This window comes from Amblyomma americanum, chromosome 1 (genome assembly GCF_052857255.1).
Source record: "Amblyomma americanum isolate KBUSLIRL-KWMA chromosome 1, ASM5285725v1, whole genome shotgun sequence".
Classification (NCBI taxonomy): Eukaryota; Metazoa; Arthropoda; class Arachnida; order Ixodida; family Ixodidae; genus Amblyomma; species Amblyomma americanum.
Genome location: NC_135497.1, coordinates 510325078 through 510469256, shown reverse-complemented (window position 1 = coordinate 510469256; position 144179 = coordinate 510325078). Strand labels below are relative to the sequence as shown.

General features: G+C 46.3%; 1 long non-coding RNA gene across 4 annotated transcripts; it reads left to right on the top strand.

Moving 5' to 3' along the window:
• The first annotated feature begins 30847 nt into the window (after window positions 1-30847).
• On the top strand, window positions 30848-138434 carry LOC144106768 (uncharacterized). Of its 4 annotated transcripts, XR_013309107.1 has the most exons (6): window positions 30848-30997; window positions 98662-98811; window positions 116625-116717; window positions 120991-121092; window positions 134831-134898; window positions 138198-138434. It is a non-coding gene; the product is annotated as an uncharacterized LOC144106768 (long non-coding RNA). The 4 variants fall into 4 exon arrangements; XR_013309108.1 differs by lacking the exon at window positions 134831-134898; XR_013309109.1 differs by lacking the exon at window positions 116625-116717 and having other exon boundaries at window positions 30856-30997.
• The last annotated feature ends 5745 nt before the right edge of the window (window positions 138435-144179 follow it).

Genomic DNA, 144179 nt, shown 5'->3' with positions numbered 1-144179 from the left:
AGATATTTGCTCTTCAATTTTCTAGTCCGCTTTCTCCATTTCGTATCAACATTCCTTATATACAGGTGTCTGAAAACTTTCCTAGCCCACTGCTTTTCCCCCATTTTTCTCAAACGCTCCTCAAATGCTACCTTACTGCTAGCTTCTCTGCTCTCGAACGACGCCCATGCCATATCACCTTGTACCCCCTGATTTGACGTATTGTCATGTGCTCCCAAAGCTAGCCTCCCTATGCCACGTTGTTTGATTTCTAACCTTGCTTGAACATCTGGTCTCATGCACAGGACCGCATTACCGAAAGTCTGGCTCGGAACCATCACCCCTTTCCAGATCCCTCTTACCACTTCATACCTATTGTAATTCCAAAGTGCCCTATTTTTCATGACATCTCCATTCCTACTAGTTTTATACGTTGCATATTTTTCATGCTCTGTCAGATATTCAGCGCCCTTAATATATCCACACCCCAAGATACTTATACTCATCCACTATTTCTAGCGTGAACTCCTGTATTCTATGCTCGCCGACCTCATCATTAAATATCATGACTGCAGATTCTTCCTTACCAAACTTGAAACCTAATCTATCTCCCTCTGTACCACATATGTCTATCAACTTCCGCAAACATTCCTTGCTATCAGCCATTAGCACTATATAATCGGCGTATATTAATTTCAATTCAATTTCAATTTATTTCCCAGAAGGTTCTGGTCGGCTGACTGGGCTAAAAGCTGTGCGTAAACAGCTTGACGAGGCCCCAGCCAGCCGTTACAAGGCATAACAGCACACATTAAAAGAATATTCATATACATCGAGAAGAAAATAGTTGATACAACAATGAAACAAAAAGGTATCATGGATTCAAGCAAATGCAGTGAACATATAGTTATATTAAGAGGACACCAAAAATATCAGTTCGGCAAGTAACACTAACTGCAAGGAAATATGCATACAATCAGCTCAATAAATGACAGCAAATCTTACACACTTTATTAACACTTTAAACGAGAAGTTTGTTAAAAAAAACTAAGAAAAACTGGAGAGAATTTTTCAGCTAAGAGAAAGAACATCAGGTTACATCATTACAAAATAATGACGTAGTGTAGCTTTGGTAGATTTATTCGTGTCTTTGTATTTGTTGAGAATTGCGGGGAGATTGTATTCTAGTGTCTGCAGCCTGTAGTCTGTTCGAAAAAACGGTACTAGCCATTTGTCTGTGTTGCGTGTGTTTACTGGATGGCTATTTTCTTTTAGCAGTGTGTTACCTTCTACCATTGATCTGAAGCTGGAAGGGAAATAGTATGACAACAGAATTCGCAATTCGTACATATTTTGAATCCTTACAACATTGTGCGCCTGGAGAGCTTGTCGAGTAGGGCCTAAGTAATCAAGATTCGCAATATGACGAATGGCTTTCTTTTGGAGCAGTGAAATTTTCTCTATGTTTGTTTTAGTAGTTGTGAGCCAAACTAAGGAACAGTAATTAATGCGTGAGGCAAATAGCGCATTATATATCTGAAGTTTTATTTCACAAGGAAGAAAAGTGCGGCAGCGACAGATTGCGCCTGTCACTGACGAGAGACTATTAGTCAACTTTTGAACGTGTGAATCCCAAGTAAGGTTAGAAGAAAATGCTACCCCAAGTATGGTGTGTTCATGAACGATTTCAATTTTCTCACCAGCACAGGTAATAACACCTTCAAACCTGATAGCCTTGTTTTTTGGTCGAAATACCATCACTTTTGATTTTGTAGGATTGATTTTGAGTATATTAGCACCACACCACTTCTGAAGGGTATCAAGCAATTGGTTACATTTGATCATTAGTTTAGTTACATCTACACCAGAGAATAGTACTGTGCAATCATCAGCATATATAATGAATTTTAAGGTCTTATCAATGTTTACAATACTGTTGATATACACACTGAATAATAAAGGGCCCAGCACGCTACCTTGCGGTACACCTCTGATGACTGGTAAAAAGGACGATTGATGGTTAGCAAGATATACGCATTGCTGCCCGGTAATCACTGTTTAATCAATTCTCCTTGCTTGAAAAAAGAAAGGTTGAAGCCTAGTCCACTCCTATCTAGCTTGGTCTCCAACCCTTGCAGGTACAACATGAACAACAAAGGAGACAGAGGACATCCTTGCCTAAGCCCCCGCTGTATCTCTACAGGCTCTGATACCTTTGTTTCCCATTTTATATGCACTCTGGTACCTTTATATATATATATATCTTTTAAAAGATTAATTACACCATCTTCTACATCCAATGTGCCCAGTATGTCCCACAGATACTCTTGAATATCGTTGTCGTATGCTCCCTTAATATCCAGAAATGCTAGCTATAGGGGCCCGTGTTCCTTTTCAGCAATCTCTATACAGTGCGTCAATGAAAACAGATTGTCCTCCAGCCTCCTTTGTTTCCGGAACCCATTTTGTAACTCCCCTAGCACCCCCTCGTTCTCCACCCAAGCCTGCAATCTATCCTTTATAATCTGCATCACCACCCTGTACACCACAGATGTCGCTGTTATGGGGCCGTAGTTACTTACGTCAGCTTTGTCCCCCTTTCCCTTATATATCATGTTCATTCTACTTAATTGTCATTCATCGGGGACTTTCCCATCCAAATCATTTTATTCACTACCTGTATAAATGTTTGCTTGTATTTTGGTCCTAGCTCCTTTATTAACATAATCGGAATATCATCTGGTCCTGTTGACGTGCCACTAGGAGCCTTCTTCTATGCCCTTTCCTACTCTCTTTGCTCAAGTGAAGCTATTGCAGTTACCGGGCTATCTTCGTTTGATAAATTGTGTGCAACATTTCTTTCCTTAAATTTTTCTGTCATCCTTGTTCCTATGTGTTTTATCGCTTCATTCCCTTCTAGTCGAATACCCTGATCTGTAACAATAAGCCTTTGTTCTTGCGTAGTCTTATTACTCAATGTATTTAGATGCTTGCAGAATTTTTGAGCTGCTTTTCTATCCTTTTTATTTACTTTCGACATCAATTTGGCACTCTTTCTTCTAATTTCTCATTAATCAAATAGAATGCTTCCCTTCTACACTTTATGAAGGTATCCCATTTTCTGTCTACTTCAACTTTTGGTTCCCCCTTCTTCTTGGCATATCAGTGTTCCCTGGATGCTTCCTGACGTTTCTCTATCGCCCTATTGACCTCCTCATCCCACCAACTCTTGGGTTTCCCTCTTTTCCCTTTTAGCTTTACTCGCACCTTTGTTAGCTCTTGCTCCAATAATCGAGTTAATTTGGTATAAGTCCATTCTGTTTCACTATCCTCAAAGATTACTTCCCCAATTTGTTTGGCTGCTGCTTCCAATTGCTCTTCTGAGTAAAAATTTCCCTCTGATTGTTCATCTCGCTTCAGTCCTACTTTGGGTTCTCTTCTGAAACTCATCTTGATATGCTTGTGGTCACGACCTGGACTTCTGGAACCATGTTCATCTATGCTCATTACTCCTAATCTATTATACATCCTCTGTTACATTAGTGCATAATCTATCGTCGAGTGCAGACTCCCTGCCTCCCATGTTATGAGCCCTTCACACTTCTCGGTACTGTTGCATAAAAATAAATCATGCCTGTCACACGTCCTGCAGCATGCTTCCTGTTGAACCTGTGTACCCATCCAGGTCTTCTATATAGGCGTGCATGTCGCCTAATATAATTATCTCGCCCTGTCCACCTAGCTCATCAATGTCGCTTGCAATACATTCTAACATTTTCCTGTTTTCCTCTTTGGCGTTAGCTCCTGTCCACAGGTATACCAAGCCAAGTAGTGTTTGCTCCCCTGCCACTTTTCATTTCAGCCTTAAATGTTCCTTGTAAACCAGTTTAACCTTTGAAAATTCTTACTTTTATGAATGAATGCCCCAATTCCACCACCACCCCTTTCTGCTGCCCTCTGTTCTATTACAATATTCTCATGCGTAGTCTGGGTTACAGGCTGGTTCCTCCATGTCTCTAAGATGCGTTTCCACTAAACCATATACAATTAATTCCTCCAGCCATAACTGTTTCATTTCCTCCCATTTCAGACTATTCTTGCCAGCTTGAATGTTAATGAAACATATATCTGAATTAACTTGGCCCCAGCGCTTGTGTCTATTTCTTCTCCTATGGTTTCATCGTCCCTTTGATCTTGGATCTTCCTTCTCTACACTGGTTCACTCAGAGCTCTGGGTCCAACCAAAAAAAGCTGTTGCCTGGCGACCTAGGCTACTACCCACCCTCCTGCCAGTCGCACCACATTAGTGAATGCCATCCTGTGCAAATGGGCGAGGCCTGGCCTCGTACACATCCCTGTTAACTTCCATTATCCCGTATCTTAGTCGCCGACTCATTAACCTAATTACACGATTCGCCTCAACGATTCTCCTTTTCGTTTCTCTAGCCTGCCTCTGGGCCTCGGGGATTGTGTATATGGTCACATGCACACTCTCAGAGGCCTCTCTAAGCCTACGCATCCCCACTTCTAACTGCGTCGCCTCCAGTCTCGCGCGCCCTCTCGCCACCAGGTGAAATAGTTCTGTTGGGCACTGCTTCCTTGGAGCGACTCATGAAATCGACTCGGCGAACGACTAATGCCATTGCATCTGAGAAGCGGTAAAGAATACCTAAAACAAGCGAGAGCTCACTGCTTCGCACTTTTACTTTTGGGTTGCAGTCCTCCCAAAGAAGACGGGACGGCTCCCTGGGCTGCACGCTCACGAACACTGCTCGCTATTAGGAGGCACATACAGACGTTGCCTTCTGCCTACCGCAAACATTTCTTCCGCCGGATGGTCAGAACTACGTGCTTTCTTAGGGCACGCTGAAGAGCCCAGGTAACAATTCATGCATGTGATGCAGATGCTCTCAGCAGTCTAAGAGCACCTACGAGGTTATGAGACAGCGTTGATTATTTATGTTCCAATTATCCTCCTATGCAGTGCGGGCTGTGGGCTATGCGTCGCTCCCGCACATAGTGGGGAACGGCGGAGAGCTGGCCGTATACGCTGAAAAAGAAATGCAAGAGTCACAATGCGCGCACCGACAAGAAGGCCTTCATCCCTGCTGTTGGGAGCGCAAAGCAATTCTCTGTTTTTCATCAGCAGTGAGTTCTACCCTGAGGCGCTGCGCAGGAATTCTGCGCCGTCGATCGGAAGTGCAGCCTCTCAAAGCACCCGATGCATCCTGCCGACGTGAAGAAGAGAAAGAAAGCAAACACAAAACTAAAACGCGCAGAGAGGACAGAAGCGGAACGAGCTCTATGTAGTCATGACGTGGGCCCTACCTGACCACTACTGTCACGTGACCAGAACCAAGCGATGCCAGAAAAGCGTGTCCCATCTAGCCCATGTGAGGTGTGTCCAGGAGAAACCCAGCATCATAGATTAGATCTAAACAATTTTGCCGCCAGAGTCTGGAAGACGTTTAATTAACGAGCGTTAGCTGTTTGGTAGCGCCATCTGTCGTCCATGCGATATATTACCACATGATTGAGCTACCGAGTGCGGACGTCACGACCACCATGCTAAGCCTAATCATAACTATATGTTATCCTAATTAGGCGATATTGGTGTCTAACATGTTCTACTCATCGAACCCGTTACGAATATGCTATTAATTAGATCATGACGTTATCGGTTAGGTGTAAGCAAATAAATATAAGCCAAACCATAAATAACTATTAACTTGATTAGTTAATTTTGGTATCTAACGTGGTCTACTCACCTACAGGATTCGAAATATCTCATTCGTTTTATGATGACCCCGTTAATTACTAAGTTGTAAGAGGTTAAACGTAGTCGCGTGACTAGTTATTTATGACGTCACAAAATTAATGACGTCACCAATCTATCACAAATTTGATACACTAATGACGTCACCAATCCATCACCGATTGGGGTGCAATATCGATTAACTATGGGGGCCGCCATTTTGAATTCCTCGGAATTAGAAAGTTTCATGCCGAATGGAGGCTGCAGAAAATTTCACGCGGAAGGCAGGCGGTAGGATAGACCTAGAAATCGAGAATTGTGATAAAAAAGAGCTGACTCTCTTATGAAAGGAACGCCTCCATGTATCCGCGCTGTACGCAAAAAATTGGAAAGGCCACAATGCCAGCACGCTGCTCGATAGCTCTCAAGCGATGCTAAGCTGACGCTCACGTAAGGCGCAACTGATGCATCTCCTTCGACTTAATGCAACCTGTACGTTAATCCTGCGAAGCTTACTACCATAATTACTTAAGTAGTTCCAGGTGCCGGTAGCCTGAACCGAAATTCAATGCTCCGTATCTTTTTCGCAGCGTATGTTCGTTTGAAAGTGCTTGCTTTGCACACATGATGGAAAACAGTAGTACGCTATCGGTGCTACTGTAATAAACTAGCGCCAGACTGCGGCTGGCGAAGACGCTGGAGAAGGAAGTGGAACGTGGAGAAGAGCGCGTGCGGGGGACGACAGGCGGAACGCGGTCGGCGATGGACGTGTTGGAGATGTGCTGGCAGCCCGAATTTCTAGGCTTGGGCCTCAGCCACAGACGTCCGGGCTATCAGACCTAGATAGCCGTCGTCCAGGGCCTGAGCCACCAGGCCCAGGTGCCGCTGTTCCCTTCCTGTCCGGCAGCCTCAGAACACGGGCCGCCACTGTCTCCACCGCTGCTTGCCCGGGCTACCTGACCTGGGGGCCGCGCCTGTGTTCCATCAGGGCATCGACCGGAGCCCGTAGACTGCGCCGACGCCCCACCACACCTCCTCGCGCAACGAACTATCTACCAAGCATACATGCCGAACGCTGAACACTTCGCCAAACATTGTACGCTGAGTGAACTTCTCCTTTTTTTCCATTGACCTTTGCTTTGTCTTCCGCGAGTGTTGTCTGTGTTTGTTTGCTTTCCTGTTCACGTGTTTGTGAATCCTTTCCTCTAAAGGCTTAAAATAGAGTTTTTCCCTCATGCCGCCAGGTCTATTTCTTCGACCGGTTACGATGCGGTAATGTCAACCTCCAGTCTTCCCCTCACACATTCGGCGTCCGCGACAGGACCAGGCGGGGTTTTTTTCCTTTGACTAGTGAAATTTTTTCTTCTATATGAGCGCGCCAGAGCTGGTCGCTTGAGTCGAACGCATGGTCTTGCGTCATGTCGAGTTACGAGCATGGGTGGAGAAAGAGCTCCGTAAGACGCGCGGAGAGAGAGCCGCCGAGCGCCAGGATACAAAGCAGCGTTTGGATGCCGAGCGTGAAGCTACCAAGGAGCGTATGGCGCTAGAGGCTCAGATTACTCAGAATTTACAGTTAGGAGTGAGGCTTATGGAGGCCGGGGAGCGACTTGCAGTTACTGAACCAAGTGTTCTCAGGGCCGAATCGTCTGGGCCCATCAACCTTCAAGGGCTGATTACCGCTTTCAACGAAGGTCGCGATGATCTTGACGCTTAACTCAAGTGATTTGAGCACGTTGCCAAAGGACAAGGTAGGCCAAGAGACAAGTGGGCCACGGCGTTAAGCCTATGCTTCGTAGGAGAAGCTCTTCATGTTTTCGGAAGGTAATCGCAAGATGACTCTCTAGACTACACAAAAGCTAAGCTAGCGCTCCTGCAACGGTTGTGTTTCACGGCGGAGGGGTACCGCGAAAAGTTTCGCCACAGTGAGCCCCGCAAAGGCGACACCGGTAGGCAGTACGCTACGAGACTAGTTTTTTTATCCTTGGGTTGAAATAAGGGGCCGAGGCAAAACGTTCGAAGAGGTTCGCGACATGATTGTCGCCGAAGAATTTTTGAACAACTGCCACGCGAGGCTTGAGATATTCATTCGCGAGCGTAACTGTAAGAGAGTAGACGGGATCGCTGTAGCCACGGATAATTTTCTGGAGGCCCAACGGCAAATTAACTTGCTCATTTTCAAGGATAAGTTGGAACCAAACAGCTCAAAAGGAAAGGACATTACTCCGGGATCTATATCGCAGGTGCGATGCTTTCTATGTTATAAGGCGGGACACAAAGCGTCGGACTGCCGGACGCGGCTGAAACAACAGTACTGCACGGTTTGCCGCGCGCAAGGGCACGATGCACAGCCTTCCAGGCGGAAGAACCCAGGAGACCACGAGGAGTTCGCCTGTTGTGTGCATCCTGCCAGTCCTCTGGTTGAAGTACAGCCTGAACTCACCAGTGTAGATGCGGATTACCGGCCAGCGGGCTTCAGTGTCAGCATGCCTGTGCAGGAAATGCGAGCTGTTTGGGCAGCCGGTTTCTGTTTTACGGGATACCGGTACCAACAGTGTCGTGGTGCGTAGGGACTTGGTTCCTGAAGCAGCTCTTACTGGAGATAGAGCTACTCTGCTCCTGGCGGATAGCAGCAGTTTAGAGGCCCCAGAGGCGGAGGTTCTGATCTCTTCGCCATATTTTTCGGGCAATTAAGTCCATCGCTCGGTGCATGAAGACCACACTGTACGACGTCATCACTGGAAATGTGTCCAGACGCCAAAGAGCCATTTTCCATCAACCGGACGGTGCCAACGAGACATCTGACTGTCGCAGATGGCACGAAAGAAACTGAAGGCTCTGCCATGCTGAGGACGGTGGTGGTTGCTCAAACAAAGACAACACTCGCGGAAGAATAAAGCGAGCTCGAGAGAAAAAAAAAAAGAAGAGGTTCACTCAACGTTCAATCTTCGGCGAAATATCCAGCGTTCGACGTGTGGGCTTGGTCGATGGTCCTTCGAGCGAGGAGGTGTGGCGGGGCGTCGGCACAGTCTATGGGCTCTGGTCGATGCCCTGATGGAACACAGGCGCGGCCGCCAGGTCAGGTAGCCTGGGCAAGCAGCGGTGGAGACAGAGGCGGCCCGTGCTCTGAGGCTGCCGGACATGGAGGAAACAGCGGCACCTCGGCCTGGCGGCTCAGGCCCTCGACGACGGCTGTCCAGGTCTGGTAGCCGGAACGGCTGTGGCTGAGGCCCAAGCCTGGAAATTCGGGCTGCCAGCACATCTCCAATACGTCCGTCGCCGACCGCGTTCCACCTGTTCTCCCCCGCAGGCGCTCCTCTCCACGTTCCACTTCCTCGTTTTCTTCTCGAGAGTCTTCGCCAGCCGAAGTGTGGCGCCAGTTCCTTGCAACAAATGAATGAAATCCAAGGCACTATAACTTTTAAAAACTGTACCGAGCTTGTAAATCGTGGTTTACAGCGGGAATAAAAATGCGTAGGATTTACAGCAAATAAAAATGCTAAATGAGGCCTAAATGCCGGGCATTTGGGACAGCGCCTAGCCAGTGCCGGTAAGCCTAACGGGCTAAAACGCTTCAGTGGTAGTCATTCGCTCATTCCATTTTCTTCCTATGTAACGAACGATTCCAAAGCACTGTTTTTGAATGTTACAAGGAATGCGCCTCGGGGTGGCTGCCAAGGGCACTAAAACAGCTTGCCTCGAATTCCAAGTAATCTTGCGGTGTCAAATCCGTAGGACATTGTAACCAGAAAGTCACATGAACTTCAATTTTTCTTAATGCAAATATGGCAGGGCCAGCAACGGCGGTATATTGCTTATTATGCGCTTGCCTAACGGAGCTGCGAATCAGGTGCGAGCAGTGAAGGCAAAGGAAGCAGAGGACATTAAAAAGAAGACGCAAAAGCTCGCTAGCCAAAATGGAGTTGCACCCGCTTCCGGTTGCAAAGTAATAGTGCAGGCCCTGTCCTCACTTCTGTCGTAATGTGCTCATCAAATACGTGCCTCCTACCCTCGTTTGTCTCTCTCAATTCTAAGCTTCGATAGAGGAATGGAAAAAGTAAGGTGATAGCTAAGTATCGAGGTTGTTTAGCGAAGCTACTGTTGCTGCTGCTGCCAATGCTGGTTCTCTTTCCTCTTCCGCTTCTAACTGTAAAGTCTTGGCCTCAGTTATAAGCAGAAGCCTGGAGGGCAGTGAGGCAGTGAGGGCTCACTCAAGCCTGTTACTGGGTTCAATTAGGCTCTATTGAGGGCGTCACATAAACAGTTCCTTCTTTAACAGATGGGAAAGGCGCCATGGTGTCCAGGCGAGTCCTCCTGATGTTTTTTTTCCTATTCTTCAGCAACGTGAAGCGCACAGAACTGCCGTTGGGAGGCGCTCAAGCCTCCCCTACATTGCATTTACAACGCCATTGCTTAGCGTTTCTGAGCATGATGGCGTCCAAAACCATGTGACTTCCGCAACGCTTTTTTCCCCTCTACAACTTTCTCTTCTATCCTTTCCACTCAGTAAGCTCCTGAGCCTTACATTCCCTCAACATCACGAAGTTAACACGATAGACCGCACCGCTATGGGGATGGGCAAGTCAGCACTCTAGTCTACTGTTGGGCCAGGGCGCATGCTTTTCAGGTGCTCTGCAGGTTGCTCTCGCATGTGAAAACCGCATAGCACACTGAGGAGCATGCGCCCTAGGCCTTCATCACCTTGGGACACAGGAGCGATTTTCTGTCAAGAATTTCGCTTAGAAAAACTCTTCAAATATAAGGTAAGTCCCGGAACGCTTCTGTTTTGCGCAGATGGCTGTCAAGAAAGTTCTCTGGAGGCACACGGCCTGGTTATCTGTTGTCGGCGAAGCTATGCACAGCGTACATCGCAATCGTATGTTCAATGACGTTCCACATTAGCTGTCCAATGTCAAAGGTCACAGCCCCCTCACAGCTGACCGCGACCGGCCTCGAGAAGGTCTTCTCCGAGGAGTCCATGGCTACAAATGGTATGGTCTCCTTCCATAGTGCGTGAAATAGAATACTCTGATCTAATTGGTCGAAAGTTAGTGCCGTGATCCCTCAGTGGCGGCATCATCAAGTTCTGAGGCATGCATCGTTGACATAAAACTGAGCAGTGTGTTGGTCCGGTTGGACAATAGGTCAGGGCAAAACGCGACAGACGCAGCGCAAGTTCTAATTAAATACGCGCGTTCTCTCGAAAAAAGTTGGTCAGAATTTGTACAACCGCTATCGACTTATTTCCATATTTTGCGCTCAATACCTTAATATTACAAACCACAATACCGATTCTATTTCTACTGCATGGAATGGGTGATAAAGCTACGGCCGCCATTTGTTAAAACGATAAGGCTAAGGCGTTTTAACGCGACAGCGTGTAGTCTTCAGTCCTGCAGGATATCCGGCGTTGGCCTTGTGAGCGAAGGAGCAGGTGGCCCACCTGCCATTTATTACATGTGACATTGTGACGTCATTACAATCGGCCCACCGGATTGTGAGCGAACTGCCAGAGTACTGCCAACTCTGGCAGGTGGCAGTTAAATTAAAGACTGGTCGCGAGAGGTTGCCCGGGGAGATAACCTGGGCCTCACAAGCCACACCGCTGGTTGTGTTTGAAACAGCCACCTGCCGGAGCAGTGGCGCATTGCTTAACCACTGCACCACTGCGCCAAGCGTGGTATTGGAACTGCCCGAAATCTATTAATGTAAAATAGAGAATGACCCTGCTAGCGAAGTGATGTGCAGACGACCGAAGGCCACTGATAAGGGACCCGTTAACGATATCGTGTGATAAACTTAAAGCCAAGCTTAAGTGTCTCCAGTTTCTGATTTTTTTTTACTTTGCTGTATTATAAGGCACTGCAGGCCAATTTTTTTCTGCTTAGATCCGTCGTGAACAGGGGATAGGGTAAGTTTTTGGGCGGTAGCTATCCGGAGCATATTCTGTCGTTGACAGTCCTCGTACAAACCGATCACCAAACTAAACTTAGTAGAAATACTTGAATAAAAAGGTAGAGTGACGTCATCAAAGGTGACGTCGTTAGAATATCAAATTGGTGATTGATTCGTGAGGTAACTGATTTTGTGACGTCATAATTACCCAGTCACACGACAATATTTATTCGCTTTTAAAACAGTAATTAATGAGGTCATCATAAAGCAATACAGATATTTGGAATCATCTAGATGAGTAGAATACGTTAGACACCAATATAACGAATGGACTTGTAATTTAGCTATGGTTAGATTTGAATGTAGTTGATTTTAACTAATTAAAAGATGACGTAATGATATAACTAATGAAATATCCGAAACGGGCTCGACGAGTAGAACATGTTAGAAACCAATATTGCCTAATTAGGCTAATATTTTGCTATGGTTAGGCCTAACATGGCGGCCTTCATGTCAGCGCTCGGCAGCTCATAATTTCAAACCTCACTGCGATCGGGCACCTCCCGCCTTGTGGCAAGAAAAAAGGGTCCTCCAAAAAGTCGAAAAATTTTTTCCGCCGAAATAGGCCAAAACTACCCGACCTGAAGCCGGCAGGCCCCCGCTCGCCCGGAGGTGTAGAAAAGTAGCCAAATCACATGGTAATACATCGCCTGGACGATAGATTGCGCTACCAAACAGCTAAAGCTCGTTAATTCAACGTCTTCCAGACGGTGGCGGCGTATTTCTTAATATCAGCTAAGCGACCAGTAACTCAAAAAATGAATATAGCTCCACAAAATTTATGTCAGCGTAATACCTGCTCATAAAATTTCCGATAACTTTCCGACTTAACATGAGTTTCAATGTGCTAAAATAATATAGTGTGAATTTGAGGAAGGCTAGAAACAGGTTCAGTTGTTGCTTTTGCAGCCGAATCTTCAAGTGCTACCTCACCCCCGTGGGTTCACCTGCATTTCGATCTCTTTGTCAGTAAAACCGAGCGCTAAGGTCCATCATAGTCTCGCTAGGACCATGGATTTATGTCGCGCAGCTTTCGATGAGCTAAAGCATGGTTCAATGGTGTAACCGCGGGGGTTTTGTGGTTCCTATGATGCTTCTCCCATGAAATCAATCAATTATTTCGCGCTTGCGTAGTGTGTTTAGATAATTAGAACTGTCTCAGTGCATTCACTTTGGCCGAGCACGTTCTGTCACGTACTGCTGTTTCTTGCAAACATCGTGCGTATTAGGACGTCGATGCCTGGTATTCGCTCGTTCTCTTTGCACACGGACCAGCCGCATCATGCTTCCTCCGTAAGCTTCTTTGCAGTGCTGCGACGGCCTATTCCGCACTTCTGCTGTGTCTGCTCAGGGCCTCGCGAGTGCAGCGCTTTGGTGCTGTAACATACCCGGACACGGCATGCAGAGGACGGCTTCCGCCGACGGGCCTATTCACAGACATGGCGGATGCGCAGGTCGAAGCGTTCAAACAACCATGTCCTGGTATGATGCGCATCTGAGCCCACTGGCTGGACTCGAGCAGCCTGGCGCGTATTTGCCAGCGCTGCACGGAATTATGCAGACCACGCGCAGCTTCCCCGGACAGTGCGTGCCTGGCACGGCGCGTTTCCCACGCAGCCAAGGCGACTTCCCGCCGTGTACCCTTTCATCGCCGTGGCGCGCCAAGCAGATCTTGTGTCACCTGACGGCGCAGTCACCAGGTTGGCAGGTTCGCAGTTTGCGCGGAGCCACCACTGGAATCGGACGCAGCTCGACCGATGTGCGACATGGCTGGGTGAGTAGGAACCTCGCTTGCCGGGGTAAGTTTTTGGAATACATTTATTTCTTTGGGAATGTTACACGCCCAAAAGACAGAAATCCTGGCTATGAATTTCTCTCCATCATCGCGCATTGCTAGAGCTTTTACTTTTTTTTGCGTGGAGAGGAAAAAACCCATGACCACCTTCATAAATGCTACCGCCCGCCACGCAACGTGCATTGTTTTATGTCTTCGAGCGTCAAATTCATTAATACATTCACTTTACTGTGTTTTAGCTCGTCATATGAATTGATCTTAATATTTTAAAATAAGTTGCAACAGCAGAAATTTTCATTACTACGATTGTGGGCTTTACCTTGTCCTCAACAAGTCCTGGCTTCCCTTTTGAGCACTCCCAGAAAGGAAAATACCGAGGCGCGACCTGATTTAAATATTTAAAAGTAGGCACCTTCTTGAGTAAGTTTTTCTGCCGTCGCCACAACGTGCTCTAAAATCATTCATGAGATCGAAAATTAAACTTCAAATAACGAAAAAAAAGGTGCATTATATAGGCCTTCTTTAAAAATACATCTCACAATTTAACTTTTACGCAGTATTCCGCAGCCAACAATCGAAGGAGGCCTGCTCGTTATAGACTCAAAGATGGCGGCGGTGGGGTGACGCTTCCCGCCAGGGACTCGCCCGGACATCGCTTGCTTAGGGTCACCTGACAACGATGACGTATAGCCTACCTAACAGTATTTTGAGTCGGCGCGGTCTCTGCGCATTTTTTTATTCTCTGTCTTATTCCACTTTGTGGCGGCAACGCGCGTTGCGTGGGGCGCCTCGAGCGGCAGCGTGGCGGCGTCGCCTCCACAGTGTCGCGCCCCCTCTCGCCACCAGGTGAAATAGTTCTGTTGGGCCTCGCTTCCTTTGAGCGAGTCGTCAACTCAACTCGGCGACCGCGCAATTGCATTGCAAGTGAGAAGCGGTAAAGAATACATAAAACAAGGGAGAGCTCACTGCTTTGTAATTTTACTTCTGGGTTGCAGTCCTCTCAAAGACGACGGGACGGCTGCCTGGGCTGCCCGCTCACGACCACTGCTCGCGATTAGGAGGTACATACAGACGTTGCTTTCTGCTTACCGCAAATATTTCTTCCGCCGGATGGGCACAACTACGTGCTTTCTTAAGGCACGCTTAAGAGCCCAAGTAACAATTCATGCATGTGGCGCAGATGCTTTCAGCAATCTAAAAGCGCCTACGAGGTCATGAGACAGCGGTCATTAACTATGTTCCAAATATCCTACAAAGCAGTACGCGCTGTCGGCTATGCGTTGCTCCAGCACATAGTGGGGGACGGCGGAGGACAGCTCGCCGCATACGGTGAAAAAGAAATGCAAGTGGCACAATGCGCGCACAGAAAAGGAGCCCTTCATACCTGCTGTTGTGTGCGCAAAGCAGTTCCCTGTTTTCCATCTTGAGTGAGTTCTACCTTGAAGCGCTGCCCAGAAATTCAGCGCCGACCATCGGAAGCATCCTGCCGACGTGAACACAAAACTAAAAGGCGCAGAGAGGGCAGAGGCGGTGTGACGTAGTCATGACGTACTCGCTACCTCACCACTACTGTCACGTGACCAGAACCAAGCGATGCCAGAAAAGCGAGTCCCTTATAGCCCGTGTGAGGTGAGTAAAGGAGAAACCCATAACATTAAGTTAAATCAAAATGCCGCCACTGTCTGGAAGACGTCGAAGTAACGAGCATGAGCTCTTTGGTAGCGCCATCTATCATTTATGTGGTGTATTACCACGAGATTTAGCTGCCGAGTGCTAAGTTCACGGCCGCTATGTTAAGCCTAACCATAAAAAAATGTTAGCCTATCTAGGTGGTATTGAGTAAAGCAGAAACTTGGGTTAGTTGGATATTGTTTGAACTCATATTTTCTGCCGCTTAGTGTATTTGTGTTCTTGTCCCTTGTGTTCACTAAGCGCTAGAAAATATGAGTTCAAACAATATCCAACTAGCCCAAGTTTCTGCTTTACTAAATATCATTTCTAGTTCAATGGGCCCTAGCGTACGTCCTGTGTATTTGTGTTCTTGTCCCTTGTGTTCACTAAGCGCTAGAAAATATGAGGTGATATTGGTTTATAACATGTTCTACTCATCGAGCCCGTTACGAATAAGCCATCAATTAGATCATGACTTTATGGCCTAATGAATTATAAGCAAAAAATATAAGCTTCACCATAACTAAATACAAACTTCATTAGTTAAATTGATGTCTAACGTGGTCTACTCATCTAGAGGATTTCAAATATCTTATTCGTTCTATGATGACCTCATTAATTAATGAGTTGTAAGTGATTAAACGTAGTCACGTGACTAGGTAATTATGGAGTTACAAAATCAGTCACGTCACCAATAATTCACCAATTCGATATACAAATGACGTCACCAATACATCCGCAATCGGATTGCAATATCGATGAACTATAGGAGCCGCCATCTTGAATTCCCGGCCTTGGAAATTTCACGCCGAAGGGAAGCGGCAGCAAACAACGAGAAATCCAGAAACGTGATAAATAAGAGCTAAAGCTCTTATGAAAAGAGGGCCTCCATGTTTTCGCGCTCTATGCAAAAATTTGCGCTGGCTGCAATGCCTGCACTCTACTCGATAGCTGACAAGCGATGCTAAGCAGACGTTCTCGTGAGGCGCAACGGATGTATCTGCGTCGACTTAGTGCATCCTGCAGGTAAATCCTGCGAAGCTTACTACCCTCGTTCCTTTAACGGTTTCAGGTTCCAGTAGCCTGAACCACAATTCAATGCTCCGTAACTTTTTTACGGCGTCTGTTCCTTTGCAAGCACCCACTGTGCACACGTAACAGAAATCAGTAGTAAGCTATCGGTACAACTGAACGAAATCCTAGGCACTATACTTTCGAAAAGCAGTACCGAGCTTGTAAATTATAATCATTTTGAGCGGGAATAAAAATATGTAGCATTTACAGCAAAGGAAAATGCTAAATGAGGCCCCAATGCCACGCATTCGGGAGAGCGCCCAGCCAGTGCGGTAACCCTTGTGGGCTACAACGCTTCAATTCTAGCCATTCGGTAATTTTTTTTCCTTCTTATTTCCCGAACAATGAGAAAGCGCTCTTTTGAATATTAAAAGCAATGCGCCACGCGGTGGTAGCCAAGGGCACTACAACAGCTTGCCTCGATTTCCTGGTAATCTTCCGACGTCAAATCCGTAGCACATTGTAACCTGGAAGTCACATGAACATCATTTTTTCTTCATGCAAATGTCGCAGGGTCAGCAACGGCGGTATAATGCTGATAAACCGCTCGGCTACCGGAGGTGCGAATCAGGTCCGAGCAGTGAAAGGAAACCAAGCCGAGGACATTAAAAGGATGACGCAAAAACTGGCCAGCCAAAATGGCAGTGCACCCGCTTCCGGTTGCCAAGTATGTGCGCAGGCGCTCTCCTCACTTCCGTCGTATTATGCTCATCAAATCCATTCCTCCTACTGTCGTTTTTCTCTCATTTCTAAGCTTGGACGGAAGAATGAAAAAATTAAGGTAAAAGCTAAGCTTAGAGGTTATTTAGCGAAGCTACCGTTGCTGCTGCTGCCGCCGCTGGTTCTCTTTCCTGTTCCGCTTTTAAATGTGGAGGCCCGGACTCAATTATACGCAGAAGCCCAGAGGCCAGTGAGGCAGTGAGGGCTGACTCACGCCTGTTACTGAGTTCAATTAGGCTCTATTGAGGGCGTCGCATAAACACTTCTTTGTGTAACAGATGGGAAAGGCCGCCACCGCGGTGGCTGAGAGGTAATGGCACTGGCCCGAAAGACGCGGGTTCGATCCCAGCCGCGACGGTCGAATTTTGATTTAGGCGAAATTCTAGAGGCTCGTGTGCTGTGCGATGTCAGTGCACGTTAAAGAACCCCAGGTGGTCGAAATTTCCGGAACCCTCCACTACGGCGTCTCTCATAGCCTGAGCCGCTTTGGGACATTAAACCCCCATAAACCAAACTAACCAGATGCGAAAGGCGCCATGGTGTCCGGGCAAGTCCTCGTCATCTTTTTTTCGTAATCTTTAGCAAAGTGAGGCGCACAGAACTGCCGCTAAGAGGCGCTCAACCCTCCCCTACATGGCATTCACAACGCCATTGCTAAGCGTTAATGAGCATGACGGCGTCCATAACCATGTGACTTCCGCCACGCTTCTTTTCCCTCTCCAATTTTTCTTTTTGCTTCTATCCTTTCCTGTCAGTAAGCTCCTGCGCCTTACACTCCCCCAAAATCACCAAGTGAACCCGACAGACGGCACCGCTGTGGGCACGGGCAAGTCAGCACTCCAGTCCGCGGCTGGTCCAAGGCGCATGGTTTTCAGTTGCGCTGCAGATTGCGCTTGTGTGTGAAAACTGCATAGCACACTGAAAACCATGCGCCCTAGGCCTTCATCATCTTGGGACACCGGAGCGATCCTCTTTGGACATCCTCGCTTCAAAAAAAAAAAAACGCTCCTGCGAAGGGAAACCTGATACGGTAAGTCCGAGAACGCTTCAGTTTTGCACAGATGGCTCTGTCAAGAAAGTTCTCTGGAGGCTTGCGGCGTGGTTATCTGTTGTCGGCGAAGCTACGCAACACGTACTTCGCAATCGAATGTTCAGTGACGTTCCAGTTTAAGTGTCAAGTGACACAGGTAACAGCCCCGTCACAGCTGGCCTCGACCGGCCTCGAGAAGGTCTTCTCCGAGGACTCCATTGCACAACTAAATGGCATGGCTACAACAGGTATGGTCTCCTTCGATAGTGCGTGAAATCGAATACTCTGTTCTAATTGGTCGAAAGTTAGTGCCGTGGTCCCTCAGTGGCGGCGTCATCAAGTTTTGAGGGTATGCACAACAGACATAAAACCGAGAAGCGGTTTGGTCCGGGTATACACGAGGTCAGGGAAGAACACGACAGACACAGCGCAAGTTCCTATTAATTTCGCGCGTTCCCCCGAAAGAAGTTTGTTAGAATTTGTACCACAGCTGTCGTCTTCTGTCTACGTTTTGCACTCATTACATTAATCATACAGACCACAATACCGATGCTAGTGCTGCTGCATGGAATGGGTGGTACAGCTACGGCCGCCATTTCTTAAAGCGATATGGCTAAGACGTTTTAACGCAGCTGCGTGAAGTCTTCAGTTCTGCAGGAAATCCGGCGTTGGCTTTGTGAGCGAAAGAGCAGGTGGCCCACCTGCCATTTAGGACATGTGACATTGTGACGTCATTGCAACCTGCACAACGGATTTTGAGCGAACTGCCGACTGTGGCAGGTTGAAGTTAAAGGGCCGCAGACAGGTGTGTTCGAGCTTGGATTTAAGATGTTTGCAATATGTAGAGTAAAGGCCACAGAGCGTTCATGCCGCGTACGAGACGTCAAAAGCGATAAGGAAATTTACAATAAATTCTTAAATATTCCCCTTTTCGCACCGGGCTTTTGCGCGAAAACCTGGCAAACAATGTCACGTCTTGCAAATGACGTAAGCAGCCGGAGATAATTCTTTCAGACGTCACGCGCTACCGCGGCCGCGGCCACTCCGCGCGCTCCGCAGCCGGCGGAGGTATTTGAGGTGCCGAGTGAGTGGGGGCCGGCGGTGAGCGAGAAGCGAGGAGCATGCGAGAGAGGAAAAGGCGCGAAGACGCGGATGTTCAAATTTTGTCTGCATATAACTCAGCTTCCACAACACGCATTAAAATAATTCTTGCTGGGGAATAATTACGAACCGTCGTCTTTTAACATCCGAGACATATCGCACCTGTATTGAGAATCCCTTTCCGGGCAACTTTAAATTAATGACTGGTCACGAGAGGTTGCCCGGGGAGATAACCTGGGTCTCACAAGCCCCACCGGTTGGATGGATGGATGGATGGATGGATGGATGGATGGATGGATGGATGGATGGATGGATGGATGGATGGATGGATGGATGGATGGATGGATGGATGGATGGATGGAAGGAAGGAAGGAAGGAAGGAAGGAAGGAAGGAAGGAAGGAAGGAAGGAAGGAAGGAAGGAAGGAAGGAAGGAAGGAAGGAAGGATGGATGGATGGATGGACGGACGGACGGACGGACGGACGGACGGACGGACGGACGGACGGACGGACGGACGGACGGACGGGTGGATCGATGGACACGGCTGAATCCGTTAAACGGGCGGTGGCTCAAGCCACCGATTCATGACTTGTGAAATTTTACTTTTGTCTTGATTTTAGCCACCAATCAGATAACCTTCGCTTGGTTACTTCTACCCGCTTAAAATCTACTTTCCCTTAACTGCCGTTAAACCCCAATGCCTTGGATAAATGAGCCCCGCTGCTTTCCACTGAAGAGTGAAGCCATTTACAGAAAAGTATCAAGTGTCCAGCCGTTTCCTCCTCTTCTCCGCACGCAAAGCACAACATGTCTATCTCGTGGTACCCTACTATATATGTTTTAGTCCGAAAAACTCCAATCCTGGCCTCAAAGAGCAAAGAGCTTCCCCTACAATCATCATAGATATTTTCTTTGGCAATTTCCTGCTTAAAAATTTTGTATGTACCCAGTGCTAATTTCGTCAGCATCCCTGTCTTCCACAGAGCTCTCTGTGTTTCTTTAACCTTTTTGTTAATCGATAATTGCTGATTTGCTCCCCCCACTGCTGTCCAGATATTTGCTTGTCAATTTTCTAGTCCGCTTTCTCCATTTCGTGTCAACATTCCTTATATACAGGTATCTGAAAACTTTCCCAGCCCACTGTTTTTCCCCCATTTTTCTCAATCGCCCCTAAAATGCTATCTTACTGCTAGCTTCTGTGCTCTCGAACGACGCCCATCCCATATCACCCTATACCCCCTGATATGGTGTATTGCCATGAGCTCCCAAAGCTAGCCTCCCTATGCCACGTTGTTTGATTTCTAACCTTTCGTGAACATCTGGTCTCATGCACAGGACCGCATTACCGAAAGTCAGGCTGGGAACCATCACCCCTTTCCAGATCCCTCTTACCACTTCATTCGTATTGTAATTCCACAGTGCCCTATTTTTCATGACAGTTGCATTCGTACTAGTTGCATATTTTCCATGCTCTGTCAGATACTCAGCACCGTTATTTATCCACACCCCAAGATACTTGTACTCATCCACTACCTCTAGCGTGAACTCCTGTATTCTATGCTCGCAGCCCTCTTCATTAAATATCATGACTGCAGATTTTTCCTTTGTAAACTTGAGACCTAATCTATCTCCCTCTGTACCACATATGTCTATCAACTTCTGTTAATCTTCCTTGTCTTCAGCCATTAGCACTATATCATCGGCGTATATTAGTCCCGGTAATGAATTCTCCTTCCTTGAAAAAAGATCGAAAGGTGGAATCCTATTCCGCCCCTCTCTAGCTTCGTCTCCAACCTTTGCAGGTACAACATGAACAACAAATGTGACAGAGGACATCCTTGCCTAAGCCCCCGCTGTATCTCTACAGGCTCTGATACATTTTTTCCCCATTTCATATGCACTCTGTTACCTTTATATGTATATATATATATATATATATATATATATATATATATATATATATATATATATATATATATATATTTTAAAAAATTAATTACTCTATCTTCCACATTCAATGTGCCCAGTATGTCCCGCAGATACTCGTGGTTGTGTTTGAAACAGCCACCTGCCGGAGCAGTGGCGCATTGCTTAACCCCTGCACGACTGCGCCAAGCGTGGTACGGGGACTGCCCGAAATCTATTAATGTAAAATAGAGAATGACCCTGTTAGCGAAGTGATGTGCAGACGACCGAATGCCACTGATAAGGGACCCGTTGACGATATCGTGTGATAAACTTAAGGCCAAGCTTAAGTGTCTCCAGTTTTTTTTTTTTTTACTTTGCGGAATTATAAGGCACTCCAGGCCAATTTTTTTCTGCTTAGATCCGTCGTGAACAGGGGATAGGGTAAGTTTTTGGGCGGTAGCTATTCGGAGCATATTGTGTCATTGACAGTGCTCATAAAAAGTCATCACAAAACAAATTAAACTTAATAGAAATACTTGAACAAAAAGGTAGTGTTACGTCGTTAAAGGTGACGTCATTAGTATTTCAAATTGAAGATTTATTGCTGAGTTAACTGATTTTGTGACGTCATAATTAACCAGTCATGTGACAATGATTATTCGCTTATAACTCAGTAATTAATGAGATCATCATAACGCAATATAGATATTTGGAATCCTCTTGATGTGCAGAATACGTTATACACCAATATTAACTAATGGACTTGAAATTTAGTTATGATAAGACTTAATGATATTTGATTTTAAATAATTAACCGATGACGTCTTGATCTACCTAATCAAATATCCGAAACAGGCACAATGAGTAGAATATATTAGACAACAATATCGGCTAATTAGGCTGACATATAGGTATGGTTAGGCTTAACGTGGCGGCCGTCACGTCAGCGCTCCGCAGCTCACGATTTCATACCTCATGGCGACCGGGCACCTACCGCCTTGTGGCAAGAAAAACTGGCCCTCCAAAGACTCGAAAAAATTTTTCGGCCCAAATTGGCCAAAAATATCCGACCTCAAGACGGTAGGCGTCCGCTCGCCGGGAGGCATGGAAAAGTAGCCGAATCACATGGTAATACATCCCATGGACGATAGATTGCGCTACCAAACAGCTAACGCTTATTACTTCAACGTCTTCCAGACGGTGGCGGCAAATTTTATAATCTTAGCTAAACCATCAGTAAATAAAAAAAAATATAGCTCCGCAAAATGTATGTCAGCGTAATACCCGCTGATAAACTTTCTGATAACTTCCTGAGTTAAGATGAGAATTAATGTGCCATAATAATGTAGTGTGCCTTTCAGGAAGGCTAGAAAACGGTTCAGTTCTTGCTTTTGCAGCCCAGTCTTCAAGTGCTACCTCACTCCTCTGGATTTGCCTGCATTTCGATCTCTTTTTCAGTAAAACTGAGCCCTGAGGTCCATCAAAGTGTCTCTAGGACCATGGGTTTATGTCGTGCCGGTGATCGAATGGTCGAATGGAGCAACCGCGAGGATTTTGCGGGTTCCTGTGATGCTTCTTCCATGCAATCAATCAATTATTTCACCCTTGCGCACAGTGTACGGACAATCAAAATAGTCTCAGCGCATTCACTTTGGACGAGCACGTTCTGCCACGTACTGCTGTTTGTTGCAAACATCGTGCGTATTTGGACGTCGATGCCTGGTATTCGCTCGTTCTCTTTGCACACGGACCAGCCGCATTATGCATCCTCCGTATAATTCTGTGCAGTGCTTGGACGGCCTGTTCCGCACTTCTCTTTTGTCTGCTCAGTGCCTCGCGAGTGCAGCTCTTTCGGTGCTGTAACATACCCGGACACGGAATGCAGAGGACGGCTTCCGCCGGCGGGCCGCCTCACAGACATGGCGGATGCGCTGGGTAAAGTGTTGAAACAACCATCTCCTGGTGTGATGCGCATCTGTGACCACTGGCTGGACTCGACCATCCGTGCACGTATTTGCCAACGCTCTACAGAATTACGGAGACCACGCGGAACTTCCCCGGACAGTGCGTGTGTGGTATGGCGCCTTTCCCTCGAAGCCAAGGCGACTTCCCGGCGTATACCCTTTCATCGTCGTGGCGCGCCCAGCAGATATTCTGTCACATGACTTCACAGTCGCCAGGTTGCCACGTTTGCAGTTTGCGCGGAGCCTCCACTGGAATCGGGTGCAGCTCGACAGATGTGCGACATGGCTGAATGAGTACGAACCTCGCTTACCGGGGTAAGTCTTACCGAATACATTTAGTTCTTTCCCAATGTTAAGAGCGTAAATGACAGAATACCTGGCTGCGAATCTCCCTGAACCATTGCGCGTTGCTGGAGCTTTTTATTTTTTTCTGCGTAGAGAGGAAAAACCCATGACCGCCTTCAAAAACGTCGCCGCCCGCCAGGCTACATGCATCGTTTTGTGTCCTCGAGTGTCCATTTCTTAAGTTTATTCACAGCAAAGGGAATGTACTTAAGTACTGCAGTGAATGTATTTTTATCTAGTCATATTAATTTATCTTAACGTTTTCAAATATGTTCCAGCAACAGAAATTTTAATTATTACGATCGTGGGCTTTACCTTGTCCCCAACAAGTCCTGGCACGCCCTTGTGAGCACTCCCAGAAAGGAAAATACCACCGCGCAATCTGATTAAAATGTTTGAAAGCATGCACCTTCTTTGGTAACTTTTTCTGCCATCGCCGATCCATGCTCTAAATGCATTCCTGAGAACTGAAATTAAACTTGTCAACAATGAAAAAAAAATATGCATATGTAGGACTTCATTAAAAGTTCATCTCAAAATGTAACTTTTCCGCCGTATTCCGCAGCGAACAAGTGAAGGTGGCCTGCTCGGTATAGACTCATAGATGGCGGCAGTGGCGTGACGCTTCCCGCCTGGGACTCGCTCGGATGTTGCTTGCTTCCGGTCACGCGACAACTATGAAGCACAGCCTACGTCATAGTATCTAGAGTCCACGCGGTGTCTGAGCTCTTTTTTCAATATTCCCTTTATTATTCCCCCTTCCGGCGACAGCGCGCGGTGTGTGGGGCGCGTCGAGCAGCGGCGTCGCCTCCATAGTCTCGAGCTCCATCTCGCCACCAGCTGAAATAGTTCTGTTGGGCAACGCTTCCTTCGAGCGAGTCATCAACTCACCTCGGCGACCGCGCAATGCCATTGCAACTGAAAAGCGCTAAAGAATACATAAAACCAGCGAGCGCTCACTGCTTTGCAATTTTACTTCTGGGTTGCACTCCTCCCAAAGACGACGCGACGGCTGCCAGGGCTGCCCGCTCACGAACACTGCTCGCGATTAGGAGGTATACATATAGACGTTGCCTACTGCCTACCTCAAACATTTCTTCCACCGGACGGGCAGAACTATGCGCTTTCTTAGGGCACGCTTAAGAGCCCAGGTAACAACTCATGCATGTGACTCAGATGCTCTCACCAGTCTAAGAACGCCTACGAGGTCATGAGACAGCGGTGATTATGTTCCAAATATCCTCCTATGCAGTGTGCGCGTTCGGCTATGCGTCGCTGCCACACATAGTGGGGGATCGCGGAGAACAGCTGGCCACATACGGTGAAAATGAAATGCATGTGGCACAATGCGCGCACCTACAAGGAGCCCTTCATCCCTGCTGTTGTGTGCGCAAAGCAGTTCCATGTTTTCCATCTGGAGTGAGTTCTACCCTGAAGCGCCATCCAGGAATTCTGCGCCGTCCACCGGAAGCATCCTCCCGACGTGAAGAAGAGAAAGAAAGCAAACACAATACAAAAACGCGCAGAGAGGGCAGAGAAGCGGCGACCTCTACCTAGTCATGACGTACTCGCTACCTCACCACTACTGTCACGTGACCAGAACCAAGGGATGCCAGAAAAGCAGGTCCCTTTAGCGCATGTGAGGGGAGTTAGGAGAAACCCAGCATGATAAGTTAAATCTAAATGCCGCCACCGTCTTGAAGACGTATAAGTAACGAGCATTAGCTCTTTGGTAGCGCTATCTATCGTCCATGCGGTGTGTTATAATGTGCTTGGGCTCCCGAGTGCTGACGTCACGGCCGCCATGTTAACCCTAACCATTAAATAAATGTTAGCCTATCTAGGTGATATAAGTTTCTAACATGTTCTACTCATCGAGCCCGTTACAAACAAGCCATCAAATAGATCATGAAGATATCGCATAATTAAGTATAAGCAACAAAATATAAGCTTAACCATAACTAAATACTAACTTCATTAGCTAATTTGACGTCTAACGTGCTCCACTCATCTAGCGGATTTCAAATATCTAATTCGTTCTATGATGACCTCATTAATTACTGAGTTTTAAGCGATTAAACGTAGTCACGTGTCTAGTTTATTATGGCGTCACAAAATCAGTCACTTCACAAATCATCCACAATTTCGATACACTACTGACGTCACCAATCCATCAGCAATTGGATTGCAATATCGATTAACTATTGGGGCCGCCATCATGAGTTCCCGCACTTGAATATTTCACAACGAAGGGAGACGGCAGCAGACACGAAGAAATACAGAAACGTGATGAATAAGAGCTTAAGCTCTTTAAAAAAAAAGCGCCTCCATGTTTTCACGCTTTATGGCAAAAATTTGAGGCCGCAATGCCTGCACGCTACTCGATAGCTCTCAAGCAATACTACGCTGACGTTCACGTGAGGCGCAACGGATGCATCTGCGTCGACTTAATGCAACCTGTACGTAAATCCTGCCAAGCTTACTACCCTCATTCATTTAGTGGTTTCAGGTGCCAGTATCCCTGAACCGAAATTCAATGCTCCGTATCTTTTTCGCAGCGTGTGTTCCTTTGAAAGCGCCCACTGTGCACACGTAACGGAAACAGTAGTAAGCTATCGGTACAACTGAACGAAATCCTAGGCACTATACTTTCGAAAAACTGTACCGAGCTTGTAAATCATCATGATTTAGAGCGCGAATAAAAATATGTACCATTTACAGCAAAGGAAAATGCTAAATGAGGCCCCAATGCCAGGCATTCGGGAGATCGCCCAGCCAGTGCCGGTAATCCTTGTGGGCTAACACGCTTCAATTGTAGCCATTCGGTAATTCTCTTTCTTCTTATGTCCCGAACAATGCCAAAGCACTCTTCTGAATGTTAAAAGCAATGCGCCACGGGGTGGCAGCCAAGGGCACTAGAACAGCTTGCCTAGATTTCCTGGTTATCTTCGCGACTTCAAATTCGTAGCACATTGTAACCTGGAAATGACACGAACATCATTTTTTCTTCATGTAAATATGGCGGGCTCAGCAACAGCGGTACAATGCTGATAAACCGCTCGGCTACCGGAGGTGCGAATCAGGTCCGAGCAGTGAAAGGAAACCAAGCCGAGGACATTAAAAGGATGACGGAAGAACTCGTTAGCCAAAATGCCGGTGCACCAGCTTCCGTTTGCCAAATATGAGCGCAGGCTCTCTCCTCACTTCCATCGTGTTATGCTCATCAAATACGTGCCTCCTACTTTCGTTTGTCTCTCTCATTTCTAAGCGTGGATGGAGGAATGAAAAAAAGCAAAATAAAAGCTAAGCTTAGAGGTTATTTAGCGAAGATACTGTTTCTGCTGCTGCCGCTGCTGGTTCTCTTTCCTGTTCCGCTTCTAAGTGTGGAGGCCCGGCCTCAGTTATACGCAGAATCCCGGAGTCCAGTGAGGCAATGAGGGCTCAGTCACGCCTGTTACTGGCTTCAATTGGGCTCTATTGAGGGCGTCACATAAACAGTTCTTTATGTAACAGATGGGAAAGGCGCCATGGTGTCCGGGCAAGTCCTCCTCACCTTTTTTCTTATTCTTTAGCAACGTGAGGCGCACAGAACTGCCACTGTGATGCGCTCAAGCCTTCCCTACATGGCATTCACGACGCCATTGCTAAGCGTTAATGAGCATGACGGCTTCCATAACCATGTGACTTCCGCCACGCTTCTTTTTCCTCTCCAATTTTTTGTCTTTCATTTCCTGTCTGTAGGCGCCTGAGCCTTACATTCCACCAACATCACAAAGTGAACCCGATAGACGGCACCGCTATGGGCATGGGCAAGTCAGCACTCCAGTCCACGGCTAGGCCAGGGCGCATGGTTTTCAGGTGTACTACAGTTTACTCTAGCATGTGAAAACTGCACAGCACACTGAAAACCGTGTGCCCTAGGCCTTCATCACCATGGGACACCCGAACGATACTCTGTCAAGATCTTCGCTTAAAACAAAAACGCTTCTGCGAAGGGAAACTTGATAAGGTAAGTCCCGGAACGCTTCTGTTTTGCACAGATGGCTCTGTCAAGAAAGTTCTCTGGAGGCTTGCGGCGTGGTTGTCTGTTGTCGGCGAAGCTATGCACAGCGTACTTCTCAATCGAATGTTCAGTGACGTTCCACTTTAGGTATCAAGTGTCACAGGTCGCAGCCCCGTCACAGCTGGCTTCGACCGGCCTATAGAAGGTGTTCTCCGAGGACTGCATTGCACAACTAAATAACATGGCTACAAAATGTATGGTCTCCTTCGATAGTACGTGAAATAGAATACTCTGGTCAAATTGGTCGAAAGTTAGTGTCGTGATTCCTCGGTGGCGGCGTCATTAAGTTTTGCGGCATGCACAAGGACATAAAACTCAAGAGGGTTGGTCCGGGTAGACGCGAGATAAGGGCAGAACACGAGAGACGTAGCGCAAGTTCCAACTAGTTTCTCACGTTCTCTCGAAAGAAAATTGGTCAGAATTTGTACCACCGCTGTCGTATTCTGTCCACGTTTTGCGCTCAATACATTAATCATAAACGACCACACAACCGATGCTAGTGCTGGTGCATGGAATGGGTGGTACAGCTACAGCGGCCATGTGTTAATGCGATAAGGCTGAGACGTTTTAAAGGGACAGCGTGAAGTCTTCAGTTCATCAGGAAATCCGGTGTTGGCGTTGGAAGCGAAAAAGCAGGTGGCCCACCTGCCATTTAGGAGATGTGAAATTGTGACGTCATCACAACCTGCCCACCGGATTGTGAGCGAGCAGCCAACTGTGCCAGGTGGCTGTTAAATGAATGACTGGTCGCGAGATGTCGCCCGGAGAGATCAACCTTAGTCTCACAAGCCTCACCGGTGGATGTGTTTGAAACAGCCACCTGCCGGGGCAGTGGCGCATCGCTTAACTGCCGCACCACTGCGCCAAGAGTGGTGTGGACACTCTATTAAAATAAAATAGAGAATAACCCTGTCAGCGAAGTTCTACCCAGAGGACCGAGGGCCTCTGATAAGGGACCCGTTAACGCTATCGTGCGATACCCTTAAGGTGAAGCTTAAGTGTCTCAAGTTTCTTGTTTTTTTTTTAATTTGCGGTATTATCAGGCACTGCAGGGCATTTTTTTCTGCTTAGATCCATCGTGAACAGGGAACAGGGTATGTTTTTGGGCGGTAGCTCTTCGGAGCATATTCTGTCAGTGACAGTGCTCATAAAAAGTGATCACTAAAGAAACTAAACTTCGTAGAAATACTTTAAGAAAAAGTTACCGTGACGTCAATAAAGGCGACGTCATCAGTATATCAAACTGGTGATTGGTGAGGTAACTGGTTTTGTGACGTCATAATTAACCAGTCACCTGAAAATATTTTGTCGCTTATAACAGTAATTAATGTGGACATCATAAAGCAAATAGATATTTGGAATCCTTTAGATGAGTAGAATACGTTAGACACCAATATTAACTAATGAACTTATTATTTAGATATGGTTAGACATATTGCTACGGTTGTGCTTGTGCTTGGAACGCTCGTGCTTGGTGCGCTCGCGCTTGGAACGCGAAGAGGACGAAGTGCGTTTCTGCTGCTGGGCTTCGCGTGCCCGGTTGTTCGGCTGCGTGGCTGTAAGCTGTTTCCCTGTAAATATATTTTTCCCTTTTGGTGTGCACACCTTCACGTTACATTATTGGTGGAGGTGCTGGGTACAGCCACAGCAAGCACGGAACTTCGCAGCGGTCGTCAGCTCGCCGGCGCTTCAACCATGACCAGCGAAGGGGCCGCTCCGTCGGCGTCCGCTAACCCGGCGTTCATCATTGCCCATCCGAGAGATCCTGGGACCTTCAACGGAACGGACGGCGTCGACGTGGAGGACTGGCTCGCAATGTACGAGCGCGTGAGCACACACAACAGGTGGGACCCGACCCTAAAGTTGGCCAACGTTATCTTCTACCTGACGGGCACTGCCAGGGTATGGTTCGAGACCCACGAGGATGAACTCACCAGCTGGGATCTCTGCAAGCACAAGCACAACCGTAGCATAACGGGACGGTGCTTTTGCCGCCGGGAGTTATGCTACGGTTGTGCTTGTGCTTGGAACGCTCGTGCTTGGTGCGCTCGCGCTTGGAACGCGAAGAGGACGAAGTGCGTTTCTGCTGCTGGGCTTCGCGTGCCCGGTTGTTCGGCTGCGTGGCTGTAAGCTGTTTCCCTGTAAATATATTTTTCCCTTTTGGTGTGCACACCTTCACGTTACATTATATTTAATTGATTTTATTAATTAATAGATGACATCATGATCTAACTAATGAAATATCCTAGACGGGCTCGGTGAGTAGAACATGCTAGACACTACTTAGGCTTATAATTAGTTAGCATTAGGCTTAACATGGCAGCCGTAACGTCAGGGCTCGGGAGCTCACAATTTCATACCACGAGGTCACCGCGCACCTACCCCCTTATGGCAAGAAAAAATGGCCCTCCAAGGGCTCGAAGATTTTTTCGGCCCAAACTGGCCCAAAATATCCGACCTCGAAGCGTTAGGCACCCGCTCGCCATTAGGTATGGAAAAGTAGCCTAATCACGTGTTAATACATTGCATGGACGATAGGTTGTGCTACCAAACAGCTAACGGTCGTTACTTCAACGCCTTCCATACGGTGCGGCACATTTTTTAATTTTAGCTAAACGATCAGTAACTCAAAAAGTAAATATAGCTCCTCAATATTTATGTCAGCGTAATACCTGCTGATAAACTTTCTGATAACTTTCTGACTTAACATGAGTCTCAATGTGCCAAAATAATATATTGTACCTTTCAGGAAGGATAGAAACAGGTTCAGTTCTTGCTTTTGCAGCCCCGTTTTTAAGTGCTGCCTCAATTCTTTTGATTTACCTGCATTTCGATCTCTTTTTCAGCAAAACCGAGCCCTGAGGTCCACCATAGTGTCTCTAGGACCATGGGTTTTTGTCCTGCAGCTTTTGGTGAGCTAAAGCATGGTCGAATGGTGCAACCGCAAGGATTGATGCTTCTTCCGTGAAATCAATCAATTATTTCTCGCTTGCGCGCAGTGTTTGGACAATCAGAATAGTCTCTGCTCACTCACTTTCGCCAAGCACGTGCTGCCGCGTACCGTCTTTCCTCGAAGACACCGTGCGTATTAGGACGTCTACGCCTGGTATTCGCTCGTTCTCTTTGCACATGGACCAGCCGCATTATGCATCCTCCCTATTATTCTGTGCAGTGCTGCGGCGGCCTATTCCGCAATTCAGTTGTGGCTGCTCAGTGTCTCTCGAGTGCATCGCTTTCGGGGCTGAAACATACCCGGACAAGGCATGCAGAGGACGGCTTCTGGCAGCGGGCCTCTTCACAGACATGGCGGATGCGCAGGACAAAGCGTTGAAATAACCATGACCTGGTGTGATGCGCATCTGTGCCTACCGCCTGGACTCGAACAGCCGAGCGCGTATTTGCCAACGCTGCACGGAATTATGGAGAGCAGGCGCAGCTTCCAAGGACCGTGCGTGCGTAGTGCGGCGCGTTTCCCACGCAGCCAAGGCGACTTCCCGGCGTATATCCTTTCATCGTCGAGGTCCGCCAAGGAGATCTTGTGTCACGTGTCGACGGCGTAGTCGACAGGTTGCCAGGTTCGCAGTTTGCGCGGGGCCTCCACTCGAATCGGACGCAGCTCGACCGATGTGCGACATGGCTGGGTGAGTACGAACCTCGCTTACCATGGTAAGTCTTACGGAATACATTTATTTCTTTGCCAATTATACAAGCGCAAGAGACAGAATACCTGACTATGAATCTCCCTGCATCATCGCGCAATGGTTGAGCTTTTTCTTTTTTTTTTGCGTGGCGAGGAAAAAAAAAACAAAGAGCGCCTTCAGAAAAGCTTCCGCCCGCAACGCAATATGCATCGTTCTGTGTCCCCGAACGTCCATTTCGTAAGTACATTAATTTTGTAGTGCTTTCTTTATCTCGTCATATTAATTTATCTGAACGTTTTCAAATATGTTGCAACAACAGAAATTTTCATTATTACGATCGTGGGCTTTACCTTGTCCCCAACAAGTCCTGGCACGCCCTTGTGAGCACTCCCAGAAAGGAAAATACCGCAGCGCGACCTGATTAAAATGTTTAAAAGCATGCACCTTCTTTGGTAACTTTTTCTGCCATCGCCGATCCATGCTTTAATAGGATTCCTGAAAATAAAAATTATACTTGTGAACAAAGGAAAAAAATGATCCATAAGTAGAACTTCGTTAAAAGTTCATCTCAAAATGTAACTTTTCCGCAGTATTCCGGAGACAACAAGCGAAGGTGGCCTGCTTGTTATAGACTCAAATTTGGCGGCAGTGGGGTGACGCTTCCCGTCCGGGACTCGCCCAGACGTTGCTTGCTTCCGGTCACGCCGCAAAAATGACGTACCGCCAACGTCACAGTATATAGAGTCCGCGCGGTCTCTGCGCTTTTTTTTATTATTCCCTTTCTTAATCCCCTTTCCGGCGACAGCGTGCGGTGTATGGGGCGCTTCGAGCGGCGGCGTGGCGGCGTCGCGCCCCCTCTCGTCACCAGGTGAAATAGTTCTGTTGGGCACTGCTTCCTTGGAGTGACTGATGAACTCAACTCGGCGAACGACTAATGCCATTGCAACTGAGAAGCGGTAAAGAATGCATAAAACAAGCAAGAGCTCACTGCTTTGCAATTTTACTTCTGGGTTGCAGTGTCTGGGCTGCCCGCTCAAGAACACTGCTCGCGATTAGGAGGTACATAAAGACGTTGCCTTCTGCTTACCTCAAACATTGCTTCCGCTGGACGGGCAAAACTACGCGCTTTCTTATGGCACGCTTAAGAGCCCAGGTAAGAATTCATGCATTTGACGCAGATGCTCTCACCTGTCTAAGAGCGCCTACGAGGTCATGAGATAGTGGTGATTATGTTCCAAATATCCTCCTATGCAGTGTGCGCGTTCGGCTATGCGTCGCTCCCGCACATAGTGGGGGACGGCGGAGGACAGCTTGCCGCACACGGTGGAAAAGAAATGCAAGTGGCACAATGCGCGCACCGAAAAGGATCCCTTCATCCCTGCTGTTGTGTGCGCAAAGCAGTTCCCTGTTTTCCATCTGGAGTGAGTTCTACCCTGAGGCGCCGCCCAGGAATTCTTCTCCGCCGATCGGAAGTGCAGCCTCTCAAACCGCCCGATTCATCCTGCCGACGTGAAGAAGAGAAAGAAAGCAAACACAAAACTAAAACGCGCAGAGCGGGCAGAGCCGGTGTGACCTCTACGTAGTCATGACGTGGGCGCTACCTCACCACTACTGTCACGTGACCAGAACCAAGGGATGCCAGAAAAGCTGGTCCCTTCTAGCCCATGTGAGGTGAGTCCAGGAGAAACCCAGCATCATAAGTTAAGTCTAATTGCCCCCACCGTCTGCAAGACGTTGATGTAACGAGCATTAGCTCTTTGGTAGAGCCATCTATCGTCCATGCGGTCTTTTACCACGTGATTAATCTGCCGTGTGATGAGGTCACATCCGCTATGTTAAGCCTAACCATAAATAAATGTTAGCCTATCTAGGTGATACTGGTTTCTAACATGTTCTACTCATCGAGCCCGTTAAGGATAAGCCATGAATTATATCATGACGTTATCACCTAATTAAGCAGAAGCAACAAAATATCTCATTCATAACAAAATACTAACTTCATTAGTTAATATGATGTGTAATGTGGTGTACTCATCTAGAGGATTTCAAATATATAATTCATTCTCGGGGCTCGGCGATGCGCGAAAAGTTTTTCACAAATCGTCGGTAGTATGCGCACAGTCCGAGAAATCTGCGCACTGCTTTCTTATCGGCCGGCGGTGGAAACTGTTCAATAGCAGCTGTTTTCTGCGGGTCTGGGAGTATTCCATCCTTGCTAACGATGTGGCCTAGAAACAGCAGCTCTTCGTAAGCAAAGTGGCATTTCTCTGCTTTCAAGGTTATACCAGACGACTTGATTGCGTCTAGTACTGTTCGAAGTCTTTTGAGGTGCTCTTCAAAGTTCGAGGCGAAGACAACGACGTCATCTAAATATACCAGACAAATTTGCCACTTCAGGCCTGCCAGCACAGTATCCATTACTCGCTGAAACGTCGCTGGTGCGGAACAGAGACCAAATTGCATCACCTTGAACTCAAACAGCCCATCCGGAGTGATGAATGCTGGCTTCTCGCGATCTCATTCGTCGACCTCAATTTGCCAGTAGCCGCTCTTGATGTCCATCGATGAAAAATATTTGGCGTTGCAGAGGCGGTCCAGTGTGTCGTCGATACGGGGGAGGGGTGGACGTCCTTCTTTGTTATGTTGTTCAAGCGGCGGTAATCCACGCAGAATCGAAGTGCGCCGTCTTTCTTTCTCACTAGAACAACCGGTGCCGCCCATGGGCTGTTTCAAGGCTGGATGACGTCGTCGCGAAGCATTTCTTCGACTTGGTCCCGGATGGCTTGTCGTTCTAGCGGTGACACACCGTAGGGGCTTTGACGGAGAGGCCGGACGTGTAGGTCCGTTATAATGCAATGCTTGGCAATTGGCGTCTATCGGACCTTCGGCGATGTCGAAAAACACTCGCTGTAGCTTCGAAGCAGATTGCGGATCCGGTGTTGTCAGTTCCGAGGCAGGGCTGGGTTGATGTCGAAAGTGGGCGAGTTCTCTTGGTCAGGCGAATCTTCTGCGGAGGGGTCGGAGAGAGCGAAGGAGTCTCGTAGGTCGGATATTTCGTCGAAGAAAGCAATCGTCGTTCCTCTGTTAATGTGCCGGTATTCTTCGCTGAATTTAGTCAGCAGTACTTCGGCCTGGTCATTGCGCAAATGTGCGATGCCTCTTGCGATGCTGATTCCTCGGTTTAGGAGCAACTGCATGTTGCCCTCGATGATGGCTTCAGCGTTAATGGCTTTCGTGGCGCCTACGGTCACGATAACGCTTGATCGGGGTGGGACGCTCACTTCTTCCTCCAGGACACTCAGGGAAACGTGATTTTCCCGAGTTTTCATCGAAGCGATGGCTTCGTCCGTCGAAAGCGTGATCAGCTTGGATCGCAGGTCGATGATCGCCTGATGCTCATTAAGGAAATCCATACCCAAGATCACTTCGCGGGAGCATTGCGGTATAACAACAAAGGTCGCAGGATAGGTATGTCCTTTGGCAGTCACTCGCGCTGTGCATCGTCCTGGTGGCGTAATGAGGTGGCCTCCTGCGGTGCGAATTTGTGGGCCGTCCCAAGCCGTTGTGACTTCTCTCAGCTGCGCAGCGAATGTTCCATTCATCACCGAGTAATCGGCTCCTGTGTTAACTAGAGCGGTAACTTTCCGGCTGTCGATAGTCACTTAAGTCGGAGGTCCTGGCTCTTGCATTGCACGTCGTTCTCGGCGTCGGGTCACGGCTTCGTCGCGTATGCGAGTCGCGGGTGGGGCGTGTGGTCGAAGCTCTTCTGTGTGGCGGCGTCGTTTTCAAGGCAGCCTGCGTCGCGGTCGGGGTTCTCATTGTGTGCGGCGTCGGTGCAGCGAATGCCGGTTCTTCATGCGGCGTCGCGGGTGCAGTCTTCATGGGGCGTGGTCGGTGGAGGATCTTCAGCGTTTCACTCTTGAGCAACCTCACCTCCAGAGGTTGCTGCCTTTAGTTTCCCCTACGGGGGCTGGGCGACCTTCCTCGTACCGCTTCTGCGTAGCTGCGGCTTGGCGACGCAAAGCGCGAGGTTGACGGCGATGGTGAGCGCGAAAAGCGGTTCGGCGTGTACTCTTCTCGACGCAGGTACTCGTCGATTTCCTGCGGACGTTGCCCGAAGCGTGGTCGTGGGGCGTTAATGGCAAATCCTCGAAGACCGATACGTCGGTACGGGCAGTGACGAAGAATATGGCAGGCCTCACCGCAATGGAAGCACAACGGCCGGTTGTCGGAAGTCCTCCAGGCGTCGCATTTCCTGATGCTTGAGCGTCGGTCATAGGCTGGGCGGGCGGGGGCTGGGAGGCGGCGTTGTGGAACAAGTGGCTCATCTCGGGGAGGACGTGGGGGTTGTCGTTGGGGCTGGGCAGTCCTTACTGCAGCGGCGTAGGTCATGGCCTGGGGTTCTGTGGCCGTCGGGGTGCCAGGTGCCTGTTGCACTTGTCCCGTACCACGTCCATCAGAGTCGCTGGTTGTGGCTGCGGGGAGGATGGCAGTAATCGGCGTAGCTCCTCTCGGACGATTCCGCGGATAACTTCCAGCAAGCTGTCGCTGGTGGTGGCCGGCGAGTCCGAACGGGTTGCACAGGGAGACGAAGGGCGGTTGTACTGCCGAGCTCGGACGTCGAGGGTCCTCTCAATCGTGCCGGCTTCTTGCATGAATTCCTCGACCGTTTTTGGCGACTTGCGGACGAGGCTGCCAAAGAGTTGTTCTTTTACGCCGCGCATTAAAAACAGAACTTTCTTTTCCTCGTTCATCCCGGGGTCGGCGCGGCGAAAGAGGCGCATCATATCCTCGACGTAACCGCGGACGGGCTCATTCGGAAGCTGGATCCTGGACTCAAGGAGTCGTTCGGCTCTTTCTTTCCTCACGACACTGGTGAATACCTTCAATAGTTCTCTCTTGAATAGCTCCTATGTCGTAAGGGACGACTCGTAGTTTTCGTACCACGTGCGTGCGGAGCCATCCAATGAGAAGAACACGTGTCCAATTTTTGCCGCATCATCCCACTTGTTGAATGACGCCACGCGCTCAAATTGATTCTACCATTCTTCAGTGTACATTTTAAACCAGCCAGAAGACGCGACACAAAGGAAGAAGCAAACAAGACGAGGCTGGACTAACAACTGAAGTTTTATTGAAAGGAAGAAAACAACGAAGACTCGCACTGAGATGCGCGCGCACATAAGCCGTATCAGTGAAAGGGCACACAAAAATTTTTCAATGTCAGGGTCTTACTAACAAGTTATCTAAAAAGGCAAATTCCTTAGCGTGAAGGTTTACCGACGGCTTAGCCACACACGTGTCCTTAGCCTTAGCAATGTAGAAGGCTTCAACTATCTCGCGACAGATTTGTTTTTCATTTCTATAAACTACAGTAGTGTCGCTGAAGTCAGGCGTGCAAAGAGACAGATCATCGTCCGATTTGCATTCTCGAGATTGCACGTGCAACGCCAGATTAGAGTTCGCTTTCCCACCCAGAGAGTTAGAATGCTCCGTCAGGCGCACATTTAGACATCTGCCCGTCTGCCCGTAGTAGCATCGACCACAAGGCAGCGGAACGCGATACACCACATTCTTTCTGCAAGGGATGAGCCGTGTCTTATGTGACACTGTGCATCGGGAACGATCACTTGATGTTTTATCAAGCCTCCTTTTTATGCTGGCGCACAAGCCTCCTATCTTGTTTTTAGCTGTGAAGACAACGCCAACGTCATACTTCGCCGCAAGTTTCTTGAGTCGGTGTGAAACACCATGGAGGTAGGGAATGGCGGCCACCTTTTTTCGCCGCACCTCCACGTCAGCATCTTCCGGCCCCGTGTTGCTCTTTCTCAAGCGAGTCAAAACACGTTCAGACAAGCGGGCAAGGTGGGCTTGTCTGAACGTGTTTTGACTCGCTTGAGAAAGAGCAACACGGGGCCGGAAGATGCTGACGTGGAGGTGCGGCGAAAAAAGGTGGCCGCCATTCCCTACCTCCATGGTGTTTCACACCGACTCAAGAAACTTGCGGCGAAGTATGACGTTGGCGTTGTCTTCACAGCTAAAAACAAGATAGGAGGCTTGTGCGCCAGCGTAAAAAGGAGGCTTGATAAAACATCAAGTGATCGTTCCCGATGCACAGTGTCACATAAGACACGGCTCATCCCTTGCAGAAAGAATGTGGTGTATCGCGTTCCGCTGCCTTGTGGTCGATGCTACTACGGGCAGACGGGCAGATGTCTAAATGTGCGCCTGACGGAGCATTCTAACTCTCTGGGTGGGAAGGCGAACTCTAATCTGGCGTTGCACGTGCAATCTCGAGAATGCAAATCGGACGATGATCTGTCTCTTTGCACGCCTGACTTCAGCGACACTACTGTAGTTTATAGAAATGAAAAACAAATCTGTCGCGAGATAGTTGAAGCCTTCTACATTGCTAAGGCTAAGGACACGTGTGTGGCTAAGCCGTCGGTAAACCTTCACGCTAAGGAATTTGCCTTTTTAGATAACTTGTTAGTAAGACCCTGACATTGAAAAATTTTTGTGTGCCCTTTCACTGATACGGCTTATGTGCGCGCGCATCTCAGTGCGAGTCTTCGTTGTTTTCTTCCTTTCAATAAAACTTCAGTTGTTAGTCCAGCCTCGTCTTGTTTGCTTCTTCCTTTGTGTCGCGTCTTCTGGCTGGTTTAAAATGTATACTTACCAACTCGCCCAGTCCTCAACCTTGTTGAATTCTTCAGTGTCTTCGCCTAGGGATCCATTGAAAGTTGGCGGCACCCGCGGCTGCTGCAGTATGATCGGTGTCGACATCTTCGGCGAGGTTGCGGTGCTCATAGCCGCGTCTTTTCGCTGTCTGGTGCGGTCCGGCAGTTTCCCGAACTCAAGCTCCTCTCCCTGGAGACGTCGGCTGGCTCGCTGAGCTGCTGGCTCGTCCTCGGGTGCGAAGCGCTCAGGGCTGGCTTCACGACTTGAAGGGGGCGTCCGGAACATAGAAGGCTACCCAGCTCCTCCACCAGATGTCACGTAGTGGTGACGGCAGTCGAAGCAGCGATGAAGACGGACGAAAGGGTCTTCTAAAAGAACTGTTTATTGGGCTGACTTGCACCCAAAATGGACTGAATCACTCGGCGGCGGCGAAGCGACAAGCGTGCTCGGCGGTCGTCGAACAGAATGCCGGCCGCTGTCGGCCGTGCTCAATTTAAAGCTGATAGCGAACTTTCGAGATAAAGAGCGCAAAGTTACTAGAACATTCCGGAACGACGTAGAATCAGCTCTGCCTGGCTGCGATCAATCGAGATAAATCTAGTCGCGTTTTGCGTCGCAAACAAAGCGATAAAGTGATGTGGCGGCAGATTTGAAAAACGAACAAACACTGCAAATATCCGCGGCAATATTATCGGATTCTGTGCTATCTACTACGAACATCAGCAGCACCCAGAACATGAAAACAAGCACTTAGGAGGGGAGGGGGGACCACGCTATACGATTTAGGTTTTTCTCTGTCAGAAAGGAGCCCGTTTCTTTTATTGCGAAGCAATACTACTTTAGGTCGTACTTCAGCCCGTTCCGTGGCGAGGCGGTGGTAGGCACCATTGACCTTTAGCGTGACCTCGCTGCGTGACGTCACACCACGTGACCTAGAGTGACGTCACACCAGCTGTGTAAAAACGGGGCCCCATCTCACGCCGTCGCGAGGCGAGGCCGTAGCCACCAACGGCGGCCTAACTCCCGCTCCTCTTACCAGGGGCGCTACGGTTGGTGCGACGTCACTCCAGCTGTGTAAAAACGGGGCCCCATCTCACGCCGTCGCGAGGCGAGGCGGTAGCCACCAACGGCGACCTAACTCCCGCTCCTCTCACCAGGGGCGCTACGGTCAGAGTGACGTCACACCAGCTGTATAAAACAGCTCCGCTCCTCTCGCCAAGGCAGTCATACAGCCAGATGTTACGATGGTGACTACGAACAAGGCAGCTCGGCAGAATGCAAAGAGGAAGCATCAGCGAGCTACGGAGGAGGAAGAAGAACGAGAAGAACGACTTTCTAAGCGGCGTGTTTCGCAATCACCAGGCTTAACCAAGCTAATAAACCACGGCCGTTTTTTTAGACTCTAGGTTGTTACAATTTAAGCACAGATGCTCTTAGGCTGGCGCTAATGTATGGCACAAAAGACTTGTGAACCGCTCTGACGCAGGAACTTACAGCAATTGCAGATTACAGCAGTACTGTAATTCAGAGCAATGTTTCATTGAAATATACTTTCTGCACCATAACAGATCCTTAACGGCCAGTTCAATCGTGCGTTCACCGTAAAAGTGTTGAAATCTTAATTACTTGCAAATGCGCCCGGCAATCTGCAACTGCGAAGGAAATGCTTCTTGGTAAATGCAAGGTTATTGCAAAAGAACCCGTGACTCCTGAAGCGTCATCCGGGTGCGGTGCCTCCTTTAGGATATCCGCAGTGATGAAATGTGGCTCATCCTCCTGAAGATAAGCATCACCCACGCATGAGTAATAGCTCTCCCTTAGGCACGATAAAAAAATTTGTGATGGTTTAGCTCTGGTTAAACGTGGAGTGACGCGATAGCTACAGCTGGTCGTGTGCAACTTCGTCACGTGTCCAACCACGTGATCAGGCACTGCGCCGCGCCGCCGGCAGCTGCTCCGCACCACGTGACAGCGTGGCGGCGCCGCCACGCTGGAGGCTCGAAATGCTACCGTAATGTAGCTATCGTTACACAAACACTAAGCACCAAGTGGAGCGCATTGCATAATTATACTTGTGTTAACTTCGTTTAACACAGGCGAAAAAAGCAATTTTGTGGAGCGTATACCATAAGTATTTTATTATATCTGTCAACACATAAAATGTAAATAAATCATAAAATATAAATTTTGTTTGCTGCTGCGAAGAAAGATGCAGCTTGATGCTTATTAGTAGATGTTTCCAGAACCATCACGATCATTCCGATCAGAGAAATTAGTGATGCACTTGAACCGTTATGTCGGCGCACTTTCCCAACACGGGTCAACGCGGAACAATGACGTTAAGCTAGAAGCACGATCGCCGCACTCGTCCTATGCCGCCTTGCTTAGCTCCGGGTCCTTGTTGAGAGCAAAAATCAGACACAAGTAACGCGCCGGGCTCTCCATTTTGATACATGTTGAAAAAAGAAGCTTGCTTGCGAGAAGCAACAGATAACAATGAAATGTGCTATCCTGCGACAGCTATGCACGTTCAGATACTTATTGATCTCAGATTTGAGCTTTGAGGAAAGAGTTAACACTGAAGTTAGCTGCTTGTTCTAAATCGTTCGTAATGAAAGATTACTGATAAATGTGTGGATCATTTATCCAAAAGCAGAGCTCACGGTAGAGGTAGTGTCATCACGAGGGAAGCACGTCATCTCGCTGCAATCTGAACGCATGCACTTTGAATTATGCTCTGTACTATCAACGCAAGCGGGGACCGCAGCACGTGTTCACCGTCCCAGCTACACCATCTTCACAGTGAATCGGCATACGCACTAAGAATCACAGCCGGTACACAAAATCACTCAATACGGCAAATTAACACAGCCACATGGATAGCGGCTGCGCTCATGTAATTGTGACATATCGTTTTCTTTCAGCAAGCGTAAGATTCCCTTCTGCTATTCAGCCAATTAACACCAGGTATTTTGTTATCTCAGTGATCACTTATGATCAGTGTGCGGCTTGGGCAGGGACGGATGCGTTGCGAAAGTGGTCTGGCCGGAGTGCTCTTCTTTAGCACCACATTCACCGCCAGCCTGCACCTGCTGCCTATACATTTGATGGCGCGCACCACGTGAACAAGGGGAGCGCTTCGGCCCTGAAGTCGACGCGCTGTTTGTTGCTCATAGCTGAGTGAACAAGAAAATTTTTGTTATTCTTTCTGTGATCAAGAATTACCTCGGTTTGCATAAAGACACTGCAGCAAGGAGGTAATAATCAACCTTACTGCACGCTTTTCTTGACGGTGAGTGGAAGGAAAAAAACTGCCTGCATTTTGGCTTCGAGAAACATAAGAAAATTACCAGCATGCTTACAAACTCGATGAGGATTATATATGTTTGTTTGTTTTTCAAAATTTTGTTTTATCATGACCTATAAGCTCTGGACGCCATTTTCTCCGCACAGAGGAAATGAATTATCACCCCATAAGTTTCATGCCGATTCAACAATCACCTCTCAACTACCAAAATAAGACAAGCTTCACTATGTTGTTCTGAATTATATTTTCGCGTTCGTTGTTCAGCATTTTGTTGCAGGAATGCACTATAAGAGCTAAATTTCTACCTCTCTTTGTCCGCCGCGTGCAGATTTAAGAGACTTGACAGAAATCGTTTAAAAAATAATTCAAAAAACAGACACGTCGAAAAAACTACGTCCACCTAACTGCAGCAACAGGCACCCCCAATAACGACTCCCCGACCCTCCACCTCCAGAAAATGGTAGATGAACGAATAGGCGCGTCCGCCCAGCGATTGCTGCTGCAACAAATGCCCCAATACCCACATGTCATCTGGCATGCAGGTAATACAAGTGTTTGCGAAGGGAACTTGCTGTAGTACTGCATAGCTTGCAATAGGTGCGACAATATTAAGAGCAGCGTTGCTAAAATCAGGCGCTAATTTCGTGCGCAGCGAAGCACAAGAAGGAAAGCAAAAATTTATATAAAATGCTCCGTACGAAAGATAAATTTTGTCCGCTTTTCAGTGTACAGTATCCTCACGAGATGACCAAAGATTGACTTAGCGAAAGTATTGCAGCTTTTGACGCTTTTGGAACGCGCAGAGTGCCTTCCTCTGCTGGTGCACTCTCTTTAAGTACGTATCACGTGTCCGCAGTGACCCTCGCGCGGGCTCTAGCCCGCGCTCGCACAAGCTTGTAGCGTCCGCGTTTCTCTCTTCGAGCGCTTCATTTCGTGTGTCTGGCCGGCTCGTCCCGTGCATCAAATGTATAATAATACGCTTAAACATTCAAGAGCACGATTGCTTATACCAACGGGGTAATCTAGACGTTGCAGGGATTTGATGGCAACATTTTTATGAAAGGTCTCACACGTCACAAGCCTATTTAAGCATCGGTCGGCAACGGCATTCGAGCGAAATTGGCTTACGCTCTTAAACTTGCGCGTCGAATATCTACTGTCAATTATTTTAGTGGTCGCAGCATGAAACAGCCAAATAAGAAAAAACGAATTGCGACCAATGAACAGAGCCTGCATGTCCACCCGTTGCAATGTCGTGACCGACAATGTCCAATCTTTGCCAAAGTTTGCTCCAGATATACTGCACAAAAAGAGTCTCCTAGTTAATGTAAGCACATATTGCTTGTTCGTAGACCAGGAAGCACATGAAATATTTCTTTGAGTGAGGATGAAACATTATGCAATCACCCCAAAATTAATTTCAAGATGTCAAACGTTAAAGACGGAAGAAAAACTGTGTTTGTCACTAAGAAGATAAAGATAAACGAGATGTCACACATTAAAAACTAACCAGAGCATCATTTTCTTATTCCCTTTATGATTTTATATCGTGATATTATATTTCAGGTTTATATTTAAGTTTCATTAGAATTATCAGGTGCAGAACAATTTCTGGTTTTCTTTAAATAGTTTGTAAACACGCACAGTTAAACATTTTTTCATTTTTTTTGTAACGCTACATCTTTTTTTAGGAATAATAAATGGATTGAAATAATAATCGCTTATACTTAATTAGCGCATCTTTTGGAATAGTTCTTAAAGTACTGAACTTTTCCGGTACGCCTGCTTGTTCCAATTCTGTGCTAAAGGATATGCTGTTCACGATTATTTATGTACGCGATTCATATTTTCCTTGCGATTATCAGAACATGCACTCTATTAGGTGACCCCATATGTAATTACCGGCTGCAGTTATGCCTTGTGTATAGTTATCCTTAACCTTTTCAGACCCAGTGATTCCAATTGGAATCACCAAATTTAGAAGCGACCCGTGTTGAATTCAGCCAGAAAGTACCGCTGTTTTTGCAGTAGTTGCGACGTTTACTAATTAATAATATATCTTAGCTTTTCAACAGACCATTATCTGCTAGTATGTAGGAAAGGGACATAGAACCTGTTGTATGCTTAGCGGTCGCCTTCGACTGACACCGCATCCTCGCTTGTACACTGCATAAAAATAAAACCGTTATCGTTTTGCTCTCATCACATAGAGAGGTGCAAGTAGGCTTCACGTTACTGCTTCTAAACGCAATCTTTTGGCGAAGCATATTTACAAGCTCTAAAAATAATTTTTTATATTAAACGCTTTTAAGCCGAAAAGGCTTTAGTTGATTGGAGTTTTCACTAGCAGATTGTACATCACGGCCATGACTGCCTTTAGATTCCTGCAGAAATACACGACATAATTATTGCCGTTGAGCTATTGGTCAAGCAAGGTTCCCTTATACTTAACCACCCGCTCAAGCTTTAACGGTTGGCAAAGGCATGCGTTACTATTCGAGGTGTGCAAATATACGCTCCCATTCAATGAAAGCGCCTTCTGAGGATTCCCATAGCGGATTAGTTTTCTGGTCATCCATGAAAATACCTGGTGCCATGGTGCTGTTTGGCCACAGATGCTTTTGCGCAATAAAAATCCATCATCATCATCATCATGCTTGAAACCAAACTGTCCAACTTATTCAGCCAGTTATTTTTGCAAAATATTTGTATACCGGATGCACATACTTTTTTATTATGTGCGCTATCGTAGATAATAACGCGGTGTCTATAAATTGCATAACCGCTTTTCTCATTACTCGGCTCCCCTTTTCGAGAAATATAATTTTCTACCTCTTTTTTTCTATATGACTGTAAGTTAATGCCAATATAAAAATAATTTGTGAAAGAAAAACGTAATTTTTAGATATATTTAGCCCAGCTACAAGAAAACACGAGACCTCGCCTTACGAGGCACAAGCAAAGATGGTTTGTACCTGCACCTCGCACATAATACAATACGCAATCCTTGAAATATAGTATTCCCCAATTACTCGATAGTTTAAAGTCATCGAATTTCGACCCAGCATACGAACCTAAACATACCATCAGTCTGTTCTGTAGGCAGAAACTATTATTGATTCTTAAATCTTGCAATGAGAGATGTTTCCTGTGCTGTAATTGTTGTACACATGTTCTTTGTAGAATTTTACAGACGTAACTTCACCAGCGACAGCACGACACACCAGGAGAAGAACACAGGAGAAAGTTCATTCATTAATTCATATATTTTTATTCATACACCAGAGTGTACAGGAGGCCAAGGTAAAAGCCGTTCTACGACGAACAACTGAAGTCTAATTGAGAAACGGCCAACCTAGGACGCCAGAAGACGCATGTTTATCAGACACACTAAAAAAACAAAAAAACAAATACATAACTGGTGATTCACCAAGGAGTGGATACACGCTCCATACCTGGCAAACAACAAAAGGCACATTCTTTGCCTGTCAAACTCGCGCACGCACACTTTTGCTTAGGAAATTAAATTCCTTGTAGTGAGATATAAAGACGGTGCACTGACACATGTGTCACTGTCTTGCAACCTAATATGATAGGCCTCCAGGATTTCCCTCTCCTCCCTGTTTTTTCCTTTGCCGATGACTGACATGATGTTAAAAGCCGGAACACAATCTTTGCAACTTCTGCAGTGACGTGGGAGATTATTTTGATCAGTCAAATTTCTCAGGGAACTGCAGTGTTCGCGTGCGCGGTTATTAACACATCTGCCAGATCGGCCCGTGTCCACCCTACCACAAGACAGGGGTAACTTGTAAACGACACGAGTCGAACAAGCAACAAACTTGTTGGCATGCTTCACAGTGCAGCTCTTGGACTTCCTCCCCTCACTGGCCTTCGCGATTCGTGAACATAAACCAGACAGCTTACAAGGTGCAGAGAAGACCGCCGTGCCGTTGTGCCACTTTCTTCAGATTATGTGATACACCGTGAAGATAGGGCACCACTTCAACTTTATTCCCCTCCAGTCTAACATTTCCGGGATCACGTGTGTTCTGGTTCTTAATTTTCTGCAGCATCGACTCACCAACAACCGTCAGCAGGTCAGCCGGATAACCCGCGTCACTAAGGCGGCGGACTTGCTGGTGAAAACTGTAATTCACTGCATGAGGGCAGCTCTTCTGCAAGGCATTCCTTAGGCAAAGGCTAGCTATGGTTCTTTTTATCAGCTTGGAGTGCGATGAAACATATGGCAATAGCGCTTTCTTTGTTCAAGGTGAGTAGCTCCAGCAGATGTGGCCATCGTTAAACGTTAGCATTAAGTCTAGGAACCGAACGGCATTGTCACAGGGCATTTCATGGGTAAAATTCAGTGCATTAGCACAGTCATGAAAAAAAAACTCAGGACATTGCTGACGACAGTTGGAAGCGAGTCACCAGGTGCAAGCTTAAGAATAATTAAAAAATTGTCAACATATCTGAACACACGAAGAACGTGGTTGTCAATTATGTCTGAAATACGCCAACTAGCCCGCATAATTTTCATGTTATAAAATTTTACTCTTGCTTCAATTGTTATAAACTGTGTTCAGAATGCCCAACACATTGTACCTGAAACTCTTTTTTTTTCTTTCTGTGTCCGAAGCGTTAAGAACTATTGTTGTCTTGCTATGTTGAACTTGTATTTATTTCATGCGCTTTAATTATATTGCCTCTGTAATTTGTAGCGGCATTAATTGACCATTTGCGGAAAAGCGAGCGCCGCCTGTTATGCAAACAGAGAAGCTCCGCCGGTACTTTTGGTTGGAAAGGGGCTCTCGAGCAAGCATGCGCAAGGCAGCGTTCAGCAGCTCACGTGAGCTTGTTTTGTTGTTTTAGTGTTGTTTATTGGCCGGAAACGTGTGTCAGCTAACGAAAGAGTATGATGGAAGAGGAGAACATCCCATTTCCGTTTTTAGAAACAGGGTGTAGCGAATTATTTTCGCGTTGTAGCCTGAAAAACGACCATGTGTGAATACCTGCACTCTGCTACCTCAACGGAGCGCCGAATGACCAAGTGAAAATGTGCGTGAATGTGCGCTTATGCGCGGGCGAGTGTGACAGTATAATGGGATGCACTTTCCTAATGCACACAGACGTTTACGTTTGCGCTTCCTTGATAGGGCGGGAGTTTCTGCTAACTTAACACAACACCTTTTGCCTCAGGGCACACTTAGCTGATTATTAAAGGACCCGTTGTACAATCTCAATCCCGGCTCGTGCTGATACGGCAGAGCGTTGCTTTGCGCGCTAACGGGCCGCGGGAGCGTTAGAATGCGCGGATATACGCGAGGCTGCGCTCGGCCGTTCTCCCGCTGTTGAGGAAGCACATTGTAGCATTAATGGTGAATGTTCATACTAGTATATATGATTCGGTTTTCCTGCGTCGGTGGCAAAACTCTTCCAGAACGACCGAGCAGTGTGTACTCGGCAGTAAGCGCGAAATAAAGCAGCAACACCCGTTTCGAAACGTGCTGGATGTGCGCATTACTGGCCCCATCAACGGGTTCGTCTTTCGCGCCTTGTATGTCGTCGCGGCCTTTATTACGTACAAGTCTCGCTGTTGCAAAACACGTGGTTAGCTTAGATAAATCGCGTTGCAGTTACATGTCAGTTACGTGGTAGTTACAGCTCACATCAGTCGTCGCACTACAGCGCAGGAATGCACGGCTGGCTCATGTTTTCCAACCAAAAACCAAACCGCCCAGAGAGGGTGCTGCCTGCGCATTCACCACGCATGCGCAGAAACTTCTCCGCAAATGGTCAATTGTTGGGGTGGTATTTTTCTCCGACACGCTGCAGTGCCACTATGTAGGGGGCCGCGGCCCTTGTCAAGCTGTTTTACAGCTTCTAGTCCCGGCTCCTACCTTTTCGAGCGGGAAGGAATTAAAGATGAAATGGAGTGAAATAGTTAACTTCCTCTGGGAATGAATCTGATGACGGTGATGAGAGCGTGCTTTTAAAGAGCAACAGCTCAACTTTTTTGCTTTTTATGAATTCCTTGATATCCAAGGATTGTTTCGGTTTGGTTCGCTTTATGCTGTTTAACGTCCGAAAGTGAGTCGGGCTATGAGGGACGCCGTAGTGAAGGTCTCCGGGAATTTCGACGATCTGGGGTGACTCACCATGCACTCACATCGCACAGTACACGGGCGTCTATAATTTCGCCTGCGTCGAAATGCGACCCCCATCGAACACGCGTCTTTTCGGGTCATAAATACGGATATGCGCTTGGAGTTGTCTACAACTTACAGTCTGTCCTTTAGCGAGTTGGCTTTGGGGTGTGGAATACAGCCCGCTTAGTCCTCTAAGGTGCTCCAGTATGTCGCCGTAGGTCTGGATAACTGGCTCGAGTCCCCAACCAATCAGCCGTCGCTCGGTTAGTATGTCCTCGAGCGATGGCTCCCTCTTCGTGGTTCCCGAGCAGGCAGGCATGTGCCGATGCCCACAAGATGGAGGGTTTTTCTTTGCTCGAGCCACCTTGTCTTAGAACGCGGGCAGTTTTAGTGACAATTCTGCCTCTCAGAAAGTTCCGACAAGCAGTCTGCGAGTCCGGCGTGATAACCAGGGATTCGACTTTTTTTCTGCCTTCGGCTACGGCGAAAACAATCCCAGTCTCCTCTGCTTCAGTGGAGGTACAATCCCTTATAGTGGCGCTGGATAGCTTCTTGTGAACGATTAGAGCTGAAAATTGCGCTTAGGAAACTCAGCGTCAGTTTGGACTCAATTTTGTGAAGAATTTCGGCTGGTAGTGCCGAGAATGGAGCCTAAGCCACTTAACTCCCAATACTTACTATGCGTTCCGACGAGAATTGGATTCTGCGCCGACGAGAGTGAGTAGCTGGAGCGCGCGCATCGAGTCACCCTATAATCGACGCTAACCACTGCGTGGCGCTTTCCCGGTGTCGCGTCAGCGTCTTCATTGCCGTCCGGAGAGGGCGACCAAACAAATGAGCGCGTACTAGGGGGCGCAAGCCACACACCTACCACGACCGAACGTGGTCAGCCAAACGCAGGTGTGAACGTATCGTGGTTGGATTATTTCCTGCCCTTAGCTGATCGCTCAGTTCCGCCGGCGGAAAAAAAAGACAACAGGCGCGAGGAGAGCATCGACGCTTCGACACTCGCAGAAGCATGCCATTCCTGTAGCGGGATCAATCCGAAAGTCGCTGCCGTTTCTCGCTTTATCATTCGTCTTCACCTGTGCGGCATTTTCGGTGCCGAAGCTGAAGTTTTACACGTCACCAGATCTCTACGTCTCTGGACGTCGGCCCGCACCAAGCGCCAGAATCTCCGCGACGCTGGTATAAAGACGGTGACGCGACGCCAAGGAAGTGCTGCCTTGTGGATCAGTCTTTAGATCACTCGGTTTTGCCCGATAGAGAGCGGAAGGTGCACCTAGCCAGTATTTACGCAGGCTGTTTCACCTATGACCTTCAGAAAATTTTAGCAATCGGTTTCCGAGGTTCGAAGAGCGCATTTTTTGGCAAAGCCCTGTGAGCGGTGTACCGCATCAAAATACAGCGAAGGCATGCTATCTGTCAAGCTGGTTAACGACTATTGAATATATTTGACTTTATAACTATTACTGTTAGGCTCCTTATTTATCGAGAGGCGTATAGCCAAGCGTAAGTAATATATATCAGTACCGCAATGGCGGCCTAGGGGTCTGAACATCCACCTCACAAGCAGGAGGTGCGGGGTTCGATCCCCAGTTCCGCCGGGCGGGGCGGGGACTCACCGGTGATACAATGGGTTCAAGCTTGGCCCTGGTCAGGTGCTCGACTTATTTAGGGTGAAATTCTTGGGAAATAGGTCTTTTACCCCACATTAAGTATAAGAAAAATACCTTGTGCATTGGCGTTTTTTGGCCATAGATGTTGTTGCACCATAAAATCCATGATCATCAGTAATATATATATATATATATATATATATATATATATATATATATATATATATATATATATATATATATATATATATATATATATATATATATACGCCAAAAGTGATTTCTGGCAGCTGATTTGGTCAATATAATATAAAATCACCAAAAATTGAAGAAACATAACAGGATTTAATTCACGACGTTTCGGCTGGAGGACCAACCTTTTTCGAGTGTAGTACAGCGTTTGAAACACGCAGTTTTTATAGAGAATGCGCGAGGTACAAAGTTTACAAGTTTACAGCAAAGCACGAGTTCAGAACACTAGGGGGGGGGGGGGGGGGGAGGGAAGAGACCAGGAAGAACATTTTTTTTTTAACAAAGGAAGAGAGAGAATCGGTGCAGGTGTTCCAGAGAGGCCGATTTTTTTTAAATAACAAAAGAACAATAAGATTATGATAATAAAAATACAGAAAGGGGGAGATTCTTTTCCACCACCTCAGGGCTGCCTTGGAAAGGCCCTCGAGGTGTCGCTCCTCTCAGCATTTTGGTGACAAGCGTGAAGGGCTCCACCCCTGTACAAGGAGGAAGCTACATTCCAGAGAAACTGGTAGGGGGGGAGGAAGGAGGGGGAGTAAAGAGGAATGCAAACGAGGCCTCTAATAAAGAAAAAAAGACGAAAAAAGAAAAAAAGAAAGTAGTGAAAAAAGGAAAGAAGAGCCATTGTACAAGGCTTGGTAATATGCATTCAGAGAAGGGTGGTGGCAACACGAGAGAATACAAAATAGAACATTAAAAAAAGAAAAAAAGGGGGGGGGGATTCTTTGACCTCAGGGCTGCTTTGGAATGGGGTGAAGGGCGTATTTTGGTGACAAGCGTGAAGGGCTTGACCCCTGTACCTGCAGAAGGCAACATTCCAGAGGAACTGGTAGGGGGGAAGGGAGGGGGGTAAAGAGTAGGAATGCCAACGAGGCCTCTAAAAAAAGAAGAGAAAAAAAGAAACATAAACACAAAGACAAAAAGAATAAGAAAAAGAAAGAAAATTAGGGGAAAAAAGGAAAGAAGAGCCATTGTACAAGACTTGGAAATATCCATTCAGAGAAGGGTTGTGGCAACACGAGAGATATCAAATAATACAAGTTCCTAATCAATTCTTAGAAGGGCACTCCGTACACACGCATACAGATACAGACAAAAGACAAGGCTAACGATAAATCCAACACCAGAAACGAACTGCAATGAGTCGGAAGTACGATCTACCGCAAGACAAATGACCATTCAGAGTAAACAATTCATCGATGTATGAAGCGAAGACCGACATGACAGCAAAAAAATGAGGGGGGATAACAGCAAATGGGTGACAATATAATACAATGCTCGACAATACAAGATTAGAATAATAATAAAAAGGGGAAAGAAAATAGCAGTAAATGTGGGACAATACAAGTGAAAAAACTGGGGACAATGCAAGTGAAAAAAGGAAAACAGGTCGGAAGCTATGCTTGTTATGCATGCTGCCGCCCGTTCTATATTTTTGATAGTCTGGGATAATTATTATTCTAGGAGTCTGGGATAACTATTTGTTACATCTGTTGAGTGTATAAGCATGATAGCAGGACTACTGTTTCGTTAATGCCGCTCGAGGCTGTGTTAAATTTGTGAATCAGGTACGATTCACAGCTCTCGCGGTCATAATTTGTTTTGAACCCCGATTGGAGCACAAAAGCTGTAAAGTTATCGAATGGGGGCCCAAGGTTGTTAATGTGTTTTGAAAGTGGGAGATTTGGCTGTGTCCGCACATGTGATCTGTGGTTGTTGATGCGAATTCTCAATGGTGTAACTGTCTGCCCTACGTACTGAGCTTTACAGGTGCCACATTCCAGGAGGAAGACAACATTAGCGCTGGCGCGTGAAAAGTTACCTTTTATCTTAAATGAGAAGGATGACGCTGTTCTTTTAGCACTGGTTGTTGTTGTCATCATCGGACAGAGTTTGCACCTAGGTTTATTGCATGGCGCGGATCCTCTGAAGCTACGGTTGCCGATTGTAGACGATGTTATCATATCCCGGATGTTCCTTGCGCGCCTATACACAACACGTGGGGGATCAGGGATAACTTCTTTCATCTTTTCACGCTGTTGAAGGATGTTGTGGTGTTTTTTAAGAATTGTGCTAACATTGGGCATTGCAGCTGAATGGGTAAGGACCAGATTGACTTGATAGTCCGGGCGTGGCTGCTTTTTGCCATTTATGAGTTCGCGCTGGTCATGCTTTGAAGCTTTCTTGACTGAATCGTCGATGACTGACAATGGGTGCCTCTGTCGTGCTGGTCCACACGGAGTTGCTCGCAGTTTGATTTAACGTCGCCTTCTTTAGAGCAAATCTTACGGAAACGTAGGGACTTACTGTAAGCGATGGATGTTTTACAATGGCGAGTGTGACTGCTCTAGTAGTGTAGGTACTGGTGACGGTCGGTGGGTTTTCTGTAGACTGTTGTCTCAAGTTTGTTATTCGTGATGGTCACCTGGACGTCAAGAAAATTCATTGTCGAGGCTGAATGCGACGAAGAAAACGAGATGTTAGGATGAGTGCTGTTGAATTCCGAAATAAACTTAGTGAGTTTTTCTTCACCATGTGTCCAGACCATAAATATGTCATCGATGAATCTTCTGTAAAATATTGGTTTAAAGGAAAAGTTGTTGAGGAATTTTGTCTCAAGCACAGCCATGAATATATTAGCGTAATTTGGTTCAATTTTCGTTCCCATTGACGTTCCACTTATTTGCACGTAGTGCTGGCCATTAAACTCGAAGTTATTTACCTCAAGTATCAGTTTTAACATCTCTGCAAGTGTGCTGCCGTCAACCGGTTGTTTAGATTCTAAGCGCTCATAAGCATAGACGACTGCGTTGATGCAATCAGCATGCGGTATATTGGTGTACAGCGAAGCGACATCCAGGGTCACTAGTAGGGAATCATCTGGAATGAATAAGTCGAGAATTTCACTCAAAAAATGGGTGGTGTCCTTAACATAGTAAGGATATAAGAAAGGGATATCCCTGATGAGGCTGTCGACATAACTCGAGATGTTTTCAGTAACGGTTCCAATTCCAGAGACAATTGGTCTTCCCGGATTATTTTCTTTATGAATCTTTGGAAGAAGATAAAAACGTCCTGGACTTGAATGCAACGGAATTAGAGTTTTTGCGATCTTGTCCTCAATTTTCTTCTTTTTTGCCAAACCTAAAATAGATTCTGAAAATTTCTTATTTATAGTCTGGCGTAGGATCAGTAGGGAGAGCCTTGTAAAATGAGGAATAACTTCACTGCCTTTGGGCCTCATCAAGTTAATCCTTTGCATTCACAACTACGATGGCGCCACCATTATCCGCTGGTTTTATTACGATGTCAGATCGGCTGCTTAGAGCCTGCAACGCATTGCGTTCAATCATTGTGAGATTAGGGCGACAAGAGCGTCGTTTTTGAAATTCGGAAAGGATATCCTTTTGCACTGCCTTTATGTATAAATCTAGACACTTATCGCGTTGCGGAGGTGGTGTCCAATGAGTAATAGATCGAAGTTTTGGACCAGGATCTAATGTTTGGAGGCGACCGTGGTAGTATTCTCTCAGTCTAAGGTTTCGGGAGAAATTATCCAGATCTTTGTAAAGTTGAAGTTCATTAATTATAACGCTATTGGGGCAAAAGTTGAGGCCCTTGGACAGCACCATGCACTCATCGTGTGACAAAGTTACTGACGAGAAATTAACAACATTGGTGTAGATTTAGTGACTTTGAAGGTTGATTGACATGCGCCTGAATTGGGTGAAATGCTTCTTCTATCTGATGCAGAGGTTGGACTACCGGTTGAAAGGAGCTGACAAATTTCTGATTCTAACGAATGGAGCTGCAGAGGAACCCCATCCCGAAGGAACTTCCTCTCTCTCTGAGTTAGGAGTGAACGCTGTTTCTTGTTTAGAAATAGCTCTAAAAGTGCAGTTTCCTTATCGGTCAGATGAACGTCTTTGCGTAGCTAAGCTTCCTTGAGCCTCAAAGCGTCCAGACAAGACTTATCATGTTGGATTACAATATCCATTAGTTCTCTTGATGCTTTCTGAAGTATGTCCTGCCAATGGGTTTTTAGAGGAAGCGATAAGTCCGATGTGGCTGGTTTTAAATATATTCTCATGCCTTCGGAATGATATTTGCACGGCTATACAGGTCTAAGGTTTTCACATGATGTTCGTATCTAGCTCTTTTTTCTACAACCTTTCTTAATGTTAAAAACTTTTTCGATACAGAAGTTTCAATCAATTCACCTTGGTCTTTAGCAGATAGTCAGTTCTTGGATGAATTTTCGACGACGTCCTTGTAGCTCCGCAGGGAGTAGCGCGGCTTTGGCTCAGGTGTCGCAGTGGATGGATTCTGCGTCGGAGGCGGTCTGGGTGTTTTGAGAGTGTCGTGGGCATGGTAAGACCACGTTGCTTGTGCCCTTCTAGTAGATTTCCGGATCAGGATCTGCTGGAGGTGACCCGCTATTATGGCCACACCTTCAAAACTGGGATGCAGGCCATCTGCGGCCATTACTCGTGCAGGTGGAAGCCACTCCAGCCTATGGTCCACGTTAAAGACTCCTCTTGAGCGCTGGCAGTGCTTGCGCAGCATGGTGTTGAGGCGGAAAGCTTCGCGGTTACAACGCTGGACGGTCCTCATGCCAATGCCTCGACGACTTCGGTTTAGGGCACGACGAAGCACAAGGGTCACGTAAACCGAACGCACCTGAGGATGGTCAGCTTTGATGGTTCCGAGGAGGGTCTTGTACCGCTCGAAGGCAACTTGCGCCGGCGTTGTTGCAACGTCGTTAGCACCGACGTGCAGAAGTCTTTTACGTGGACCATGGGCTGGAGTGGCTTCCACCTGTACGAGTAATGGCCGCAGATGGCCTGCATCCCAGTTTTGAAGGTGTGGTCATAATAGCGGGTCACCTCCAGCAGATCCTGCTCCGGAAATCTACTAGAAGGGCACAAGCAACGTGGTCTGACCATGCCCACGGCATTTCAAAACACCCAGACCGCCACCGACGCAGAATCCATCCACTGCGACACCTGAGCCAAAGCCGCGCTACTCCGTGCGGAGCTACAAGGACGTCGTCGAAAATTCATCCAAGAACTGACTATCTGCTAAAGACCAAGGTGAATTGATTGAAACTTCTGTATCGAAAAAGTTTTTAACATTAAGAAAGGTTGTAGAAAAAAGAGCTAGATACGAACATCATGTGAAAACCTTAGACCTGTATAGCCGTGCAAATATCATTCCGAAGGCATGACAATATATTTAAAACCAGCCACATCGGACTTATCGCTTCCTCTAAAAACCCATTGGCAGGACATACTTCAGAAAGCATCAAGAGAACTAATGGATATTGTAATCCAACATGATAAGTCTTGTCTGGACGCTTTGAGGCTCAAGGAAGCTTAGCTACGCAAAGACGTTCATCTGACCGATAAGGAAACTGCACTTTTAGAGCTATTTCTAAACAAGAAACAGCGTTCACTCCTAACTCAGAGAGAGAGGAAGTTCCTTCGGGATGGGGTTCCTCTGCAGCTCCATTCGTCAGAATCAGAAATTTGTCAGCTCCTTTCAACCGGTAGTCCAACCTCTGCATCAGATATAAGAAGCACTTCACCCAATTAAGGCGCATGTCAATCAACCTTCAAAGTCACCAAATCTACACCAAACAATGTTGTTAATTTCTCGTCAGTAACTTTGTCACACGATGAGTGCATGGTGCTGTCCAAGGGCCTCAACTTTTGCCCCAAAAGCGGTATAATTAATGAACTTCAACTTTACAAAGATCTGGATAATTTCTCCCGAAACCTTAGACTGAGAGAATACTACCACGGTCGCCTCCAAACATTAGATCCTGGTCCAAAACTTCGATCTATTACTCATTGGACACCACCTCCGCAGCGCGATAAGTGTCTAGCTTTATACATAAAGGCAGTGCAAAAGGATATCCTTTCCGAATTTCAAAAACGACGCTCTTATCGCCCTAATCTCACAATGCTTGAAGGCAATGCGTTGCAGGCTGTAAGCAGCCGATCTGACATCGTAATAAAACCAGCGGATAATGGTGGCGCCATCGTAGTTGTGAATGATAAGGATTACCTTGATGAGGCCCAAAGCCAGTTAAGTGATTCCTTATTTTACAAGGCTCTCCCTACTGATCCTACGCCAGAGTATAATAAGAAAGTTTCAGAATCTATTTTAGGTTTGGCAAAAAAAGAAGAAAATTGAGGACAAGATCGCAAAAGCTCTAATTCCATTACATTCAAGTCCAGGACGTTTTTATCTTCGTCCAAAGATTTATAAAGAAAATAATCCGGGAAGACCAATTGTCTCTGGAATTGGAACCGTTACTGAAAACATCTCGAGTTATGTCGACAGCTTCATCAGGGATATCCCTTCCTTATATCCTTCCTATGTTAAGGACACCACCCATTTTTTGAGTGAAATTCTCGACTTAGTCATTCCAGATGATTCCCTACTAGTGACTCTGGATGTCGCTTCGCTGTACATCAATGTACCGCATGCTGATGGCATCAACGCAGTCGTCTATGCTTATGAGCGCTTAGAATCTAAACAACCGGTTGACGGCAGCACACTTGCAGAGATATTAAAACTGATACTTGAGTTAAACAACTTCGAGTTAATTGGCCAGCACTACGTGCAAATAAGTGGAACGTCAATGGGAACCAAAATTGGACCAAATTACGCTAATATATTCATGGCTGTGCTTGAGACGAAATTCCTCAACAAGTTTTCCTTTAAACCAATGTTTTACAGAAGATTCATCGATGACATATTTATGGTCTGGACACATGGTGAAGAAAAACTCACTAAGTTTATTTCGGACTTCAACAGCACTCATCCTAACATCTCGTTTTCCTCGTCGCATTCAGCCTCGACAATGAATTTTCTTGACGTCCAGGTGACCATCCCGAGTAACAAACTTGAGACAACAGTCTACAGAAAACCCACCGACTGCCACCAGTACCTACACTACCAGAGCAGTCACACTCACCATTGTAAAACATCCATCGCTTACAGTCAGTCCCTACGTTTCCGTAAGATTTGCTCTAAAGAAGGAGACTGAATCAAACTGCGAGCAACTGCGTGTGGACCTAGCATGACAGAGGCACCCATTGTCAGTCATCGACGATTCAGTCAAGAAAGCTTCAAAGCATGACCGGCGCGAACTCATAATTGGCAAAAAGCAGCCACGCCCGGACTATCAAGTCAATCTGGTTCTTACCCATTCGGCTTCATTGCCCAATGTTAGCACAATTCTTAAAAAACATCACAACATCCTCCAACAGAGTGAAAAGATGAAAGAAGTTATCCCTGATCCCCCACGTGTTGTGTATAGGCGCGCAAGGAATATCCGGGATATGATAACATCGTCTACAATCGGCAACCGTAGCTTCAGAGGATCCGCGCCATGCAATAAACCTAGGTGCAAACTCTGTCCGATGATGACAACAACAACCAGTCCTAAAGGCACATAGTCGTCCTTCTCATTTAAGATAAAAGGTAACTTTTCATGCGACAGCGCTAATGTAGTCTTCCTCCTGGAATGTGGCACCTGTAAAGCTCAGTACGTAGGGCAGACAGTTACACCATTGAGAATTCGCATCAACAACCCCAGATCACATGTGCGGACACAGCCAAATCTCCCACTTTCAAAACACGTCAACAACCTTGGGCACCCATTCGATAACTTTACTGCTATTGTGCTCCAATCGGGGTTCAAAACAAATTATGACCGCGAGAGCTGTGAATCGTACCTGATTCACAAATTTAACACAGTCTCGAGCGGCATTAACGAAACAATAGGCCGGCTATCATGCTTACACACTCAATAGATGTAACAAATAGTTGTCCCAGACTCCTAGAATAATATGTATCCCAGACTATCAAAAATAATTATCCCAGACTCATAGAACGGGCGGCAGCATGCATAACAAGCATAGCTTCCGACCTGTTTTCCTTTTTTCACTTGCATTGTCCCACATTTACTGCTATTTTCTTTCCCATTTTTATTATAATTCTAATCTTGTATTGTCGCGCATTGTATTATATTGTCACCCATTTGCAGTTATCCCCCCTCATTTTTTTTTGCTGTCATGTCGGTCTTCGCTTCATACATCGATGAATTGTTTACTCTGAATGGTCATTTGTCTTGCGGTAGATTGTACTTCCGACTCATTGCAGTTCGTTTCTGGTGTTGGATTTATTGTTAGCCAAGTCTTTTGTCTGTATCTGTATGCGTGTGTACGGAGTGCCCTTCTAAGGATTGATTAGGAACTTGTATTATTTGATTTCTCTCGTGTTGCCACAACCCTTGTCTGAATGGATATTTCCAAGTCTTGTACAATGGCTCTTCTTTCCTTTTCTCCCCTAATTCTCTTTCTTTTTCTTATTCTTTTTGTCTTTGTGTTTCTTTTTTCCTCTTCTTTTTTTAGAGGCCTCGTTGGCATTCCTCTTTACCCCCTCCCTTCCCCCCTACCAGTTCCTCTGGAATGTTGCCTTCTGCATGTACAGGGGTCAAGCCCCTCGCGGTTGTCATCAAAATACGCCCTTCACCCCTTTCCAAAGCAGCCCTCAGGTGGTGGAAAAGAATCCCCCCCTCTTTTTTTCTTTTTTTAATGTCCTATTTTGTATTCTCTCGTGTTGCCACCACCCTTCTTTGAATGCATATTACCAAGCCTTGTACAATGGCTCTTCTTTCCTTTTTTTCACTACTCTTTTTTTCGTCTTTTTTTCTTTATTAGAGGCCTCGTTTGCATTCTGAACTCGTGCTTTGCTGTAAACTTGTGAACTTTGTACCTCGCGCATTCTCTATAAAAACTGCGTGTTGCAAACGCTGTACTACACTCGAAAAAGCCTGGTTCTCCAGCCGAAACGTCGTGAAATAAATCCTGTTATGTTTCTTCAATTTTTGGTGATTATATATATATATATATATATATATATATATATATATATATATATATATATATATATATATATATATATATCACTTTTAAAATTCCCAAACCGCGATTACCTTCATCGCTTGGCTCTATAAATTTGAGCCATTTTTCGCGCCCTTCAAGCATCGTGCGCCTGCGGAGAGCGAACAGCGACGTCTTCAAATCGCGTCACTTCGGGGGGTGCTCGTGCCATTTGATGATCTCTGCCACGCCCCCGCTCTGACACGCGAATGACGAGGAGCAGAGAGCACCGCACCACCGGCAACGGCAAGACGTTATCGGGGGAGTGAGTCTTCGAGTCGTTCCCCAAACGTATGGCTCTTCAAGCAGAATAAAGCAAGTTTAGTTCGCTGCGCACTCGATCAACAATTCGATGAAGTTCGTCATGTGAAAGTACGGGAAAAGCTGCTTGGCGTCGTCCTCTGCGTCGTCTTTCTTCGTGCACTAACCATCGGACATATTTATCAGCCCTGAAGTTGAGTACTGTAGTCGATTACTTCCTCTCAATAACTCGCGCTTCCACGGTTTCATTAAATCACTCAACGTAGTCACCCGCCTTAATCACTGTTACATGCTGCATGCCTGCAGAGAGCGGGGAAGTAAGCCAATTGCGAACATACTGAAACAGCGCTGAACTTCTCTCCGCGGTCATCGACAAAAATGTTTGGAAACATAAGCGACGCGCATGCTTTCAAATTTTTGCACACGCGAGTTCGTTTCCAAGGCAGCGTCGTTTGGCGCAGTGTATGCATGCTGCGTTTTTGCGAAGACCGTTAAATTTTTCAAAGCCCGCGTCCGCATCCCAAAGCTATTTTTGTTCTCCGCTTTCATTAGCTTTTATTGTCTACGCTCTATCACGTGTTCCGTTAACTGCAAGACGAGGAGAATGAGAGGAGGTTTTTTTTTTCTTTTTTACGGGCCATCACACCCGCGGCGTTGAAGATTTCATAGGCCTGGCTGAACAGGGCAGTTGGTGCCATTGAAAATGAAAATAATTGTGGCAAGATTCATTTCAGGATGTGATAATAGCTCAAGGACCTCAAGAATAATATTCGCGAAAAATGGAGCTCACTACAATTAAATGCGAATCGGGGTATGAACCAAAGCTGCTTGGGGCTTTAGTTCGCACGCGCCCGGGAATCTCATTGCGAATGTCGCGCGGTTAAAGCATAAAATGTAGGTGACAGGCAGCCATGCCATCGAAGCCAGAGCATTTCTCTTGCAGTGTCATTGCGTCATATTTCTTTATAGGCACGAAAACACCCCGAAAACATCACGCTTAAAGAAAATACTATGAAACACATAGCACAAAAAAGCCCCCCCCCCCTTAAAATAAATACAAAGCAAAAATGCGCCGCTGACAGCCCCAGCCGTACCATCCCCGATAGTGTATACAACTTTCTTATACACCCTGTTTTGTTTTGCAAAAAAACATTTTGCTAAGGACGTAATGAACACTGGTTTCATTACTCTATTAAGAGCCACTTCCCAGCTAGGCTGAAAAGACAAGAAAAAAAAAGCTACAAGTACCTGTTTCCAGTTACTTCTGCAATCAAGAAGGCAGGCGACAACGTGTGACTCACTATATTATTTTCATCAGTTCTTGGAGCCATTTTACGCCTGCCATATCTTTAGCGGCTCCCCGGGCACCTTTCATTCCTCTTCCGAGGTCTCTTCGGCCCATTTCGTCGTGTGCTCAGGACTATCACACAATGCGGAACCCGCCAGAGCGACTCTTCAAGTTGTATAAGATATTTATCTGTATTGAACTTCCAGAGTCGAGAGGGAGGGTTTTTCCGCACGGCAGCCTTTCTCTGAGTGTTGTTCCTCTTCGCATTCCTCTGTGCAGCGATGTCGAATTCCTGCCACTCTTTGCCGTGAAGCGCGCACTGCTGTTCCACTCGTCCCTTCCACATTGCGGGCGTCTTACTGGACCCACGCTTCGTTAGAGCTGAGCACTCCTTTGTTCTAAACAGGGCAACACTTGCACGCCTCAGACCTCAGATATTTCTGGCCTTAGTGTCTTCGTGCTGGACGTTGGTCGACTAGTTCAAGACACAGAAGAGTGGTGTAGGCATGCGCAGAGAGGAATGTTCCGAGGTTATGAACCGTAACCCGCGAATCAGATGTTCAGCGATACTACCTCCTGCCCTCCCCTTGCCCACTCCCAAGATGCCTGAAAGACGCCGAGAAAGCGACTTAAACGAGCACTAAAGAGGTTGCTGAGCTCGCATCTTTACCACGGGAGCTCGATGCACACGCCCTCAGCATTCTTTGAAACTTCAAATTATTGTCTTCAGCGGCAGATTTTCCTGTTAAATCATAGGAAACGTCCTGGCTGCCACCTTTTTTTTTTAAACTGATCTCCGAAAATGGGACGAGTCAACCAACGCATGGAGTGCCTTTCAGCCAATCGCGTGGCGGCTTCCTGCTCTGCCATCGGCGGAGTCATGCGTAGTAATACTCAGAGTGATCTGTGAAAGCAAAGAATGCACACGTATTTTCATTTCCATGGACCTAATTTATGGCTATGTTGTGTGGGACTGAAGCTATGTATTCACAGGAACCTTGAAAACAAAATAAAAGTCAGCCACGCTACTGGCTAAAAAGAATTACACGCGTTGGCTGACTAATCCTACTTTTGGAACTTAGTTAAAAACAAGAATCGGGAGCTGGGACCTTCAATCCGATTTAGTAAGGCAATCGGCCGCACATTACAATAATTCGAAGTCTTTAAGAATGCTCGGAGCGTGTAGATTGATTTTCCGCGGAAAAAAGTCGAGCTCAAAATCCTCTTCAGTGCGCCTTTAACTTTACTCTGCCGAGGGCTGTGCTCGAGTCTGGTGAAAACGAGCGATTGTTCCGCCAGGGCCTGTTGGTAACCAGCCGAGTACGAATGGACTCCAGGAGGAGCGGCGAGGTACCAAGAAATAGGCAATTGTAATAGCAGCTATTCTGTCAATTATAATGTGTCAAGTACATGTTCTACAAGGTATCTGGGCGGTGAGCAGTTCCAAGCCATCAAAGGTTGCAAACCAATAGCATGGCTTGGGCGAGATTAGTCTGTACCTGGCAAAAGATGTGTGCTTTGTCAGCGTTGAGCGCTGCCTGCAGTTGAGGAAAATTTGTCGGATGTTTTCCAAAGTTGTTTAAGTGGTGACCGGTTCGCTAACTCTATGGTACGCGGTGTCTTCCGCTCACTGAATTTCACCAGGATGTTAGCGCGTTAGTCATTTACACACTGCCGATGCGCTGCAAGCCCGTAAACAGCACGCGCAACGAGCACCATTTAGACTTTACGAGATGAAAGGTGCGTGTTTTACAAGGTCCAAGGTCCGGTACTGCTGTGGCCTGTTTGCTAAGAACTCATCTTGCCGCAAGTTATACGAGAATAATTCGTGAGTATTTGGGTTGATTGCATATGAATATCAAAGAAAATTATTTATAATGTGTTGTCTTCAAAGAAGAAAATCCTAGTTCCTATCCAGCGACCACGTTTTCGGGCCTTTAATTTTTTTTATTACCGTCATTGCTCGCGGTGCCACATTTTACGCCAATGAACGATGCTATAAACCCGCCGCGTCTCCAGTATGCATACCTCTCTGTAGGAAGTGGCGCTTTTGCGTCTTTGAGCATCATTCTGGAAATCAGGAATGCAGTGCGGCACCCTTCTCCTTCCAGTTTTCTTTTTGTGACATTTAAGTCAGTCTTTTTACCGCCAGGTAATTATGTCAGTAATGCCTTCGGGAGAGTACTAGGACACACGACTTTGATTCTGTACTGTATATATAATTTTCTCTGCAGCATCGTTGGAATATGCCTTCAACAGCGCTTGATTGCGTAAACGTTGAATGCAACTCTCGACATTGCGCGTGACATCTGATGTTGCTCAATTTCTGGTGTTGCTTTCGAAGTTTGCCCGCACCCCAATGCCTGGACACCCGTCGTCTTCAGTTTAATTCGACGGCCGAGTCAAGGTCACATCCAATGCGCGCAACGCACTCCAGCGGCGCCTTGTTTTCATTAACAGTTCTGTCAGCTGCCGCTCGTTCCATGGGCGTCTTTTTAAGCCTTTTTTGACACGTTAAGTGCATGTATTCTTGTTTTTTAAATGTGAACGTGTCCCCCCTGCTCTAATGCCTACAGGCGATGCAGGCACAAACTAAAAAAAATAAATAAATCGAAATATCAAAGCGAGAATTCGCACGAAAGCAAGAACTATAAATATAACAATAAAAGGGAAAAATACATAGAAGGAAAAGAATGATAGTCACTCTTGAACCAGTAATGACCCACGGCAGTATTTAATCTTTATGAAATAAAAATTATTCCGTTAGCCTTTCATTTGTCCCTGACAGTAAACGCAGAGGCACCCGCAAAGCACTCCTCAACGTGTTGCACCACGCGTGTTTTCAAAAAGCAAAAGAAAGGGAAAAACAATTGGTTTCAATACCCGATGGTGATGGTGGCTGTGTTTCCGCCATCGCCGCTGTTCACTCTGCCTCTCTTCACCTTGTGGGGGTTGAATTCGGGAGATAAGTACGTTCTCCCCACTCAATCGCGGCTGACACGGTTCAAAGCCGCCCGGACCCCACCCCGTGATCGCGTACGCTACCGAGCGCTCGCCGACCACGGCGGGCCTTGCTCTGAGGGAACAAAGGAACGACACATTGGCTGACACAAACAGGCATTTATTGCTACAGCAACAATAACGCCCGCTAGCAACAAGGCACGCTAATCAATCGAGGCCGTCCGACTCACCAGCAAAGTTCCGAGCGAATGTTCGCCCGCGCTAGGGCAAGGGATATAAACTACGCAGGCCGGACGGGACGAGTACGGGAGCCTGTCTCCCCGTCGCTTCCTCGCCCCGCCGGCGAAGAGCGGAGCTGCCAGCGACGCGTCCGCTCGCGCCCATTATCCCAGCCGAAGAGACCCCATCTCCCACGGGCGGGCTTCAGCAGTCTCCCGCGCAGCGACGCTGGCGCCCTCTCTTGCCAGTTAATGTAACTGACAAGGGAACGCGTTCATCCTCGGGGTGAGACTGCTGCTGCACGGTGCCTCGCGGGAAAGCAAACTCAGGCGGCTGCAGGCCAGGTCCCCACATCCCCCCAACCTTAAATAGACCCACGCGCCTGAAGGTACATGCTATGGAGGAGTCTCCTGGTCTTCATGTCCTTGAGGCACATCTTGCAGCGGAGGTCACGCCGACAGCGTCCACGCAGACTTCCGCGGTATTCCGAAGGCGGCGTGAAGGTCTCCGCTGGGACGACTCGTATGGCCCGCGGACTACCGTGTCCGCAGGCCCGCGAATCGAAGGCCGGTGGGAAAACTGCAGGCCAGGATCCTGCAGTAGTCGCCAGGGCAGCAGCAGCCGGAGGTGACTGCTGTCTGGACTCGCCACAGCTGCCCCGGATGGATACCGCGAACAGGATACAGGCCGCTCCGTCGCAGCGAGACGATGTGCACCGGACAGCAAGCCTGGGTGGCTCCACCGGATCTGCAAAATTGCCGAAACGCTCTCGGCGTGCCTTTAACGTAGGTCACGGGAGGGGGAACGGCATTCGCAAGGGCCTCATGGCACAATGCCTAACTCGCTAGCAAAACGTGTCGGCGGCTGTGCAAACGCAAAGTTCGAGTGAACAAAGCCCTTTCTTGAGTTGAACGGGACTGCTCAGTTCGTGCGAGGTTACAAACAAAAAAAACGGGTGGGCAGCAAAGTGCGCCCCCTCTCAACGACACGGTCCGGTGGTCGCGTCTCTTTTAACGTGGTGCAGGCAGCTCCGAAAGCCTCAGGCCTAACGACCACTCCGACAACGACCGTGACCACAACAAAGACCCGAAACGGGTTTTGTGCGCGCAGCCGCGAGTAGACGTGAGCTTTGTGGGGTGGTCCTACCCCGCTCACTGCACAAAACAGCTTCTGAGCGGTCGGCGCCCACCGTATCGGACGGTGTCGGAGCGCCCGGTGCCGAGTTGCAATACCAGCGAGCTCGTAGCGGCACCCGTGGCCCCAGGCCACCCGGCTTCCGGAGCCGCGACTCCCAGAGTCGAAAAAGAGACAGAGAAAATATATACAGAAACTCGGACCACCCACGCGGCTTCCGTACTCACTCGCTTCGGGCTCGGCGACTCCGCGGGCGCTACGCCTCGCGCTCCCTCGATGCGGACCAAGTGATTCTCACGAAGAAACTCCAGGGAAAAATGTGCTGAGCATGTCGAAAAGTTCAAACATGCTGCAGCGCAATACTCGCACTCAGGAAAGCATGCCGCAGGTCCTAGCGATCAAATTCACTCTAGGCCTAGCACTTGTCAAGTCCGGACAAAGAGCGTTCCTCGAACCGAACCGACAGTCGTCCAATGTTCCAAGAGCAGGCCCCACGTTGGGCGCCAGATGTGGGGTTGAATGGGGAGATAAGTTCTCCCCACTCAATCGCGGCTGACACGGTTCAAAGCCGCCCGGACCCCACCCCGTGATCGCGTACCCTACCGAGCGCTCGCCGACCACGGCGGGCCTTGCTCTGAGGGAACAAAGGAACGACACATTGGCTGACACAAACAGGCATTTATTGCTACAGCAACAATAGACAGTTTTAGCTGTGCGTACGCAAAGAGTTAGCGTACGCGAGGAGTTTGCGGGGACGGTAGTGCGCATGCGCAGAACGCAAGCGCAAGCCTTGCGTCTTGCGTACGGTAGCCTTGCGTACGGTAGCCAGCGGAGTTTGCGTTGCGGCGTTTGCGTGGCTTGCGTACGCTAACTTTGACAAGATGGCGGCGCCCTGCTCGCCCGCTTCGGAATAAATACATGTCGCCGCTGGATTCTTCGACGCAATAGCTCGCTCAAATGGTAGCGGTACGCTTTTATTTCGCCTAATCTTGCCCACACGTAGTGGTATAAGCGATAACTAGCCCCTGTTTTTCAGATAATTTGGCGATCTTCAAGCTCCTAGGCCTAACTATATTCAGTGTGTTTTCCTCGTAGCAACGACACCTGACGAAGCAGTTTTCTAACTTTTAGCCAGATCTTGCATTTTCTTCGGTTTGCATAGTTTTTCTTCTTGGAACAAAAAAAAAAGGCTCCCAATGCACTCACAGTAGTTATCAGTAATCACGGATGAAATTTTCTTCAACCGAGCGTTGATGTGGTTTGACTTCTTGTCACTAGATGGCGCCACGTGCGCCTGAGGGACGCTACGGCACGGTCAGCTAAAACTATACTTCGGAGCGGACAGCGTAACGCACGCAGCGCCGTAGCTCTTTGGGTACGCAAGCACTTGCGTACGCACAGCTAAAACTGTCTAATAACGCCAGCTAGCAACAAGGCACGCTAATGAATCGAGGTCGTCCGACTCACCAGCAAGGTTCCGAGCGAATGTTCGCCCGCGCTAGGGCAAGGGATATAAACTCCACAGGCCGGACGGGACGAGTACGGTAGCCTGTCTCCCCGTCGCTTCCTCGCCCCGCCGGCGAAGAGCGGAGCCGCCAGCGACGCGTCCGCTCGCGCCCATTATCCCAGCCGAAGAGACCCCATCTCCCGCGGGCGGGCATCAGCAGTCTCCCGCGCAGCGACGCTGGCGCCCTCTCTTGCCAGTTAATGTAACTGACAAGGGAACGCGTTCATCCTCGGGGTGAGACTGCTGCTGCACTGTGCCTCGCGGGAAAGCAAACTCAGGGGGCTGCAGGGCAGGTCCCCACAACCTCTTTTTTTCATTTGTTCTCTCAATCTTTTCACGAAGCCAAAAAAGGAATGAGGTTGCCGACTGCAGTCAGCTAATATTTTAGAAACTGCAGCTTAGCAAAAAGTGACGCACTAGAAAGCATCCTCGAGGGTTAAAAGTCTTTGTCTCCGTGGCGCTGCTCCAACACTTGGTTAAATTCTAAGGTACAGCTTGCTGACCGTAGCAGGTGACACCATGAATGTATGGAAGAAACCATTCAGGTAACGAGATAAAAAAAAACGCGGAAACTGAAGAAACAGGACTCCCGTATATCAGACAGGTTAGAACGCCAAAAGCACTGGAGGTGTTTCATGCCGCTTATAGCCTCGGTTCGTGCACATACTACAGCGTAGCAGTGCGCATGTGCTTCTGACTTGGCGTCAACTCGCAGCAGTGCTCGCGCGACCTGGGGGAGGCTGCATGTTCGACACGCTACCGTGTTTCAAATTCCGAACAGGGATCGTCGATCGCCGTTTCGATGCAGAGCAGCTGTGATATGCTTCGCTGGCTGGGAAGTGCAGCAACTTATATCTTTTACCACCTCTCGTGTTACGATGCTTTTCAAGCTGCTGCGTTCCGTTTTCGAGCCGCCTCGCCGTGCCTCAGCATCGTCGTTGATGGAAATGAGTCGTTCTGACGTTTTGACGGTTTGATAACATGCCGAAACATCCCAACGGAAGCTCGGGTGAATCTTGCGTACTATACCTCCGCCTTTTTATCGCTGGGAGTGGTGACAAGATTTATGGCGTCGTCTTCGGGCCTGTGCTCGGCCGCTTCATGCAGCCATCTGTGTTTTTATGGTGTGTATGGGGACAAGTCAGTGTCATTAGGAGGGCTCTGGGTATATTACATGCTGCACCAAACTTCGTACTGCTATAGTGCAGCGCCCATTCAGTCAACTCGGCAAAGAGCTGGATTTTATGCGCGGCCGCTCGACGCACAGGCATTGTTCAGCACTGACGTAGCCGCACAGACGCGGTCGCGATTTCCGCTCTTGCCGGGTCACGGTGAACCAGCGAGAGTTTCCCCGCGAAGTCACCGTAACGCCAACAGGACACGGAGAAGACGATCGGGCCGCATCGCCGGATGACGTGTGGCTCGCCGCGCTGGAGCCAACAGCGGCATTCTTTTTTCAGTTCAGCCCTCCTGAAATAGCGAATATGGAAGCGCGCGGCCGCTAAAAGAGGAAAGCGCCACTCGCGACCCACCGCCCCCCTCCACGGCCCCTCGTAAGCGGGGCTTGCGTTGCGACTTTGTTCCCACTACGCTGGCACACGCCGACCCCTGCCAGGCAAAGTTTGTTACCGTGCAGGGAATTTCACTCGAGGCAGTAAGGTTCAAGCTGGTGACACCGATAAGAAACGTAATTAGGGGCACACTGTTCTCAAAATATTTGACAAACGCACCAGCTGTGTTTTCGAATTACAGGAAGAGGTGCAGTTTTCTATTTTGGCTCCTGTACTTCAATCTTCAACGGTACTCATAATTGGATATTAAGGGCCGTAATAAAGCTCTGAGATATAGAAACAGGAAGAAGCGCGAAATAATATTGACAGTTACATTTTCTTAGAACCGTCATCATTGAATCCAGTGCAATTCTGATTTCCTGTTAGCCGTGACTGAAAATGCTCTTTCCGCTAATTTTATTCCAGTGCTCAAATATTTTTTTATGCGCGCACTATTTATCTGGGTCTTCAAGCCCACCCATCGACAATGTGACGTCTTACTGTCATCGCTTTCCTCATCATCGTCACCATTGAAATTGGTTTTTGGAAAAAAAAATGGCGCAGTATCTGTCTCGCATCGCGGCGGACACCTGAACCGCGCCGTACGGGAATGGATAAAGGAGGGAATGAAAGAATAAAGGAAGGAAGAGGTGCGTGTAGTGGAGGGCTCCGGAATAATTTCGACCACTTGGGGACCTTCAGCGTGCACTGACATGGCACAACACACGGGCGCCTTTGCGTTTCGCCTCCATCGAAACGCTGCAGCCGCGGTCGGGTTCGAACCCGGATACTCCGGATCAGTCGCCAAACGCTCTAACCACTGACCCACCAGGACAGGTACATCTTAATCATCAGCAGCTTAACCAGCATATCAGGCAGGACACAAAATTCTCTCATTTTCCTCAAATTAAATATGCTGCGGCGGCTGTAGCCGCATTATTCCCACAAACTTGGCTGCCTAACCGATTTTGGTTTGCGATAGGACACCACATACATACCGATCGTCGCCTTACATACGGATCATTGCCAAATTAAATGGAATATCATGAAGGCAGCATCGAAAGAGCAGCGCAAGAGACTATCAATTCAACACGCGAGCATGAGGCAAGTTAGGAAGATGGCACCCAGATCAGAGTGCGAGAGGCTGGCTGCTTAACACGCTGAACGTTTGGGTGCAGCCATGGCCTAATATGGAAGCTCCGGAGCTGTACAGCTTCGTCCAATCAGTGAAGCAGGAGAAAAAGGGCAGTGCCAGGGCATGGAACACATGGAAACTGCCAAATGTCAGGTCCCACGAACGTTGAAGGATGGCGTTTCAGCATCTAGTATCCCACATGCGGTGTCTGTATTTCGGATCCAGTCGTTGGTTATGATTCCCAGCAGGCCTCCTCTGTGCCTTCGGTTCTACAGGGTGGGCCATGTACGAAGGTAAGGCCGTACGCGAGCTGTACACAATTTCGCTGCTTTAGGCGCACTGCCGACAGCTCTCATCACGTGACATATGCCGAAAGGTTGCGATAGGGTCAGTGGTCAAAAGAGGTAGGTGCAGCCTGCGATCACATCATAGATATTTAGGTCAGCAGCGAGGTATCAAGTGACGACCGTTTCATGTTGGTACTGCCATATAGTGAGAGAGTGGAAGAAAAATGGCTGGCGGATTAGCATTGCAATGCACGCAATATTGTTGGAAAGCCCAGTTTTATGCAGGTGGGCACCACCGCCACGTTCCTGAAAGTGCGATTGAAGTGTCTTCTGACCCAAGGACCCTGTTCACTGGTTCCTGGGAACACCGAGAAGGAACTTTCTGTCATGCAAATGGCTCAGCTGGTGTAACCACCTGCCGATGGGTGTGTGGATGGGCGCCCTGGCTGCTGCTTCGTTGGTGCGTCGATGGACGGCAGAACTGTGCCGTTAGCAGAGCCAGCCTCCGGCGTGTCCGGAGGCAGTGAGCGATGTGTTTCTACAGTCTTAATTGCAGAGGCCTTGACACCCTTGGATGCTTCCATGGGCAACAGCGCACACCTGAAGTGTCCCGCAGATGAAGAACCGGGTTTCAGGGGAGATGCGAAGATGGCATTTAACGTTGAGGCGACGAGAAGAGGGGTTCGAAAAACAAGAGAATGACTTCCCTGAAAATCGCGAAATCTCAGACTGTTCTCGCCTCGGAGGATGGAGTTGAGTAAGCCAAGCAGCAGGAATGCCGGGGGTTGCCACATTTAAGGTCGTTACCCTGAACTTGAGAGGTATGCGAAATCAAAGGCACTAATATCAACCAAAGAACCTCTTGCAGAGAGGGATCGTCAGTGTAGCTGCCATACAGGAGACGAAGCTACCTTCTAATGAGGAGACTGAATCTGCTCTCAAGCCCTTTTTGCCTAATTGTATAGTGATTGTCATCACTCGAGAGGCCTCTATGGAGGATGTTTGCTTTTTATGAACAACAGACTGAATATTTCCTACCTCCCGTACAGTATACGTGGTCAGGGGTGCCTTTTAGGCTTTGACCTTGTTATTTCAGGAGAACAGTGGAGGGTGGCTTGTGAATATGCGCCGGTTACTCTGCGAGAAAGAAGGGTTTTCTTCATGTGGTTGCATGATGGTCTGCGCATGGTTCGCAAAATCCTACTGCTTAGAGATTTCAATCGTGTTTGCAATGATGAGGACCGATCAGTAGTATGCGTGCGCGATATCTCTACTTCTGCTATTTTAATTGATTTATTCTGTGACCACACTCCTGCTGACATTGGGAAACAAAAATGCCATAGCTTACATTTCACGGGTTTTCGATCTTCCACAAACGCTCGGCTAGGCAGTGTGTGCGTTTCTGCTAACTGCTACTTCATGTGCATGGTCACTCGCTACGACCAATTTTATTTAGGGATCACTGCGTGGTGTCCGCTCAGGTAAGAAGGTGCAACCGGTTTAACTTCCACCTTCAGTAGGTGGTCTGGAAGCTGAATAATTGTCTCTGATCAGATTAAATTTACCAGTGCGCCGTCACTGATTATTTAAAAGATACATAGGAACGTGGGGATTTCTTAGTCTTTCAGAAGTGGGATCTATTTTAGTAAGAGGCTAGGAAGCTGGCAACTGAAGCGTCAGCACGAATCGAATTTCTTAAATGCCCTCCCCATCGTGAACTTGGACGCATCTTAAATGGCTTGCCTGGCTTAAAAAGAATTAATCCAGGATATTACATTCATGGCATAAAAAAATATTAATACGCAGGTGCAACAGTTTGACGCAAAAAAATCACGGGGCCTTAATAAGATCTCCAACGTGCAGATTACTTGAAGGACAACCATCTCGCTGGGCACTGAGTGATGAAAGGCAGGCTGCTCTTACAAAGTAGGCATTACAAATTCAGTATGGTGAAAATACTCACAGTGACACCCAGGAAATTCTCGGAGCTTTCTGTGACTACTACCCGCATCTCACTGAAGTCGCTTGTAGCCAGACTTGTGGGTCAAACTTCGATCGCTGCTATAATATTTTTCCTCGACTTGGTGAAGAGCAGCGCGCTTTAATTGAGGGTTCTCTCTCCTTGGACGAAGTCAAATCGGCTATTTCCGCTCTGCAGGGCCAGAAATGTAGATGTGCACCAACGTTGCCGAAACATTGCCGCCTTACCAGGCGCCTGTCTTGTTGGCAGTTTTCAGAGTTACTTACAATGTTGGCTTTCTGCCTCGCACTTTTCATGCCGGAAATACCACATTTATTCCGAAAAGAAGGGTGCCACCTAGACCCCTCGAACCCGGCTGATTATTCGCTCACAACGCCGACAGCGCCGGATTTTCTGCATAACGGGAACGTTAACGCCATCGAGTTAAAACAGCAATGGCGCAGTGGCCTCATGCACCGGACAGCTGAACGCATCTGCGTGATTAAAAGCCTGCGAGAAATCTAGAAAGATTGGTCATTTTGATGATTTTTATCTATATTAAAATTGAGATCAGTTGTTAGCTCGAGAAGGTGCATATTACGAGCATGTGTGTTAACAGTCGTGTACATTCTGAAGTCATGCTCATTAAGAAAAAAATTATTAGACTGAAGGTGACGACGAACATTGAAGGAAGCAATCTGCTCAAGTAATTTTCGACATACGCATGTGAGCAGGATGGGCCTGTAACTACTGGCGAACTGTCACCTCTTTTAAAAACTGTGCAGAGAGATCACCTACCTGTCTAAAGCAATTGGTGGTGTACGAGAGACAATATATCGCAGGTTATAAGCGGAGTAATCTGCAGCACCTTACAGTTTACATTACCATCAACAGTCTAACTAGAGAAGTTGAAATTGTCGATTAGAAGTGAAATGTATTCAGAGGTTGTAGTAATAGCTTCCATGCATATGGCCCCTAAAATTCGGGGACAAATGATGCACTGGAATTGTCTTCATTCTTGACGACAGGTTAAGATAATTTGTGGAACACTGACGGTCATTCTTTATGCAAAACAGGGACGTGTTCATTCCCATGTTAATAAATTATAAAAGTATTTTGGTGCGGTGCAGGCACCTGCCAAAACTTTTTGGGCTTTGATTTTAGCAGCACGTGAATACTGTTATAAACGCATTTGTCGGAAGCGTCGCGAACGGCAGCACAAAATTTCAGTGACTACTTGTAATGCTTCCAGTACGACTTATCACACGGCAGCAACGCTTTTTATATAAACGTTTATTTGCATTTCTAAATCTTACAGAGATTTTATTAAACCAATGATTAGACTTATAAATACTCACAGTACTGACAAGATGTCGTCCGCTTTTTTTGCGCTTCCTCCTAAACCAGATGTACAGTCTTTGCCAAAAGTAACCAGGCTAGACGGTTTTGGTTTTCAGTCGTATATTGAAGCTATTATGGCAGCCCTCAAGATCTAAGTCCCTGGAAGGCAACGAGAACAATTGTCCTCTCCTTCCGAGAGCTTTTTGGTATTTGCTCTAAGGGCTCTACTATTCGAATGAGAAGCAAACCATGCAGCCTGGTTACTTTTGGCAAAGGCTGTACAATTCGCCGAAGTCGCAAATCTTATTTCTAAAAATAACCCAGTTTTCTTGAACCGTTGTCCTGTCTAAGGAACTTGTGACAAAAGAAGGTATCAAGATATTCGTTCATTTGGCAATATATAGCCTTATTGCTACCTCCTACCTCAGTTTTGTGACCGGGTTGCCAATGCCAGTGAGCGATACGGCCTGGTAACTTCATTAACTTGTGATCACTAAAGTTATGAAATTATAATGCCGAGTATGAATTATAGAACATTGATGAGGACGAGGTCAAGTGTACCCGGGCCGCGTGTCGGATTGTTAACAATTTGAATCCGTGGGAGTCCAAACATTTATTTAGGAACTTGTGGGATGTGGCATTACCTGTAGATAAAGAAGGCTCATCAAAAGGTGGAAAACTGAAGTAAGCAAAAAGGTGGATGCCATCGCATGGGGATTGCAACATTGCAACATCAATGCTGTGACGGAGATTGTCAGCAAAGCAGTTACAAAGCTTAGGTGATCAGCAACAGGCATATGCGGCATCTTTGTGAATGATGAGGCACAGGCCGTTCAGACAATTTCAAGCTATGAATGTGGTGATTTTAGGAATTTTTCAATGGCTATCAAAAAGACTGTGCCCTTCCTTACTGACCGGTCATTGTTATATGCACGGTACGTATATCCTTAAGGTAAAATTTCGCTGCAGTTTATTTCAGGGTGCAGCCAGCTCTCCGTTAACATAAGGACATCAGATTGTGATCACCTGTAAAACAACATATCTGGTCATGCTTTGGAAGGAATCGGTGAATACTAGGAAACGATAGGGATAAATACGGTAGCGATACATTTGGAGAAAACAAGTGCGCGCGCGGGCCTGGTCTCGCTATTTGAGAGAAATCAAAGAAAGTTCTGCACACTCTTAAGTTTGTCTTCGTGTTTTGTGAACATACAACCTTAATGGCTTCGCATTTGCTGTATTAATTGTTTTTGTGGTTGCTGTATACCACCGCAAAAATCTCGCTAATGAAAAATGCTCTATTTTTTTTAGTTTGCGAGCAGCACATATGCTTGTTTGCTGCTCCTTAAAAAGATAAGAATACTTGATTATTGGTTTTTTCTTTCCGGAAGAAAGCTTTCTCATGTGATGGGTTCATTCAAATTCCTAGCCGGTAACTGTAATATCCAGATCATCATCAGCCTGAATACACCCACTACAGGGCAAATGTCTCTCCCGTCTATCTCCAATTAACCTTGTCCTTTGCCAGCTGCATCCGCCCTTTGCTGCAAACATCTTAATCTCATTCGCCCACCTAACATCTGCCGCCCCCTGTTGCGCTTACTTTCTCATGTAATCCACTCCGTTATCCTTAAGGACCAGCGGTTATCTTACCTTCGCATTACATGCTCTGCCCAAGCCCATTTTTTCCTGTTGATTTCGACTAGGATGTCATTAACCAGCGTTTTTTTCCTCACGCACTCTGACCGCTTCCGGTCTCTTAAATTTACGCCAATCATTTTTTTTCCATGGCTCACTGCGTTGTCCTTAACTAAAGTTGAACCCTTTTCGTTCGCGTCCACGTTTCTGCCCCGTAGGTGACTACCGATAAGATACAGCTGTTGTACACTTTTCTCTTGAAGAATATTGGAAAACTGCCATTAATGATCTGAGAAAACCTGCCATATGCGCTCCACTCAATTCTTATCTTTCAAGTTATTTCCCTATCATGATCCAGATCAGCTATCACTTCCGGTCCCTCGCTGCCAATTGTGAACTGCTCTTCCTTTGCTACTCTTGAAGAGTACTTTGACTTTTTACATTTTAATTTTTAGAGCCAGCGTTCTGCTCTGCCTGTCGAACACATTGATCATAATTTGCAGTTCACCTCCTGAGTGACTCAGCAAGGCAATGTCATCAGCGAATCGCAGATTATTTAGGTATTCTCCATTTACTCTTATTCCCAACTGTTCCCAATTCGGGCCTCGGAATATTTCTTGTAAACAGGCGGTGAATGGCATTGGCAAGATCGTGTCTGCTTGCCTGACGCCCTTCCTTATTGAAATTTTATTCCTGATTTTATGTGCAAGTATGGTGTATGGTAACTCTGCAGTTTATATATATATATATATATATATATATATATATATATATATATATATATATATATATATATATATATATATATATATATATATATATATATATATATATTACCAGATAAGTTAAATGAAATGAGGGGCCCGTTTGACAAACTTATGAAGGGAGCTAACAGTCACCGAAACCATGGTGCATAGGGGAATGTTTTTTTTTATGTGTTGTGCTTATAAGTGGGATATTATAGTACTTAGATTGATAAATCACTTAAAGAAAATCACTTATAAAGCAGCAGAAAAAACAACCATGCCGCCGGTGGGATCCGAACCCACGACCTCCGAATATCGCGTCCGGTGCTCTTACCAACTGAGCTACGGCGACGGCTGTCCAATCTGCTGCTCTCGTGGGTATTTATGTTCATTGGGTGTAAGCGAACCTTATATATATATATATATATATATATATATATATATATATATATATATATATATATATATATATATATATATATATATATATATATATATATATATATATATATATATATATATATATATATATATATTCCAGTATTTTGACATAAGGATCTTCTACACACTGATTACGCAATGCCTGTATGACTGATGAGGTTTCCACGTAGTCGAGTGCGTTCTCGTAATCAATGAAGGCTATATATAGAGGTTGGTTATATTGTGCGCATTTCTATATCACCTGATTGATAGTGTGAATATGATCTATTGTGTAATGTCCTTTACGGAAGCCTGCATGATCATTTGGTTGATTGCAGTCTAAGGTTGCCCTGACTGTATTAGCGATTAGCTTAGTAAATGCCTTGGAGGCAACGGATAGTAAGCTGATCAGCCTGTAATTTTTCAAGTCCTTGGCGTCTCCCTTCTTATGAATTAAGATCATGTTTGCATTCTTCGAAGCTTCTAGTACGGTCGAAGTCATAAGGCATTGCGTATACAGGATGGTTAGTTTTTTTAGCACGATCTGCCCTCCGTCCTTCAACAGATCTGCTGTTACCTGACCCTCCCCCGCTCCTTTTCCCCTTCCCGTTGCTCCTAAGGCTTTCTTTGCTTCCTCTTTCGTTAATGGCGGGATGACGCATTGCTGTGTGCTACTGACTCTTTTATAAACGTTCTAATTACATTGGCTACTGTATAGATTTGTGTAGAACTCTTCGGCTACTTTAACCATCTTATCCATATTGCTAACGACATTAACCTCACTGTCTCTTACGCATACATCTGTTTTTACCTATGCCTAGCTTCCTTTCACCACTTTTAGGCTACCTTAGTTCTTTAGAGCATGCTCGATTGTCTCCATATTAAACTTTCTTATGGCGGCTCTGCCAGTTCTATTCTGTCGGTAGGATTAGACGTCCTCATGTTTTGCCGTTTCTTCATCAGGTCTTTCGTCACCTGAGACAGCTTGCCGGTATCCTGTCGAGCCGTCCTACCGATTTCTTCTACTTCGCACTCCGTAATGATAGCTGTCAGATTATCGTACACTGTATCAACATTAAGATCGTCTTCCTCAGTTAAAGCCCAATGCCTGTTCTACAGCAATATCCTGAATTCCTCTACTTTCCCTCTTACCTCCAACTCGTTAATGGACTTCCTCTTCACTAGCTTCTTCCGTTCCCTCTTCATATCTGAGGTAATTCGAGACCTTACCACTCTGTGGTCGCTACAGCGCGCCTTTCCGAGGACGAGCACATCCTGAACGATGCCAGGTTGAGCGGATAGTATCAAATCGATTTCATTTTTAGCCCCATCATTGGGGCTCTTCCAGGTCAACTTGCTGTTCTCTCGTTTGCGGAAGAAGGTATTCATGATCCGTAAATTATGTCTGTCTCCGAATTCGACAAATAACTCTTCCCTGCTCCTTCTAGAACTTATCCCATAGTCGCCTACCGCGTGGTCGCCAGCCTGCTTCTCAGGTACTCTAAGATGCTTATCAGATGCTCTGACACAATTATTTTAATGTTTGTTCGGAAGCAGAGCCACCTTATTTATAGTCATTTCGAATGCCGAAGAACTGCAAGTTTGACCACCTATATCTATCTTCTGCAACATCACATACAGAATGAAGAGACCACAGCTGTTTTGTGCTGTTGGACGTAACATTATGAGAAACAAAGGCTCTGGTCTTACTGGGAGAAGGAAAGTCAGTTTCAAGGGCATACACCCTGTATAATAGATATTTGATTTCATTCTCAGCGGCTTTTTTCCCCTTTACAGTTCATTATTTCACCCAGTGAACCCGCCTTCTCTGCGTCAAGATTTCTGTTGCATCAAAACAGACGTCAGAGTTTTGTCGTAAGAGCCCCGGTTTTTTTTAACATCACCCATATAAACAGTACGAGATCAAACAAACAAGCGCAATATTGCCGACGGCAACAATAAGGAACGTTTCGTAATATCACACACTTCTACCGGGCGCAAAACCGCTTGAAAACAGAAGTTACTGCTTTCTATGCAAGCACTGAGATTCAATTAACTAGCGCAAAAAGGTAGGATGGGTGAATGCGCAATTCTGGCTGCGATACCATGCCCAAACGAGGCCGATGCAGAGGAGCATTTATATGCCGCTCCGAGTGTGCCCATAGTGAATGCTGACGTTGAATGCCGGTGTTGCCTGATGGAAGTTGCGTTGCAGTCCAGGCTGGAAAATGTGATAAACGGCTCGGGCAGACCCAAGGGACACCCCTCGAAAAAATAGACGGTGTAGTCAGTGCTTCAGGAAGACAGATGAATGCACTGTGAAGTAGCGAGACCTGCAAAAGTTCGTCAGAGTAAGCGGCCCATTTTTTCAGCTGCATTGTACCCCAACAATTCCTGACCCGCCGTTAGCTCACGTCGCGCTGTCAACCTCGGGGCTAACAGCTCAAGCCACGCTAGATCGTGTCCGTCGGCATCATTATCTATGCAAGCAGTGCTTTCTCGCGGAAAAATGGCGCAAAAACCGCTGCATGGCGTCATCATAAACGTCGGTCCTTCAACTTGCTTGTTGACGGGAGTGTTGTTCACGTGGGGCACGAAGTAGGCTCCATTCAGGTTGTGTCCTATCCGGTCACGTAGTCCAGGCAGGCTTGTGCCATCAGGGATTTAAAACGGCCGACGAGACAGAGTATAGCGTTGCAGCTTTCGCTGTCACTTCTTTCTCTAGGATAGGACCGAAATTGGGGTGGTTTTGTGACACATTTTTTCTTTCGCTGTCTGCCACATAGTGCAATCATTTAGACAGCTCCACACCATATGCTGAACCAAGAAAACGGTGCAAACGTTTATGCTACGTATTCTGCACTAAGGCCCATATCGTGCAGTTCTAGGAAATATATTTAGTTACATTTACTTCACTAGGTGCGTCAGTGAGTTTATTGCTATTGAAGAAAATAAAACTTATCTGCAACACCAACAATCTTTTCTCCCTGCGTTGTAACTTTTTGCTACGAGATGTCATTCAGAGATACCAAATTTAAATGAAAGTTTAGCATGCCACCTTTCCAGAAATTTAGACAGTTCTTGATATAGCCCTCACCAGCGGTGATGCATTTCTATGCCACTGGTCTGGGTTGTGCATACCATTGTTGAAGAATGAGCAGAGCTCCTGATTGCTTCATCCAGCGAACTGCACTTGTTCGCAGCACGCAAGAGAATCTGAAGAGTACACAATCTGCGTTGAACGAAGACGTCACCAAATCAGCACGCTTTCGGTGGCAACGGCTGCACCCATTAGTCTGGCACTAACTTCTAGAACCGCTGGCAGTGATTTCCAAGCAAGCTGGCAGTTTCGTCATACGATATTGCTGAGGGCAGTCTATTGTGGCCTTATGTTACATTACCTAGCCCGCTGCTTGCCGTGAAATAACTATTGAGTTAACATTCATACCGTGGATGGCGTTTCTAGAGGGTGAAGTTGGGTGGACTGGTGAGGTGGCTGTTGGGTGGTGCTTCTGGAGGGCGAGTGCTTCACTCACCAAGACTTCACGCAGAGGCTATTGTATCTAATTTCAATCATCATTTCAGCAGTGTCCTTACCATCTCTAGCCCACCCGTAAACGCACCTTGCGATACTCACGACAATAAATTTATTTCATATGAGGGCGTTGTAAATATGATGTTAAGGTTGAAAGTTAAATCGTCCCCAGGACCAGATGGCATTCAAAAATGCATTTCTCTGGCGCTACGCAAAACAACTAGCAAGGTACATTGTATTAATCTCCCAACTTTCAATAAGATCATCCTCTCTTCATGCTGACTGGAAAATAGCGCGTGTAGTGCGTATGTTTAAAAAAGGCAACGCACTCTTAGTGTTTGATTACCGTGCTATTTCCTTGGCATCATCGACCTGTACGCTGCTTGAACATACCGTAAACACTCACATCACCGACTTCCTATAATCAGCACAATATTCTATCTCCATTCCAGCATGACTTCGGAAAGGGGTTATCAACCACTACCCAAATAACAACAGTTGTTCATTTTTTCGCTTCTGTCCTGATGGAGCTAGGCAAACAGATGTCATATTTTTAGACTTTAGGAACGCCTCTGATCGTATACCACATGACAACCTAATCTTCATATTAAAGTAACTCGAATTTCCCAGTTTTCTCATTGCCTGAATTTCCGCATACTTAGCCGATCGTTCTCAATATGTATGTTATTGTCTTCAAATCTAACTTTCTTCCAGTCACTTCCGGAGTTCCAAAGGATAGTGTTCTCGGCAGCTCTTTTTACTGATATTTTGCTACGACATAATTAAAGTGATTCAAGATCCCGTAAAAATTCGTCTCTTCGCCGACGACTGCGTCATATTTAATGAAATAATGGTATCTGAAGACCAGCACGCACTTAATGTCGAACTATTTAACATACTAGAGTGGTGCCAGGAGTGTGGCATGCAGGTTAACTCAGAAAAATCTGCCTTACTTCGCAAAACCAGAAAAAAAAACACTTGAGTACTCTTGCTTTGTACTCGACAGCCACTTAAATGTTCAGGAATAAAAATATCTCGGCATAACATTAAAGGATCGTCTCAGCTGGAACACATATATTCATAAAATTTCCTCTTCAGCCTTCCGCAAACTGTGCCTGCTCAGGCGCAAGCTGAAAGATGCTGCCGCTCATCTAAAACTTCTTGCTCACACAACACTTATAAGGCCTAAGCTGGAATCTGCTTGCATTTTGTGGGACCCCCATACGATGTGCAATATAAACTCACTTGAAAAATTTCAGAGACGGGCAATGCGCTTTATCTATTCGAAATACGGTCGGTCCGATTCGATATCTGTACTAATGGCAGAAAATGGCATTAACATTCTCCAGGCAAGAAGAAAATTCCTCCGTCTCAAATTTTTATTTCCCTTAATAACAAGCTCGCACTTGATCCTAGCCACTAGGTTCGCTCTCTTACTTCCAGGCAGACACGACACTCTCTTGCGCTCTCCTAGGCGCCTCACTTTGCAAAGACAAACTTACAGAAATTCTTCTTCCCCTCATGCAGTTGTAGATGGGAATATTTTCACCGCTTCTGCTCTAAAATCTTGGGATACGCTGGAACTTAGCTTATAACGAGTTAGGCAATTTTGTCTCTTATGTGTTCTTGACTATCAGTTTTGATTGTGGTCACAGAAGCATCTCATGTATAGTAATAACCACTTCCAGTGGTCTACCATATGTGTTTGTGTGTTTTGTACATTTTATTTACATGCATTTTTGTATTCTATACATCTCAATGCCAGTCCTGATTCGGCGCTGAGCCTGCAGTATGTTGTAAATAAGTAAAGAAATAAATCAATAAAAATAACGCTTATATTTTCTCTAAGCTCCAATGTTAATGAGCAGAAAAGTCTCTGAAGGTACGAATGAACATTCTGAGTGTGGTAGGTGGCCCCCCTATGGTGAAGAGCGTCGCTCTCGACGTGTCGCTAGAGTACGCGCCGTCAGCTGCTTTGTTTCCACAAAGAAATTTAACGATGAGGACGACACAAGTGTTGTGCGTGGTAAATACATAGAAACAATTGAACAACTGATACTAAACGTGAAGGTATCCGTCCGGATGTCGATGCTATTATAGTCGCTGTCCCTGAGGCCCTAGGATTTTGAGATATCAGTGGTCATCTAAATAAATCAGCAGCGGAAATTAGTAAGCGATTAGCGATTAGAACATGGGTGGCTCAAAAGCAGAATTGACATTTGGTAATAAGTGTAGGACCGAAAACGTATTTACAGAAAATAGCGAATATTAAGAACACTTTCTCATGATCCGGATCAGCTGTCACTACATGCCATAAGTAGACGGATTCCTATACCACTTCCAGGACCTCGCTGCCAATTCTCAACTCCTGTTCCTTTGCTATGCTGCTGAACATTACTTTGCTGAATATTACTGCCCGCTTCCGGTCTCTTAACGTTACACCTATCATTTTTCTTTCCATCACTCGCTGTGTCGCCCTTAACTTACACTGAACCCTTTTTGTTAGCCTCCATGTTCCTGCCCCGTAAGTGAGTACCGGTAAGATAAAGCTGTTGTACACTTTTCTTTTTGAGGGATATTTGTAACCGGCTATTCATGATCTCAGAGAACCTGCCATATGTGCTCCACCCCATTCTTATGCTTCTTGTTATTTCCCTCTCATGATCCGGATCAGCTGTCACTACATGCTCTAAGTGGACGTTTACCTTTACCACTTCCAGCACCTCGTTGCCAATTGTGAACTCCTGTTCCCTTGTTATACTGTGGAACATTACGTTGGATTTCTGAGTGTTAATTTTAAGATCCACCGTACTGCCCTGTCTGTCTAACTAAGTGATCATGGTTTGCAGTTCATCGACTGAGTGACTCAGTAAGGCAGTGCCATCAGCGAATCGCAGAATATTTAGGTATCCTCCATTAACTCTTATCCCAAGCAGTTCCCAAATCAGGCCTCGGAATACCTCCTGTAAATAGGCGGAGAATAGCATTGGCGAGATCGTGTCTTCTTACCTGACTCCCTTCCTGACTGGAATTTATTATTTATTGCTGACTCTATGGAGGATTATGGTAGAGGTACAGTTCCTATATATATATATATATATATATATATATATATATATATATATATATATATATATATATATATATATATATATATATATATCTTAGAGTATTGTGACATAAGGCTCATCTGCAACCTGAATCCGCTTTGCCTGTATGATTGCTGAGGTTTCATTTGAGTCAACTGCTTTGTTGTATTCAATGAAGGCTGTATATAGGGGTTGGTTATATTGGGCGCCTTTCTCTGTCAACTGATTGATAGTGTCAATATGGCCTATGTTGAAATATCTTTTACGAAAGCCTGCCTGATAATTTAATTAATTAAAGTCTAAGGTTGCCTTGACTCCAATACCAATTAGCTTAGTAGATACCTTGTAGGCAACGGATAGTCAGCTGAACGGTATGTAACTTTGCGGGTCCTTGGCGTCTCCTTTCTTATGAATTAAGATAATGTTTGCGTCCTTGAAAGCTTCGATACGGTCGAGGTAAAAAGGCATTGCGTATACAAAGCGGCTGGTCTTTCTAGCACAATCTCCTCTCCGTCCTTCAACAGATCTGCTGTTACCTGATCCTCACCAGGTGTTTTTCCCTTTCCATTGCTCCTAATGCTCTCTTTACTTACTCTTTCGTTACTGGCGGAATGACGCATTACTGTCCGCTACTGTCTCTTTAATTAACGTTCTCTTTACATTGGCTACTGTATCGATTTCTGTACAACAGCCGGCTACTTTAAACCTCTTATTCATATTGCTAATGACATTCCCCTCCTTGTGTCTCAGCGCATACATCTGGCTTTTACCTATGCCTAGTTTCATCTTCACCGCTTTTATTCTGCCTCCGTTCTTTAGAGCATGCTTGATTCTCTCGATAGTTGAGAGAAAACTGACGCCAACCAGTATATTTAACTTTACCCAAAGTTTCGGGACCAACTCGGCCCCTTCTTCAAGGGTGACTAAAGTGTACCAGCAGCAGCAGCAGCCGATTGCTGCCTTCGTTCTTCCTTTGTTAGCACATGGCGCAGCCGACTAACGTACGACAAGGGGAGCGTGCCTGGAGCCCTATTTATCGCCTGCTTTGTGAGCCGGATGTGCCATGACTGCACATGTCGCCTTTTGAAAGGTTTGGTTCCATGGCCAAGACGCTCATCTCCTCGAAGGCTTTGGGGTGATTTGCGCGCTCGCAGTGTTCGGCGAGGGGGTTGGATTCAAAATTTAATAGCCGGATGTCATTTTTATGTTGCCTTATTTTTGATGGAGGGTTTTTTGTTTCGCCGATGTATGAAGCTGGGGACTCTGAGCATGGGGTTTTGTAGACGACACCTGGTTGTTTTCTCGGGAACGCGGTCTTTCGTTCATGGTAACAAGCAGCTTATTGTCGATACAGGTTTGAGAGCCGCGTGGATTTTATGTTTTCCGAGAATGCACGCGAGCAGTTCACTGGTTCCCCTCACATATGAAAGCACAATGCACGCGCGTTTCGTTGTTTCATTGTTGGCTGGTCCCCCTGTCCTCCGAGCTTGACGGCGACCAACCCGTTGAATAAAGCCACGTGTGTAGCCTTTATTCTGTAGGTTGGCAAGAACGTTGGCTTTTGCTTTTTTCTGCTTCGGAGCAGTAGATTGACTTTGCTCTTCTCAGGAGAGAGGAGACAACGGATCTCTTGTGGCTAGTAGGATGGTTGGAAATAAAATTTAGGTACCGGCCGGTGTGGGTTGGCTTCCTACCGACACCGAACTTTAGATCTGCTTTAAAATTTAGGTAGCGGCCGATATGGGTTGGCTTTCTATAGACACCGAACTTTAGATCTGCTTTAAAGCAGATTTACACCCATACCGGCCGCTACCTAAATTTTAAACCAGTACTAAAGTGCGGTGTCTATAGCAAGCCAACTCAAACCGGCCGCTACGACCTAAATTTTAAACCAGTTCTAAAGTTCGGTGTCTGCAGGAAGCCAACGCAAACCGGCCGCTACCTAAATTTCAACGCAGATCTGCAGTTCGGTATCAGTAGGAAGGTAACCCATACTGGCCGCTACCTCAATTTTTGAAGCAGATCTAAAGTTCGGTGTCTAGAGGCAGCCAACCCATACCGGCCGCTACATAAATTTTAATTCCAAACAACCTACAAGCCACAAGGGATCCGTCGTCTCCTCTATGCTGAAAAGAGCAAAGTCAAGCTGCTCGTCCGAAGTGGAGAAAAACGCAGAAGAACCCACCGTTCTCGCCGACCTACAGTAGAATGGCTACACACGTGGCTTTATTCAACGCGTTGGTCGCCGTCAAGCTCGGAGGACAGGGGACCGGTCAACAATGAAACAACGAAACACGCACGCGTTATGCTTCCTTGGGTGAGGGGAACCAGCGAGGCACTCATACGCATTCTAGGAAAACATGGAATCCACGTGGCTCACAAACCTGTATCGACAATCAGCCGCATCTTACCACGAAGGAAAGACCCCGTCACCAGAGAAAAAGAACCGGGTGTCGTCTATTAAATCCCATGATCAGAGTGCCCGGCTACATACGTCGGCGAAACAAAAAACCTTCACCAAAGAATATTTAAGCACAAAAATTATATCCGGCTAAAGAATTCAGAATACAACCCCCAAACCGAGCACAGCAAGCGCGCCGACTACCGGATAGCCTTCGAGGAGGTGAGCGCCTTGGCCGTGGAACCAAACCTATTCCAAGAGGCGACATGTGGAGTCGAGGCGCATCCTCCTCACAAAGGAGGCGATGAAGAGAACTACACGAACGCTCCCCTCCACGTACGTTAGTGGTCAGTGCCACGGGCTAAGAAAGGCAGAGCGCAGGCAGGAACCCGCTGCTGCTGCTGCTGCTGGCACACTTTAGTCACCCCTGAAGTAAAGACCGAGTTGGTCCCGAAACGTTGGCTGAAGTAAAAAATTTTGGTTGGCTTCTGTTTCCTCTGAACTATCCCAAGAACCCAACCACACTGACTACCGTCGAGGATGTTTTTGTTCGATTCTCTCCATATTGAACTTCCTTATGTCGGCTACCTTGCGCTTATTTATTAGCTTCGATAGCACTGTTAGTTCTGTTCTGTCGGTCGGGTTAGACGACCTCATTCTTTGTCGTTTCTTAATCAGTTCTTTCGTCTCCTTAGATGGCTGCCGTTATCCTGTCGAGCCGTCCTACCGGCTACTTCAACTGCGCACTCCGCAGTAATGGCGGTCATATTATCGTCCATTATATGAACATTAAGATCGTCTTCCTGAGTTAAAGTTGAATATCAGTTCTGCAGCGATATATTGAATTAATCTATTTCCCTCTTACCGCTAGCTCGTTAATGGACTTCCTCTTCATTAGCTTCTTGCCTTCCCTTTTGAGGTGTAAGCTAATTCGAGACATTGCCATTCTGTGGTCGCTACAACGCACTTTTCTGAGGACGTCCAAATACTGTCGGATGCCAGGTTGAGCGCATAGTATGAAGTCGATTTCGATTTTAGTCCCACCATTGGGGCTCTTCCAGGTTCACTTCCTATTCTCTCGTTTGCGTAAGAATGTATTAATGATCCGTAAATTATTCCTATCTGCGAACTCTATTAGCTCTCACTTGCTATTCCTAGAACGTATCCTAGTCGCCTACCGCTGATAGCCAGCCTGCTTCTTGCCCACCTTCGCATTGAAATCGCGCATCAGTAGTACAGTGCACTGTCATTTTATTTTATTTATTGCTGATTCTAGGTCTTCATAGAAGTTTTCAACAGCCTGACCATCATGACTGGATGTAGGTGCGTGGCTTGCACCGCCCTCAGCTTATACCTCTTATTAGGCCTAACTGCTACAACTGCCATTCTTTCGTTATTACTACAGAGGTCTTCTACGTTGTCAGCTTTATCCTGATTACTGAGGAATCCCACACCTAGTTCTCGTCTACCCGCTGATCCGGAATAGCACAGTAAGTCCCCGTCCTTTAGTACTGTATACGACACACCTGTCCTCCTAACTTCCCTAAGCCCTGTGACATCCCCTTTAATGCCCGCTAGCTCCTCGAACAGCACTGCTAGGATAGCATCACTAGATATGGCTCTACCGTTAAACGCTGCCGGGTTCAGATTCCAATGGCGGCCTATGCGGAGCCAGAAATTTTTAGTACCCTCCACTGCGTCACAGGTCCGACTGCCGCCTTGGTCAGTTGCTCCGCAGCCGCTGGGGACTGAGGAACGAGGGTTAATTGGTTTGTTCATAGAAATTTGTGGCCAAGTACTACACCAGCGTGGCCAAATCTTGTTCTGGTTAAAGAGTGCGTTGTCGGTTTTGGCCACCGAGATCAGGCCGCTCCCCAACCCTGCTTATGCAATTCCGTCAACACGCTGAATTTTGTTTTCAAACCGGGTGGAGAATTGCGCGGCAAGAAGATTCGACCCCAGGACCTCTTCCACGCGAGGCAGGCGCTCTAAATCTACGCCATCGCTGCTACCATTCATCAATCATTCAATCAAACAATCAATCCTTCAATCCGTCCATCTATCCAACCATTCATCAATCCATCAATCAATCCATCCATCCATCCATCAATCAATCCTTCCATCCATCAATCAGTCCATCCATCCATCAGTCCATCCTTCCATCTGTCAATCAATCCATCCAGCTATTATTACAATTATCCACCAATCATGCATCAATCCATACACCAATCATTCAATCTATCCATCCATCCATCAATCCATCCTTTGAATCATCCATCTATCAATTCATCCATTGAATCATCCATCCATCAATCCATTAATCCACCCATCCATTCATCAATCCATCCATTCAACCACCCATTCATCATTCTAGCTATCTATTATTCAATCCATCCATACGCCAATCAATCAATCAATCAATCAATCAATCAATCAATCAATTCATATGTCGATCAATCCCTCAATCCAACCATCCATCAAGCAATTCATCAATCATCAATCCGTCCATCCATCAATCCATTTATTCTTCAATAAATCCATCCACCCATACATCCAGAAGTCCATGTATCAATCCATGCATCCATTAGTCCTTTCATCCATCCATTCATCAATTCATCCATAAATCCATCCATTCATCTATCCAACCATCCATTCATCAATCCATCCATCTATCAACCAATCAATCCATCCATCCATCAATCCAGGTATCCTTCAATCCATCCATTAATCCTTCAGTACATCTATCCATCAATTCATCATTCAATCCATCCATTCACCGGTCCACCCAGCAATCTGTCCATCCAGCTATCAATCCTTCAATCAATCAATCAATCAATCAATCTATCTATCTATCTATCTATCTATCTATCTATCTATCTATCTATCTATCTATCTATCTATCTATCTATCTATCTATCTATCTATCTATCTATCTATCTATCTATCTATCTATCTATCTATCTATCTATCTATCTATCTATCTATCTATCTATTTATCTATCTATCTATCTATCTATCTATCTATCTATCTATCTATCTATCTATCTATCTATGTATCTATCTATCTATGTATCTATCTATCTATCTATCTATCTATCTATCTATCTATCTATCTATCTATCTATCTATCTATCTATCTATCTATCTATCTATCTATATATCTATCTATCTATCTATCTATCTATCTATCTATCTATCTATCTATCTATCTATCTATCTATCTATCTATCTATCTATCTATCTATCCATTCATCAAACTATTCATTCATCCATCATCATCATCACCATCATCATCCTGACTACACCCGCTGCAGGGTTCACCCTGTCTCTCCCATGTCTCTACAATTAACCCGGTCCTTTGCCAGCTGCGCCCACCATATGCCTGCAAGCTTCTTAATCTCATCCACCCACCTAACCTCCGTTCGCCCCCTGCTGCGCTTGCCTTCTCTTGGAATCCACTCCGTCACCCTTCAGGACCAGCGGTTGTCTAGCATTCGCATCACATGCCCTGCTCAGGTCAATTTCTTCCTCTTGGTTTCGACTAGGATGTCATTAACCCGCGTTTGTTCACTCACCCACTGCTCCCGCTTCCGGTGTCTTAACGTCACACCAATCATTTTTCCTTCCATGGCTCTCTGCGGGATCCTTTACTTAAGCTGAACCCTTTTCGCTAGCCCCGATGTTTCTTCCGCGTAGGTGAGTACCAGCAAGATACGGCTGTTGTACACCTTTCTCTTGAGGGATATTGGTAAACTGCTATTCATGATCTGAGATAACCTGCCATATGCGCTGCGCCCCATTCTTATCCTTCTAATTATTTCCTTCTCATGTTCCGGATTAGCTGTTACTAGGTGCTCTAAGTACACATTCCTTTACCACTTCCAACACATCGCTTTCAATTGTGAAAAGGTGTTTGGATGCTAGGCTGTTGAACATTACTTTTGTTTTCTGCATGTTAATTTTTAGGCCCACCGTTTTGCTCTGCCTCCCTAAATCATTGATCATGCTTTGCAATTCACACCTCGTGAGTCACTCAGCAAGCCGACGTAATCAGCGAATCGCAGATTATTTGGGTACTCTCTATTAACTCTTATCTCCTACTGTTCCCATTTCAGGCTTTGGAATACTTTCGGTAGACAGGCAGTGAACAGCTTTGTTGACATCGTATATCCTTGCATGACGTCCTTCCTTATTAAAATTTATTTCTGACTTTATGGAAGACCATGGTAGCGGTGCAGTTGCTCATGTTATCTTCCAGTAGTTTCACTTAAGGCTTTTCTACACCCTGATTCCGCAGTGCCTCTATCACAGCTGAGGATTCCACTGAGTCGAATGCTTTCTCGTATTCAACGACGGCTATATATAGTGGTTGCTTATATTCTGCCCATTTTTTTATCACATGACAGATAGTGTGAATGAGATCTATTGTTGAATATTCTTTACGAAAACCTGCCTGATCATTTGGTTAATTGAAGTCTCAGGTTGCCCTGACCCTTTCCGCGATTACCTTTTAGCCTACGGATAGTCAGCTGATCGATCTGTAATTTTTCAAGTCCTTGCGTCTCCTTTCTTATGAATTAAGTTGCTGTTTGCGTTCTCCCAAGCTTCTGGCACGGCCGAGATTATAAGGCATGCCGTATACACGGTGGCGAGTTTTTCTGTTACAATTTCCCCTCGGTCTTTCTACAGATGTGCTGTCACCTGATCTCCACCAGCTGGTTTTCCCCTTTGCATTGTTCCTAAGGCTTTCGTAGCTTCATCTTTCATTACTGGCGGGATGACTCATTGCTGTGCGCTACTGTCTCTCTCATTAACGCTCTGATTACATTCACTACTGAATAGATTTCTGTACAACTCATCGGCGACTTTAACTATCTTATCCATATTCTAATGACATTACCCACCTTGCCTCCTAACGCATACATCTGATTATTAACAATGCCTAGTTTCCTATTCGCCGCTTTCAGGCTACCTCCGTTCTATACAGCATGTTCGATACTCTCCATATCGAACTTCCTTATGTCGGCTACATTTCGCTTATTCATTAAATTCGATAGCTCGGCTAGTCCTATGCAGCCTGTTGGTTTAGACGCCCTCAAGCTTTAGGGTTTCGTAGTCTGATTGTTCGCCTACTTAGATAGCTTCCCGGTATCCTGTCGAACCGTCCTACCGCCTACTTATACTGTGCACTCCGCACTGATAGCTGGTAGATTATCCTTGATTGTAAGGACAATATGATCGTTTTCCTCATTTAAGGCTGAATATCTGTTCTGAAGTGATATCCTGAATTCCTCTGTTTTCTCTCTTATCGCTAACTCGTTAATGGACTTCTTCACTAGCTTCTTCCCTTCCCTCCTCAAGACTAAGCTAATTCGAGACCTTACCATTCTGTGGTCTCTACAGCACACCTTTCCGAGGACGTCCACATCCTGAACGACGCCAGGTTGAGCGCATAGTATGAAGTCGAATTCATTTTTAGTCTCACCATTGGGGCTCTTCAAAGTCTACTTCCTGTTCTCTCGTTTTCGGGAGGAGGTATTCATGATCTGTAAATTATTTATATCTGCGAATTCTTCTAATAATTTTCTGCTACTATTCCTAGAACCTATCCCCTGTCGCCTACCGCCTGGTCGCCATCCTGCTTCTTGCCCACCTTCGCATTGAAGTCGCCCATCAGTACAGTTTACGGTGATTTTACTTTGTTCATTGCCGACTCCACATCTTCATACTAACTTTCAACTGTCTGGTCATCATTTCTGGATGTAGGTGCGTAAACCTGCACCACCTTCAGCTTGTACCTCGTACTGAGCCTAATTACGACCCATCCATCAATGCAACAATCCATCCATCATCCATTAATTCATCCATCAATTCCTCCATTCATCAATCAATACTTCCAGCCATCAAGCATCAATACATCTATTCAATCATCCATTCATTAATCATTCCATCCATCCATTCATTAATCAGTCCTTTAGTCCATCCATCCATCTATCAATCCATCATCCATTAATCCATCCATTGATTCGTCCATTCATCAATCAATCTATACATTCATCATACATCAATACATTCATCCCTGAATCCATCTTCCAAGCAATCCATTCATTCAATCATCCATCCATCAAACATTACATCCATCAATCGATCCATCCAATCATCACTCCGTCCATTCGTTCATCCATCCATCAATCAATCTAGCCATCCATCCAGAAATCCATCCATCCTTCAATCCATTCATCCATCCATAAATCCACCCATCCATCAATTCTTCCATTCATCAATCCATCCACCAATCTATTCATTCATCATTCCATCCATTCAACCATCCACCTATCCTTCAATCAATCCATTCATGCAGCCATCCATTCATCCAGCCATCCGTACATTAATCCATCTTTCAATCCAACAATCCTCTAATTCATCCGTCCATCAATCCATCCATTCATCCATCCATCAATGCCACCGTGGTGGCTGAGTGTTTATTGCGCTCGGCTGCTGACCTGAAAGACGCGGGTTCGATCCTGGCCAGGGCGGTCGAATTTCGATGGAGACAAAATTCTAGAGGCTCGTGTACAGTGCGATGTCAGTGCACGTTCAAGAACCCCAGGTGGTCGAAATTTCTGGGGCCTTTCACTATGGCCTCCCTCATAACCTTAGTCGCTCTGGGCCGTTAAATCCCCTAAAACCAAACAAAAACCATTCATCAATCAATCTATTCATCATTCCATCCATCAATCCAGCCATCCACCAACCCATCCTTCCAACTGTCAGTCAATCCAACCATCCAGTCATATATTAATCCATCCATTCTTCGATTCATTTAGCAATCTATTCATCCATCCATCCTTCCATTCATCAATCAATCCATTCATCGATCCATCCATCAAACCATCCATCCATGAATCCACCCATTAATGAATCCATCCATCCTTCCATCATACATCAATTCATTCATCCATGAATCCCTCCACAAATCAATCAATCCATCCATCCATTCATCAATCCATCCAGCCTTCATTCCATCCGTCAATGCATTCATTCAACCATCGATCCATCAATTCATACCTCCGTCAATCCATTAATACATCCATAAATCAATACGTCCATCCATCAATCCATCCATCCCGCTATCCATTCATTCATCGATCCATCAATACATCCACCATTCAATTATTGCATCAATCCATCCATCAATCCACCTATCCATCCATCCATCCATCTCTCAACCAATCCATCCATACATTAATTAATCGATCAACCCATCCTTCTATCTGTGAACCAATCCAACCATCCATCCATCCATCAATCCATTCATCAATCAATCCATTCATACATACATGAATCCATCTACCAATCAATCAATCATTCAATCAATCAATCCATCCATCCTTCCTTCAATCCATTCATTCAATCATCCATCCATCCTTCAATCAATCCATCAATCCACCCATCCATTAATCCATACTTCCAACAATTCATCGATTCATCCCTCTATCAATCCATCCATCCATCCTTCAATCCATTCATCAATTCATCCACCAATGCATCAATGAATCCATCTATCCAGGCAGATATCCATCAATCCATCCATTCATCAATTCATCACTCAATCCATCAATTCATCATTCAATCCATCCATTCACCTATCCATCCATCAATTCATTCATGCATCTATCCATCAATTCATTCATCCATTCATCAATCCATCCACCACTCCATCAATCACTCCATCCATCTATTCATTTATCAATCGATCCATGAATCAATCAGTCCATGAATCCATTAATCAATCCTCCCATCCATCAATCCATCCATTCACCGATCTATTAATCCAACCACCCGTCTATTAATACACCCATCAAAACACCCATCATTCAATCCATCCATCCATCAATCAATCGATCCATCCACCAATCCATCCATCTATCGATCCATCCATCTATCAATCCATCCATCAATTCATCCATAAATCCATCCATTCATTCATCCATCAATCCATCCATAAATCAGGCCATCAATTCATCAATCCATCAATCAATCAATCAATCAATCAATAATCACATGAAGGTTTCGATTGACTGCAAAAAGGCAGTGTTAAGCAGTGGGGATCCTTTGCTCATGGGCCTTGTCTCGCTAAGGTCCTCCTGACAAGCATCGTTTTTGTTTGTTTTGCCTTATTGTTTGTTTGCACCACGTTGACGTCAAAGCATGTGGCTGACATGCCAAGAATACGAAGCTTTTTAATTTTATTTCACTCCAAGCGGCAGAGGCTCGAACAAAACTCTAAAATAAATCACTTGTCGAGCTTCAAATCCACGTTTTCAAAGCATATTGAGGTCACAAACGTGTTGAGCCATACAAAGCATAGTTAATCAGGCAATATTTATGTTTGAAAATAAATACGCATAGTCATTTCGCTAACAAAAAGCTTCCTCAAATAATATCGTTAAAAAAACCTTCCTGATTACAATAATGACGATGTCGTTACAGCCCTACGGCACAGGGCGAAGAGACAGATTGACACAGCGCAACGGAGCGAGGACGAGAAGAGCAAACATGAAACACAGGACGGGCGCTGAGCACCAACTGTTTATTGCTTCATAAAAACCAGCACAATTTATACCATTAACCTGGACTACGTGATACACTGTCAGCCAGTGGACATTGCGAAGAAACGCCTCACGCGCTGGCGTTCATTACACAGTCAAAAAGCATTCATGACACGTGCAAGCGCTAACATGCAATAGCATTACTAAGCTAATGATAAAAGGGCCACAGATAAAGGAGAATCGCGCTTGTGCGTCTGCCATTAACATCGGCGTTGCCAGGGGCAGTAACGAGTAAAAGAAACGCGGCGATGACAGACGTGAAATCACAATGAAAAAGGGCGTACAATCATAGCATGCAGAAAAATAATGAAAACTTGCTATGCAATTGGCACAGTTAGCAGGCTAAAAGCGAAAACGAAGAAAGGAAGGAGATGACACCAACAAAAGAACACACAAAAGCTAAAATCGTATAAAAAGAGAGAATAAAGAAAAAGAACTTAAAACGAACCACCACCGGCCAAACATTTAAGACGTTAAAACAGCATTAAAATCTTTAAAAGAAAAAAGAGAGACGATCCGCTTAAGGCCGACAAACAACACGGCTAATTAAATGAGAGCAAATAAAAGACAATGAGGTGAGGTGCGAGCAAAAACCGTTTGCCAAGATGCCTAGATGTGGTTTAAATGCAAGAATTGCGCCCGCTCTAAGAAGGACCTTTCGTTCTCCAGTAGACAGACAGAAGGGCTGCTGATGCACGCGTCCCAGTCTTTTCAATCAAAAATCCTTCGAAACCTCCCTCTCTATTTTAATCCTTGCTGTCGCCAGAAATTTAGTGGCGGATAACATAGGCCGACATTCGTGGCGGGGTTGATTGCAATGACCTGCCATGTGGCTCCCAGACTTGTTTTGTTTACAATGAGGGGGTCTTCACTTGCTCTGTCACTGAAACAGCGTACGGTCTGGCCGATGTATACTTTACCGCACGTGAAGGGGAATCTGATAAACCACGCCGGAACAGCATTCGCCAGAGTGTGAGGCGTTTTTTCGCAATGTCCACTGGCTTACAGTGTATCACGTGGTCCAGGTGAATGGTATAAATTGTGCCGGTTTTTTATGACGCAATAAAGAGTTGGTAGTCAGCGCCCGTCCTGTGTTTCGTGTTTCTCCTTCTCGTCCTCGTTCCGCTGCGCTGTGTCAATGTGTGTTGTGGAAAGTAGGAACCAACTAGCCCACGCCAGAATCCCTGAAGAGAGGAAAGGGAAGAGAAAAATGGGGCGCTACACAACGCTGAACTAACAAGTGGCGCTGATTTGGCGCGCTGCGCGTATAAGCAGAGGCGAGCAAAGCAAACATCGAAAACTAAAGCGCAGTGATCATGGTAAACACTCACGCATCGGCATTCCTGCAAGACAACAATAACTTGGAAGTGCAACTCAAGAAACTATGTTCTTTTTTACAGTAGATGGACATAGACGAGGAGCTAAATATGCACCTCTCACCAAGCTTCTTGATTTATGTGGCCTCAGTCACGTCTTCACAAAGCTGATCTTTATTTTTGCTACAACTTGGCATTATTTAAACACCGATGCGCAGTGGCTATCGCGACAATGAATTCTGACGTCTCGTGAACTTCCATTGCCAACAATGTTGTGGGGCTGCCTCAGTCTATCATTTAAGCAGCTCCCCGTCTTGCCGGTTTGATAATTGCCACAGGCGAGATGACTCTAATATGCCAGATTTGTTTGACACTCGACAAACTTTTCTTCATGTCTTTTCTGGAATTAGAGTTTTTCCGGGTTTGCTGATAAGTCCACTTCGATTATTTTTTCTCTTTTCAAGTTGTGTGATGCTTTACTAAGGTATGGTGTAACTTCCACTCGCTTACTTGGTCGGCATTCAGGGCTTGGAGCGATGGTGGGGCTACACTTTCAGTCTTTTAGGGAACCCCTCGGCCTCTGTCCAGATGGGATGTGAGTAGCCGGAAGCGACTAGTCTATCGGCCTGATGGCGCAATCTGATGGAGACAGGACCTTGTGAGGGCACTCTTGAAACAAGACAGAGAAATTAATGTTTTAACCAGTTTGGAATGCGAGCATCTATAAGGCTTCGAAGGGTTTTCACCGCAAGGCTCAAAAGACCAGCAACAAGGCGGGAAGAAAATTCTTGGCTCAAGTCAAGACACCTGCTATTGTCGTTTACAGAACTTCATGGGCTACATCCAGAGAAGCGAGAACATTAAAAAATAGCACAGATTAGAGACAGGTCTCGACTACAAGCTTGGAGATTACAAGCAAGTAAAACAAAACAGTTATCGACGAAACGAAACACCTTTTTTACAGTTGAGTCCTGGAGGCGGGCTCGTAGTGCTCTGTCATTCAGGGCTAAACAAAATTCATTAAAAATTCGAGAAATAGAAGCAGCTGTGCATATGTCTTTCTTCTAGATAAAAACGCCGCCTTCTTTTTCGACGTGCCTTGATTCAAAGTGGGCTCATAATAATTGTAATGAATTACCGACTGACCTGCCGGCTGCATTTTGATAAGAAACAGCTCCGTGTTTATCAATTTTACCACTAATGCGCACAAGAAATTGGTCAGTGGGCGTCGATTGATACAGATCCTTTACATCAATAGAAAGTGCGAGCAGTGGCTTGTCTTGATAGCCGTCGACGAAACCAATTGAGGCAGTTGAATCCAGCTTAACCTGATAAAGGTAGCTGGGTAACTTATTGTTCTAAGAACTGTCCTAAACGCTTTCGCCTAGGCCCTTTCTCGGACACATTAACACAGAAATGCCCGTCACTTTTATCTGTCTTGATGCTGAAAAACGTCGACAAACAGTTTCTTACACTTCTTTATTGAACGGAACAGTTTATGCAACTTGTATTGTTTGCAAAATTTCAAAACATTGCTCTTAGGTTTTGCAGGTGTAGTCTTAACGCACTCCCTAAAAATTAAGAAAACATAATCACATGCTTTTTGTTTGAAACTATCATTTGGAAGGACAACGACACCCCATTTGTTTACGACCAAAAGAGCAAGGGGATTGTCGCGCAAGCATTCAACAGTCCTCTTGATTGGCATGTTTTTGTTCGACTCCCAGGACTGCTAGAACAGGGACACCTTCCGAAATTCAACGACTGGCCTCAGGGTAGACAAGTCTTACCTTAGCAGAAGCTCAGGTTCACTCTTGTCGTGCTCGAAAGAAAGTTAGGGCCAGGGTTCAGAACAGGATTCTGAAGCAGAGCACCTCTTAAATTTTGTACCTGGTTGACGGATACAGTAGTCCTCTTTGGAACGAAGCTTCGAAGCAAGGGTAGCTGTCGCTGCCACATGACCTTATTTTTGCAGTGGATAAGGCGCTTCAGTTCACGCCACTGGTTCTTCCAACCAGACGGCTTCCTTAACAGCTGTAGAACAATCCTTAGATGATCCCGGCACAACCGGGTTGTCCGTTGCCACTCGCTTTCAGGAACTTCCACATCCTTGTGCAATGACTGATCGATTGCAAGAAACCTCGGGCGGGCAGAACCCCGGGAGGAAGACATCTTTTCCGAATGTAAATGCCGGCATTCTGGACTTGCCTGACCACGGTGCGATGAAGGGCCCAACGCGATGTGGTTACAAAAACCACGACGAATAACCGCAGCCCATTGTACAAGAAATGAAGCGTGAAAGCGTGAGCTGTTGGGTGAATTGGTTTTTTTTGCGGTCCTGCCTTAAGACAATTGTAAATGAACAATGGACATGAAATGGGCATCATTGTTTGTTCCATTATCAAAAACAAAATATTGCGAATATACCGTTCGTAGCGGATATGCCTGCCGCTCTTGTTCTCCAAAAGGAGTCTTCCTGATTGACGTACCAGCGCTTTCTGAATTAATATTCTTATTATGGAGATAATTGTCACTGCTTGGAAAAACATCAGCTCTGACGTCAAATCAAGCCGATCTCAATAATAGAGGTTTCGAAGAGCGAATCCAGAAATGAACCCTTGAACAATACCCCCTACCTTATTGCGCTAGAAATTTCACCGTTCATGTTTCTTTATCCCAGACGCCTATATGTAGCTTGCGGAGCCGACCAATGTCAGTTGTTGAATCAGGAAGCGGTGATCTCACTACCACCCGCATAATTCTTTTCCTTCGGGTCATCAGAGTGCAAGAGGAAGTGCTGCTTATTTGCGACTGTGGAGTTGTGTATGCGAGGATTCTGGAGCCAAGTCTCGGCTGTTCCCTTGGCTTTCAAGTCCTGATTCCATTGACACCACTAATCACGGACTTAGCTTATGCTCGAGCAACGTCACGGTCCCCAAGTTTCTTCATTATCTTGGGCTTGAATAATATACCCTTCATGTCAAATGAGTCAGCTCATCATAGCACACGCATTACTCGTGACATGGCTCGCAGTACATTCTCTGTTTCCCCGTGATGTTCTAGATACACGGATGGGAATTGGCTGCCCCAAATATGAAAAAGAGGGAAAAATTTAACGGCTGTCATACAATGAGAAACACTAAAAACAGCGCAAAATTTAAGACAAGACCTAGTGAAGGAACAAACCTACTGTAGTGTCTATTTTTCTGGTTTTTTTCCCCCTTAGTGTATAGAAATAAGCAAATAAAAACAAATAATGTTCCGCCGTTTTGCGTTTTTCGCTGATAAGTATCGCAAACTGGCCCGGTCAAGCACGCTTGCAAACCATAAGATGCGGCATCACCAGCAATATGATTGTAGATTTTTTTTTCAAATTCCCTTTTTGAATAGTTCCTTTTTTTGCGTCTCAGATTTTGCGACCCATACGACGTTATTGCTTCCCACCTCGTCTTCTCCTTTTCCTTCTTGCACTGCTCCGTTTGCTCTTCTTCGCTCTGACAACATGATGCCTTTATTGAGAAATGAAAAAGCCAGGTCGTGTTCTAACCAAAAAAAAAGAAAATAAACCGATATCTGCAGTACATTCTTCCAAATTCGAGTTTTTATCACTGCAAAGGGGCCTAAATTTTCATTGCATACACAGGCGCCTATTGTTCAAACTTTAAGCGGTTTTTAAAGAAATGTTGCGCAATATATCAGGCGGCGCTGCCTATTTACGTCTGCATGAGGTTACCTGGAACCTAAATCCTTTGGAAGAACACACTCCGTTATCTGAGCGATTAATTATACCAAGCAAAAAACTATGGCGACGTCTAAGTGTCCTTACGTTTGGCATGCGATAGAATTACATTTCACATTTATCACAGCAACTTTTGTATGTGCTTGCTCCAATTTCGCTGCAATTGTGGGTTCATAAACCGCCGTATTCAGGCTGCTAGCTGCAGTAACTGGTATCCGCTATGCTGTGAAGATGCCGACATTTGCATTAATCAAGCTTTTTTCTCACTTTCATTAGAGTTATCTATCAAGGTTGCTGTCTAGAAACTAGGTTGCTCACAAGTCAGTGGGGAGATTGTGATGACGTCACAAGGTCACGTGACCTCTCTAGATCGGACATCGGCGGTGAGACGGCAACTCAAATACTATGGCATTAAAAACGCGGCTTGTAGGATTCAAGCGCTATTGGCCGCAAGGCAATGCAGTGTTAGCTAGCAGCTGCCCCAAATTCCTGATGGCAGTCGGCCTCTGTGCGGCGGTGGTTACGGAAGGTTCAACGTCCCGAAGCGGCACTGCTATGAGGGACGCCATAATGGATTGCTCCGGATTAATTAAGACTACCTTGGTTCTTTGATGGGCACTGACATCACGCAGCACACGGCCGTTTTTGCATTTCGCCTCCGCCTTAATGCAGCCTACGCGGCCGGGATTTAAATAAGTGAGCTGGGGCTCAGCACTCGAACGCCATGGCTATCGCATCGGGCCTAACGTGTTGAATGACGAGCATATCAACTTATATAAAAAATCTTGGATTCAAGCGCACAGGATGAGTTTGGTGACTATGGCTCAAAAGCGGTTTTCTTTTAACCTGCCTTAAATCCGGTCAAGTCACGAGCGGAATTTCAGCCTTTTCAACCGCGCCAATAGCGGCCACTGGTTCTCATGCCGTCGAAGATAATGTATTAATCTGTGGTTAATTCCTTAGCACCGGCCAGGCCCTTACGATACCACGCTAGCAGGGGCAAGGGGATGAGCCTCCTTTGAGGTTTATTTGCCACATCATTCTTCAGACGCAAGCGAGAGCATGAAAGCAAGACAGAGGCCGTGTATTCCGCGTTCCCTTCCAACGCCCGAAGAATCAAGGTGGCCTCTCGAACGACACAGGGTGAAAATTAAGCGTGAGCTATGTAGTGGGTAACCGCTGGCTAAGCCATGGCGTATCGCTTTCGTCGCACTTTAAGCGGCGTTAACAATGCCCCAGGTAAAGTGCTACATACCTTGCGCGCGCACTGTATTGGACACGGATGGGTGAACGTCACCTGTAGACACGTGGGCAGGACGTGACATCACGGGCGCCATGATGGAGTCCAAGCAGTAGCTTCCACGGTGCAGGCCGGTGCATGCGGCGATAAGCGGGTTAGGAAAATGTGCAGGTTTCCGAGTGCTTCTTGCCTAAACCGTGCCGGGCACTATGACGCACGGCAAGCCTCTTTTTCGCATCCTGTGACGGCCTACGTCTGAGGGCCGTGCGCTGCACTCGCCTGGATTACAGTACAACGCTTTGGTGGTTGCACTGCAGGCAGGCAGGTGGACAAAGACTTCAAAAGCAAGCTGTTCATTGGGGGGCTTTTGCCTTGACGAGGAAGACGGACACTCGACGATGGAGACAGCAACCCGCACACTTGGCGGAGGCCAGAGTCACAATGAGCGCCCGTCTCGGCGGCATTGTGTAAGTGACTAACCAATTTCTACTAATTCAAAAGCCAAGGGAATGAAAAGTTGTGTTCGTTATGACATAAATGAGGAAAGCCAGCCATCACCGAAACGAAGAAGAATGTGGGATGTCTTTTTTGTTGTTTTTATCATTGGGAGAATAATAAAAGCAGAAAAAAAAACAACCATATGCCGGCGGTGGGATCCAAACCCACAACCTGTTAATTCCGCGTCCGGTGCTCTACCAACAGATCTACGGCGACGGTTGACCAATGTTCTGCTTTTGACGGCATTTATGTGTAGTGTAGCATTGGTTACATAAGACGGTTCTCGCACAGCTTCTGCCCTCACCGTTCGACAACGTTCCTGCGTGGTACTCGCGGTAATACAAGACGTACTACGTCCGCACGAACGTCTCACGCATGTCGTGCACGCTTTGCACGAGGGTGGCGCTGTCAAACACTGTCAAGGTTTGCTTACGCTACACATAAATGCCGCCGAAAGCAGAACATTGGACAGCCGTCCCCGTAACTCAGTTGATAGAGCGCCGGATGCGAAATTCAGAGATCGCGGGTTCGGATCGAACCTGTGGCATTCGATTGTTTTTTTCTTCTGCTCTGATTAATCTCTCAATTATAAAAACTACAAAAAAGACACTCCCTCATGCTCCTTCGTTTCGGTGATTGTTGGCTTCCGTCATTTAGATTTCTACAAAAGCGTCTTGTGTGTTCGCGTATCGTCGCAAACCCGAAGTGTAGCACGAACAGGCATCTGCGAATTTCTATATTACAGTGACAAAGCAAATAAGGCAAAGGCTTCTGTTGGCGTAAGCAATTACAAATGCAACAGGGCGTATGCTAGAATATTCCTACAAAAATAAGCAAAACGTGGCCATAGGTGGAGTCTTCAGTATTTATGGGTCACAATGCTGCTCGAGAGTTCATACTTGATCGATAATATTTGTCAAATAAGTACGTGAAGATGCTAAAAAGTTTGTTACAGAACCACGAAAACTATTACAACTACTCTTGATCAGTGCATAACCAAATGGTTCATTTTAGCAACGAAGTAGGTACTAAATTTCACTAGCAGTGCCCATACGCCAGTATTTATATTTATTCGCGCAGCAGCTGTTGAAACAATAGAAGATGAAAGTAGAACAGAGTTTCAACAACGAGCGCACATTACCAGGACTTCAAGTTCTGAGACTGGTATGCTCCAATTTTCTCAATGAAATGAGCTTAGTCAGCGTGCTTTTTTCTTGTTCATGTCAGTCACATTTTCACCGAGAAATTCGTAGCTGTTTGTCAGAAATATTTGTTGTACAAGTAAAGTGACCACACTATACACAGCAAAGACTTTAGGTCCCACAAGAACTAGAAAAATATGAAAAACGATTTTAAAAATTTTCCAAGGGTAAAAATAGAATTAGAACTACCACAAGCAGTAGTAGTCCCGCCCTTCTCCGCGTGAGGGGCACAAATACAAGCTTCGGACAAAGCCAACTCATGCTACCGATGGGTTTAAAACAAAACACGAAGTCCGTACAAAAAGTTTCTTACAGTGAACATTTTGCAACGGAAGGTGACTTACGCAGCGTATTTAACAATCACTTTACGCACAAAGCTTTCCACTCCTCACGAAGTTCGGTAACCACTGCTTCTTTCTCTGCGACCAAGGACGCAATAATTTGACAGGCGACTCATGCAGCTTAAGTTTGTCGAATGTTTTTAAAATTGAATAATTAACGCGGCAGTGGTGCCAATGATCTCCAAAGGAAAACATATCATGTCACTCCTTCCTTTATTTCACCCTCCTGTACCGCTTCGAAACGAGCCTGCTTCCTTAGCTCATTAAAGTCTAATATTTACTTTGGTTTGGTCGCGGCTATCAAGTTATTTGTATTGAAAACTTAGGTCCGTTATCAAACTGGTGCAAGATTTCTCAAGGAACTGATGTTGCCATTTTTTTTACGAATTAGAATTAGGCTAACATTATGCTGTGCTGTTTCAATGAAGAGATTTGGGAGAGGTCTTCGTCTTGCAGTGGGCGCAGTCAGGCTGACGATGATGATGGTGGTGGTGGTGATGATGATGATGATGATGCTGTACTTCCAGTGCACTTAACGTCACGAATCATCGTGTGCACGAGGTTGCAAGCTTCCATAGCACAATATCTCCATCAATCTTCAACAGATCTCCGATTACTTGTTCATCCCTAGCCACTTTTCTGTCTTGCATTGCTTTTAGGGCTCTCATTGCTTCTTGTTTTGCTGCGAGTATGATTCCTATCACTTTGCTGTTTCTGTTTCTCTTATTACAACCTTAACCATTTTAGCTTCGGTACATTTACCGGTGTACTTGCTCTCACTTTGGCATTCTTGCCCGAATCGCTAATCACATGAAACTTCTTGTCTCTCACAGCGTACACGTTGATTCCATCGCAATTCATACTTCTCTTTATTTCTTTCACGATTTCTCCGTGTTATAGCGCCCGATCGGTTCTCGCCATGTGTGTCGAGTTCCCTCTGTGGAGCATCCGACATTTATTTATTTTTGAGAATTGCGCTACAGTTGTATCTAATCTGTGAGTAACAGAAGTTTCACAGTTATATTTGACATTTACGCGTCAGCGCCACCACGCGCAGCTCTCTATTCTTCTGCAGCGTGAATTCCGATTCGACGCTGTAGCCAACACCGGTACTCTTTCCTGCAGTGTTTCAGAGAGGACGAAAGACACAGGCTGCATCACTCAGTGCTCGGCGGTCTGAATTAGGCCGGCGCAAGTTAAGCATCCAGCCGCTGAACGCATGCATCTTTTTGCGACCAGAGATCCAAATGATGAGAGAGGAGGGGTACAAGTAAGCATGGAGGTGTCAGAACTTGAGCAGCACCCCTGCTTTCTTGTGTCTCTTCCTCCTCCTCACTGGCTGCATTCCAGCGTTTGTGCTCGATGGGATCCCTACACTCTGATCTACGAAGTTGCAACGTGCGTCGAGTAATCCGAGCACTGCGTTTTTACTCCCCTTCTTGCGTGTTGCATTCCGCAACACCGCGAATGAACGTCATGGTACCTGCCACGATGCATGACTTGCAAAGTGCAAATGGTTCATGCAGCCTCTTCAGGTCATGTTATGAGAACGAGTCTCTACGGCGGCTTTTTCCGGTGATCAGCTAGAAGTCTTGTGCGTTGTTTAAAACTTTGAGGTCCAGTACGTGCATTTCACTGGCTCGTGAAGAGAGAAGACGCAAGTTTTGTCGTCGAGCAGTACAGCCACCATTATCCGGCAGTTTTAACCCCCGGTGTTGCCGTTTCAGCACAGGTGCTCTAAGCAGTGAGTATTTTCATCAAGCAGGGTGCAGAGCGGGCGCGAACAAACAGAGGAAAGCGGGTGCCGCGGCAGGACAATGCAGAGGCGACAGCTCGCATGATCAATCGCATCCCTCCAGGAGACGAGAAGCGGATGAACGACGCCTGCTAGGCGCACAATGGAATACGTGAGAAACTAGATCGGGCAATACGAGCACGCGGTCCTTCACGAGATGCGCCTTTGAACAACGGACGCCTGGCGTCCGCTGCGTGAATTCTGTGTTTCCCCTGAATGCGTGTGCCGGCTCGATGGACTTGTGACCGCAATATACCCCGTTAGAGCTATTATCTTTCCATTCGGCTCCATTTTCTTCAGCCAGGCTAGCGGGCAGCTTTCTGCACAAAGAGAAAATGCCTCTTTGGCAAAATATCCATCTTTTATGACTGAAGTATGCCGGTCGATTTTCTTCCTTCATCTGAATGTTTTGTCATTGCGTTACATGCTGAAATTTTTGAATAATTTGCGGAGTGACGAATTTCTCGGGATGACAGCACTTTCCGCTAAAGTAAACGATTCTCTAAACTCATAGATCACGTTGAGAAATGATAATTAAGACGTTGAAAACACTAATGCACATTTTACGAAGCCATGTACTTCAACTGAATCACTTGATGACGTTTTGATGAATTTTCTACAGTAGATCTCGACGAAAGCCGATGATAGAATTAAATAGACTGCAGGAAAGGGAGTAGGTCATATAACGCGGCTCGAAGATGGCGGGAGTCACACTACTGTATTGGACAGGTTCTTTGCCCGGTCCTGTTCTTCAAACTATACAACGCGCTTGGTCCCCTGGTTTCTTTTGCGACTTCAGGAGCCTGCGGCTTTTCACAGGTGGAAAGCGCGGTCGGCTTCCTTCGCCGCATGCAGCCGCTTCATATGTTTTTTTATATATATTTTGGCGCTAGGCAGCGCGCTCAGCGTATCTCGCTGTTTCCGCTGTTTGACATGCCATAGCGGTCTTACGCTCTTTAGCGGCCTTAGCACATGTTCCTGGCTCAGAACGAGATCGTGAAAGCAGAAGGGAGCCAAGAAAGTTCTACTTCATGTGCGGCCTTATATTCCCCCCATGTTTCGCTGCAGGTTCGCCGCGGTTTAATAGCGATGTTCGCCTTAGTGCGCCGAGAATTGCGGCTAAACGCAACTTATTCAGTGGTAACCTCAGCCGCTGGACAGGCTTTGCGTAACCTGGGCATAGAAGGGGCCCGTGTGAAAATGCTAGAAAACGCCTGTGAGGGATGCAGAGGCTGCTCATAGTCCTGCATATGAAGAGTTAAAATACGAGCAAGGAAGGGTACCATGGGCAGTGATACAAATTATTTTTCGCTTCTTTGCAAGAAGTATTCATGCGGCTCAATTTATAAATCTCGGGATGAGATCTAACAAAGAAAAACTTAATACGCTCCAATTTTCTGCAGTCATTACCCTGCAAAACAACTTAGGGGGAAAAACTACAGTACGTAAAGAATTGCAACTGGCAGTGGTATCGAGGATCTAGATAAATAATTACGGAGGGCACTTAAAACTACTTACGTGCTTTGAATGCAACAGCGTTTTTTTATTTATTTCCTTCTTAATGTTTCTTCCATTAATGACACGCCCACTCATCAGCATACCGTCATAAGGCAGCGCATATACTAGGTTCACCATCGCTCGCGAAGCAACCCAGTTTTGTGGCCTACGGGTTGCGTGCTATCCTCGCAATCTTAATGTCCTGGTTTAACTTCTCCACACCTTTGGAATAAATTTTATTTTTCCTTGATACCACGGTGACGTCATCTGGGATTTTCGGGACCACTGCTGCTGGCCAACGCCAACGCCGGATTTCGTTGCTTATGAGTCATACAATGATTCGTGTTAAAACTGAAAAAGATAAGCAGGTAGCTTCCTAATCAGTGCTTCTCTGCCTATCTACTTTAACAGTCGCGTTGGTCGCGATCGAGACGCTTTTTTTAGACACATTTAAGCGAAATTATAAGTGCCCTTCTGCGCGCTTCTTTTAAAGATCAGCAGTAACCTTTCTGAGCTAGCGCCATTGCGGTCACCACGTTTTCTAGGCCCTGCTACTCTTCCCTGAACGAAAGCTCCTCTTTCGTACATGAACAATTGTGACTGAATTCCAAATGTTCTTACCAGACAAATAACCATGACACGTGTCGACGTCCACTCTGCCCGGCAGTGTAGAACTGCATATTGAACGATAGCCTGCGAAGGAGGGTCACTGCCGCTCCTGTCGCCACACCATTGCGGTTGAATGTCGACGTCTTCTCTGTTCGAACATTGTATGGCCGTCAATCTAGATACCTTCTAGGAAAAGTAAAATGAAGTGAACGGGCAATTATTGACTCTGTCTTCGTAAGTGATGGTGATGAAACTGCAGCTAGTTTCGGTTTGAAATACTTAAGCACACCCGGTTGACTGAAGGTGAACTGATGGCTAAACCTGAATAATTCTTGTGCATGAAAGCAGTTGTGGAGATAACAGCGTTGGCCGAATTGTCTGACACTACCAGAAAATGCAGTTTCTCGGTTTTTGTAGGTTCTGGTTAGAATTCCACGGCGGCGTGAATTCTTTTTTTTTTTCTGGATGCCGTTCCCATGATGACAGGGCGCTCCGGTTGGCTTTCGTCCGGCCGCTAAGGGAAGAATTGGCGCTGATGTCTGGATTAGCTGCAGAATGGTGTCTATCGAAGTTTACTGCCCGTGGCCCAGTTCATTACAAGGCAGTCATAACCAGGCAAACTGCAAAAACGACGCAGTTCAACATAAAACCGAAGGTGAACACTAAAAGAAGTGCTATATTTATACATGGCATGGCATGGTATGGTATGGTATGGTATGGTATGGTATGGTATGGTGTGGTATGGATGGAATCGTATGGTATGGTATGGTATGGTATGGTATGGTTTGGCATGGCATGGTATGGTATGGTATGGAACGGCATAGCATGGTGGGGTATGACATTGCATTGTATGGCATGGTATGGTGTGGTATGGTGAATCATGGTATGGCATGGTATATTATGGCATGGCATGACATCGTGTGGTATGGCGTGGCATGGTATGATATGGCATGGTATGGTACTAAACGGTACGGTACGGTACAGTGCTGTATGGTATGGTGTGGAAGGCCTACCTTTCTGTGCTTATTTTCGTAGCCTGCAACAATGTCTCGATTGTGAAAAAAAATTCCATAAATATAAAGCGTTTACTCAGAAGCTGCTGTCTGAGGCACTGAATGCTTTAGAATAGAAATGTTGCACGACGTGGTCGGATCGTTAGACCTTTGTTTAACATACTTCACATACGGGTGGCAATACTTGTCACAGAAAGCAGGAAGGATATTCTTAATTACAAATTTTTTAGTTAGGCCACGCATTGTTACCAAGGCAGACCTCTCCACTCATGCGTGCAATAAAGATGTCTCTTTCTCTCTCTCTCTCTCTCTGAGTTAGCTATATCTCTAACAGTTCCATTTACCCTTTCTATCAGTTCCATTTACCCTTTCTATCAGCAGGTTCAAGAGGGGACTGTAATAAACTCAAGGTTTCCCATCGGCCTGGTGTAATACTTTAGGATTGCTGAATGCGCGTTATGGAAGCAAGAAGTGTGTTCCCATTTGCTCTTTTTACAACGTGGATTGCTTACCATTTTTCTTTTTCTCAGCGCAGCTCTCAGTGGCTAAATCTCCGCGGAAAACAAAATGTGCCATGTAACTCAATGCTGGCCCTGAGTCGTGTGCCGAACCGGATCGGAGCGGTTTCTCTGAATCGTTCGGGTTCGAGTTCAGTTCCAAAATGGAGAAAATAATACCGTTCGGTTCGATTCTGGTTCCGAGCAAAATGTGTCCGGCTTCGGATTGAGCTTTGGTTCCAGTTCGACTAGATAAAGTTCAGAATTAGTCTTTATTGATCAAAAGTTAACCAATGTCTGCCTAGCTAGACTAAGTAAACGTGGACCTCCTGCTTGAGTCACACACACCTTGGAACCCTCCCCCCCCCCCTTCTTGGGTATGTGCAGTTCCAACGGAGGCCAGCAACGGCGACAACTGCATGTTTTGCTTACAACTGCTGCCAGTAGCTTTCGCAAAAGGAAGAGCTCCTTCAACGTTCATTATGAAGGAATAAATCTGTGATGAAAAATATTACGGAGGACACTTAAATATAATTAGGTGTTTCGAGTGACAAAGCGTTGAATATCATTTGTATTTCATTTTTATTTTTATTTATTTATTTATTTATTTATTTTATCTTCCTTTCTAATTACACACATACTAATTAGCACAAAGTCGTAAGCCAACGCCCATACAATGTTCCTCTTTGCTCTCGAAGGAGCAACGTGGTTTTGTGGCCTACGACGGGTTGTGCGTTCGCCTCGCAACCTGAAAGTCCTGGGTTAAATTCCTCGCACTTTCGGAAGGAGTTTTATTTTCTTTGATACCATGGTGATGTGATGTGGGATTTTTGGGGCCACTGCTGCTGGTCAACGCTGACGCCTGGTTCTGTTGCCTATGAGGCATGTAGTGCTTTCGCATTAATACTGGATACGATTAAGGAAGTGTTCTTCCCCCCTTGGAGAGCCCGCGCCGAAAGCAACGCATCTGATACTGCAACGTGTCTTTACGGCCGGCACAAGAGAGACACACACCTCAAGAAGCTGACAGTTGGGCGAACGCCAAACTACAAGCGACGCAAAATACAGCCACAAATGGGGGGGGGGGGGGGGGCAACGAAAACGGAAATAACGGCCTCATGTAGTGCGCTTGTCGTGTATCATTTGTTGTCTGTTGTCTTTTGTGCGCCATTTTTTTGCGTCACTGCGAGGTCGAAAGGCTGGCCGGCAGGTAGACGTGAAGACTTTCGAACGAAACAATGGAATGGGTGAACTTGCATCCCAGGCTCTCACCAGCAGAATAAAGAGCGACAAGCACATCTCGACGATGGCCACTAGTACACACGAGTTTTGCACGCAGCTGGTTCAAAAGTCACGAGTATCAAAGTATTGAGAGAACGTGATCACAATGCTTCGTTAGCAAACCAGTAGTCTTGCGCCTTTGTACATCACTAGCTTTATGCAGCGATACATAACGGGCACAAGTACACAGAATATGCAACTTAGAACGGCGCGACAGCCGCGTTGTTTTAACACGTTATAACTTCTCTATACTTACGAGAAGAACAGAAAATTTCCTTCACGCACCAAGGAATAGCCGGCCGTTTTTACCTGTTGACAGTGACTGCTGCTCCAGTGATGTGGCTCGTAATGGCAGTAACACGAGCACAAGAAAGTAATGATTGCATAACGCGTGAAAACAGCACTGTGTACAGCGGCGAGAGACGAAATCATAAATCCTGAGCTGGCAAAATGGGAGTGAGAAAATACTGTTAGAGCAGTCCGGCACTGAAAATTTCTTGGGCCTGCCGCACCGAGGTCACCCGGTGACCTTAGTGGTTCTAGATAAGCCAAGCGTTCCAGGAAGAAGTAGGTGATGGGCCGAAGAAGGTGCTAAATGAAGCTCTAGCATGTAGGTATGCAATGTGGTTTTATTTAGGACAAATACACGCATGGCTGCCGCGATAACACTGATACGCTCGAGTCAGCTGCCAGTTGGAAAGCGTTGCTATGAACCATGAGTAAATAAACACTAGAAGCCTGAATGCAGCCATTAGCTGCGCTGTGATATGTATAACAATAAGGAGCTTTTCTGTACCTATTTGGACCTACAAATGGTGATAAGGCACGTTCTGGGCACGCTGCCCAGCACCCTCTTTTAGGCGCGCAGTGTACGCGAGTGCCGTTAATACTCTATCACCAGAGCGATTGGTTAGTGGTCGAACAATATTCTAAGCTGCACTGACCTGTGAAAGCTGAAAGCCCTCCATTGTAACCAAGTAATCTTTGTTCATCTTGGAGAAGGTTTAAATATATGTCCACAGAAGGTGAGATTGATTGGTATGTTCATTCAATATCAAAGTAAACGACTTTCCCAATGGTCTCCGCATACTTGGCTCGTTTCACGTCTCTCCTATCGGCTTCTATTATGTTACCGTCACAGGTACGCCTCTAAAACGCGACAGGCAATGAGTGTCCAGCACCTGCTTCGTCTGAATAAGGTTCGAACTTTCTTTAACCCCGAAGAATATGCTTGCGTTTTCTGAGACTTTGCCGTGCATTTCGCATCCATACCACAAGTTGCGTTCCCACTGAACTCGTAAAACAGTGGGTAAATTACAGATGAAATCGGGAAAATTCTCGAGGCACCCAGTCTATTATACTCACCACGCGACGTTATTTAACATACCCATAGGATGATCAAGAAACGCGAGAGAAAAAAGAAGCGCCGCGGGCGAGAGTATTTTTAACCGTCACACCGTTTCATGTAACGAACGGGTTGAATTTATTTCCCGTTACTTTGAAGCACCGTGGCCAAGCGTTCTGGGATTTGCATTCCTGGCGATCTACTCAGACTGATGTGTCAATTCTGCAAATTTCAATTATTTGGTGGGACCAGAATATTTTCCGAAAATTGCAGCTGAGAGGAAAAAGGGACGAGGGTGCATGGCTATTGGACTGAACTCTCATGTCCTTCAATGCCGCAGTGGTGCAATGGACAACAAGGCGGAAAGTTATGGCTGAGACCTCATCAAAAAGTACCGTGACCAGGCTGCCCTGATCGCGAAAAAAGTACTGCGGAGTACTGCAGAAAAAGATTTTTAAATTGTTTTGCTTTTTTTAGCGCTTTTTCAGTGAAGGCAGAATCAAACTTGTACCCAGTAATGAAAACTTGTCCTATCCATTCAAGAGTTCAGCCCCACGGAGACGTAAAATGCAGAGCGAAGGCGACCGATCTAACGCTTGAATGAACCCAAGGTTAAATTTGTTTAAGCGTCCTAAGGAGACCCCCTCATAGAAGGGCATAAAGTTGGGCAAGTTGGTCATAAAGCATGGCTGAAAGAGCGCATAAAAGACTCACTCCTCAGACCTACACAAGAAAATGCAATGTACACAAGTTGCAAAAACTTGTGTGCATCGCATACGTTTCACAAATGAGTCATTGAAGAGACACAAGGCACATACGAGGTCATGCACAAGTACAGAATCAAGTTTGCCGTTTCGTATTAGAAGAGAAGTTCATGAAGAAGTCTGCATTTTGTAACTGATATCTTCTACTTTGTCCTCCTTTTCCTCTTCCTTGCTATTCTCCTGATCTGGCTCTTCTTTCGGGCCCACCTGCATTACATTTTGTTCTATAGATGCAACACCGAAAGTCAGGAAAGTGGAACTGATTCATCACCATCATTAGCCTGACCACACCCACTGCGGTACAATGACCTCTCCCATATCTCTCTAACCCTTTCTCTGCCAGTTATGGTCGTCCTGTCTCCGCAAACTTCGTAATCTCACCTGCCCACCTAACTTTCTGCCGCCCTCCGTTACTCTTGCCTTCTCTTAGAATCAAGTCCGATGCCATTAACAGCGACCAGTTATCTTGCCTTCACATTAGACACCCTGGCCATGCTCTTTTCGTCTTCTTGATTTCGACTCGAACGTCATTACCTCGCGTTCGTTCCCTGATCCACTATTCTTACTTCCTGTCTCGTAACGTCACATATATCATTTCCCTTTCCCTAGCACGCTGCGCTCTCCTCAATTTGAGGTGCAACCCATTGTGTTAGCCTCCACGTTTCTGCAGCATAGGTGAGTACTTCTTCAGTGAATGAAGGGACGGCATGGAAGGGGGGAAAGAAAGGGGCCCCTTACTGGTGGGTTAGTCACCACGTCCACTGCCTGCGTGTCGTAGAGGGAAGTGGTGGAGGGGAGAAAGCGAGAGGGGGTAAGGCGCGCAGCCACAGTGTCTGTGCCAAGAGGCACTTGCTGCCCCCTCAGGCCTCACAGACGGCAGTAGGTGGGGGCCGGTAGCTTCCAGGAAGGCCATAAGGAGGCGGAAGGCCTTGGCTGGATGGTGTCCGCCGGGATATAGAAGGTGCTCTGCCGTGGAGCCTGGGAGGACCATGAGCCGGAAGCCCATCGCCGTGACGACTCTGGGGGCTGTGAATTCAGGGCGCTCACAGAGAAGGTGGTGGAGTCTCTGCAGGGTCGTCGCAGTGGGTGCACCCAGGGGTGCAGAGAGGCTAAGGTGATGTAGGCGGGAGCCCGTGTTGGCGTAGCCCACTCTTAGCCTCCGGAGGAAGCTCCGCTCATTTCTGATGAGGTAGAGAAGTACCGGTAGGATACAACTGATATACACTTTCCACCCTAGCGATACTGCTAAACTGATATTCTTGACGTGAGAGTACCTGTCAAATACACTCCGCCTCATTATTACTCTCCTAGTTATATGTTCGCATCTGTGGTGACTGCCTTCCCTAGGTAGATATATTCTCTTACCCCTTCCAATGCTTCACTACCTATCGTTACTAAACTATAGATCTCGTCCGAGCCCTGAACATCAGTTTTCCGCCCATTAAGTTTTAGGCCCACCGTTCTGCTTTACCATTCTAGATCACCAATTATACTCTGTATTTCTTCCCCTCAGTGCTTAGCAAGGCAATGTCATGAAAAAATCTCAGATTTTACAGTATTCTTCATTACCTTTTAATACCTAAATTTTCCTAATCCATTTCTCTGAATGCCTCCTGCAAACACGCTGTAAACTGTTAAGAGGAGACAGCGAAGAGTGATGCACCATTTGCCCTGCACTTCTTTTTTAAGGTGAGGCTCCCCTTAATCTGATTGTATCTTGGACAGCTGCGCCGCTGTCTTCTGCGATCGAGCGTAGAGGGCAGCGGTCGAAATGGTGCAATGCTGCCTTTCCCTCACCAGCACCTGTGTCTTGCTTATCACCAATAAAGGAAAAAGGTAACTAGAGGCTATTATTGCTACAGGAGACTCAAAGAGATCGCGATGGGGGGCAACTCGCTTCTCACGCTCTCCCCTTTTGTGTGCAGAGCCGGGGTGAAAAGCAGTCTGTGAACGGGGCTTTTGCGGGGAGGAATTTTGCGGTAAGCCTCCCCACAATTCTACATATTTTTAGCTTGTGGGCGAGTGCTTAATTTCGACCGCTTCAACTGCTTCTACCTAAACTATGAAGGCTAAATATACACTTTTCCATCGTCGATGGAGGTAACGAAAAATGTCGTCTAAGAACTGCTGTTGTTAGTGACTGTTTATTAATAAACTATCAACGGAAGGAAAAGATGTTGCTAGCCGCGGTATCTGCCATCGAAACTTGCAGCACCTGAGCGGCGACTAGCGAGAATAAAAGGACAGGGGGAGGACAGGGAGACGGAAAAAAGGTGGGTAAGCGGTAGTAAGGAAGGATATGAGTAGGGGGTAATATACACTATGTACAAATACTGGATATGGAAATAAATGTGGGATGCAGCGCTGCGCATGACAGGAGTACTTGGTCCAGGGGCGTGCGACTTGCTTTGGGGAAGGGGGGTGGAATGGCTGATCGCGGCCCTCGCGATGTCTTCCATGCCGGCTGAGATGGGTTGCCCTGCGCCAGGCAGAACGTCGCGCGACACTTTTCTGCGTGTGGGGGCATGCGCCGCTCGCACACTCTCTCCCTTGTCCGTCTCGCGCCGGCCGCTGAAAGTAAATTCCCAAACCAGTTTTCCTGCTGCTTGTAGCGTGTTAGCGCCAGGTGCACACAGCAGTCCAGCGAGCAATATGGCGACGCCCAGGAAGCCCTTATTGGGAGGGTCTGTAGGAGATGGTAGCACTCTGCGCATTTCTCTTTCCCCTGATTGATGGCCTGTTTTCGGGTAACTCTTTCGAAAGCAGGAGTCTGGGTCGAGCTAATTAGATAAACGGTCACTTTATAAATACCTTGTAAAAAAACTTGTAGCAACCTGAAGAATCTCTAATTTTTAATCTCCTTGATATCCATTTTCTTATGTGTTGAAGTGATGTTAGTATTCTTCAAAGTTTCAGGTACGCTATAGGTTGTGAAGCACTGCATATGCAGGGTGACAAGATTTTCTACCAAAATATGCCCCCCGTCCCTTAAGAAATCTGCAGTCATTTGGTCCTCAACTGCCCCTTTAGATTCGTTTTATATCTTTTTTTACCTCCTGTTTCGTTACCTGTGGCATGTCCAATTGCTTCACGCTACTGACTTCATAATTAGCATCAAGAATGCTTCGGATACTGAAAACACGTGCAGAATTACTCCGCTAGTTTACTAACTTATGTATATTTCAATCAATCAATCAATCAATCTTTATTTTGCATTTTTAGTACAAATAAAAATGCAGGGAGTGGTGACAAAAAGCTGCTCTAAGGCAAGCTTGACTGGGTCCCCACCCCCTTTACATGGCAGTTTGTGCAGCAGTTATGCATGAAATGTTGAATGTTTAAAAGAGAACAATTCACAGCACATGCGATTTTCGCGCAGGAAATGAATAATGTTACAAATGCAGTCTTGTTACAATATAAAAAATACAACAAAAATGCCCTCCTCGTCCTTGTATCATTGTCCTACTTGGCTCTGACTCCACCAACCTAAGCGCCTTTAAAACGTCGTTAAAATGCAAATAAACTTGTGCGTGGCTTAGTACGCCTACTTGAATTAAGAATTCACTTTTGTTCTTGTTAGCGAAAATACCTTCCAAAGCATTCTGTTTCTCTCTTGATTGCACCGACCCTCGTCATCTCTCGCCGAGCTAAAGTTTTCCTGGGAACGGTCGCTTCCAGAAGCCAGCTTGAGCTCACGGCTGGTGCGCCTCAGGAATGCCTGCAGTCCTGGATGTGCTTGCAAAATTGAAATTTCGCGCTACTCTTCGCTATATTCACTGATTAATCCTGAATGACCCAGTAAAACCTGTTCTGTGGCAAGTTTGTGCATAGCTTGAGTAGATGAAGCGCACAAAAGACAGTATACAGACAAATAATAACACGAGAAAGGCGCTAGTTGCAACGATTTATTGAATTAAGGCGCGGCTTATTATAGCCAAAAGGAAGGCCCGGTGGAAGGAGAGATAAAAAAACAGCACAACAACAGGTAAATGACACGTGCGAGGACAAGGATAATGCAATGGAGGGCACTAAAACGAATTAACTTGTATCGTTATGAATGAGAAGCGATGGGGTACTAACACAAGAAATCCTGCTTTTTCCCATCCGGTGGGAATCTAGAAACTCACGGGTAGTCTTATCTTTGTTTCTGTATACTACCTTAGTACCTTAGAGCTTTGCGTCACAAATTCTCTGCTCTTCTTTACCACAGCCCTTGCAATAATGCGGCAGATGCGACCCGGCACTCTTTCCTAGAGAACGTTTGTGCTCCATTAGGCGTTCATTAATACATCGGCCGGTCTGGCCGATGCACACTTTCCCACACGTCAGCAGAATGCTATAGACTACCCCCACAGCACATTACAGAAAAGGGTTACCATGCTTTGTATCGAATTCTGTTTTATCTCTCCTTCCACCACGCCTTCCTCTTGGCTATATAATAAGCCACACCAGAATTCAATAAACAGTTGCAAGTAGCGCCTGTCTCGTGTTATCTTTCACCTGTGTGCTTTCTTTTGTGCGCTTCATCTATTTAAGAAGTCCTGCATGAACCAAAATGCTTCAAGATCAACGCCACCGAGTAGTCCAACAGCGTTCGCCTATTCCCTTCTATCCATTTCGAACGAGAGTGAAGGTTAGCTGGGGTCTCAGGAGACAAGGGGAAGACATGGGAAAAACGCTCCCTTTCCCTGGTCGTAGTGAGGCTAAAGAGGGCGCTCGCGACGCGTCCTCTCGTTTTCGTTCCCCTTTCGAGGCTCGGCGTAAGCGTAGACCGCGCCGCCGCCTTCAAGCGGGGGCGAAATTTACCAGTTCTACGAGACGGGGCTATCGATTCGCTGCTATTTTCATCACTGCCAACGGTCGTCCCCGCGCGCGCCGTGTGTCCGCTTTGTTTTGCGACCAGGTTAGCGTGACGAGGGCCCGCCAAGGTTGCCAGTTCGATTACCGCCGCGCGTGTCGCCCGCAGATGCCCGTGCCGAATGAGCCACCGCAAACGACGGCTGCTGCAGGGGGGGAGAGGGGGATCTCAGACACCGGCTTGTTTGCAATGCAGGTCCACGCTTTGAATTTTATTCTCTCCTGCGGGGAAGATTCATGAAAAGATTGTTTATTTGGGAGCGCCTGTGCTTCTTTCTCAATTCTATCTCTTCGGCCATTGATTCATTTAGTTGCGTCTATTTTTTCTATGGGTCGTCCTCGCTGAGGGTACGCTTCAGATGGACTCCACAGTATCTCACAGACTTGTATAAAGAGAGAAACGTCAATGAAATGGCAGCAACGTTGTCAGATATATCTTGACCAGGTGTGAGATTAAAATAGAAGGCCCTCCGGCAGCAAAATGTTGACCCCTGAATCCGCCTATACCTGAAGTCGTCGCAAGGCTCGAATGTTACGCATGTTTTCCGAGTTGTAGCAGCGGATCTGGCCTCGCTATGTAAATCAGAAACGAAATACTCACAAGCACTCGACGAGAGAACAGGCAGTTGCGTGGAGACAGAGCGGCTTCTGTGCCCACACGGAGAAGGAAGAAATACTTGCGAACCAGCGTGGAAGGGCTGTGACTACACATGCATTGTGCAGGTGGCGACAAGAGTGTCGCTTCTCTCGCTTGCTCTGCTTGCGTGCACTTCCTGCGCTCAGCTAGACTTCTCTGTTTTGCTCACGTCATCCGCTAACCTCAATCTGGACGTCTCAGCCGTCAAGGTTGACAAAATGCCTCTGCAAGTCCTCCTCTTTCAGGCAAAGACGCCGAACACAACTTTGCCTCAGAAGTGCGTACATTTTTCGGCACGTGGCTGAACTCACAAGCAGTGCAGTCGGTTCTTTTCCACAGAAAACGAAGTGTTGGCCTCAAAAGAAGCGCCATTATAGGTAGACAGAAACGAAGGCGAAGCTTAGTGCAAGCCATCCTACTTTTGACGTTTTTGGCGCCATATTAGGAGCCGGGAAAAAATTTCTAATATTCGGCCTTATATAAGCCAGCTTGTACGAATTTTGAGGCCACGCACCGGCAGGTAATGCCAGCGTAGCTTCTGCTGCGAGAGAAATATAAAAGAAAGCTGAAAACAAAACTCACTCTAGCTGTTCTCCTCAGGGCAGTGCTAATTCAAATGCAACAGCCCAAGGACAATTATTATGCAGGCCTTGGGCTCCATTGCTACTCTTGTCTCCTGATTAGGACAGTGCAGTGGCCTCTGATGCCTGCGCTCCATAGCAGCGCCAGAAAGTTAAGGATGGTGGGCGCTATCAAGGGAAGAATAAGCGAGGAGAAGGTGAGTTCATCTACGTTTTAGGCCACGAGCTAAGTGTGGAGAACATTGAAGCAGGAGCCAGTGTCTCTTTGAAGCTCTGTACGTTAGAAGAAGCACGTCGCCACGCGTGGCCTGTGCGGTTCGCCTTCTTTCCTCGTGTTATTGCTTTGGGAGTCGCCGATAGGTTAGTTTCTGAATTCTGCACAAGCTCTCATTCTGTGCTGATGGATGAGTGTATATGTAGAAATCGTCAGGTATCTGTTAGCTTAAGGGGGAACGTGGCATTAAAATCCCCCAAAAAGGTAAAAAAATTCCTTTTAAAGCGAAAGCACTACTTCACGGGGCCAAACCCAGCCAAGAATCTTGTGACGTCCCTAACCTTGAGGATGCAGAAATAAAACAAATATTGCGGCGACTGGGTTTCGAACGCGCGGCGGCGCGGGTTCGAACAGAATGCTGAAATCCGCGCCCCTTTAATAGTCCGTCATCAGCGCCTTCCCGTCAATCTTAACAATATGTTTGAAGACGCTCCGGTTGCAAACAGCAGTATACTCGCACCTCCTCGACTGCCCGTTTCTTGAAAAGAGAAGTGTCTAAAATGCAAAATACTGAAAGATATAGAGGTATGCGCCACGAGCTGACAACCTGATTAACTTTAAACGATGCTCTTCGTGATGCCATGTAACTCTGTTTTCTCTCAAGAACAAGTTGAACTTGTTTTTGTTTTTTTTAGCAGAGTGCGGAAGTACGTTTTACTTGGAGTAGTTCTCTTAGCACTGGAGCAAAATTATCCAGCAGATGAAGCGGAAAGTGCGCATCCTTCTCGTAGAACAAACGCTTAGGGATACCACAGTTGCTGTGTCAGGTGCACGAAGTGGGATGGGCCTCGTCTGGCTTACTATGCATTTGCCCTCCCCCTCAAGCATGTACACATGCTTGGAATAAACTTCCTTCCTTCCTTCAAAAAAATGCATATTTATAGCATAGCCTTACAGCTGTTTAAAATCCCGAGTAAACATGGTGTTGCGTACGATCCGTGTCATACATTCCAGACCTATACTTAATCAATCTCAAACTAGACCGAAGTAAGTTGCATGCGAACTTGTGCCTGAATAATGCATGCAGTGTACGCAATCCTCCACTCAAACCATGTCCTGAAATAGAGTTCCGCTCAATTTATTCAAAAGTTCACCAGGAGCAGTTGCCTTCGAGCTACACGAACGTCTTCCGTCCTCACCTGCCTCAAGATTTTCTCTTTGTACCAGGCGTCCCAGCTAAAGGTAAAAAACCTTTTGAAAAAGACAGAGTTCCCTAAATTGACTGCTGTTGAGAGTCGCGTGGACTAGTCTGCAGCATGTTAGATGTTCGAGTTGGGGTTAAAGTGCCTGCTCAAAACTTGTAGATCGTCTTGAAAAACGGCTGATCGAAATGCTTGCACCCCGGTACCATTTACGCAAAGTTAATTACAGGCCTTGAAATAAAGCTACCACGTGAAAGCTGCGTGACAGCGCTCCAGAGGAAAGCGGAATATATTCTCTGAGACACGTCTTGGGACGCTGAAGCAGCACCACTGTCATGTGGGAGCTTTTGTATTTTGCGACCTATCCCTCAAGGCCGGGAAAAAAAAGCGACTTTACGTAAATGGTAGCTTTGTACAAACATTTCAGCCAGCTGTTTATTAAGACGGTTGACAACTTATGAATTGGCACTTGATTTCTGACGCGAATAATTAGAAGGTTAGGTAATTAGACTGTAATAGTTCATTCACTTCGGACAACGAGAACATACTCGCAATTCAGCTACACTACTCTTAACAGAAATCAGGTGGTTTCAGAGTTGGGGCATTGCATCATTTCTAGAAACTTGGCTACCCACCGGCGGCATGGTTGTTTTTTCTGCTGCTTTACAACCAATATTCTTTAAACGACAGATTAATCGAAGTGTTGTTCTCCCATTGATCAGCATTACAAAATAAAAAATGGAAACATTCCCCTGTGCACCTTGGTTTCGGTGAGTTTCGGCTTCCTTCATATGTTTGTCAAACGAGCCCCCCATTTCATTTGCCTTGTCTGCTAATAGCTTAACGAGGGTCTCGGTTCTGGCAGTCTTGATGTCATAAGTAGCAGAAGAGAGTTCTCGCACAGCTTCCGCCCTCGCCGTTAGATGACGTTCCATGTCACTTTCGCGGTAATGCAGGACGTCCTACGTCTGCCGCTATGGACGAGGGTGGCGCTGGTGAACACTCTCCCGGTTCGCTTTTCATTATATATATATATATATATATATATATATATATATATATATATATATATATATATATATATATATATATATATATATATAAAATCACCAAAAATTGAAGAAACATAACAGGATGACACTCGAAAAAGGCTTGTCCTCCAGCCGAAACGTCGTGAATTAAATCCTGTTATGGTGATTTTATATTATATTGACCAAATCAGCTGCCAGAAATCACTTTTGGTGTATATATATATATATATATATATATATATATATATATATATATATATATATATATATATATAAATAATGTTATAATCGAAGTATTATTCTGGCATTGATCAGCACTACAAAATAAAAATAGAAACATTCCCCATTGCAGCACAGGCTTCATGAAAGGACACAGTAAGGAACAAAACTGAAATGGCGGGAGGTAAAAGAGAGGAGAAAGCGATCACATATAGCTGTAAGGAAAATAAAAGAGGAATCCAAGCGAAAACTAACAAAATGCAAAAAGAGGAGGGCATCCTGCCGCTAGCTGCCCAGGTCGACCTTTCTTAGCAATTGAGGCTTCAAGGTCTCCGCTTGCCGCTTTCAAAATGCAGAGTAAGGGCCCGTTCACAATTGTCCAAAAAATAGATTCGGCAGCTTTTCACGCCTAGCAAGGCGGAAAGCGGCGCTGCGAGGGCGATCGGGCTGGACCCAAATTTTCCGCGTTCGCCGCCGCGGCGAAAAACATGGCGGCGCCCTTCGACGCAGGGCCCTTCGCCTCGGAATGAATTCGTCGTTGTTGCGGCCTTGTTCAGCGCGTTCACTGGCCATAAATCAGATACCGGTACATCGCTTCGTCTCACCTCACCTATAAGCAAAAGTGTAAGCGATAAATTTGCTTTATTTTTTATTTTGAGTGACGATTCTGCCGCTACTAGGCCTACGAGGAGCGCCGGTTTTGTTGACAGTGCTAGTTCCCGTCCTAACAAGCAGATGGCGCCACTAGGCTGGGCGTATCGTTGCGAGTCTGCATACGCTGAACTAAAAATGGAACGTGCCTGCGTTTACGTACGCAAGCGTGCATACGGTTATGGTGCACAGACAGCATCGATTTATGCTCTTTTCTAACCATATCTGTGTACGCCGCGAGCGGTGACGTGGTGGCCGGGAAGTGTGTGGAAAAGCGAGAAACAGCAGCGGCGCGGCGGTTCCGCCTCGCCCGGGCGTCAACAGATGAGAACAGGTCCTAGTTTTCCCGGCGAGCGAATCATCCGCTTCGCTCGCCGGATTTTTGGACAAGTGTGAATGCGCCCTAAAATAAAGAAAGGCGGGGGAGCCATCGCGTGTGCTGTAATTTTGCGCGTGCTAATTACTGTTTCCGCGCCCTTGCACCTCTGGAGCACAGGCTTTATTTCTTTTTTTTTTTACTTAGCGCGAGGGCAAAGCAGCCGTCGCACTTGGAAGATTGCCCATCGCGTGTCAAGTTGTCGCACCTGGGATATCCGGCTTAATGTGTGAGGTGCAGCTCGCGATCTTGTGCGGCACATGAAACGAGTAGGCAGAATGCGGCGAATTTCGAGAGCGTTGAACATCAACCTCGTTTCGAATACTTTTATTGTAGACGCGTAGTTGGAGTGCTCCGATCGCTTTATCTTGGAAGCGTTGCGTGATGAAAAGGATAAGCGCGCCGGTTTTTGAGATATACCTTTATTAACGCAGTATGGTTCCAAATTCAATTGTGCCCTGCAGGTCTGCTAGCCGGGAGAGCACGGGCCACTGACCGAGAATTGTTGAGAATTCCCCAAGTTAATTGTCACCATGTGCCTATTGCATGGTAAAGATTACTGTTTCTTTTTGTATGCCTGACTGTTCATTGCATTCTTTGCAGAACAAGTAGCTGAGGAGGTTGCAGTTGCATAAAAAAACTCCGCGATCATCTTCGCGAAGATCGGAGCTCAATTAGGATTAGGAAATCGGAGTGAAATTAGGCCCGTTCAAACGCTCTCCTGATGACACTTAGTAAATTTCCTGCGGCTGACTTTTTCTGGAAGGAACACTGATTTCACAACCCGGACGTGCGTCGTCGTGGTTTAAATATTGCACTTCTATATGGTTCGCTTGATTTCTTTCTTGGGTTTCGGTCACACCCACATAAGAGAGCGATTTACTGAGAAATCGTGAAAAGCTATTCCGAATTTTGGTTAAAACATTTTACTTTATTCATTTATTCCCCGTGCGCGGTGTTCGCACGTGTCTGGCTTAGCGATTGCGTGATTACTTTTTGATTATGCTGAGCTTGGATCGCTGCCACTAACACGCTACGTAGACGCATGTCGCTAATGCTTTCTCGGCTGTTCTCTCTGAGCTCGTATTTCTTCTGCACACCGGCCGCTTTCTCTACACTTTCTGACGAAGGTGCGAACGTTATCTCCGTCAGAACCCGTGAACTTGGATAAAACGATAGACTAGGTGGTTATGATAATAGTAGCTGAGGATAGTGTGACTGCGCATGGCGCGCTCCTGAGACGTCTTCTCTACCTATGACCACGTGGTAGATAGAGAAGATGTGCGCACGAATCGTCCGCTCCCGCAGAGCACAACGTTTCTATGCTACGAAAACAAAAAATTTTTCAACAATTTCATTCCTGAGAGTGCTCTGGAAACAGATATGCGCATAACAGAACCGTGCTGCCTATAATCTCGCTCTGAGCAACTCTTTAAACGTAGAACACTGGCGTCACATTTGTGGGCATACTATTTCTTTTCCAAAGATATACGCGATTAATTTGGTTTGGGTTTATGAGCTTTAACGTCCCAAAGCAAGTCAGGCTATGAGGGACGCTGCGGTAGAAGGCTAAGGATAATTTCCACCGACTTGGGTTCTTTAACGTGCACTGTCATCGCACAGTGCTCGGGCATTTCGCCTCCATCGAAATGCGACCGCCGCAGCGGGCGGTATACATGATTAGAATTTATTGCCAGAATATGTTGTATCGGCGCATATATTGCCAGAATATGTAGTATCGGCAACATTGGACGATAAAAATATTGCGAAATGTAAGAATGAACGCGGGACTTTATTGTTTGTCTTTCTAAAAACGATCGCAGCTAAAATCTGGCCACAAATAAAATGCACTTGGCGGTGAGATTTTACACTATATACAAAGTGTAGTACCTGAGGTTTAACGTTCCAAAGCTACACATGGAGGTCTATGAGAGATGCCGTAGAGGAGGATATCGGATTAATTTACACCACCGGGGGTTCCTTCATGTTCACTGACAACGCTCAGCGCGAGGCATTTTTTTGCATTTCACCTGCAGCTAAATGCGGTCCCTGCGGCCGCGAATTCCATCCCGTGGCCTTGGGAACAGCAGACGAGTGCCGTAGCCCCACAACTACCGCGGCGCGGGCCTGCCGATAAGGTTTGTATGGTTTTTTTTATCTGATTACCAATGTTTCAATACATGCGGAATATGCACAACCAATAAGAGAAACACAACATTCAGTCGACCGACTGAAGAGGCCCATGCTTAAATTATCATTGCCATTCTCACAAAAGTCTAAAATTCAGTTGGAGGACCTTTTTCTGTTCTGTGAAGGTGAAAGGTAGCCTACACAGGGCAGACAATCTTGAAAGAACGCACTTGGGTGCTCATCATCATCATTACCAGACTGACTACACCCACTACAGGGCAAAGGCCGCTCTCATCTCTCTCCAATAAACCCTGTCCTTTGCCAACTGCGCCCACCCTTTGCCTGCAAACTTCTTAATCTCATCCGCCCACCTAACCTTCTGCCGCCCTATGCTACGCTTACTTTCTCTTGGAATCCACTCCGTTACCCTTAAGGACCAGCGGTTATCTTGCCTTCGCATTACATGCCCTCCCCAAGCCCCTTTCTTCCTCTTGATTTCGACTAGGACGTCATTAACCCACGTTTGTTCCCTCACCTACTCTGCCCGCTTCCTGTCTCTTAATGTTACACCTATCATTTTTCTTTCCATGGCTCGCTGCGTTGTCCTTAACTTAAGCTGAACTCTTTTCGTTAGCCTCCTCGTTTCTGCCCCGTAGGTGAGCACCGGTAAGATAAAGCTGTTGTACACTTTTCTCTTGAGGGATATTGGTAAACTGCCACTCATGATCTCAGAGAACCTGCCATATGCGCTCTACACCATTCTTATTCTTCTAGTTATTTCCCTCTCATGATCCGGATCAGCAATCACAACCTGCCCTAAGTACTCGTAGTTACCACTTCCGCCTCCTCGCTACCAATTGTGAACTGCAATTCCTTTGCTAGACTGTTGAGCATTACTTTGGTTTTCTGCATGTTAGTTTTTAGAGCCACCGTTCTGCGCTTCCTGTGTAACTCATTGATCATGATTTGCCGTTCACCTCCTGAGTGACTCAGCAAGGCAATGCCATCAGCGAATCGCTGATTATTTTGGTATTCTCCATTAACTCTTATCCACAACTGTTACAATTCAGTCCACGGAATACCTCCTGTAAACAGGCGGTGAATAGCATTGGCGAGATCGTGTCTTCTTGTCTGACGCCTTTCCTTATTGGAGTTTTATTACCGACTTTATGGAGGGCTATGGTAGCTCTGCAGTTGCTATAATATATATATATATATATATATATATATATATATATATATATATATATATATATATATATATATATATATATATATATATATATTCCAGTAGTGTGACACAAGGCTCTTCTATACCTTGATTCCGCAATGCCTGTTTGACTCCTGAGGTTTCCACTGAGTCAAATGCCTTCTCGCAATCAATGAAGGCTATGTATAGAGGTTGGTTATGTTGTTGCGTGACGGCAAGCCGGTGAAGGCAGGACTACATGACAGATGGCGATGGAATGATTTAATGATGATGGGCCTAACGCGAGCGCTCCGTGACGCGCCACTACCCGCTTTGTTGTTTTCTAGTCCGTGACAATATTTTGCTCATTTTTCTATCACCTGGTTGTGTGAATATGATTTATTGTGGAATATCCATTTCGAAAGCCTGCCTGATCATTTGGTTGAGTGAAGTCTAAGGCTATCCTGACTCTATTAGCGATTACCTTAGTAAATTCCCTCTAGGCAACTGACAGTATGCTGATCGGCCTGTAATTTTTCAACTCCTTGGCGTCCCTTTTCTTATGAATTAAGATAATGTTAGCGTTCTTCCAAGCTTCTGGTACGGTCGAGGACAAGGCATTGCGTATACAGGGCGAATTGTTTTTCTAGCGCCATCTCCCCTTCGTTTTTCAACAGATCTGCTGTTACCTGATCCTCACCAGCTGCTTTTCCCCTTTGCATTGCTCCTAAGGCTTTCTTCACTTCCTCTTTTGTTACTGGCGGGATGACGCATTGCTGTGCGCTGCTGTCTCTATCATAAACATTCTGATTACATTGGCTCCTGTATAGATTTGTGTAGAACCGTTCGGCTACTTTAGCTATCTTATCCATATAGCTAATGATATTGCCCCCCCCCCCCGCCCCTTGTCTTTGAACGCATACATCTGGTTTTTACCTATGCTTAGTTTCCTCTTCACCGCTTTTAGGCTACCTCCGTTCATTAGAGCATGCTCGATTGTCTCCATATTAAACTTCCTTTTGTCGGCTACCTTGCGCTTATTAATTAACTTCGATAGCTCTGTATATTTGCGGCCAGCTTTTTGTGGCTATGCTGCGGAAGCTACGGGCGCGCGCCGGCAGCTTAAACGCCTCTCTCTCTCTCCCTCGTGAGGGCGTGATACGAGCGCGCTTGTGTAAGCCTTGCGCCTCGCCTTGGTAGCTTCCACTGCAGAGCCACAAAAAGCTGTCCGCGAGAACAGTTCTATTCTGTCGGTAGGGTTAGAAGCCCTCATGCTTTGGTGTTTCTTAATCAGATCTTTCTTCTCCTGAGATTGCTTGCCGGTATCCTGCAGAACCGTTTTACCGCCTACTTTATCGTTTATTGTATTAACATTAAGATAGTCTTCCTCAGTTAAAGCTTAATATTGCCACGAATTCAGGATATCGGCAGTGATATCCTGAATTCCTCTATTTTCCCTCTTATCTATAGCTCGTTAATGGACTTCCTGTTCACTAGCTTCTTCCGTTCACTCTTCAGGTCTAAGCTAATTCGAGATTTTACCATTATGCGGTCGCCACAACTCCCCTTTCCGAGGACGTCCACATCCTGAATGATGCCAGGTTGAGCGCATATCATAAAGTCGATTTCATTTTTAGTCTCAACATTGGGACTCTTCCATTTCCTATTCTCTCGTTTGCGGAAGAAGGTATTGATGATCTGTAAATTACTTCTATCTGCGAGTTCTACTAATAACTCTCCCCTGCTATTCCTAGAACCTATCCCATAGTCGCCTACCGCCCGGTCGCCAGCCTGCTCCTTGGGGTGCTCACTTGAGGCATACTCGACTGAGGCACTCAAATACACTGCTGGGGTCGTGTGTTCTAACGTTTCATTTGCTCATTTACCATTGGCCGCTGTTCCCAGTCACACAGGACGTGAGGCACCACGTCACACTCGTTGAGGCAGGAACACACCCGTGACGCCAGTTACTTGCACAAATACGTCTTGCGCCCATGTCGCACTGGCGCACCGACGCCCATGAATGAGGGGGGAGGAGGACTGTTGGCTTGCTTCCCCACCTCGTGATGCTTCCGTCGCCATTGTCACATCACTACCAAGTGGAATCAAAAACAGATGAAACATAACATTATACGCCCGCGGGTTACGATAGCGCCAAGTGGCATTTATCGTAGGTAATTACAGCTCAGAAAATAACCAAAGCCTATGCTGTTATCCCAACTTCTGCGCCTCAAAAGCTTTCCAGCTCCCATGAGCCGAGAATTAAGGAAGTGGCCCGATACGCCGAGACAAAGAAAGCTTGCATGAGAGAAGCTACTCTGTGTCCACTGTTTTCGCAGAGCATTTGTAGCTATGCGATCCCACCCGCAAAAAAAACAACGAAATTTCATGCAGACGGCAGGCGCGCAATGGTGTGCAATTCTACAAAAATCAGGACAGGGGTTTAGAGCAAAGAGAGAAGTTCGTGCACTCCCCTTGTGGTATTCTGCCAAGAATACTCACAGAACCAGAAACTGCTGTAACGGGCGTTGACTTAAGTTCAAGGAGGGTATTTTCCTGATTTTAACTTTCCCGAACTTAAAAACGTTCCAGCAGTGCTGCGTGTAGTGACCCCCATGGCACAGGCTGCAATCATCACGAAACAGGCACGGTGCAGACGTGCTCCAGTAGATCGTTGTTGCCAGATTCACGTCTTACGTTTCGACCGCAGAGTAGAGGCAGGTGGTCAGCAGATGCTGCCATGATGGCTGCCATGACGGTTAACAATGCGCTGCTCGGGAGTGCGGCCGCCTCTTTCTATCTATAGGGCTTGTATATTAGCCCTGTGAAGTAGGGAGCAATGGTTTCCAAAAGCTTCGCACTGCTGGCGCGCGCGTAGTTATGCACATCTAACATTGTGCTCCTTTCACCTGAAGTCATACGGAGCGGGTACAAGTGCCGTGTGCACAGGCATTCTAGCAATGCTGCTGCAGGCAACACGCACGGCCAACGGCGTTGCAGCATGACCTGAGACGCTACCCGATCGGAGCGCGCAGCTGGCTCACTAACGCTCGGAGTCGCCGGCCGCAGAGCGCTAATGACTCGAATACTGCGCATACTACATGACCGTGGCCAATAAATACGCTTCGCGACCCCCTGCAAACCGAACAGTCGTTCCAAAGTTTCTTTTTTTTTCTTTAAGACGTCGAAGTACCGCGAAGAAGCCGCTCACTGCCGAATCGTCTTCCCAAAGTGCTGCGGGAAACAGAATACAAAGCACAGAGGGATTTCTCAGTATGGTCGCGCACGCAGTAAAATAAAACCCTTAGGCGATCTTCGGTGGATCGTTTGGACGTGTTGCTGCTTTTTCTGTTGCAGCTGATGTCCATGTATGCAGAATTGGTCATTCTATATTTTACATTAATAGATTTCGGGGAGTCCCCATACCACTCTTGCGCAGTGGTTAAGCGATGCGCCACTGCCCCAGCAGGTGGCTGTTTCAAGCACACCCACCGGTGGTGCTTCAGAGACCCAGGTTAATCTTCCCTGAGGAACCTCTCGCGACCAGTCATTAATGTAACTGCCACCTGCCGCGGTGTGCAGGCTGTGACGACGCCACAAGGTACGGACCACGTCACGCGTAAGGGTGGTCACCATTTCCGTTTGCACAAAACCTTCAATGCTAACTCATTAATTAAAGCAGAAGCGGTCAGCTTGAAACCGCCGCGGAACAACGCCGACAGGTAGAGAAGCCTGTTGCAGCTGAAACAAGGCGTCGCAGGCCAAGCGCGTCCTAGAACATTTCGTTCGCTGGCTGTTAGGGGACGTGACCCAGTTGTGCTTAAAGGCTGGAGAATTGGTCTAAAAAAATGGACGTTAGTGAGAACATTACATGTAATTCTTAAGAGATATCAGCCAAAATAGTTTCATCCTGTAACCTTCCCCAAGATAGCAATAAGCAGACTAAGTTTGTTTTTTTTCGACGCCTGCCTTCCACGCACTTCCCGAAGCCTGGTACTGTCGGCAGTATTGCTTGCCTGCATGCGAATTTTCTGAAGGTAGTAAATTCGGTGCCCATAGCATCGTGCCCACCAAGCACACCAGCTAAAGTTGAATCATTGGTTGGAGGTTTTGGAAGGGAAATTTATGGCCAGCTTATCCTCGCAAACTTTTTAATCTCATCCGCCCACCTCACTTTATACCGCCCGCTGAAACGCTTGCCTTCCCTAGAAATCCAGTCCGCTACCCTTAAGGCCAGCGGTTATCTTGCCTTCGCATTACACGCCCTGTCCAAACCCATTTCTTCCTCTTGATTTCGACTAGGATGTCATTAACCCTGTTTGTTCCCTCACCCACTCTACCCGCTTCCGATCCCAACGTTACACATGTATCATTTTACTTTTCATGGCTCGCTGCGTTGTCCTTAACTTAAGCTGAACTCTTTTCGTTAGAGTCCACGTTTCTGCCCCGTAGGCGAGTAGCGGTAAGATACAGCTGTTATGTGTATTTTACACTCGAGAGATACTGCTAAACTGCTAGTCACGACGTGAGAGTGCCTGCCAAATACACTCCGTCCCGTTCCCACTCCCCTAGTTATTTGTCCGTATCTTCGATGACTGCCTGCCCTGAGTGTCCCTTTACAACCTACGATGCTTCGCTACGTATCGTTAGTAAAATATTAATAGATACCAACAACAACAGCAGCTGTCAAGAACAGCCTCTCCCCCGCCCTCCGACGGGCTATTTGCTCGTACGACTTAAATGGCGGACACCCAGGTGGCGCAAGTTTTCCCGACATTCATATCAAAACTGTGACGCAACGGTTCGTCATACAGCGTTCCGAGTGATGCCATATAGTTTCTCGTTGCACATAGCACACGCCTCCTCTTAGTCAAGTTGCCGGTTAGTTCGCGAAAGGGATTCCAACCGAGGACGTATGTACCTTTAGTGGTATGACTGTCCCACTCTTTCGTTTCACAGCTATGACGCAACCGTTCACCGTACAGCGCTTCGGGAGGTATCGTACGATTTCTCGTGGCACATAGCATACAGCTGCTAGTCAAGTTCGACGCTAGTTGCGACAGGGATTCCAGCGACGACATATATACCCACGATGAAACATTCATGCTTTCGCATTCACAGCACGTAAGGAGTCTTCATTGCCCTAGTTTTTTGGAGCTACTTTGCCTGAAATTTTGGCAGCGAGCAGCTGCTGGAACTGAGAATTTTACAAGCCGAATTTTGGTTGAACCTGTATCACGGTAGCAAGGCAGCAATGTGGGCTATTTGGCTGTACATTTGATGGGAATAACGAGCTACACAGGAACAAAAATAACAAATGAAACGACGGACACAGGACAAGCGCGCACTAACAACTAAGATTTATTCTGGAACAATGAACGTGCAAGGGACACGAAAGAAAAAAATAAAAAGCCTTTGAAAGATATGCCATATACCTGGGGGGGAAGAAGAAGAAGAAGATATGGGAGGCCGGTGAAGACGAGTACGCAAGCACACACTCGGTGTTGTTATAAAGTGGGGAGTTAGAACTAGTCAAGAAACGAAGGAGCGTGCAACACAGCCGATGGCAATGAATTGAGTGTTTCGAGCATGTGCATGAAATGTATTTATGCGCGCTCGTACCAAAATAAATCTCAGTTGTTAGTGCGCGCTTGTTCTGTGTCCGTCGTTTCAGTTGTCGTTTTTGTCCGTGTGCAGCGCGTTATTCCCATCAAAAGTATCACGGTGTTGTAATGTCTCTATAATGTTTGGCCGTATCAGCTGTAGACAAGCTTCATCCTTTGGCTTACTCCTTGATTTTGAATGGAATCGCAAGTCATGGTGCTGCAGCAGGAGCTCCACTACGCCGTCACCATTTTACGGCAGGGCACAGATAATTTTTTGCAGTCCAGTGGGGTCACGCCGATGCTGCCGCATCGTAATTTTGCACTAAAACGAAGTAGCCACGCTAATCTCAAAACCATTGGTAGAGCTCATAGGCACGTGGCAATTGTTAAATCATGCAGACTTCACTTTTGTTTCATTAAAAAGAAGCTACGTCGTCGAGGTTACTTTCAAGAAAGCAACTAAAATGGGCATTCCTGCACAAAATTTTCTGCCAAATTTAGCGATATGTATAAACAGCTAATTCATCTTTGTAAATTAGAAAATCACGCGCATTTAAAAGAAAAGCTTACATGGTCAATGTGACTGCCTAAATCCCTGCTCAAGCCAAATCTTCGTGGATCGCGCGGCTATACTTTAAGGCTTGGCACAGCTTATTTTAAAACGCCCTGCGTGGGTTGCTATGCAAACAGTTGCTCAGTGACTGACAGTGACGCAGCGCAAATCGTCGAAGAGCAGGAATACGGGTGCTGGTCATTTTAAAGTATTTTTGCTGATGTGTCAAAAAACGTTCCATTTTTTTTTTCGCTCCTAACCTACGCAGTGTCCATTTACACAGTTATGTTGCCCGTCTTTAGAGCAAGTGACCGTAACACAGCAACACGTGGAGCCCGCCGAAAAGCTCAACTGCACTCTGTGAAGTTTGCAGCGTTAGTTTTGTACCCGGAAATATGTCTGAACTTGAACTTCCGAGGGATCTGACGAAGAAAAAAGGTAGAATTTGCGCGCTCAACTTAGCACAATAATTCCTGGTTTAATAGCCTCCTACACCATGAAATGGCGGGCAGTTTATGTGCTTTCGCCTTGATGGCCAGGGTCTTAAGTGGGCATAGAAAGAGACCTGATTATAAGCAATTTGAATCCAATCACGTTCACAACGATAATCTGGAAAGCTATATGGGGCTGGGTTCTGCCGTTGACCGGTTTCAAGGTAAGCTGAGGCATTTCTCTGAACCAAACTTCAACAAGACATTATTCACAGATATTACATGTCATGTGGGCACCTACAACTTGGCGTGAAACACAATTAGCGAAAGTTGTTTAAAAAGTTGCTACAGTCGGTATACAATGTCCTTACAGGAAAAATACCGGCAAGCATTTTGATGTGCGGACTGCTGCGCATAATTACAGCCTAAGCTGAACTATAAGTGTAATTCGGCGACAGTTTGTGAGCATTTTCTGTGTTGTTTTTTTTTTGCTTACATTCGTTTTTGCCAGCTGACCAACTCATTCAGAACTGTAAGAATGCATTGGCCACCAATATGGATCACCGTTTTTTTTCTCTGTGTGGTCAATAACGAGTGGTGCGGGGAGTTCCTGCGGCTTGCTGAGCAAAGCTAGTGCTGGATTCTTCGCTAAAAAGGGAATGCTTGGGAGGCTTCCTTTTCCAAAGGTGCGTTCCAGAGATGAATGCATAACGGGGATTTTTTTTTTACAAAGATGTTTCTTGTCTCATGTTAGTAGAGCACAAGAACGAATCTTCCAAACCACTGCGCCTTACGAGTCACCCCGATGACAAACGGCGACCATTGGTCGCTGCCGTTCATACTCAGGCTCAAACAGCCGCTAACGCGAAGCTTACTGCGCCAGCAGTGCTAAGCATCGCCTTTCGAGGCATACGTTTTAGCGGTCGCATCTGGTAGAATTTTTTAGGAGTCCATACATCCCGTATTTTTTATTTCTTATTTATCATTATTATTCTTTTTGCTTTGTTGGGTCGCCGTGTTATTTCCGTAGGAAGGGAGAAGGATGCTATGAGACGCTCCTATCCGCTCGTGCAAGAAGTGGTGTTTTTGGATGAAAAACGCTAAGGCGCCCGTGTGCTGTGCGATGTCACTGCACGTTAAAGATCCCCATGTGGTCGAAATTATTCCGGAGCTCTCCACTACGGCACCTTTTCTTCCTTTCTTCTTTCACTCCCTCCTTTATCCCTTCCCTTACGGCGCGGTTCAGGTGTCCAACGATATATGAGACAGATACTGCGCCATTTCCTTTCCCCCAAAAAACCAACCAACCAAAATTCGTGGGCGAGTTTATAGCGCCTACTTGTTCGCTGTAGCCGAGTTGTGCAGCCACAGGTGTTCGTTCTATCTGACACACAATGCCATTTCCCTAATACATATTTTGACGGTAGCACCGTCCACTTTCGTGATAAGCGGGCGTTCGTTTTAACTGCGGCCGTTAAAAGTGGGCTGAACTTTATATCACTATTGAACAGACGTCACTATTGAAAAATAAATGCATAAAAATAGATCAATCAACAAAAACTTCCAAAATGGCCACTCGGCCACTTATGCCCTTTCCAGAATAAAGTATTCAGGTCGCCTTATTAACAGTCTCGGTATGGAAAGAAAGAGATTCTTTTTTTCTAATATATCCTCACATTAACGGGCCAGACCCCAGCATTTGCATTCGGCAATAATTTAATCACGTAGTAAGAAAAACAACAGAACGCTTTATGTTCTCAGCGTTAAAAGGTAACATTGCCCGCTTTGACACAGCACACACTAGCACCGGGTAGATCAATGATGCATCTTTGGTTCCGCTACGACTTGTGGCCACCTTGCGTGACATCGGCGTTATAGACTAACAGGCAGCGTGCGCCGCTATCTCCGGTGTCAAAGAGGGTGGTGACAGAAGGCAAATGTGTTACTGGAAAATAGTACTGCGTCAACACAAATAATATAGCCATGAAATCTGGAAGATGATGTGGCACTGATATGAGGAGAGATTCGGCCACCAGTGTTCCTGTCTTACACTGGCATAATTTTTGGTTGTCGCCTTGCGTACTTCCATAATCAATTTTCGATAGAAGGCCAGAAATGCGGAGTTGCATGTAATTTAATATGTTTAAAAATTTTCAATTCTCTGGTCTTTGCACAACTGTACTCAGTACATCAGCTTTATACTCAATCAGTGCTTTTGTACTTTAGGTTAGAAAAGAACGCCAACCAAAAATGGAATAATTCGACTTGTCCGAATCTACTCCATTCCTTCATCACACACAAAGATGTCATGAAGGAACTATACACAAACCGACCTCCACCATCGGACGGTTCCTCCTCCGCCAAAAAGACCGGCACCCGAAAGAAAAGACCCCTTGCTCGAAGTGGTCGGCGTTGTACACTGGCGAATCCGAGAATTTCTCCTAAGGAATGAAGTAACGAAAAGCGGATTACGAGAAAATGAACAGGGATCGAAGCGCGGTGGCCGAACACTGCGAGGCATGTGACCACAAGATGGACTTCCAGGGGACTGGACACCGAGCCGCGCCCGCGCAGGGGGCACTTACCTGAGTCATGGCACATTCAGCGGACGCGGGGGAATGTTAACCACTCCCTAGGAACCCTTTCCTCCTCTTACATCCACAGTCTACGGTCAGTGACCCGGCGGCTGACTAAGCGAGGGCTTAAAAGAAAACGCCTTTGTAACGAGAGATTCAGCTATAGCTGTTTAGGAGTTTAGTTTGGGGGCTATATTCCTGGCGCACTTGTGTAGTGGTCAAGTGATCCACCCCTGCACTGGCAGGCGGCTGTACAAAACAGAGCCACCCGAAGGGTTATGCGATCCATCTTGACCGTGATACAAGGTGGGTGCGTCAATGACCGCTGGTTTGACGTCATTAACGCACCCACCGGTTGTTCCGACGGTGACGACGGCGGACCACTACGACGCGCAAGCCAGGGACGGGCGCCTAACAGCTGTCGCTGGAAAAGGCAAGCTGCAACTCGCCCGCAGTCACATCTGTGAAGGAACTGGGTAGGTTCCGAAACGCCATGTTATTTCAGTTTAGAGCGCAGCACTTAGACGCTCGTTCCTGCATTGCGCGTCGTTGTCGTCGGCGTTGTCGGCGTGGTCGACGTAACACGCCACGTGACAGTCGTGGCAGGCAGTAGCAGGTAGAAGCGCCACCTGCCACGGCTACAGCGGAGGAATGAACAACCGGAAGGTGACTACCACGGGAAGATCCCGAAGGGTGGCAACATATGTAGAAACATGTGTCTCTGAAATTATTTAACTCAGCATATCGCACAACTAAAATACGTTAAGAGCAGTGCTCAAATTGCGCATTACCGACTAACGTCATCGTCTGTCAATTTTTTTGTTGGTGTTCGTTTCTAACTTAAATTCCTTTCCCAACCAGGCACACCTGTCAAATGTTTTTTTTTTGTACTTCACTAAAAACAATGTTCCCAATATGCTACGGCATAGGCACACACAGAGAGATTCACGACAAAAGTCGTTTGGCGGCATGTTGAGCCTTAACTCCTGTAATGCTGTTACACTGAAAACATGACAAGGAATAAGTGGCCTTAATACGTGTAACCGTGGGTTTGTAGGTGCTCTCTAGTGGACAGTTTTCTTTAAGACACCACACAATAAGAACGGAAGAAACTATGACAGAGCGTAGGCTTTGTCCGATGTGTTGCATGCTTTCGTCCTTGTCCGTGGTGCCCTATAAATGCCAATGCCGCCTCTCACTATTAAATCACGGCTGGGGGTTGTCAACAGAGCCGGGCGCAGTCGGAGGAAACTGCGGGAAGAGAGCAAGGAATAAGAAGGCCGCGCGGAGTGCCTAGCTGGCTACGTTTGCGGATCGGCTTGGTCTTGGCCCATCTCTCAAACGTTCCATGCCGTTCTCGTCGAGTTAAAACCTGCACCTTTCGCAACTTCGGTTGGATACGGGCCCCTCCTCTATCACATCCCCCCACTTTCTTTCAGCTCCCTTTTTTTCTTTTCACTCATGCCCCTGACCTCGTTGCGCAGTGATAGAGACGAGTGCCGTTTCCCGACATGCAAAAAAGGAGGCCGGTATCAGCGCCCGCTGTCGGGCGCAGGAAGTGGGACCAGACGGAGGCCGCGCTCGTGACGGGCCGAAAACAAACAATCGGCGGAGGATGGCCACGCGTGGCCGAACTTCCGGTCTGTTTATTTTTTCTGAGAGCCGGAAATGGGAGGACGTTTTACACGATTTCCTTCGGGGCGCGCACCCTAAAAATCGGAGCCAGAAGCTCCCCCGCATTATCATCCCGCCTGCTGCCAAGACGACAGCCCACGCGGTCACGCACGTCGACCGCTCGGATGTAACGTAAGCTGGAAGAGGAAACGGCTCTGGCGGGCACTCCGCTTTCTTTCGACGAGGCAAGGTTGTAGAGAAACGAGAACTGCACTGTGCGGGCATGACCCACTCTCACGTGTATGTAATACAGTGTATTGCCGCTGAACACAGCACTGAGTGCCTATAAGAAAAAAAAATAGTATAAAAAAGCTGCGAGGGGCCATTTTTGCCCATGATCAAGGGCAAATATTACGTACTGCTCAAGTCATCAATATGACAACCCCTTCTAATATTACGCAAGGTGCCTAGAGGGTCATGCTTTGTGTGGCTTGCGCTTATTTTTTTTTTATCAAACCGCTTAGAGTCCATAGTCATTCCGCCTAAACATGCATTCTGTATAGCATTGAGGAAAGGCGTTCGGTGGTGGAACACCAAGCCCAAGTACGTCCTGAAGAGGAAACATCACGCTAGGCTTGTTTTTCACACATTGTCCTCGTATGCCACTGTGGGGTTTAAGGTCTCGCAGCTACACATGGATGGCTATAATGGATGCCATAGCGCAGTGTTCCAGATTAATGAGAGCACCTTTGGTTCCTTCAAATGCACTTACGTAGCACAGTACAAGTGCGTTATTGCATTTCGGTTTCACCAAAATGCGACCACCGCGGCCGGGGCTCGATCCCGCGCCTTTGGGACCAGCAGCTGAACGCCAAAACCACTGAAGCCACCGCGGCGGGCTTTTCCCGCATTGTGATTTTAAAAGGAAGCTCTTCCTGTCTCAGCCAGTAGCTTTTTCCTCTACCAGTTTTATTGGTACTTTAAAGCGCCAACTCCAAGAGCCCTTCCTGGGCGTACGCGTCCAGCGTCTGTGCTCTTGGCGTACGCCGGAACGGGCGTCGAAAAGGGGCATGCATCTCCATGTTCCTCGCGCTGGCTCGCTTCCCCTCTCGAGCCGACGGAGAGAATTTCACGCCGTGAAGAGAAGGGGTAGGGGGGCGATGAACGGAAAACTTAAACCGCGAAGATAAGTTCGGGGAACCTAGTCATGAAAGAAAAAAGAGCCACTGAGATCCCGCCGATCCTCTCATTGTTATAAACCGGACCCCTCTTCAGACAAGCACGCGAGCACCCGTGCGCTGACGCCGATATCCAGCACGGACAGATATAGGCGCCTCGCCGAGGCTCGCTGGCGTCTCGTGCAGTGCGCATGCGCAGACCGGTTTTGGCGTACGCCAAGAGCGCCAACGCTGAGCGAGTACGCCTAGGAAGGGTCCTTGGAGTTGGCGCTTAACGCTTCCTATTAGAAGCTTAGCGCTCTAGGAATGATGCGCACAATGCACGCGCACTACCATTTTCAAGCAACCACTGGTCTCTATATTCTGGCTCGCAATTTTTCGACATTTTCGACCGAACCCATTTTGACCCCTTTTCTTTTCGCACCATAAGCCCGACAGAAAACTGGCTCGCCCGACATTGAAAGCGAGATTTAATTCTTGCGTTTTCCGAATGTAACAATAATGTCTCTCCTTTTACTCTTTATGAAATATGAGTGGCCTTGTATCCCATACCTTTCGCTTTGCTTATCTTATTTTCTTGCACCTTCTACGCGACCAAGATGTCCACCACAAGAGAAGAACGCCAGTGGACTTGAAACCAGTCCAATAAAATCTACGCAATGCCATGGTGAGTAAACCAATTGAGTGTAATCGCAAGGTTTCCGAGTAGGGGTTGTCCATGCGCCTAAAAAAGAAAGTTATTTCAAACTGATATCACGCCAACGCCGTTGCTCTCACTTTATTTTCGGCAGCCATTACGCCTTTAAAGTACTGCACCGCTGAGACTGCATCGCGAAAATAATTTAGCCCACAAAAACGTGGCGGTCTTTCAGACTTGATTGATGCGCATAAGAGCTCGCGTAGTAAAAAGCTAGCACCAGGGTCTTTGATCTGGAGCTCGCTTTAAGGATGCAAATGAGGGCTATGTCAAGTGGTCTGCCTCAAACGTCGCCCGGTGCCTTTGTAAACGAGATCTGGCCCAATCCTGCTGTCTGCGGAATGTGCAACGGTTATGCGAGGTGGGCATCCTTTTAACGCGAGATAAGGGTCCACTTCAGCAGAAAACTCTGCGTCGGCGTTGTGAAGAAAAATTCCGGACTGGTCGAGAGTATCCGGAACTCACAACCACGTGACCTCGCGCGGATAATTCAAACACCCCACAACGATCGAACAGTACGAAACTGATGACATCGCTACAGAATTCCTCATTGGACTACAGGGTCGTGACGTCATTCCATCACCATTAGGTAGTGCTTCCGAAGAAAGAAGAGCACTTGTGCTGAAAGGAAGAATGTTCGAGCCGAGACTCGAACCGCTGCCCCCTGGGTCGTGATTCGGGGGCGCCACTCATCGGTCACTGAGGAACGTTCGTTAAACTTAGTTAAAGGGAAGCTTTGTATGTTCTTCTAAAAATAAATAAAAGTATAGGTGAAATAAAGTAAACACAGCAAATCTAGAATGACATGAAATAAAACAAAGAGCAGTGTTCGTGGCAGCGAAGTGATATGCAATCAGGACCCCGGGCAGCTAAAGGGACCCATTAAAGTGTCATACGCTTTAGGCGGAGTTTGAGTGGCCACCAATTTTTTCCGGAAACAGATACGGCACAGCAAAATATGTAAAAGCATCGACTTGCTATGCCCCGTGCTTGCGGTCAGAGACCGCGTATAACGCGCGCAACACGACCACAGAAGGGATCCGAGGCACTGCAAAACGGCGTTGTCCGTGGCCGCACGGGAAGTACTTAAAATTCTTAATTTGAAGAGAAAAACTTCACTGCGCTAGATGAAGCAGTCTTTGAATAGGCACGACCTTCATCCCAATCAAGGATAGCCGTGTATGACCATATGTAGTACAGTTATGGTGTCGAACCCTTGACCCATGACCTTTAATTGACCTCTGACTTTGGGTGACCTTTAGGTGCACCTTTGGCCTTAAGAACATCGGATGAGGTTATGGCATCCCATGGGGGTGTCGTATTACCATGTCATACTACGTCATATATAGCCATGTGGTAGCGTGGCTATACATAGAACGTCTGTCGCGAGGTGTAGCGGAGGTGACATGGACGAGCCTCAGACGCTTAGCAAGCGTCCTTGCTTTTCGCCGGATTCCAGGGTTTACCCAAGCTAAGCCACTGCCAATTTTTTCTCCTAAAACAGAAGCTGCCTTGTAAATGTAGTCTAAATATGAGCGATGATGAGGTCTGTTAAATGTGTCACGCTATATATTCTTTCTCGGAAATGCGTTTACATAGGCGCCGAGTTTTCAAATCTTCCGGGGTGGGGGCTGGGACCCAGTTAGCACCCTCTCTCTCTTTTTCATTCGGCCTCCCCTAGTCCTCTGGCCATGCTCCTTTGCAAAAATTATTTATTTATTTATTTATTTATTTTACCCTCAGGATACAGAGTACATTAAAGATGGGAACGGCAATTCACTGCAATATAGAAGATAATTAAAATGCTAAGGGGCCCAAGTACTGGTCCTTGAGGAACTCCAGAACCATGTGGTACAGTAGAGGAATCAGCGTCATTAATGGTGAAAAATTCAACACGATAAGAAGGAAATCCACGGATCCAATTAAGAACTGCGGTATCAATGTTCAGAACACTTAGTTTATGTAATAGCAGTGAGTTATTAACTTCTCGAGCAGTCTATGCTGATGCGGCGCGCGCTTCCTTTACGCCGCGCCGGCTTAACAGAAATGTGCGTCGATATTCGTGACACACGAGCCTCCCAGCGCGTTTGAGCATTATGCAATGCTGCCTACGGGAGGACCCCAAAACATGCCTTTTTTAGATTTTATTACTGCATAGCGTCGTGACACGGATTGACATCGAAAATGATTCCCGGTTTTAGGTACCCTAAATATGGTGCTTGAGATAGTGTGTGGCGATCTGGCATAGCTGATATTACCTAACATATGAAAGATGGCGCCTGGTAGTAGCTAGTTACGCTGGAGAAATGGATAGGGTGATTTCACGTAAGATCGAAGAAAGCCTGGCTGCTCGATCACTTAATTTTATTTCAATTTCTTATATATTGTTGCTTGATGACTGGAAAGAACAGATCTTCAATTGGTTTTACCCCAATTTTTTTTCTAATCACTCGACATTAACAATGGCGAAGTGGTGCAGTAGCGCGCTCACGTGCTCTGCTGTTTTGGCCAACTTTCAATTTTTCTTTATTTATTTTCTATACAAGCAGTTGCGAGAAACATTATGGAGGCGATTGGGTTTACATAAATCGTAAAAAACAAACAGCGGGAAGTTTAGCGAACAAACGCAATACGACACAAAATTTAAGAGCAGTGAACTACCACACAAACAGACATAAGCAAAGCTGATCACAGCGCAATGGAAGTAGTACAAATTTTCAACCAATAAATTGTAGTCAAGAGTTTGACGAAACGTCGTCTGGTCAGGTAGAGGCATAAAAAAAGCATAGGGTCACTGACCAAGTCAAAATTTTAAAGAAACGTAGTGACGTTTCGGAAGCCCTACGGCTTCAACGTCAATACGTTTCTTTAAAATTTTGACTTGGTCAGTGACCCTATGCTTTTATTAAACCAATAAATTAGGACACCATCCATACATCAGCAAAACGTATCATGGCAAATAAATAAGAATAAACAGGGCTGCTTGTGAAGAAAGCTAAATCAAATCACGAAACAAAATGCAGAGAGTAAATGGCGAAAAAAAAAACAAAATCGCTTATTTACAGAGTGTCTATATGGGAAGGTGGTTCTAGTCATTTAGCGTAGTACGTGGCATGATCCAATTAAAAAAAAACTTTGTATGGCAGTGACTCACGTGAAATTTGTGATGGTGATCAACAAGTGACGAACGATACGTTGGCGCTGATATAATGTGGCTGACGGGACGAGTTTGTTTATTTTACTTTGCCGGGCGCTTTTTTTCGCTCCAGTGTACATCGCCTTTCCTGGCGTGAAGCGTGCGGCCGGAAACAGCGACATCGCTCTCACGGACTCCCCGTCACCCATGTGAATGCGCCAGGAGCAGAAGATATGCTGCTCCCTAACCCCATCGCTCAGTCTTCGAGGGAGGGGGGGGTTTAAGCTTGCCCGGAAAAAGTTTATGAAGCCTTATGAAGCGAACAGCGCAATCTGAGACGGACACAGTGTATAGATGAAGTAAAAGAGTGCCGTGCTGGTCTTATTCTTCATCCGTGTGTGTCTCTCACACTAAGCGGTTCACTTCATCATGTTTCCCGGAAAGACGAATTTCGCGGCGAGGAGAGCTTCGAGGCGAATTTCTGCTTAAATGAGCAAATTAACACTTTGTCAAGCCCATAATTTCCATTTTTTTGCAGGGAAAGTTTCATTTATTTTGTTTGGCAAATATTGGAAGAAAAAAAGCCTACGTTAATTATCTCTTCTCATGGATAACATTATAAATCCGGTGTAATCATATACATGGGATTTAGGCACAATTTCACCAGTTTCAGCGATATAAGACAAGAAGAATATCATCTCGATATTGCAAAAGGCCAACCTGATTTCCCCACCCACAAGATGCGCTACAACAAGTTACTTATGAACAGGAAATATTACATGTACTATTCAAACACAAACATCGTAATTAACATTGATACACGCAGCACATATGCCAGTTCAGCCTCTGCCGCTAGCTCGGATAGCACATCCTAGGCATGCGAGAGGGGTAGTGGTCAGCCATCCACAGCCTCAGTATCGGTTCTTTTTACTAACATCAGAAGCGTTCTTAACAAGTATAACTCTCTATCATCAGCTATCGATACTTGTTTCGCTAAAATCATCGCGTTAACAGAAACTTGGCTCACTGCGCATGTTTGCGACACTGATATCTTTTTCGATGCTCATCGCTTTTCGTTCCTCCGCTGTGATCGGGGCACGCAGAGAGGCGGCGGGGTGCTACTCGCTATTTAGAAAGATATCTCATCATCATGTATACGTGCCCAGACTAACCTAGAAATAGTATGGGCTGCGCTCACTCTTAATCACCTGAGGGTAGTAATAGGCGTATGCTGCCTTCCACCTTCCTCGTCGCCTGCGTTTGGTGAAGAACTTTACGATGCTATTAATACCGTCGCGACACGCTTTCCTTCATCCCCACTATTCTTATTCGGCGATTTCAGTTTTTCGAACATAACATGGAATATCGACTCCCCTTTCGTGTCCCCGTTCTCGCCTCGAGGTCGGGAATTTTTATATGTGTGCTCAGTATTCTCGCCAGTGAAATTCTGACAACAAGGAACTAGAATAACGGACAGAGCGGCGAATACAATAGATTTAATCTTGGCAAATCGATCTGACATAGCCTCGCCTATTACATACCTGCCGGACATCAGCGACTAGTTGCTAATGCAATTTGACATTAGCATAGCCCCTCCGAATACTAATAGAAAGGAAAAAATATACGAGACTACAACAGAGCAAATTTCCGGGCGATAAGTAATGAGCTGTCTCCTTTCATCGATGTTTTCTTTCATAGCTTTGATAACCACAGTGTTGAAACTAACTGGAGCATGTCCACAGTGAAAGTCTCCGAACTCACTGAACAATACATTCCTCAACGCGCTGTTACCACCTACTCAAACGCTCCCTGGTACAATAATCACATTAAGCGCTTATCTAACGAAAAGAAACGCCTCTACCGTATCGAAAAGCTCTCGCTAACTAGTGAGCGTTGGGCTTCGTATACGACGGCTTCCAACACGTATGTTCAGGCGCTAAAAGACGCTAAAAAGCACTTCCACTCGCATGTTCTGCCGTCTAAGTTAACGACCAATGTGAAAAAATCCTGGCGGGTCATTAATTCTTCCACCGATGATACCATCGCTTTATCTGACCCATCAGGCAAACCCATTCCTTCCAACATTTGCGCCACGATTCTGAACCGCGCATTCACTGAAGACTTTACAGCCATGTCTGATGTACATATGCCAACAACTCACCATTTCAACTATGTTTCCATGCCACCTATAGCTGTTGCTACTGCTGATGTCGATAAGCTTATTGATGCACTCAGTGTTCATTCCACTCCAGGTTATGACTGCATTAACCCAAAGTTCTTAAAAAGCACTTCAGCTTATTCTTCAATTATACTGACCAAACTCTTCCAGCAATCACTTCACCAATCAACGCAGCCTACTGAGTGGAAAATCGGAAAGCTGGTTCCAGTCTACAAATCCGGCAGCAAAGCATCCCCTAGTAATTATCGTTCCATATCCCTTACCAGTACTTGTTGAAAAATGCTTGAACATATAATATTCACCAACCTAGTTAACTTCCTCGAATCGAACTCCTTTTTTACGTCAGCGTCAGCATGGTTTTCGAAAAATTTTACTCTTGCGAAACGCAGTCAATATCGTTTACACATGCATTGCATCGTATTCTAGACCTGTCATCACTAGCTGACTGTATACTTCAAGACTTTTCAAAGGCTTTCGACTAGGTCTGTCACAAAGTTTTACTTCACAAATTAACACAACTGAATATTGACTGCAACTTACTGAAATGGATTGAATATTTTCTACTTAATCGCTCACAATTTGTTTTTTCCAACGGTTATAACTTCAGTTTTACGAAGTGTCTTCCGGGGTTGCACAAGGTTTAGTTTTTGGACCCCTACTGTTTCCAACTTACATGAATGATCTTCCCTCTCTTGTGAACTGTCATATTCACCTATTCGCTGATGATTGCGTCATTTATAGAAAAAGTATCAACACTAACCGCATTACATTATTTAATCAGACCTCAACACAATAGAGAACTGGTGCAAAGATTGGTTAATGCAGCTAACTATTAACGAATGCGAAGTCATGCATGTATCTAAAAAAACTTCCGAACCGCCTCACTAGTACATTGATAACATTTCGTTGGAATCAGTCTCGTCATATAAATACCGAGGCGTTCGCGTTACTTCAAGCCTTAATTGGTCTCTTCATATCGAGAACATAATTAAAAATGCAATCGCATGCTAGGCTGCATAGGTCGCAACTTTTTAATGTTCCTTCGAATTTGAAACTATTGCTTTATAAAACACTAATACGATCTAAACTCGAGTATGCAACACTTGCATGGGACCCTGCTCATGGCAACTTAATTAACGATCTTGAGATGGTGCAAAATAACTCTGTACGTTTCATCCTTGCTAACTACAACCGCACAGCGAGTATAACTGCTATGAAATCTAATCTCTGCCTCCCAACACTGACATCGCGTAGAAAAGTGTTTCGTATCGCCCTGTTCCACAAGCTGTATCATCATCCCGCTTTACGTGAACACCTCATCCCCCAGCTAATTTATGTATCCCGCCGTATTGATCATAATAACAAAGTCGGAATTGTGTCATGCAACACGAAATGCTTCTCGCACTCATTCCTGCCGCGAACCTCAAAGCCTGGAACCACCTTCCCGCAGAAGTTGCTGGCATTGCAAATTATGAGCAGTTCCGCGTAGCAATAGCTAACTTCATATATTCAGATGCTATTTAAACACTCTTGTAACCAACTGTATTTTCTCTCTGTTTTTGTATATTTACCACTCCCCGTCTGTAATGTCACTGGCCCTGAGGGGTAATGTAAATAAATAAAATAAATAAATGTAGTTCTCATTGACTGTGTAAAGTCAACGAAGAACAATTATTACTAGAACACAGAAACCAAGTGCATGTGACTGAATTTTTTTAATAAATTCATGAGGATGTGCTCGTTTATACGCATCTGCATTGCGAGGATAATCAACACTGACTGCTCATTGAAGGGTCTAATCCTGACGTTAAGCTCGAAACTCTGACTACTCAGTGCGCAGACAGGATTCGCTGGGAATGACCCCGATTCGGGGTTAGATTGAGAGCAAAAGAAGAGGGCGACCGGGGATGAAATTGGTAGATGGCATCACTGATTCATAGAAGATGAAGTTGTGTGAACTCCGGGAGACAGTGGAGGGCCGGAAGGCATCGCGAGCTGGCACATATGGTCACAAAGAGTGAAACTCGACTTAACGAGTGAACAGAACAGACAGTTTAGAAGGCCTTTATGCGGTCGATAAGTTCCCACCAAAGGCCTTTTGCAAAATCTCATTTTGAAAAAGACCCTCAGTCGGAACACTAAAAGTTTCATTTAAAAAAAAACAAGAACTGCTTGCTGATAGCTTGGAGCACGTTGCACAATTTTGCATCATCATGAGTGCTATGCGGACAGGTGTCACTCTCCGATTAACACGTGAACAGCTAATAAATGACTGCGTCACTTTGTGGCTCGCGATAGCGACAAGCGAAAAACTCTTGTACGAAAAGTGAGTAACAAAAAATGATGACTGAATGATCGCTGCAAACCACATATGTGCTTCATAGAAAAAAAAAACACCCTTGGAATAGGTGAAGCGGAGGTCATGATCAGTCGAGGGGAAGACGTCAACTCCAGGACGGCGTATGCTTCCATCTACTCCTGCAATGAACTGTGTGCACCGATGAGTAAGGTCATGGCCTCCGTATAACGGTGTGGCTGCAGCAGCTGTTTCCAAGGGTGGCCACGTAGCTTCGTCATGCTTTGGACAGGCAGAACGTAACCAGATCTAGCAACGTGTGTGAATGTGACATGCACATCCTCCCTCCTAACTCTTCTCGCCTATCTCCATCAGTGAAAACTAACAAACTTTTGGGCGGCACTGAAGATCAATAGGATAAAAGCCTGGCCAGGCGCTACACTTGCGTGGCGAAAGAAACAACGCGGAATAACGGGACGTGGATGAAGAAAGCGACGATACAGCGCTTGTGTTATCACTTGCTTTGTCTAAATTCACTCGTTAAGCTCTGTACCTTTCTCCACGAGGCACCGAATACTTCCTGGCCATCCGTAATAAGTAAAGCAATATTTGTTGATACACGTATCGTAATCGCTGGCTAACAGGAGTAGCCTACAGGGAAGCAAGAAACAGCAGGTTGCTTGGTCTTTAGTCAATCTTTCTTGCGTAGGCGCATCGATAGGCTGCCAATCACTTCGTCATACCCATAAACGCGCGAGATAAATATTTGAGCAGCGAAAAATGGAAACCATGTGAACGGCCTACTTATACTCGAGTGCCCCGAATACGCTTTTTGTTTCTTGACCGCGTAAGTATTCAAGTTTCGCATGAAATCAGCAATCTAAGGGTGTAGAACGAAAGGCCGGACGTCTTGTTTAGCCTTGGGGTGGAGCCTGCAGTTTTAAAATAAAATTGCAACAAAAAAAATTGCCCGTCGTAACAAGTTTCTGTTTTTTTCTGACCAACGCGTTGTAGAATATGGGGCCGCCGAATGCGAACGGGGTCAGCGGCGTTCGCTAGTCGACTTCCCATAGAGAAGTTGTCAAGTTTTTTTTTTTTTTTTCTCGGACACCAGGCGCGGTATCTAATGATGATTTTCTTCTACATCCGCTCTTCTGGCTCTCGGTTCCCGTGATGAGCTGGTGCCCGTGATGTCAGACCTAGCCCTCAGCAAACGCTGCCAATCGCTGGCGGTGTCTTCAAAAGGCAAGAGGCAAAACAATAAGTAGAAAGAAGAATCGTCCCGAAACATCATACCAGTTTTTACAATGCATCATCCTGTGAGATCAGCAGCCAACGTTGGAACCTCGCTACACTGACAGCGGCGTTATGTATCCAAGTTCAGTGATTGAGGGATGCAGCTTTTCACAATGCCTGATTTCTCGACCCTTCTGGCGAGCTCTGGTGAATAAATGAGAGCCCGAGTTTTCGGACCCAAGTTTAAAAAGTGCACCCGCTTTTCTTAGAATGGCCGACCTGCAGGGCTCAACTATAGGCCTTATGCTGCCAAGGCGTAGGCTATCGCCTTATCAGCGCCAAACCAGAGCGACTACCATGTGTGTTAAGGAATTAGTCTTTGCCATCCCCCCAAAAGAGAAGCC